This window comes from Hippopotamus amphibius, chromosome 4, assembly GCF_030028045.1.
Source record: "Hippopotamus amphibius kiboko isolate mHipAmp2 chromosome 4, mHipAmp2.hap2, whole genome shotgun sequence".
Classification (NCBI taxonomy): domain Eukaryota; kingdom Metazoa; phylum Chordata; class Mammalia; order Artiodactyla; family Hippopotamidae; genus Hippopotamus; species Hippopotamus amphibius.
The window spans coordinates 78248624-78386699 of record NC_080189.1 but is presented as its reverse complement, the minus strand read 5'-3'; the positions used below and the strand labels follow the sequence as shown (position 1 = coordinate 78386699).

At 50.4% G+C, this 138076-nt stretch overlaps 5 protein-coding genes across 14 annotated transcripts; 1 reads left to right on the top strand and 4 right to left on the bottom strand.

The window, feature by feature from the left end:
* Nucleotides 1–10572: 10572 nt before the first annotated feature.
* POLM (DNA polymerase mu) lies at nucleotides 10573–54985 on the bottom strand. Of its 6 annotated transcripts, XR_009053197.1 has the most exons (12): nucleotides 54739–54985; nucleotides 53231–53414; nucleotides 52379–52477; nucleotides 52084–52254; nucleotides 50815–50886; nucleotides 48834–48954; nucleotides 47412–47544; nucleotides 47166–47268; nucleotides 46816–47061; nucleotides 46657–46740; nucleotides 13567–13724; nucleotides 10573–11527 (listed from the first exon to the last, which is right to left on the bottom strand). XR_009053197.1 is itself a non-coding variant. In XM_057731757.1 (11 exons), exons 1-11 carry the CDS (start codon nucleotides 54912–54914, stop codon nucleotides 13701–13703), a joined length of 1413 nt encoding a protein of 470 aa, XP_057587740.1. In that variant the 5' UTR covers nucleotides 54915–54985; the 3' UTR covers nucleotides 10573–13700. The 6 variants fall into 6 exon arrangements, 5 of the variants coding, with proteins under 5 accessions (XP_057587740.1, XP_057587741.1, XP_057587739.1 ...); XM_057731757.1 differs by having other exon boundaries at nucleotides 10573–13724; XM_057731758.1 differs by lacking the exons at nucleotides 10573–11527; nucleotides 13567–13724 and adding an exon at nucleotides 30917–46474.
* A 20595-nt stretch (nucleotides 54986–75580) lies between these two features.
* On the top strand, nucleotides 75581–85352 carry AEBP1 (AE binding protein 1). Its single transcript, XM_057732007.1, has 21 exons — nucleotides 75581–75970; nucleotides 77629–78003; nucleotides 78540–78602; nucleotides 78729–78800; nucleotides 78923–79054; nucleotides 79133–79210; nucleotides 79929–80006; nucleotides 80130–80213; nucleotides 80331–80384; nucleotides 81042–81151; nucleotides 81229–81368; nucleotides 81691–81775; nucleotides 81861–82005; nucleotides 82108–82193; nucleotides 82370–82493; nucleotides 82729–82925; nucleotides 83009–83188; nucleotides 83379–83730; nucleotides 83810–83949; nucleotides 84101–84200; nucleotides 84419–85352. Exons 1-21 carry the CDS (start codon nucleotides 75718–75720, stop codon nucleotides 85057–85059), a joined length of 3489 nt encoding a protein of 1162 aa, XP_057587990.1. The 5' UTR covers nucleotides 75581–75717; the 3' UTR covers nucleotides 85060–85352.
* Nucleotides 85353–85460: 108 nt separating this feature from the next.
* Nucleotides 85461–93332, bottom strand: POLD2 (DNA polymerase delta 2, accessory subunit). Of its 5 annotated transcripts, none has more exons than XM_057732012.1 (13): nucleotides 93286–93326; nucleotides 91687–91960; nucleotides 89970–90097; nucleotides 89122–89218; nucleotides 88778–88899; nucleotides 88463–88586; nucleotides 88078–88192; nucleotides 87715–87913; nucleotides 87345–87425; nucleotides 87036–87193; nucleotides 86687–86814; nucleotides 86091–86192; nucleotides 85461–85726 (listed from the first exon to the last, which is right to left on the bottom strand). In XM_057732012.1, the coding sequence occupies exons 2-13, from the start codon at nucleotides 91904–91906 to the stop codon at nucleotides 85566–85568; spliced, it is 1635 nt and encodes a 544-aa protein (XP_057587995.1). In that variant the 5' UTR covers nucleotides 91907–91960; nucleotides 93286–93326; the 3' UTR covers nucleotides 85461–85565. The 5 variants fall into 5 exon arrangements, with proteins under 5 accessions (XP_057587995.1, XP_057587991.1, XP_057587993.1 ...); XM_057732008.1 differs by lacking the exon at nucleotides 93286–93326 and adding an exon at nucleotides 92968–93273; XM_057732010.1 differs by lacking the exons at nucleotides 89122–89218; nucleotides 89970–90097 and having other exon boundaries at nucleotides 93286–93332.
* A 12980-nt stretch (nucleotides 93333–106312) lies between these two features.
* Nucleotides 106313–108632, bottom strand: MYL7 (myosin light chain 7). The gene is made up of 6 exons (XM_057731517.1): nucleotides 108582–108632; nucleotides 108308–108383; nucleotides 107878–107982; nucleotides 107122–107200; nucleotides 106877–106925; nucleotides 106313–106414 (listed from the first exon to the last, which is right to left on the bottom strand). The coding sequence occupies exons 1-6, from the start codon at nucleotides 108615–108617 to the stop codon at nucleotides 106313–106315; spliced, it is 447 nt and encodes a 148-aa protein (XP_057587500.1). The 5' UTR covers nucleotides 108618–108632.
* Nucleotides 108633–111094: 2462 nt separating this feature from the next.
* On the bottom strand, nucleotides 111095–119659 carry GCK (glucokinase). The gene is given in 12 exon segments (XM_057731516.1): nucleotides 111095–112173; nucleotides 112428–112661; nucleotides 113258–113413; nucleotides 114424–114607; nucleotides 116376–116475; nucleotides 116664–116759; nucleotides 117882–118001; nucleotides 119081–119329; nucleotides 119331–119395; nucleotides 119398–119505; nucleotides 119508–119571; nucleotides 119573–119659. Coding segments are annotated over 12 exon segments (1608 nt in total). The 3' UTR covers nucleotides 111095–112028.
* Nucleotides 119660–138076: the final 18417 nt, after the last annotated feature.

Here is a 138076-nt window from a genome sequence, read left to right as displayed (position 1 = left end):
CCTGGGCAGGTGCAGCGTGAACAGAGGAAAGGGAGTGAGAAGCAGCCTGGCCAGCGTCCTGGGACACTGGGTCTGGAGGAAGGAGTCCCAGGGAGGCAGATCTGATGGTGGGGGCCCTGTAAGCCAGGGGAAGAGCTGGGGTGTTGTTGATCAGGCAGTGCAGAGGCACCAAAGCGTGTTATTTAACGGGGGTGGGGGGGGGTGGGTACATGGTCACGTTTCTGATTTAGGTGGAGCACGCAGAAGGCTGCCTGGAGAGAGGCCCGGGGGGAGACAGCCAGGGAAGCCACATGTGTTTGCACTTGGAGTCCTTGGCTTGTCTGGACCCGTGGTTCATGTCCAGTCTAATCTGCTGACCTCAAGGCAGAGCTGAGTGCCAGGAAGCTGCTCTTTCATTTCACTGATGGTCCTGTTGCATTTTCTTCAAAGTTTGTGTTACATATCTTGCTTCTGTAAATGTCTCCCCGTTGGTTTTTCCCGCTCCACACCTGTCGTTGTGAGCTTTAACTAGTTTGGAAGTTGTGAGGTGGAGGCAAAGCCCATTTTCTACCTCTGTTTCTATTATTCTGTCACCATGGTACCTCGAGGTAAAGCAGGAAAATATATTAAATCTGAAAAAAAATCCTTAAGATCATTCTTTTGCCATGCAAAATAATTTGTAATAAATATTAGTCCATTGGTTCTCTTGTTTTATTATCATATCAAATGTCCCTCAAGGCCAGGCAATATTGTATGCTCTGCAGCATCTAGCATGAGATATTACATACTCAGTGATTAAAATACAGTGCAATAGTCTCTCCTATTTGGGCTTGACAACTATTGTTTCAAAATATTGGCCCTATTTGATATTAGAAGTAGAATGGATATCAAAGAAAACCAGAATTGGACAGTCAAGTGGTATAAGCAGATTTTATTCAGGACAATTGCAAAAGGGGAAAAGAGACCTTGGTATAGAACTGGGCTCAGTTCTGCACACAGCATGGGCAGGTGGGGATTTATAGCCAAAGAGCAGGATTGGGGGTCAGTGGACGGAAAATTACTGAGAGGAAACATCGGGGTGAGGGGGATTCTGTCTACGCTGACTACATGAGATTCTTGCTGAAGGCAGGCTGGCATGATCAGATACCAAGGGTGAGGGATGAGGAATTTGACCAGCTATTGAGGGACTTAGGATTTTTGCTAAAACTGGGCAATGCAAAGACAGATGGGGAAGTCCAGTGGTCGCGGCCTAGTTGAGCAGAGGGTTCAGAGCAGCCTGACTAAATGTGGTCCAGGAGAGAGTCTTTGTCGTGGGCTATGTGATTAGTAATTGATATTGATAACTACTCACCTCAAGCCTGTTTTGCGTTTGGTCAAGAGATCCAAAATGAAAACATCCATTAATTATACTAATTGGTGGGAATTGCAGAGGGAAAAGGAAGAGGGGGCTGGAGAAAATAGAGCCGAGGGAGAAGATTCAACAGCAGTCTCTTACGCTTCTGTTTACAGCCGCCCTCACCTTCCTCTGGGGCAGCTGGAAGCATGCTGGCTGGCCCCCCACTGACGCATTTCCCAAATACTCCTTCCTCTGAAGGCCGTGCCCCATCCCCAATCACAACTTGTCATGGAAGTAAAGAAGCCGCAAGTAAAATAAAAAATACAACAAATTAGTGACTGTAACAAAAGAAGCAGACTCACAGAAATGGAGAACAAACCAGTGATAATCAGTGAGGAGCGAAGGGGGGAGGGGCTGTAAGGGTGGGGGAGGGGGAGGTACAAATGATTGGGTCTAAGACAGGCTCGAGGGTGGACTGTACAACACGGGGAATATAGCCAATGTTTTGTAATAACTAAATGGAAAGTAATTTTTTAAATTGTATAAAAATAAATCATTTTAAAAATAAAGAAAAAAAATAAAAATAAATTAAAGGGGTGGGAATTAATTGGGAGATTGGGGTGCCAAATTGTACACTCTAAATATATGCAGTTTACTGTCTGTTAAATAAATAAATAATTTAAAAAATTTTTTTAATTAATTAATTAAAGGGACTTCCCTGGTGGCGCAGTGGATAAGATTCTGCACTCCCAATGCAGGCGGCCTGGGTTCAATCCCTATCAGGGAACTAGATCCCACATGTGTGCCACAACTAAGAGTTCGCATGCCACCACTAAGCAGCACACCTGCCGCAACTAAGGAGCCCTGAAGCCACAACCAAGGAACTCCTGCTGCAACTAAGACCCAGCACAACCAAATAAAATTTTAAGGATAAAGTAATTAATTACATACATGATGATATACCCTTACAAAAGAAAAAAAGCCACAGGTATCCCTCAGCCATTTGGTCAAAGTATCCCAAAGATGGTGACCCTCCTTTGCTCCTTTGCTCCCTTGCCTTAAGGCTACCTTGACGTCCTTGAAAGGTCTAGTGAGAAGAGGATTTGCAGGCTAAGATTTCAGAACAAAGTCGTCTTTCTGTCCAACTTGAAGAGAAAAGCCCTTCCTCCCACTGTACTAATGCTTGCAAGTTCCTCTAGGAGAAAAGTAACTTACATAGTGCCCTTGGCCCCTCTCGGCCCCTCACCCACTTCTCTCGTGGCAGGACTCAGTTATATAACTGGTAAATCTCCAGGAGAGACTAAGCGCAAGAGTCCAGCAAAGGCCAGCCACCCCCCACCCCTGGATGTACTTGTTCTCCTCTTGTCCACACGGAAGGTGGCTGGGGTAGAAACTTCCTTTGCAGTGGAGTGACCTTCAGCTTTGAAGAACTAAGTTACTCCAAGAGGACAGATTAGCAAACCTATTTGGCTTTAGATCCTGACCACATTCCCCAATCAGCTTTATCGTAATAAAACTGATTCAAAAAAAAAAAAAAAGGCCGTCTCTCTCCTGCATCTATAGCTTAATTGGTCCCCAAAATTTGGAAGGAGGATGAATATAGATGCAAAAATCCTCAACAAAATACTAGCTAACAGAATCCAACAGCACATTATAAAAATCATACACCATAAACAAGTGGGGTTTATCCCTGGGGTGCAAGGATTCTTCAATATACGCAAATCAATCAATGTGATACATCATATCAACAAATTGAAGGATAAAAACCATATGATCATTTCAATAGATGCAGAAAAAGCTTTTGACAAAGTTAAACATCCATTTATGATAAAAGCTCTCCAGAAAATGGGCATAGAAGGAAATTACCTCAACATAATAAAAGCCTTATATGAGAAACCAAAAGCCAACATCGTTCTCAATGGGGAAAAACTGGGAGAATTCCCTCTAAGAACAGGAACAAGACAAGGGTGTCCATTCTCACCATTATTATTCAACATAGTTTTGGAAGTTTTAGCCACAGCAATCAGAGAAGAAGAAGAAATAAAAGGAATACAAATTGGAAAAGAAGAAGTAAAATTGTCACTCTTTGCAGATGACATGATATTATATATAGAAAACCCTAAAGACTCTACCAGAAAACTGCTAGCACTAATTGATGAGTTTAGTAAAGTAGCAGGATACAAAATTAATGCACAGAAATCTCTTGCATTCCTATACACTAAAAACGGAAGAGCAGAAAGAGAAATTAAGGAAACTCTCCCATTCACCATTGCAACCAAAAGAATAAAATACCTAGGAATAAACCTGCCTAAGGAGGCAAAAGATCTGTATACAGAAAACTTTAAGACATTGATGAAAGAAATCAAAGACGACACAAACAGATAGAGAGACATACCATGTTTCTGGATTGGAAGAATCAACATCGTGAAAATGACTGTACTACCCAAAGCAATTTACAGATTCAATGCAATCCCGATCAAATTACCAATGGCATTTTTCACAGAACTAGAACAAGAAATCTTACGATTTGTATGGAAACGCAAAAGACCCCGAATAGCAAAAGCAATCTTGAGAAGGAAAAATGGAGTTGGTGGAATCAGGCTTCCTGACTTCAAACTATACTACAAGGCCATAGTGATCAAGACAGTATGGTACTGGCACAAAAATAGAAAGGAAGATCAATGGAATAGAATAGAGAACTCAGAAGTGAGCCCACACACATATGGGCACCTTATCTTTGACAAAGGAGGCACGAGTATACAATGGGAAAAAGACAGCCTCTTCAATAAGTGGTGCTGGGAACATTGGACAGCAACATGTAAAAGAATGAAATTAGAACACTTCCTAACACCATACACAAAAATAAACTCCAAATGGATTAAAGACCTACATGTAAGGCCAGACACTATAAAACTCCTAGAGGAAAACATAGGCAGAACACTCTCTGACATCCATCAAAGCAACATCCTTTTTGACCCACCTCCTAGAATCATGGAAATAAAATCAAGAATAAACAAATGGGACCTCATGAAACTTAAAAGCTTTTGCACAGCAAAAGAAACCATAAACAAGACTAAAAGGCAACCCTCAGAATGGGAAAAAATAGTTGCCTATGAAACAACAGACAAAGAATTAACCTCCAAAATATACAAGCAGCTCATGCAGCTTAATACCAAAAAAGCAAATAACCCAATCCACAAATGGGCAGAAGACCTAAATAGACATTTCTCCAAAGAAGACATACAGATGGCCAACAAACACATCAAAAGATGCTCAACATCACTAATCATCAGAGAGATGCAAGTCAAAGCCACAATGAGGTATCACCTCACACCAATCAGAATGGCCATCATCACAAAATCTGGAAACCACAAATGTTGGAGAGGGTGTGGAGAAAAGGGAACTCTCCTGCACTGTTGGTGGAAATGTAAGTTGGTACAGCCACTATGGAAAACAATTTGGAGCTTCCTTAAAAAGCTACAAATAGAACTACCATATGATCCAGTCATCCCACTCCTGGGCATATACCCAAAGAAAACCATAATCCCAGAAGAAACATGCACCATAATGTTTATCGCAGCACTATTTACAATAGCCAGGACATGGAAGCAACCTAAATGTCCATCAACAAATGAATGGATACAGAAGATGTGGCATATATATACAATGGAATATTACTCAGCTATAAAAAAGGATGAGATGGAGCTATATGTCATGAGGTGGATAGAACTACAATCTGTCATACAGAGTGAAGTAAGTCAGAAAGAGAAGGACAAATATTGTATGCTAACACACATATACGGAATCTAAAAATGGTACTGATGAACTAAGTGACAAGAACAAGGACGCAGATGCAGAGAATAGACTGGAGAACTCGAGGTTTGGGAGGGGGCGGGGGGTGAAGGGGAAGCTGAGACAAAGCGAGAGAGTAGCACAGACATATATATACTACCAACTGTAAAATAGATAGCCAGTGGGAAGTTGTTGTATAACAAAGGGAGTCCAACTTGAGGATGGAAGATGCCTTAGAAGACTGGGACGGGGAGGGTGGGGGGAACTCGAGGTGGGGGGGGGAGTCGAGGGAGGGAGGGTATACGGGGGTATGTGTATAAAAACAGATGATTAAACTTGGTGTACCCCCCAAAAAATAATAAACAAATAAATAAAATTAAAAAAAAAAAAAAAAGGCTGTCTCTCTCCTGCATCTATAGCTTAATTGGTCCCCAAAATTTGGAAGGAGGGGAAAAAAAGGAATGTTTCTTGCTGAAATCCCAGCAATGTATTATTGCCTTATGGTCTTCTGGCTGAAGGAATCAAGTGAGAAAAAAAAAAAAAGAATATTTTAGTCATTGACACTAGATTTCTTCAAGAGTAAGTATTTGGGGGAAATTCCTTGATAAGCCAGTCTACTAGCAGTGGTGATGTTGGAGGTTGGGAGTAATAGGGGAGGGACCTCTAATGGAATGGACAGCCTTGCGGACCTAGGTTGATGGGTTGAAGGGAAAAAAAAATAGACACACCTCTCTAAAAAAGTCATTAATGGGAATTGAAGTGGGAAGAAAGGGAATAAGAGGTCTGAGAGAGCTAAACCCTTAATACTCAAGGTGTGGCGTGCTGACTGGCAGCCTTGGCATCGGCACAGCCTGGGAGCTTCTTAGAAATGCAGATTCTCAGGGCCGCCCTAGACTTACTGAACCAGAACCCGCATTTTAATAAGATGGCCTGGTGATTCCTGGGCACGCCCAGCTCTCTCGGAGCTTGTGGACTGGTAAGGAAGAAAACGCTATTCAAATAATAAATGCTAAAGCACACCTGTGAAGAATGCTACAAAGAGGACTTAAAAGCTTGTGTAGGGAGAAGATTTCCTAGGTGAGAAGTTAGGGAAGACTTCCCAAAAGAAGGTGCTGAAACCTGGAGGCTGGGAAGGACCTGCCACAGGTGCAGCAGGTGACGGAGGGAAGGGCATTCTGGGCAGAAGGAACAGCATGTGCAAAACCCGTGTCCAGCCGGGTTGAGGCCAGCACTCCCCTGGATGGAACACCTGAACCTCCTTTTTGTTAATTCCAATTGGCTTTAAGCCTAGCTATTTTAAGTTGTGGAATGAGCTGTGAACAAACATTGAGGAAATCTTTGGCGAAATAGGAGGACACGGAATTCGTCAGTCCTCACAGGTACACCAATAATTCACCTACAAATGGAACAATTCCCACAGAGCACCCAGTGAACACTAGCAGAAGACTTGGGACACCTAAAAGAATGAAAGAAAAAAAGAAAAGAGGAAGCAAGCAACATGTTCCAGACCTGGTACCCAGGGCTCTGCCTCCCCCAGTCCACTTGCTTTGTCCTTCCCATCCAACAATACATGCAGGAAGCACTTTTCATTCAACCCTTTTTTTTTTTTTTTAAGCAAATGATAAAACAGATTCAGCATTTAAGCCACGTGGCCAGGTTCCCTCACTTAAGTCAGGAGTCAGTGAAGTACAGCCTGCAGGCCAGATGCAGGGCCCACTGCCTGTTTGTGTAAAGGTTTATTGGAACACAGTCACGTTCATTAACGTACTGCGTATGGTTGCCTTCGTGCTGCAACAACAGAGTTGAGTCATTGTGACAGAGCAGTTGTATGGCCCATAAAGTCGAAAGTGTTTACCAACTGGCCCTTTACAGCAAAGGTTTGCCGACCCCCGTTCTGGGCTGGGGAGTCCAGCGTTAAGCTCAGGCCCCTCTGGCTGTAGTTTTCCTTTTAGTCCCCACGTGCCCACTCATGTCAAGATGAAAGGTATAGCCACTGTCATAAAGTCCAAGGTACAGAGCCTGGAAAGTGCAAGGGGCAAATAGAACACCCTTCCCAGCTTTCATTGTAACTGTTCCTGGTTCTGGTGTGTCAAAGATTCGTCCGTTTGCACTCGGCTAACCTTTGAGAGACCTACACTGTGTGTGCGCTGCTGGTGCTGGGCTCCAGGGAGATTGAAATGATGACGACTTGGCTCCTGTCCCTGGATGCTGACAGCTTACAGGGGAATGGCTCACACAAGCTGGGGAGTTTGATGTCCTAGGACAGGCATCACCTGAAGCCAAGGGACCCTGGGGAGGAGGGAGCATGTCTGCGTGGGGATTCTGGGAGCAAGTGCCATCTGGGTTGAGCCAAATAAGGAAGTAAGAAAACAAGGAACGTTAGGGAAAAGTTAGCCAGGCAATTTGACAGCACAGAGGAGTGTGGTAGGAGGTGAGGCTGAGAAGCAGGAAGGGGCTGAACCTGGATGATTCTCGAGCCAGAGAGGATGGAAGCTCAGGAGATTGCCAGGAGGCTGGCTGCAGCCCCAGGTACCCTGCTAAAGGGGGCTGTGACCTCAATTAGAAAAAAAAGATTCGATGTCTGGGGTTCTGTTACCTCATCTTAAAAGAAGGGGTGGGACCTGATCATCTTCAGAGTCCTTACAGGAGGGTTTTGAGCAAGAAGGTAACATGAGTCAAGCTGCATCTCAGGCCGAGGGGCCCTGAGGAGAGGGATTGGGACCCACGTTTCTCCCCAGGCAGATGACTGCCTCTTGGAGAGAAAGAAGCCTTCACGTAATGACAGCTGGGTTATTGTAAAGACACCGGACTAATACACTGTGTGTTTGTGTACACCAGTACACCAGAAAAAATGAAGTCTCTTCCATAAAAAGAAGGAAACCCCAAGAACTCTTCCCTGGTGAATCTTGATCAACAGAACTGACCTTTTGGAAATGTTACTTGGGAACTTTCTATGGAGAATATAAGGGCCTCTGAAAGAATGACAGTTTATGCAGCTTTAAGGAGAAACAGTGGTGATCAGATGTCAAGAGGCTGCAACTTGGGCCCAGGAAGTAAAGGACTTTTTTCTTTATCTTGGGACCTAGAAAGCTCAGGCTAGGTATGAGGTAGGAGAAAAATTAGGCAAGAATGCAGAGCTGCTTCAGATGAGGACGCAGCCACAGAAAAGCACGTCAGAAAGAGAGTTCACTGCCCAAGCCTTGTACTTGCCTTCCCAAACCCCTGCCGTATTTCTTCACATGGATGGAAGGCTCCCATGCAGTGCCCACTTGTACCCTGTATGGGAACCGAGGCCAGAGACAGAGCCAAAGACAAGAATCCCTTTAGGGTACTTTCCTTGCAAGGTAGTCATTCTATACCTCATTTCTCCACTTGGGGGCGCCAGAGACTTACCAAGACCAATGCTGACCCACCTCCCTCAGGTTTGCAGCCTGCCTTCCTAGCCTTGTCACTTTTCAAAATCACTGTGCTGCCACTGGGTGAAGGACTAGCTTTCAGCAAGCTCACAGAGTAAGGGATGATGTTATAGGCATCTAGGCTCTCCAGCGGCCCTGGACTCCTGTTCACAGTAGGGAACTTGACTCAGATTTCCAGGAGAAACTAAAACTTACAACGGAGATGCTCATCTGGATTAGAGAGTGAGTAAACTCATCCTTGAGTAAAGGGAGTAAAAAAAAAGTTCTAGGAAGGAGCTTTAGCCTTAAAGGAAGGACCAGACAGAGCCGAGTTGAATGGATAAACTTCTCAAAGCCCAAGAGGAGTGAAGGACCAGGAAGGGCCGCCTGCACCAGCTGTATACATGTGGTGCCCCCCCCCCCCCCCCCCCGTAAAAGTGCCTTCAGATGGAGGCTGGGGTCAGGGTTGGAGGGAGGGGCCAGGCTTGCGTAAGCACCTCAAGAGCAGACTTCTTAAGCTAGCAGCTACCTTGGATGTGGGAGAAGCTGGAATTCATTACAAGCAATGAATGAAACGCTTGGCAAGGAGGGGGATGGGCACGTGGCTCGGTGAGGGAAGACTGCCAGGAAGAGAGGTGGGGGAGGTCGGTCTCCCTTTGGTGTGACAGTTGAAAAAAAGAGAGAAAGCCCCGGGGCTCCAGTGATGAAATCTGCGCTTACAGAAAGATGATGCTGTCCCCACGCCCTGCTCTTCCGCATCCCAAGGGAGGGGCTGGGGGAGAAGTGTTGCAGGGTGGTTCCACTTGGCAGGTCTTCCTTTGCTTCCGCACAGGGCAATTTTGTGCTAATTTATGGACCTGCACAGGCAGCAGCACAGTTCCCTGTGGCTTCTTGCCTGTAGACGTTGCTGTTTCTCCAGGCTTCCAGAACATGAATTGATTTTCTGGGATAACAAAAAAAGTGGTGCTCATATTTAACTAGCCAATCAAAATATGGAAACCCATGTGACATCCATGCAGGCTGAGAAAAATGGGTTGGTTTAAGTTCCAGAAGTCCCAAGTATAAGAAGTTACATAGTCCATATATACATTACTAATAAGAAAAAAATATCAAATTGTACACTTTAAATATACGCATTTTACTGTATGTCAATTGTATCTCAATAAAAGTTCTTAAGAAAATATCCAATTGTACACTTTAAATATCTGCAGCTTATTGTATATCAAAAAAAAAGGTACATAGTGGAAAAACTTCCCTTCCATCCTTGTTCCCATCCACCTATTTTCTCGTGTCTGCTGTCATGAAGCTTACTGATGTTGAAATTAGCCTCTTTCTGCCACTTTAACCACTTGAAAGTGTGTGGTTCAGTGGCATTAAGTACATTTGCAACGTTGTACAACCATCACCTTTACCCAGTTCCAAACCATCCCCAAAAGAAACTCTGTACCCATTAAGCAGTCACTCTCTGTTCCTCCCTCCCCTGTTCCCTGGCGTTGGGCTGTACCCCACAGGCCCGCAAGCCTCTTAGCTGCCCAACCACAAGACCAAAGGAAGAGCCTGGAGACAGTGACAGAGACATCAATGCCTTATTGGACAGGGGATCTCACTCATTTGAGGCAAAGGGTCCTAAGGGAACTCCCCATGGTGCAAGCAGACATAGCAGCAACTTTTGCTACCCAGGGAAGAAGGAGGCTACCATTTATAGGGGGAATTGACGTCAGATTGGCTCATCAGTTACCAGGGAAACCAGCGGGTGGGGCACGGGGCAAGCGCGTAGGCAGTTACTGATTAAGCCCTATGATTAAGGGGATTGCATAGTCATGTGAGCGAAGCAGGAACTGGTCAGGTAGGGGACATACAGGGAGCAAGAGCACAGCCATCTTGGGTGGCCTGAGCATACACGTCACCTCCACACACCCTGCCCGACCCCTCTCCTCTGATATCCCTGGGGTCAGGCAGGGTCACTGCAACCAAATACCACAAATGCACTACAGACACCAGCAGCTAGAGAGTGTCAAGGGTGAGATACCTATGCTAAAAATAGTGATTCCACCCAGAGGTGGGCAGACGTCGGAACCAGCTGCTTTATCAGGTCAGTTTTTCACAAACAGTCCAGAGAGGGATGATGATGACATCTCGCTATAGACCCAGCAACGAGACTCATTTCACAGCAAGGCCACCCTTGTCTCCCCGTTTGAGAGCGGATTCCCTCTGCTCAAACCAGGGATGAACCGTAAGACGTTTAATGGGCACAGTACAGGGGCGATCACAGCCGTTAAAATACAAGCAGAGACAGCATCCTGACGTGACACCACCCTGCCTGTGGCTGTCGTCCTGGCCCGCAGTATCATACCACCCATCTACCCTCAATCCCCACAGCCGGTGCTGAGCACTGGAGAACCGATACAGCCACAGACCACAGGGTTCATACGAGGGTGCTTAGGTGGGGCCAGGGAGAAGACGGGTGAGATCTGTAAGTCCCTTTCCAAATCCTGTTCCCCACGGAAAAGCAAACCCAGATCACCGCGGACTTACCTGCCGGCCCCAGGCCGTTTTACGATGTGCTCCCCTGGGAGTAGAGCCTGTGGCCAAAGCAAAAGCAAGTCGCTGTCCCGATCGATAGTTGGCAACGGTCCTTCAGTGGTCAACAGTCGAACTTGGATGGTGTTGACTAGTTGCCTCGGGGTTTACATGGCTTAGCCACAGGGACGATTGCCCCTGGGATGCTCAGTTAGGGTTTGGAAGGCTTGAGTTTGCCTCCTGGTCCCCATGTTGAGAGCGGGTTTCGGTCTCTGTTCAGTAGTCCATCCATCCTTTCCTGAGCCCGGCAGCACTGGGGTCATAAGGCAGTGCACGTCATTGTTAATCAGCCCATCCCTGAATGTCATGGTCAGTAAAGTGGGCTCCTTGGTCACTACTGATGTCCATGGGGGTCCCGTCTGTCACACACAGCTGCTCTAGATCCTGAATCGTGGGCTTTTGCATTGCTTGACGACTCGAGCAGACCTTTTGTAACGTCTCCCGCCTGTTGTAAAGCATTATAGATGGCATGCAGCTGCTGCATCATATTACATAGTTGCTCTGCCCCCTCCCATAGCCGGGACCAGAAACCCAAGGGTACTGCTGCTACTTTGCCGTTGCCACAGGCCCCAACCAAACTCTTCCAGATAACTAGCCACGTCCAGCTCACGAGTCTGTCCCTGAGTTAATACCCCTAAAGCCGGTGTCTGTAATTGCTTACAGGTGGTGGGTCGAGGGTATGCTTGTCCTACCCGACCAGGTAACACCCAAGCGTTTGATAGATAATCCAGGTCGCTGCATTTTGTCTGTACTCACCATTCATCCCCATGCAGTCAGATGAGCCACGAGCACAGGGCTGTTACTCTGAAACTGGGAGGAGACTCAGACTTTCCGGTCCCATGTGCTCGTGGATGGCCACCTCGGGATTTCCCCACCACTTTCCATTCCCATCCCTATTTCCCCACATCTCGGCCCTCACGGGAGTTTCCTTGGCTTACCGGCTGGCTCACCAATCGTTGGGCTGCTCCCCGCAGGCCTGCAAACCTTATAATTGCTCAGTCTCAAGACCCAAGAAAGAGCCTGGGGATAGTGACAGAGACGCCAACAGCTTACTGGACAGGGGCTCTTACAAGTCTGAAGCAAAGGGTCCTGGAGCAACACCTTACCACGTTCGGCCTATGGCAGGCAGGACACGGCAACAACCTGGGCTACTGGTCGGTCGGGGGTGGGGGGGGGAGGGGAGGCTGCCGTTTATAGGGGGAATGACGTCAGGTTGGCTCATCAGTTACCAGGGAAACCAGCGGGGCAGGGGGCAAGCGTGTAGGCAGTTACTCATTAAGCCCTATAATTAAGGGGACTGCATAGTCACGTGAGTGAAGTGGGGACTGGTCAGGGAGGGGATGTACAGGGAGCGAGAGCACAGCCATCTTGAGTGGCCTGAACGTGCACCTGGCAGCCACTTATCTTCCTTTCTCTGTGGATTTGTCTGCTCTCAACATTGCCTACACATGGAACTATACAATATGTGGCCTATGGTGCCTGGCTTCTTTCACTCAGCATAATGTTTAATTTCTTATGTGTCCAACCATATTCGAACAAAAATGAATTCTGACATATTTTCTTCTTCTGTCCCTTAAAAAAAATACACAGACATGGTAGCATACTATTTACCCTGGGAAATTGCTCTCGGGTTCTTTCTGACAGGGGCTGGCTCTCCTGCTTCAGTATCCTGTGGTGCCTTCGTGTTCTCAGAATGGCAAGCGCTTCCAGCTGGAGAAGATTCTAAGCATCTTTGTTGAATCAGTCCTCTGCAGATTGCAGGGAGCACCCTGCCTGCTCTCTGATTGGGCCAGGCTGCTGGGATTGATTGTCCCACTGCCCAATGAGGCAGCAGACCTGCAGCCCAAGCCCCCCTCCACCCACCCCACCACGCTGTGTCACGGAGTCCTAAACACCTGGGCCTGACCTCCCAAGACTCAAAGAACAGAGGAAAAACACTTTGGGTTCTTCTGTGTTGAAAGAACATTTTGAATCGGTAGAAGATTCCAAGTGAATCTTGGAATCTGGGGGGATCTGACTCACATTTCCTTAGCAACAATTTCTTGATTTCAACACATTTATAGACCAATTTCACTAATCTTTAGAACACCCAGCAGGTGTGGGGAAGGAGAGACGATCACTCCTAGTTCTGGATAGAGGCCCAGGAGAGCAGTTTGAGACATCAGAAGCGAATTGCGGTGGTGTGTGTGTGGCGGAGCGGGGGGGTCGTGATGCTTTTTATAAGCTCAGGATGAGTTTTATCACTATTGTGATCAAATACCAGGCTTCTCCTAGGCAACTTGTAACCCTGGACTCTGGAAGTCTGGGCCTATCTAGGAACGATGAAGGCATGAAAGATGACGGACTCAAGGCACGTTTTTTCAGTACACAAATGACTACCATTTGGACCTGTGTGAACAAGTCCATAATGGGGTGTGCAGGTAGCTAGCGAGGTGGGAAAAAACCTATTTCATAAATAAAAATAAGATAGTATATTCTCAGTACCGATTGGTTGGCATTGCCGGGATGGTTTTGTAGGAGTGTCAGAGGACAGCTAAACCGAGGAAGCGTTGTATTTATAAATGGTGGTTGAAGCTGAAGCCCAAGGGTCAGATCCAGCATTTGGGGGGACCTCCAGCTTATCCATTTTGTGGAAGTTGGCCCTTTAAGGAAAGGAATATAAAGTTATGCATGAAAAACTGGTATAGAAGTGAACATTTACTAAAAATGATTTTTAAAAAAACCCACAGACTACGAATTTTTGGGCCCATGATTATTCACATGTTTTCCCTTTTGGCTGCGCCCCGCGGAACACGCAGCTTTCACCCCTCATTTTTATTCTTTATCTTTGTTCTGGGACAACTGTTTCAAAATTCCTTTCTGCTGTCACTTTTTCTATCTTCCATCTCTTACTCTACTGCATTCTTCATCTCATGTATTGAATTCTTCAGCTTCAGAACTCTGGCCCTTTCTAATATTTTCAATCTCTTTTTTTAATTAATTAATTTATGTATTTATTTATTAATTGGCTGAATTGGGTCTTCGTTGCTGTGTGCAGGCTTTCTCTAGTTGCTGCTAGGAGGGGCTACTCTTCACTGTGGTGTGCGGGCTGTAGGTGCACAGGCTTCTGTAGTTGTGGCACACAGGCTCAGTAGCTGTGGCACACAGGCTCAGTAGTTGTGGCACATGGGCTTAGTTGCTCCATGGCATGTGGGATCTTTCCAGACCAGGGCCCAAACCCCTGTCCCCTGCACTGGCAGGCAGATTCTTAACCACTGTGCCACCAGAGAAGTCCCAAGAACCCTTGTAATACAGATGTTTCCAAGTACACAACCATAGAGTTGTATCAGTCAATGGAAGTGGCACACATTTCTCATTAAGAGAAGTATTTGACAACATTTGTTTAAAAAAAGAAAGAAAGAAAGAAAGAAAGAAAGAAAGAAAGAAAGAAAGAAAGAAAGAAAGAAAAAATGGTACTTGCTTCTTTTATTGAGGACAGTGTACGTGGGGCATGGCAGTGACACCATCTGCAATGCATACTGAGACATGCTTAAGAGCACTTGTACCACTGTGGGGAACAGTATGGCAGTTGCTTAAAAAAATAAACAGAACTACCACATGACCCAGCAATTCCACTCCTGGGCCTATATATCTGGAAAAAACAATAATCCAAAAATATACACACGCCCCCAATGTTCATTGCAGCACTATTTACAATAGCCGAGACATGGAAGCAACCTAAATGTCCATTGACAGAAGACTGGAAAAAGAAGATGTGGTACATTTATACAATGGAATATTACTCAGCCATAAAAAGAATGAAATAATGCCATCTGCAGCAACATGGATGGACCTAGAGATTATCATACTAAGTGAAGTAAGTCAGATAGAGAAAGGCAAGTATCATATATCGTTTATATGTGGAATCTAAAAAGAAAATGATACAAATGAACTTATATACAAAACAGAAATAAACCCACAGACATAGAAAACAAACACGGTTACCAAAGGGGAAATGGGGGGAGGGATAAATTAGGGGTTTGGGATTAACGTATATATACTACTATATATAAAATAGATAAACAAGGACCTACTGTATAGCACAGGGAACTATACTTAATATTTTGTAATAACCTATAAGGGAAGGCAATCTGAAAAAAATAGATATATATGTATGTGTAAGTGAATCACTTTGCTGTACACCTGAAACTAACACAACATGGTAAATCAACTATACTTCAATTTTTAAAAAAGTGAAAGCATCTAAGGCAACAGTAGTTATACAAAAACAAAACAAAACAAACAAAAAAACAGTTGTAATAAAGATGTTTCTAACAAGACTACGTGCTTGCTGGGATGAGAACAGTGTTATAAAAGTGAATGGAAATAACACCTCTTCTACAACACGTTGAGGATTGTCTATGATCACTGTAATATGAAAGAAATTTTAAAGAATTTTTTTAAAAGTACTTGCATGCTGCCTTGAGAACAGTGTTATAAAAGTCAATAGTGGGACTTCCCTGGTGGCATATCAGTTAAGAATCTGCCTGCCAATGCAGGAGACATGGTTTAATCCCTGGTCCAGGAAGATCTCACATGCTGTGGAGGAACTAAGCCCATGCGCCACAACTGCTGAGCTTGTGCTCTAGAGCCCACAAGTCACAACTACTGAGCCCACGTGCTGCAACCACTGAAGCCCGTGCTCTGCAACAAGAGAAGCCACTGCAATGAGAATCCCATGCACCACAACGAAGAGTAGCCCCACTCCCCGCAGCTAGAGAAAGCCCGTGCGCAGCAATGAAGACCCAACACAGCCATAAATAAATAAATAAATAATTTTTTTTTAAAGTGAATGATAGTGGTACCCTTTTGGCAATACATGTAGAGAAATGTAAAACCATACTTGTAAAAAAGCTGTGCCTTGTCACACTGCTTATTTGCTATGTTGAGAACAGCATATCATTTAATAGAATTTATACCTATTCTGCAAATCATGTAAAAATGTTTAATAACTATAATAAAGTAAATAGATGTTGTTGTGAATGCTATTTGCTGGCTGCATAGAGAACTGTATTATATCAATGAATGGAAGAGGCCACCCATTCTGCAGCACAAGTTAAGTGAAAGAACACTAATTAGAAGATATTTCTAAGAGTACTACTTGATGCTGCATTGAGAACATTGTTCTATGAAAGAAAGCAACTGTCACCCATTTTGCAATTCATGTGGAAAAGTGTTTAAGACCAATTGTAACAAAAAGGATTTCTAGAAATGCTCATTTGCTGTGTTTAGAAGTGTTATGTCAGTCAAAGGAGGTTATATCCATTCTATAAAGCATGTATAGAAGTGTTTAAAACACTGCAATAAGATCGTTTCTGAAATGCCACTGATATTCTGCATTGAGAAAAGCGATACATCAGTGGAGGGAAAGGAGCACTCGATTTGCCATGCATGTAGAGAGAGATTTAAGAAGCCTTGTATAAAGGTGTTTCTAAGAACGCTACTTGCTTGCCAAGTTGAGAACATTGTTTCTTTGGTGAATGGAAGTGGCACCATTTCTGAAAGGCATATCAAGAAGTGTTTAAAAATACGTGTAATGAAGACGTCCGAAAAAAATGCTTGGTAGGTGACTTGAGAGCAGTGTTACATCAGTGATTTGAAGTTATGCCATTAAGGCATGGACAGAATTGTTTAAGAACAATTTTAGAAAGATTGTCCTAAGAACACCTCTTGCCTTCTGCACTGACAACAGTGTTATATTAGGAAATGAATGTTACAAAAAAAAAAAAACAGAAAGAAAGAATGTATAGGGACTTCCCTGGCAGTCCAGTGATTAAGACTTCGCCTTCCAGTGCAGAGTATACGGGTTCAATCCCTGGTTGGGGAGCTAAGATCCCACATTCCTTGCAGCCAAAAAACCAAAACATAAAACAGAAGCAATGTTGTAACAAAATTCAATACAGTCTTTAAAAATAGTCCACATCAAAAAAATCTTTAAAAAATAAAAAATAAAAATTTAAAAACCGAGTTTAAAATTTTAAAAATATGTATATATGTGTATAACTCTTTACTATACAGCAGAAATTAGTACATTGTAAATCAACATACTTCAATTTAAAAATTAATTAACTAATTACAACTAAAAAAAAGGAAAAGAATGTTATACACATTCCACAATGTATGAACGGAAGTTTTTAGGAACACTTGTTATAAAGATGTTTCTGAGAACACTACCACATACTGTATTGAGAACAGTGCACTGCCAATGAAAAGACATTCTCAAAAGTAATCCAGAAGTCTTTCTGAACACTATTCAAAAGATGTTTCTAAGAATCCTACTTGCATGCTGCCTTACAAGACTGTTTTATCAGTGCATCGACTTAAAGGAAAACGCACAGCATAAAAGTTCGGAGTTTAAGTTTTATTCAGGGAACTTACTGGGGACGATAGCCCGAGTGAGCCTCTCAGTAGCTTTGGGGGAACTGCTCTGAAGAGGTATGGAGGCAAGCCAGTTTATATACAATTTTGGACTAGGGAATACTTAGAGTCTAGCATACATCCTGGTAAAAGATTACTGCTAGTCACAAAAAACAGACATCTCAAGTGAATGATTTTAGTGCTTTTCTCTGTATGGGATGATGCAAGAATCTGGGTTCGTTAAAATTCTTCCTGAGATCTAACTAGCTAACAGGGCTGCTTGCCCAAAGCACAGAGAATCCTGTGGTTGTCTTAATTTTCTCTCAGAGTGCACTGTGGGTCAGCAACTGCAGTGAGTTATCATTAATCCTTGTAGAACTGGATGGTGAGCGAAAACACTGTGTGTTCTTTGTTTACAAGTGAATGGAACCTACATCCATCTGCAATGCATTTAGAGAAATGTTAAAAGACACTTGTTATAAAGATGTTTCAGAGAATGCTACTTATTTGCTGCATTTAGAATAGTATTATATCATTGACTGGAAGTTATAAGCATGTGTAATTCATGTAAAGAAGTGTTAAAGAAAACTTGTAATATAAAATTTGTAAGAATGCTGCTTACTGCTGCAATGAGAAAAGTGATAGTCACTTAATGGAAGTCATTCTGCAGTCATTCTGCAAAGAATGTATAGACTTGTTTAAGAACACTTGTAATAAACATGTTTCTAAGAATGCTGTATACTGTTGAGAATAGTATTATATCATTTAATGGACATTATACTAATTTGGAAAGCATGTAAAAATGTTTTAAAACACTTGTACAAAAGATGTGTCCAAGAACACTACTTGCTCACTGCATTGACAAGAGTTTTATCAGTGAATGAAAGACACATATTATGCAATGCATTGTAGATTAGTGTTTATGAACACTTGTATCAATAATAGAGGTGTTTCACAGAAACAACTCACAAAGAATAGACTTGTGGTTGCCAAAGGGGAGGGGTGGATTGGGAGTTTGGGATTAGCAGATGCAAACTATTATACACAGAATGGATAAACAACAAGGCACAGGGAACTGTATTTACTATCCTGTGATAAACCATAATGGAAAAGAATGTGAAAAAGAATATATATTTGAATCACTTTGCTGTAGAGCAGAAAGTAACACAAGATTACTATACCAACTATACTTCAATAAAATTTTAAAAAGATAAAAATAAAAAACAAAAAATAAATAAAGGTGTTTCAAAGCACACTACTTGCAGGCTGCATAGAAAACATTGTTGTATCAGTGAAAGGGTAGCATCCATTCTGTAATACACATACAGAATATTTAAGAACACTTGAAATAGATTTCTAATAAAGCTACCTGCTTGTTACATTGAGAACAGTGTTGCATCATTGATGGAAGTTGTAGCCACTCTGCCAAGCATGTACAGACTGTTGTTTAAGAACCCTTGTAATTAAAAAAAAAAAATGTTTTTTAAGAATGATACATATATCATTGAGAAGAGTGTTATCTCAGTGAATGAAAGTGGCACCCTTTCTTCACTGCATGTAAAGTGTGTAAGATCATGTAGTAAAAATGTTTGTAAGAACAGTACCTGCTTGCTGCTTTGGGAACAGTGTTTTATCAGTGCTTGTAAGCTTTGGCCACTATACAGTGCACACGTAGAAGTGTTAAAAAACATTGGTATGAAAGATATTTGTAAACACACTACTTGCTTGCTGCATTGATCTGTGTTATTGTAGTGTAAACCCTGACCTTTTTTCGCTTTTTTTTGTAATGTAAGAGCCTAACAAGCTTTAATTGATGAAGCATCCACTTCCAAGATAGCTATCTTGAATAAACACATTGCCAGCCACACACTCGATACAGAACCAGGCCACCTCCCTGCACTGAGGCTCTGTTTTTAGAGATCTTGGTTGATTTCAATAACTGACCATTAGGGCCACTTGCTTTTTTCTCTTCCTGTGCTTTAAATTTCCACTCTTACATTTTAAATTCACCAATAGTGAGCCCACAAAACCCTAGGTCTCCACCCTCAACCCCAATAAAAGCAGGCCTGTGTGCTGTCTCTCCACCCGTGACCTCGCTGTGTGCTTCCAGGCGTGCCATGTAATTTCCAGGTCATAATAAGTAATAAAACTTTACTTTTTTCTAAGTGTCCTGATGGTTATTGGTGTGTGGCATCTTGCAGTCATAAGAACCACAAGGTCTGATCCAACTTCAACATTGATTATTGGTAGGCTGAGACCAGCATGAAACAGTTATATTATTTACTGGAAGTTTTACCATTTCTGCAAAGGATGTGTAGAAGTGTTTAAGAACACTTGTTTAAAAAAAAAGAGTATTTCTAAGAACACGACTTGCTTACTGCATTGATAGTGTTATAATGCTGAGTTGAAGGGCCCTCCTTTCTGCGATGCATGTAGGGGAGAACACAAGTGGTAAAGTTGTTTCCATGAACGGTACTTACTTCTGCACTGAACACGGTGTTACATTAGTGAATGGAAGTGCAAACATCATGCAGTGCATGTAGACAAGTGTTTAAGAACAATTTCATAAAGATGTCCCTATGGCCATTGCTGACACTGTTAAGAACAGTATTCTGTCAGTGACTGGAAGTTATACCCACCTGTAATGTGTGTGTGAAAGTGTTTAAGAACATTTGTAATAAAGATGTTCCTTAGAATGTTACTTGCTCTCTGCATTGAGAACCACGTTATACCAGTAAATGGATGTCATACTCATTCTGTAGTGCATACAAGGAAGTGTTTTATTAAAAAAAAAAAAAAAAAAAAACTCTTGTAATAAAGATATTGCTAAGAATGCTAGTAGCTTGCTGTGTTTAGAGCATCATTATATCACTGAATGGATGATATGCTCATTATCAACTGAAAGAAAAATGTGTGACATAGAAATTGTGAATTATGTTTTATTCAGGAAACTTACAGCCCAGGAGACAGCGTCTCAGATAGCTTTGAGGAACTGCTCCAAAGAGGATACGAAACCATGGGTACGGAGTCAAATCCATTTCACCTGCCTTCACTAATCAAGGTTGTTTAAGACAAACATCCTCCATGCAACCTAAACAATAAAATGTTTGCCTGAATTGTTTTCCAGAAACTTGGGAGTCCGCTCTAATTCAAGCTGAGCTTGTTAAGACTGAATTAGGGCATCACGAGTGTCCACTCAGTGACCTTTTGACATCAGAGAGCTGAAAACTCCACCCTCAGATTGTGCTAAGAGCTTCCATTTTGAATATGCAGTGACGTGTAATTTAGTTACACCTGCACAGAATGACGATTACCACACCTTTTTCCAGTCACCTTTCCCCGCACTCCCGCTGCCTCAGACTACCCTGTTTTTTTTTAATTCTTTGTGCCGTAAATAACCCAAGTCCCTTGCCTTCAGGGACATGGATCTGAGACTTGTTCTCCCATCTCCTCATGGGGCTACTTTGCACATAAATCCTCTCTTTGCTGCAAATCTCTGCACCTCAGCATTTTGGTTTGCTGTCGTTGGGCAAAATGAATCTAGTTTGGTAACAGATATATATGAATTTTTTTGCTGAAAAAAAAAATGTAGTCGAAGACCAAAAGATTACTGCTAATCACAAAGGACAGACATCTCAAATTAATGATTTTGGTGCTTTTCTATGTGTGGGAAGATGCAAGAATCTGGGGTCATTGAAATTTTTTCCTTAGATATCCATCTTAATTATCTAGGGGCCAGTATATCCAAAGCACAGAATGTTTCCTACTTTTCCTCAACCTGAATTCCCCTCAAGGTGCACTGTCAGTGGTAGTGGCTTGATCCTTGTAGAACTGGACTGGAGGGCAAAATTCTTTTCTTTACATTATTCTGCATGGCATACACAGCAGTGTTTAAGAACACTTGTAATAAAGATGTTTCTAACTACTTACTTGTTGCATTGAGAACTGGGTTATATCAGTGAATAAAAAAGTGGCCCCAACTGTGCAATGCATGTAGAGAAGTGTTTAAGGACGCATAAAGATGTTTCTAAAAATTCTACTTGCTTGCTGTGCTAAGAACAGTGTTATCTCTGTGAATGGAAGTGGCACTGGTTCTGCAATGAATGGAGACAAATATTTAAGATCACTAGTTATAATGCTGGAGAGGGCATCAAGAAAAGGGAACTCTCCCACACTGTTGGTGGGGAATGTAAATTGGTGCAGCCGCTACGGAGAACAGTATGGAGGTTCCTTAAAAAACTACAAATAGAGCTACCATATGATCCAGCAATCCCACTCCTGGGCATATACCCAGAAAATATGAAAACTATAATTCAAAAAGATACATGTACCCCTGTGTTCACTGCAGCACTATTAACGATAGCCAAGACATGGAAGCAACCTAAATGTCCATCGACAGATGAACAGATAAAGAAAACGTAGTACACACATACAATGGAATATTAGTCAGCCATAAAAAAGAATGAAACAATGCCATTTGCAGCAACAGATATAGAAATTATCATACTAAGTGAAGTAAGTCAAATAGAAATACTATATGATATCACTTATATGTGGAATCTAAAAAATAATACAGATGAACTTATTTACAAAACAGAAACAGACTCACAGACATAGAAAACTATGGTTACCAAAGGGGAAAGGGGAGGAGGGATAAATTAGGAATATGGGATTAACAGATACACAGTACTATATATAAAATGGATAACCAACGAGGACCTACTGTACAGCACAGGGAAATATATTCAATATCTTGTAGTATCCTATAATGGAAAAGAATCTGAAAAGAATATATATATATAGTATACATATATATATAGTATACATATATAAGAATATGTATAACTGAATCACTTTGCCATACACTTGAAACTAACACAATATTGTAAATCAACTATAGTTCAACAAAATTAAATTAAAAAAATCCCTAGTTATTAAGATTTTTCTAGAACTCTTTGTACCTGCTGTGTCAAGAACAATTTCATATCAGTGAATGGAAGTTATACCTATTTTGTAATGCATGTACTTATATGTTTAGGAAAACTTGTAATAAAGATTTTCTAAGAATGCACCTTGCTTGCTGCATTGAGTACAGTGCATATCATTTACCCCCTCTAAACATACACAGCAGTGTTCAAGCACATGTGTAATACAGATGTGTCTTTAAAAGTACTTGCAGCTTGCATTGCAAACAGTGTTGTTATCAGTGAACCCAAGTTATACCCATTTTAAAATCATTTTTAATTGACAGATAACATTATATTAGTTTCAGTTGTACAACATAATTATTTGATATTTGTATGTATATTATGAAATGATCACAATGACTAGTTAACATCCATAGTTTCAATTTTTTTCCTAAGAGAACTTTTAAGATCTACTCGTAGCAACTTTCAAATATACAATACAGTATTATTAACTATAATCACCATGCTGTACATTACACCCCTAGAACTTATTTATTTTACAATTGCAATTTTGGACCTTTCAACCCCCATCACCCATTTCTCTCCCATCCCCTGCCTCAGGCAACCACCAATCTGTTCCTTGCATCTATGAACATGGGTTTGTTTTAGATTCCACATCTAAGTGAGATCATAAGCTATTTGTCTTTCTTTGTCTTACTTATTTCACTTAGCAGAAGGCCCTCAAGGCCCGTCAATATTGACAAGTGGCAAAGATTTCCTTCTTTTTTATACCCATTTTGTAATGCATGTAGAGAAGTGTTTAGTACACTAGTTATAAAGATGTTTCCAAGAACAGTACTTACTTCTTGCATTGACAATAGTGTTATATCTTTGCTTAGACATTATACCTATTCTGTAATAAATGTACAGAAGTGTTTAAGAACCCTAGTAATAACAATATTTCTAAGAACGCTACTTGCTTGCTGTGTTGAGAACAGTCTTACACCAGTGAATGGAAGTTATACCTATTCTGCAATACATGTAGATAAGTTTTTAAGAACACTCATAATAAATTTCCATTTTCATTTTAGACATTTTATTCAAAATTTGTATCCCCCAATCTTCTTTATCTTACATCATTTTAAAACTAACCAATTGCCTGGAGTAGTTATGTCTAAAGAAAAAGCAAAGTTACTATTGAGAAAACTTGAAGAAAATAATTGTACTCACTATGAATTTGAGGAATAATATACATTAATACTTTAATTCATTTTTTAAAATTATTTAATGAATTCTGTGATTTTTTTTTTACTTCTTTGATTAAGCTAAAAAATAGTGTGTTTTTTTTTCTACACAAGATAAATGTGCACTGAAAAAAAAAAAGAACTATTCTTGACTTGTCTTTCACCTTAGAGTTTTTGGAGAGTCAATGGTTAAGGACTTAAAATTTTGGTTTCCTACATCTGACATCTGTTTGTGATTATCCCTTTGGTGGGCTGTCAACACTCCAGGCAAGCCAGGGTTTACAAGCTATGCTCTAGGAGTAAGCTGGTTTTATAGAAAAACTATATTATACTAATTTATAATATAGGCAACCATTTAACAAAAGCATGATTTTGGGCCTACTTATTTTCGGGCTTCCCTGGTGGTGCAGTGGTTAAGAATCTGCCTGCCAATGCAGGGGACACGGGTTCAAATCCCTGGTCTGGGAAGATCCCACATGCTGTGGAGCAACTAAGCCTGTGTGCCACAACTACTGAGCCTGTGTTCCAGAGCCACAACTAATGAGCCCATGTGCCACAACTACTGAAGCCTGTGTACCTAGAGCCCGTGCTCTGCAACAAGAGAAGAAACCGCAACGAGAAGCCTGCTCACTGCAACAAAGAGTAGTCCCCACTCGCTAGGACTAAAGAAAGCCTGCGCACAGCAACAAAGACCCAATGCAGCCAAAAAATAAAAAATAATTAATTTAAAATAAAAAGACTTATTTTTCCACATAAATTGATGAGAGAAAGATCAGTCAAATTAAAGAAAACTGCAACCACTGTTATTTACTGCTCACCACCTTGGTGCATGTAGTGGAAGAGAGAAGACAATGAATCCATGTGAGAAAGGATTAAAGCAGGGAAGTGAAGCTGGAATAGAAATTACCTACTAATTAAGTCTTCTTCTAACCCTGAAATTCTATGGTTTCAAATATTTTCCCGCATTCAGTAAGTTGTCCCCACTTTGTTTATGGTTTCTTTTGCTGTACAGAAGCTTTTTGCTTGCTTATTTTTTTATTTTGTTGCTTATGCTTTAGATGTGATTTCCAAATTATCATTACCAAAACCCATGTCAAGGAGTTTTTCTCCTGTTTTCTTCTAGGAGTTTCATAGCTTCAGGATGCATATTTAAGTCTGTAATCGTTTCAAGTTAATTTTTGTGAATGGTGTAAGTTAGGGGCCATTTCACTCTTTTACATGTGAATATTCAATATTCCCAACACCATTTATTGAAAAGACTGTCCTTTCTCCATTGAGTATTCTTGGCTCCCTTGTCAATTATTAGTTCACTGTACATGCTTGGGTTTATTTCTGGGCTCTGTTATGTTCCATTGTTCTATTTGTCTGTTTTTTATGCCAGTACCATATTGTTTTGATGACTATAGCTTTAGAGTATAGCTTGAAATCAGGACGTGTGATGCCTCCTGCTTTGTTCTTTTTTTTTTTTTCTGCCATGCCACGCAGCTTGCAGGACCTTAGTTCCCCAACAAGGGACTGAACCCAGGCTATAGTAGTGAAAGCACCAAGTCCTAACCACTAGACTGCCAGGGAATTCACTAGCACAGTTTTCCTATTTCTATTTTAAAAAAAAGTCATCAGAATCTTGATACGGATTGCATTGACCCTATAGATGCCTTTTAGTAGTACTGACATTTTAATAATATTAATTATTTCAATCCATGAACACAAGATACCTTTTCATTTATTCATGTCTTCATTTGCTAACAAAGTGTCCGCTGGAGAGGCAGGGGCCTGTTGATAGACTCTCTTGGGATGGAGGCACTGGTGAGTGCCATTTTCCTGCTCTCCCTGTACCTTGCTAACACCTCCAGGTGGTGGGCACCAACTTTTTTCTCAGTGGGTGCCATCTTACCCTCCAATCTGAGGGTGCCATCTTTGTACAGCCCCTCTAATATTCCACAGTGCCAGTATCTCCCAGAGGAGAGATTTTACACATTCTGGTGTCCCAGGTTTTTTTTAATGACTTGAACCCCAGTTTTTGTAGCTGGAGCCCAGGGAACACCTCTTCTGTGTTTGACTCTGGAGGCCAGGGGGGCTTCTGTTCCTGGGTCCCAAAGAACTGTAATAATAGGAGATAAAATTCTTGGCAGACTACCACCCCTCAGACAGCAGACTAAAACACATCCCCAAAAGGCCTGTTTACTTCTGCTGGAGCTTCAGCCTGCAGGACAGGCTTCAGGTTTACCACACATTTAGAGGCCACAAAGGTGCTGTCAGGGAATATAAGCCAGGGGATGCTATCTTTGTACTCTCCCACTGCCTTGCTATAGCTTTCTGGTATCTCCCAGAAAAGAGATTATACATTTGTCTGGAGACCTGAATTTTGCAACTGTCACACAGGGGACACATTCAGATCACTTGGTCCAAGTCCAGAGTTTACTATTACAGTCTCACAAGACCATATTTATTTGCATACTTTTAGAAGCTGCTGCCTGAAGGTCTGGATTCCAATCAGCCTGAAAGTAGGTGCAGAATGAGATCTCTCCCTTTGAGACACTGACAGGTCTTGGCACACTCTCAACTACTGGAAGCTATTAAAAATAAAATAGCCTGCTTGGACAATCACAAAGATTTGAGAGACAATGAAGAGCTAGGGTAAGTTGGAACAATAAAATTTATCTCCTATACAAGAATGTACCTTCAAGATTAGGAGAGGAAGCTGTCTCATCTAATACATAGCAAAAAAGAGGGTCAAGCAAAACGAGGAAACAGAGGCATATATTCCAAATGAAAGAATAAAACAAAATCTAAGGGGAAAAAAAACCTTAATGAAATGAAGATAAGTAATTTACCTAATAAAGAGTTCAAAGTAATGGTCATAAAGATGCTCATTGAACTTGGTAGAAGAGTGGATGAAACAGGTGAGAGAGCAAAAATATAAGAAAGTACCAAACAGAAGTCACAGAGCTGAGAACATAATAATTGAACTAAAAAAAATATTCCAGAGGGGTTCAACAGCAAACTCATCTAGTTTGTTAGCCAAAGAAATGATTAGTGATCTCGAAGCTAGGACAGTAGAACTCATTTAAACAGAGGAGCAAAAAAGAATATAAAAAGGTGAAGATAGCCTAAGGGATGTACAAGACAACATCAAGTGGACTAACATTTATGGTTATAGGGATCCCAGAAGGAGAGAGAGAGAGCAAATGGGGCAGAAAACTTATTTTAAGTAATAATGGCCAAAAACTTCTGTAACCTGGGGAAGGAAACAGACCTCCAGATCCAACAAGCCCAGAGAGTTCCAAATAAGATAAACCCAAAAAGATCCACACCAAGACCTATTATAATTAAAATGTCAAAAGTTAAAGATAAAGAGAGAATCTTAAAAGCAGTGAGAGAAAAATAACTTGATATATACAAGAGAACCACCATAAGGCTATTAGCAGATTTTTCAGCAGAAAATTTGCGGCCAGAGGGAGTGGCATTATATATTCAAAGTGCTGAAAGATAAAAACTTCCAACCAAAAATATTCTACACAGCAAAGTTATCATTAAAAATTGAAGAAGAGATAAGAATCTTCCAAATAAGCAAAAGCAAAAAGAGTTCATCACCACTAAACGGGCCTTGCAAGCAATGTTAAGGGGACTTCTTTAAGCTGAAAAGAAGGGGAGATAATTAGTAACAAAGAAAACATATGAAAGTATAAATCTCACTGGTAAAGGTGGTGGTTCAATCATATATAAAGCTAGCATTAAGATTAAAACAAAAAAGCAGTAAAAATAACCATAACTACAACAATTAGTTAAGGGACTCAAAAGATAAAAAGATGTAAAATGTGACATCTAAAATATAAAATGTGGTGGGAGTAAAATGTCAAGTTTTAGAATCTGTTGGAACTTAAGTTGTTAACTTAAAATACATTGTTATAAATATGTTATTATATGTAAGCCTAATGGTAACCACAATGCAAGAACAAATAGTAGATACACAAAAGATAATGAGAAAGGAATCTAAGCATTCCACTATAGAAAATCATCAAACTATAAAGGAAAAGAGTAAGAGAAAGTGAAAGAAACAGAGAGAAACTATTATACAGCCTGAAAACAAGTAACAAAATAAGTACATATGTATCCATAATCACTTTAAATGCAAGTGGACTAAACTCTCCAATCAAAAGATAGAGAGTGGCTGAGTAGATTAAAAAAAAAAAAAAGATCTACCTATAGGCTGCCTACCTGAGACTCACTTCAGATGTAAAGACACACACAGACTGAAAGTAAAGGAATGGAAAAAGACATTTCATGTAAATGGAAACCAAAAGAAAGCTGGGTTATCTATTCTTATCTCAGACAAAATAGACTTAAAACAGAGACTATAATAAGAAACAAAGAAGGTCATTATTTAATAACAAAAGAGCCAATAACAACAAGAGGATATAACATTTGCAAATATTTATGCACTCAACATGGGAGCACTTTAACTTTCAAAGCAAATACTACCACACCTAAAGGGAGAAATAGATAGCAATATACCAATACTAGGGAACTTTAATATGCTACTTACATCCATGGATAGATCATCCACACAGAAAATCAATAAGAAAACACAAGCCTTAAAAGACACATAAGACCAGATGGACTTAATAAATATATAAAAATATATAGAAAAGAAACCCATTCAGAAGCAGTAGAATGCATGTTCTGCTTAGGTGTACATGTAATATTAGGCCATAAAACAAGTCGTAATAAATTTAGGAAGACTGAAATCACATCAAGATGTGTTTTTGACCACAATGGTATGAACCTATAAATTGATTACAAGAAGAAAACTAATTCACAAATATATGAGGGTAAACAACATGCTACCAAACAACCAATGGGTCAACAAAGAAATCAAAAAAGAATTCAAAAAATACCTTGAGACAAATAAAAATGGAAATACAACATACCAAAATTTACGGGATACAGCAAAAGCACTTCTATGAGGAAAGTTCATAGCAATACATGCCTACCTTGAGAAATAAGAAAAGTCTCAAACAATTTAACTTTATACCAAAAGGAACTAGAAAAAGAAGAATAAACAAAGCCTGAAGTTATTAGAATAAAGGAAATAAAGATCAGAATGGAGATAAATGAAATTAAGATTAATAAGATGATAGAAAAAAATCAATGAAATTAAGAGCTGATTCTTTGAAAAGATAGACAAAATTGACAAACCTTTAGTTAGATTCACCAAGAAGGTGGGTGGGTGGGGTTTCAAATAAATAAAATCAGAAATTAAAGAGGAGACATTACAATTGATACAACAGAAATACAAGGGATTAGAAGAGATTAATACAAACAATTATATGCCAACAAATTGGACAACCTAGATGAAATGGAGAAATTTTTTTTAGAAACATATAACCTTCCAAGACTGAATCATGAATAAATAGAAAACCTGAATATACCAATTAGTAGTAAGGAAATTGAATCAGAAATAAAAAAAATTCCCAACAACAAAAGTAGTAAGGAAATTTAATCAGAAATAAAAAAATTCCCAACAAACAAAATTCACTGGTGAATTCTGACAAACATTCAAAGAAGAAATGATACCAATCCTTCTCAAATGCTTTCAAAAAATTGAAGAGGAGGGAATGCTTCTAAACTCAGTACCCAGATACGAAAATCAGACAAGGACACCACAAGAAAAGAAAGTTACAAGGCGATATCCCTGATGAACATATATGCAGAATTCTGCAACAAAATATTAGCAAACAAATTCAACAATCAAAAGGATCACATACCATGATCAAGTGGATTTTTTCCAGGCATGCAAGCATATTTCAACATCTACAAATCAATGTACTAACCAAATTAACAAAATGAAGGATTAAAAAAAAAAAAACCATATCATCTCATTAGACACAGAAAAAGCATTTGACAAAATTCAACATCCATTTACTATATAAACTCTCGATGAAGTAGGTATACATGGAACATATCTCAACATAACAAAGGCCATATATGAAAATATCCAGAATAGCCAAAGCAACCTTGAGGAAGAAGAACAAAGCTGGATGTCTCATGCTCCCTGATTTCAAATTATATTACAAAGCTACAGTAATCAAAACAGTATGGTACTCACATAATGACAGAAACAGATCAATTGAACAGAATAGAGAGCCCAGAAATAAACCCATGCATATATGTTAATTAACTTATGACAAAGAAGCCAGGAATACACAATGGGGGAAAGGAAAGTGTCCTCAATAAATGGTGCTAGGAAAACTGGATAGCCACATGTAAAGAATGAAACCAGACCACTAATTCACACCATACACAAAAATCAACTCAAAATGGATTAAAGAGTTGAATATAAGATCTGAAACCATAAAAATCTTTGAAGAAAACTGGTAAGCTCCTTGACATCAGTCTTGGCAATGAAATTTTGGATCTGACTCTAAAAGCAAAGGCAACAAAAGCAAAAATACACAAATGGGACTACTTCAGACTAAAATATTCTACACAGCAAAGGAAAATATCAAAAAATGAAAAGGCAACCAATTGAATTGAAGAAAATATTTGCAAATCATATCTGATATGGGGTTAATGTCCAAAACATATAAAATATATTTAAAAATTGTAATTATGTATGATAATGGGTGGTAACTAGGCTTAACATGGTGGTCATTTTGCAATGTATTCAAATATCAAATAACTATGTTGTCCACTTGAAATTAATATAGTGCTATACATCAATTATACCCCAATAAAAATATTTTTAAATGGTGTTCAAAAAAGATGCTGTAAAAATGCTGATGATTATTCTTTATTGTCTAGATTCATTATACCGTGTCTAGATTTCTAAGACTTTTTTGTTACTTGTTGCAAATTTGAACCCTTAAACATATGTCCTATCCCACCCCATGCCCCTTGAAACCATTATTTTACTCTTTTTATGAGTTTGTTTTTTTAGAATTCACATATAAGTGATATGATACAGTATTTGTCTCTCTCTCTGACTTATTTCACTTGCAACAAAGGCTATCCATGTTGTTGCAAATGGCTCAATGTCCTTCTTTCTATTGGCTGAATAATATTCCATTTAATATTCCATATTCCATTGCCATAATGGAAAGTATATTCCACTCCAATATATATAATTCCAATATATATATTGATATATATATATAGCAATTTCTTTATCCAGTTAGCAATTTATAGGCACTTAGATTGTTTCCATAGGGATTGCATATATCTCTTTAATATCTTGTTTTCATTTTGAGGGAGTATGTACTCAGAAGTGGTACAGCCAGTTCATATGGTAGATCTATTTTAAATTTTTTCAGGAAATTCCATATTGTTTTTCATAGTGTCTGAACCAATGTACATTCCCACCACATGTACAAATGTATCCTTTTCTCCACATCCTCGCCAACACTTCTAATCTCTTGGTCTATAGTTTCCTTTTCTTCTGTTGTCCTAAATGGCTTTGCTATCAGGGTAATGATGGCCTCATAGAATGAGTTTGGAAGTCTTCCTTCCTCACAATCTTTTGGAAGAGTTTGAGAAGGATTGGCATTGATTCTTTAATGTTTAGTAGAACTTCTCAGGGAAGCTGTCAGCTCCTGGGGAGCTTGCTCCTCCAATGTTGAGAGGTTTTGATTCCTGATTCAATCCTTTTTGCCACTATTGGTCTGTTCTGATTTTCTGTTTCTTCCTGACTGTTTGGCAAGTCGTGTTATGGGAAATTTATTAATTTCTTCCAGGTTATCTAATTTGTTGGCAATTATCATTATTGGTAATCTATCCCTTTTTTTCCCTGTAGTATCAATTTTAATGTCTCCTCTTTCTCTTATAATTTTGTCTTCTTTTTGCATAGTTTAGCTAAAAATTTGTCAATTTTTATAATTTTTTTAAACCAGCTCTCAATTTTGTTAAGTCTTTCTATTGTTATTCTGGTCTCTATGTCATTTATTTCAGCACTGATCTTTATTTCTCATTCAATGAATTCTTCAGCTCCAGAATTTCTGTTTGGTCCTTTTTTATAATTTCAACCTCTATGGTAATTTCATTAATTTTATTCCTGACTTCACTAAACTGCCTTCTGAGTTTACTTGTAGCTTGTTGAATTTCTTCATAACAGCTATTCTGTATTTTTTCTTTTTTTTTTCTTTTTTTTTTTTTAGAACTTTTATTGAGATACAGTTAACAGACAATAAACAGCATATATTTAGAGTGTACAATTTGGTATCCCAATCTCCCAATTCTTCCCCCCCCCCCAACCCTCCCTGCTTTCCCCACTTGGTGTCCATGTGTTTGTTCTCTACATCTGTGTCTCTATTTCTGCCTTGCATTTCCTCTTTCATAGTTGTTAGCATTTGCCTTATGTATTGAGGTACTCCTGTATTGGGTGCATATATAATTGTTATCTCCTCTTCTTGAATGGATCCCTTGATCTTTATGTAGTGTCCTTTCTTGTCTCTTGTAACATTTTTTATTTTAAAGTCTCTTTTATCTGATATGAGTATCACTACTCTAGCTTTCTTTTGATTTGCATTTGCATGGAATATCTTTTTCCATCCCCTCACTTTCCATCTGTATGTGTCCCTAGATCTGAAGTGGGTCTCTTGGAGACAGCATATATGTGGGTCTTGGTTTTGTATCCACTCAGCCAGTCTGTGTCTTTTGGTTGGTGCATTTAGTCCATTTTCCTTCAAGGTAATTATCAATATGTATGTTCCTATTACCATTTTCTTAATTGTTTTGTTTTTGTTTTTGTAGGCCCTTTTCTTCTCTTCTGTTTCCCGCTTAGAGAAGTTCCTTTAGCATTTGTTGTAGGGCTGGTTTGGTGGTGCTGAATTCTCTTAGCTGTTGCTTGTCTGTAAAGCTTTTGATTTCTCCATCAAATCTGAATGAGATCCTTGCTGGGTAGAGTTTTCTTGGTTGTAGGTTCTTCCCTTTCATCACTTGAAATATATTGTGCCACTCCCTTCTGGCTTGAAGGGTTTCTGCTGATTAACCTTATGGGAGTTCCCTTGTATGTTATTTGTCGTTTTTCCCTTGTTGCTTTTAATAACTTTTCTCTGTCTTTTATTTTTGTCAGCTTGACTACTATATGTCTTGGCATGTTTCTCCTTGGGTTTATCCTGCCTGGGACTCTGTGCACTTCCTGCACTTGGGTAGCTATTTCCTTTCCCATGTTAGGGAAGTTTTCAACTATAATCTCTTCCAATATTTTCTTGGGTCCTTTCTCTCTCTCTTCTGCTTCTGGGACCCCTATAATGCGAATGTTGGTGTGTTTAACATTGTCCCAGAGGTCTCTTAGGCTGTCTTCAGTTCTTTTCATTCTTTTTTCCTTATTCTTTTCTGCATCAGTGATTTTCACCATTCTGTCTTCCAGGTCACTTATTCGCCCTTCTGCCTCAGTTAATCTGCTGTTGGTTCCTTCTAGTGTATTTTTCTCAGTTATTGTGTTGCATATCTCTGTTTGTTTGTTCTTTAATTCTTCTAGGTCTTTGGTAAACTTTTCAATCTTTGCATCCAGTCTTTTTTCAAAGTCCTGGATCATCTTCACCATCATTATTCTGAATTTTTTTTCTGTAAGGGTGCCTATCTTCTCTTCATTTAGTTGTTTTTCTGGGGTCTTATCCTGTCCCTTCATCTGGTACAAAGTCCTCTGCTTTTTCATTTTCTCTATCTTTCTGTGGCTGTGGTTTTCAGTTCCACAAGATGAATACTGCTGATACTGCTTGATACTGCTGTCTGCCCTCTTGTGGAGGAAGCTATCTAGGAGGCTCATGAATGCTTCCTGATGGGAGGGACTGATGGTGGGTAGGGCTGGGTGGGCAGAGCTCAGTAAAACGTTAATCCAATTTGGTGGGCAGAGCTCAGTAAAACTTAAATCTGCTTGTCTGCCAATGGGTGGGGCTGTGTTAACACCTTGTTTGTTGCTTGGCCTGAGGCTACTTAGCACTGGAGCTTACAGGCTCTTTTGTGGGGCTAATGGTGGACTCTGGGAGGGTTCACTCCAATAAGCACTTCCCAGAACCCCTGCTGCCAGTGCCCCTGTCTCCTTGGTGAGCCACAGCTGCCCCCCACCTCTGCAGGCAACCCTCCAACACCAGCAGGTAGGTCTGGTTCAGTCTCTTATGCGGTCACAGTTCCTTCCCCCTGGGTCCTGGTGGGCACACTTTTTTGTGTGCCCTCCAAGAGTGGCGTCTCTGTTTCCCCCAGTCCTGTGGAGGTCCTGCAATCAAATCCCACTGGCTTTCAAAGTCTGATTCTCTGGGGATTCCTCCTCCCATTGCTGGACTCCCAGGTAGGGAAGCCTGACGTGGGGCTCAGAACCCTCACTTTAGTGGGTGGACTTCTGCAGTATAACTGTTCTCCAGTTTGTGGGATTTGATTTTAACACGATTGCACCCCTCCTACCATCTCATTGTGGCTTCTCCTTTGTCTCTGGATGTGGAGTGTCTTTTTTGGTGAGTTCCAGTGTTTTCCTGTCAATGATTGTTCAGCATTTAGTTGTAACTCCAGTGCTCTTCATAACAGCTATTTTGAATTCTTTATCAGTCTGAGCCTTTAAGTTTGGTTATGGAGAATAATAATTTTCTTTTTGTGATACCATTTTTAAAAATTTTTCATAGTGTTTGATGATATGCACTTCTGATTTGAATCTGAGTAGCAGACACCTTCTTCAGTTCAGATTTACTTCAATTCCTAAACAGGCTGGCAATTACAAACCCATCTTTTGTATTCCAGAAGGTGGTGCTATAGCTCAAGCTTGCACTTTTTTTCCTACCCAAGCTGGCTCTCATGGATACACACACTCAGGAGCATCCACAAGGAGGTGGCAGCAGAATGAGGGCTTAACACCTGGGATTTTGAGGGTGCCTGTGGACCTTGTAGGAGAATCCTGGAGTGGCCACTCCCAGAGGTCCATGATTGAACCTGCTGAAGTCCCAAAGCAGACAGCAGGAAACACATTCCTTCAATGCCCTTTGATATTCTTGTGTGCCTTCTTCCCTTTCCTTTTCCTCTCCTAAACGCTGAGGTCCCTCCTCAGAAATTCAAGTGCTGTTGGAAAAAACAGGGCTCTCCAGCCACAACCGAACCCCTGGGGCAAACCAGGTAGTCAGTCATTCACTGCTTTCATTTTCTACCTTATCTGTCAGAGAGGTCACCTCTGGTGCCACCAAAAGCCCAGTGATTTGCAGTGTCACCCTGGGAAGTGTGGGGTGGGGGGGCTGCCTTGGCAAATTTCTCCCTGTACTCTGCCTCCAAAATCATCTAATTCATTCTGATAGCATGTTGGGTTCTTCCCTCAGGCAGGCTAGACCTTCACAAATTCTTTATCTCCTTTGGGTATCCCCCTCTGAGTACTGCACTTTCGAGGCTCCCTTTATCCACTGCAGTGAGTGGAGATGGCACAGGCTCATCAAATCCCTTAGATCCACAGCCCCAGTCAAGGGCCTATCTGCCCATTTTCAAATGCACAGGTGAACGGAAGTCTCCCAGTGTCCTGGTGTATTGTGCAAAGGCACTAAAGTTCAGTTAAGGATAAACAATTAATTGCAAATCAGTGGAGAGAGAAAAAAAAGACTAATGCTGCTATGATGCTGATGTCATTTCCTCTCCACCCCCTTCACTGACATAACACTGTTCTCACTGGTGCTTGCAAGTAACGTTCTTAGAAACGTGTTTATACTTGTGTTCTTAAACACTTCATACATGCATTACAGAATGGGTATTGTTTTCCTTTAATGATATAACACTGTTCTCAATACAGAGTGCAAGTAGTATTCACAGAAACACTTATTAGAAGTTTTCTTAAACATTTTACTATATGCATTACAGAATGGGTATCACTAACTACCATTTTCTGAAAAAACACTGTTCAAAATAACAATAGCAAAACCAGACAAATGCCGTACAAGAAAACTAGAGACCAATATCTTTCATTAGCATAGACACAAAAATCCTCAACAAAATACCAGCAAATCAAACCCAGGAGAATAACACGACAAGCCTAAGTGAGATTTACCCCAGGAATGCAAAGCTGGTTCAATATTCCAAAAATCAACCAATGTTAACCGCTAAAGAAGAAAATAACCATGATCATATCACTTGAGGCAGAAAAAGCAACTGACAAAACCCATTACCCACTCATTATAAAAACTCTCAGAAAACTAGTAATAAAACTGAATTTCCTTAATTTGATAAAGGGCACTTACAAAAACTCTACATTTAACATTATAGTTAATGGTGAAACATTGAAACCAAAGATTGGAAACAAAGCAAAGATGTCCATTCTCACTACACCTAAACAACATAGTACTGGAAGCTCTAGCCAGTGCAATAAGGCAAGAAAAAGAAAAAAAGGCAACCAGATTGTGAAAGGAGAAATGAAATCATTCTTATTCACAGACAACATGACTGTTTATGTAGACAATTCAATGGCGTCTACCAAAAATCTTTAAAAATTAAAAGTGAGTTTTGTAAGGTTTCAAGATCAACATATGAAAATCAATTGATTTCTATGTGTGAGCAATAAACAATTGGAAACTGAAACAAACAAAATGTTGTAATAGCTCCAAGATAATGAAACATGTATAATCTAACAAAACATGTACTAGGTTTGTATGTTGAAAAACTACAGAACACTCATGAAAAAAAATCAAAGAAAGCCAGAGATGTTTCCCCAAATAGTTCTATAAGTTTGGTGCAATTCCAATCAAAATCCTGCAAGATTATTTTATATATATAGACAAGTTGATTCTAAAATTTTTTTTGGAAAGGCAAAGGAAATAGAATAGCCAAAACAATTTTAAAAAGAACAAAGTTAGAGGACTCACACTACATGATATTAAGCATTACTCTAAAATTCAAGTTAATCAAGTTTAAATGATATTTTTGAAGGGATAGACACACAGATAAATGGAACAGAAAAGAATCCAGAAATAGCACCACACAAAGATAGCTAATTAATTTTTTACAAAGGTTTGAAGGCAATTAAGTAGAGAAAGGATGGTGTTTCCAACAAATGGTGCCAGAAAAGTTGGCCATCCATAGGCAAATAAATGAACTTCAGCCTAAACCTCACACTTTAAACAAAAATTAATTCAAAATAAATTATAAACTATAAAACTAAAGAAGAAAATAGAGAAAATGTTTGTAACCTGGGGTCACCTAGGGTCAGACATGACTCAAAAGCATGAGAAAAAAGCAGTAAACTGGTAAAGTAGACTTATCAAAAATTAAAACATCTGCTTTGAAAAATATACTGGTAAGAGAATGAAAAGGTAATCTATACACTGGGAGAAAATATTTACCAACCACATAACTAACAAGGACTTATATACAGAATACATAGAGAACTTTCATTCAGAATACATAAAGAACTTTCAAAATTCAACAGTAAGAAAGCTAACAATTCAATTTTTTTTTTAATGGGCAAAAAATTTGAACAGACACTGCACCAGAGAGAATATACAGACAGCAAATAAGCCAGTGAAAAGATGGTTGACATTGTAGACACTGGGGGAATGCAAATTAAAACCACACAGAGCTACTGCTACATACCTACTAGAGCAGTTAAATACTGAAAATACTAAGTGCTGGCAAGGATACAGAGCACCTGGCGACTGGTACCTGCTTAACTTACATGTGTGGCTTTCCTCACTAGTGGACTGCAAAATGATACAGCCACTATGGAAAACAACTTGACACTTTCTTACAAAGTTAAACACATACTTATCATATAACCCAGTAATCGTATGGCTTATTATTTACCCAAAAGAAATGAAAAGCTCTGTTCACACAAGAACCTGTATATGCATGTCTATAGGAGGTCTATCCATAATCACCAAAACCTGGAAACATCTCAAATGTTCAACAGGTGAATGGCTAACCTGTCGGCATGGAATATTATGCAACAAGAAAGAGGAATAGCAGCAACCTAGATGAATCTCAAAGGCATGTTGAGTGAGAGAGGCCAGCCTCAAAAGGTTATATATAGTCAGGTTTCACTTATATGACATTCTGGAGAAGGCAAAACTATAGGGACACAGGAAAACCAGATGAGTGGGCTTGGAGTGGGAGAGCATATGACCGCAATGGGACAGAATGAGGGGCTGTCCTGATTATGGTGGAGGTGAACAGGTCTAAACTGCATTAAGACTCATAAATCTTTACACCCAAAGAGTCAATTTTCCTGCATGTTAATTTTTTTAATTAATTAATTAATTAATTAATTTTATTGGCTGTGTTGGGTCTTCCTTGCTGCACACGGGCTTTATCTAGTTGCGGCAAGCAGGGGCTACTCTTCGTTGTGGTGCATGGGCTTCTCATTGCAGTGGCCTTTCTTGTTGTAGAGCACGGGCTCTAGGTATGTGGGCTTCAGTAGTTGCAGCACATGGGCTCAATAGTTGTGGCTCATGGGCTCTAGAGCACAGGCTCAATAGTTGTGGCGCATGGGCTTAGTTGCTCCGTGGCATGTGGTATCTTCCTGGGCCAGGGCTCAAACCTGTGTTCCTGCATTGGCAGGCAGATTCTTACCCACTGCGCCACCTAGAAAGTCCTCCTGCATGTTAATTTAAAAAATATAATTTTTATGTGGTGACTGGCCAGGGAAGTCCTCACCTGCTAAAGAGACTTCTGAGTTGGCAGATCAATTCCAGGTGGATAGTAGAGCAAGGACAAAGGCCCCATGGCAATGAACATGCCTGGGGATTTGAGGACCAGAGACCACCATGTGGCCAGCCACCCTCAGTGAGAGGGTGAAACACCCACTGGCCTCGTGGGTGTCTGGGACATTTCACATGGAAAAGCAGCGAGGCAGGAGTGCACCTGGCTTGTCACAGGGCAGTGGGGCTTGACAGAGGGGCAGTGCAGAAGATAAAGACAGTGGGGGTGGGGGTGGACACGGAAATACTAGGACCCTGGGGGCCATGTGAGGACTTTGGCTTTACTGAGAGGTGGGGAACTGCTGGAGGGCTTCGAACTAGGAGTAAAAGATACCATGTGACCTGTTTTTAAGACTTCTGTAGACAGACCTTAAAGGAGCAAAGGTAGAGACAGGAAGCCTGGTTGGGAGATGTGGCCCTAACCCAGGAAGGAGGCAGTGAGTCAGCATTGAAAGTTCTCTTCCTCCCACCTCCCTACCCCCGGGCCCTTTCTCCAGATGCCCCAGCATACCCTCTATGCACCCACTGTAGACTCTGAGCAGGCAAGAGACCTGCCTCCACCTCTCAGCTCAGAGGCCCTGAGGCGAGAAGCTGAATCAGGCATTGGGCAAAGCACTTGCCATCCACGACCTCAGGCCCTATAACAACCCCAGAAACAAAGCTGCGTTCAGGTCCATGCTCTACAGGGTAGGAGCTCTGGCCCAGGGTCACAGAGCTATGATACCCCTGAAAAAAATTAATAAAAAGAAACCTCAATTAAATGGAGCTGGGAGATCAGAAGGGAGAGCTCTCATGCCCTGCAACAATAGCAGGGCCCAATAGGAAGAAGAAAGATTCTTCTCAATCCTGGCAACAACTCAGCCAATTAAAAAACACAGACTGTTTACGACAGCCCTCCCAACTTCCTTTCCCCACTCCTTCCCTTGTCATGTGGGGACTCGCATGTGGCTCACCGTGTTTGCAGACCCTGAATTGCAATTCTCTGCTGATCCCAAATAGGCCTATTTTTGGCTGGAGAAATAACTGGCATGTATTTGTTTTAGGTCAACAGTTTGGTGACTTGTACAAGGATCCAGTGAAGACCCCTGCTGGGCTGGTAAGTAAACAGGTGTAGTGCCCACATGAGCCCACTGCTGCTCACTGACTTTCTCACTGACCCTGGAGTTTGAAGGTACTTCTTTCTCCTGGATCTAAGCCTCTGCCCTCTTTGCATTTTGAAGCTCTCCAGGCTTTACTTGGGATCTATTTTAATGTTTCGTCCTTCCTGGTTAAGGCCTTGTTCTGTACTCGAGTACTCGTTTGGAACTTCAGTCTGATTTTGAAATCAGACTGTTCCAACTGGAACTGGCTAGGCTTCAGCCCATTCCTTTGGGAACAGAGGCTATTTCATTGGAACTGTGCCAGTGCAGCCTTTAGGCCGTTCCTTTGGAAGAGGGGTTGTTCTGTGGGAACTCTGCTGAGAAGCCTTTGGCCTGGCTCCTCTAGGACCAAACCTATTCCTTTAGAACTGGCTGGCATTAGGCCTGCAGGCTGTTAGAGATATTTGAACTGCTTGGGCTGCAAGTTATTTAAGCTGTTAGCTGCTTGAGAGGTTTAGGCTTCTTAAAAATTATTTTTACTTTAGAGAAAAAACGCTGAAAAATGGGATCCTAATTATCTAAATATTTTGAGGGCACCCCCTACAGGGACTCTGGCTGATTTTTTTTTTTTTTTTTAATTTTTTGGCTGTGCAGTGCGGCATGCGGGATCCTAGCTCCCCAACCAGGGATTGAACCTGTGCCCCCTGCGGTGGAAGCACCATGTTTTGACCACTGGGCCACCAGGGAAGTCCCTCTGGCTGACTTCATGTTTAAAAACCATAGCCCTTCCTCATGAGAATTTCTAACTAAATGGACCCACCTAACCAACGGCAATCTAGAATATCAACGGCTATTATGGGGAACTTTTGAAATCTCCAAACTTACTTTTCTTAAAATCAAATTGGACTATCAGAGCCCTAACATTTCCAAAACCAAATGGAATGCTTATTTTGATTGTTATTTTGAGGCTTCCAAACGTTAACAGCAGCCTAAAATTGACTTTCTGCAAAATAAGACTTTACCTGAGGCAAACAAATGATTAAAAAGATGGAATGGCTCCCAAAGCCTCAGGCTCTTCCTTGTTCCCTTGTCTGGGGCTCCACTTTCGGCACCATCCTGTCTCCCTCTCTCAGCCCTCTGTGCTCAGGCCCCTGGTGCTATCTTCCTGCTTCTCTTCTAGGCCACATACACCTGCTCTAGACTCAGTTCCCAGATACTAATTCTCTCACTGAACTTTCCTTTTTCTCTAAAACTCTCCCACTTGCTTTTCCTCTGAACTTATCAGAACCTGTCCCTTTAAAATTAAGCCTCCTGGGAATCCAGAGACTAAACCCTTAATTTCGTATATTCCCTGGACTAAAGCTGAACTGTGAGCCACAAAGATTTTTCCAAAGTAACTGAAGATCCTCACAGATTTGCTGAGGAATTTAATATAGTCATTCAAACTCAGCAACCTGGTTTCTCTGACTTACGTCAGCTAGTTCGTATGCTTGTTGGTGAAGGCCAGGCCCAGCATTGGATGAAAACTGCTACTTGGGAAAATCCTAAAAGGCCTTTAGGCGAGACCACCCGGCTAACTTATATGATCTGCTCCGGCAATTGCTAGGTGACCTCATGGGGCAATTCTTACAGCTTTTCCAAGACCTGTTGATTGGAACAAAACGCAGGCTTGCACACAATAACAAATCTGTTCCTATTAACATTTGACTTCAGATTGCTTTTAAAGAAAATTCTGGGCTTCCTTCAGATGTTAATTCTACTCAGGCAGCTTTTAACTCTATGTTTACTAGTAGGCTGAAGCAGGACCTTTCCCTTCTAGCAAAAAGGAATAGGATGGAATGAAAAACTGTGTCCACTCCAGATTCAGTTAATCTTGCAAAGCAGCTCTCTCACACTTAGAGGAAGGAGTCACCTAAAAGGGAGACAGCTAAAATCCTTTCTCTTCAACTCCAACAAATGAAGGCTCCTAAATGAAACCAAAACCCTCCTAGTTTCTGCCATTATTGCAAAGAGCCAGGACTTTGGAAAAGAGACTGTTACAAATTTAAGTGCTTCAGGCACCTTCAGTCTTCTAACCAGCTTTTCCATCATCCTCCCAATTCTCAACGTGGGGTTCCAAGGAACCACTAGGGCTCTTCCCAATCCTCCCTCTTAATTGGCTTAGAGAATTCTCCAGATTGGAGGTGAATCTCTACCAGTCCTAACTGACACTGGAGCCACACTCTCAAGGCTCAGCCCCACTACTAGAAAGCAGCCCGTGCCTCAAACAGTTCAAATAGGGGGAATCTCCAATGAACCTCAACAGGCTCCTGTCTCTGAACCTACTCCACTTTGTTTAGGGCCTTTGAGAGATACACACTCTTCCTCCTTAGTTCCTCCACCTCTATCCATTTATTAGGCTGAGTCTTCTCAGAGAAGTATGGTAGCAGAATTTTTCTCCCAAAAGGGGGAAGTATTTCCAGAATTTGGCAGTAGTCATCAAAGTAATCAACAAGGTGAATTAAATGACTTTTTGATATCTTGTATTTGCTCCATCTCTGATGATACTAGAGCTGATTCTGTAAACACAGATCATTTGTCCCTATTGAATCAACTACCATCCTTCCTATGGGCAACATCTCCACTGATGTTGGCAAAATTCACAGTACATCTCCTACTGAGATTCAAATAGAGCTCTCAAAATCTCTTCCCAGAATTGACAGTGTCAAGGCATAAAGCCACAACAGAAGATTACAAGGTTTATTATTCCTTGTACTAGCCCCTGTAATACTCCCATTTTAGAGGTGAGGAAACCTAAAAGCCAAGGGTGTAGGTTTGTCCAGGACCTTCGAGTAATAAACAGCGTTGTTATCCCTCGGCACCCTGTTGCTCCTCACGTATGTTACTAATAGTCACTCCCACAGGAGGTAAACTCTTTACCCTAATGTGATATCTGTAGTGCATTCTGTAATATTCCAGTCAAAGCTAGCGAATACATTTTTGCCTTCACTTAAGAAGAAAAACTATTTACCTGGACAGTCATACCTCACAGTTACTAAGAGTTCTTATTTCTCATAAATCCTGAAGGCTGATTTGGATGATACAAAGTTCCCTAGAGGTTCTACTTTGCTGCAATATGTGGATGATTTGCTTCTTTGCTCTCTTTCTCAAATCTCCTCATAGGAAGTCATCGTCCACCTGCTGAAGCTTTTAGCCTTAAAGGGGCAAAAGGTAGTGAGGATGAGTAGCAATTTGCCCCAAACCCAGGTTCACTGTTTAGGGCATCTGATATCAGAACAAGGGCTACACTCAGATCCAGACAGACTTCCTGGTGTCCTAAGTTTCTCTAAACCCAAAACTAAGAACCAACTGGGAGGTTTTCTTGGGCTAGTTGGTTATTGCCAAAATTGAGTTCTAAATTCCTCTCTTACGGCCAAACCTCTGTACATTTTACTGAAGCATAACCCCCAACCCAATTTTATGGGAAGAACCAGATGACATAGCTTTTAAAGACTTAAAGGAGAGTTTGATGAACCCACCTGCCCTTAGGCATCCCAATGATCAGATTCCCTTTCTGTATATGAAAAGAAAGGGAATGCCCTTGGGGTACTCAACCCCGAAACATGGGGACCACCACTGACCCACGGGGTATCATGGCCACCAACTGGACCCTGTAACAGAAATACCCTTCTTGCCTAGGGCCATCGTGACCATTGCCCTTGTAGTTAAGGCCACTGAGAAAACCATTGTGGGATCTCCTTTAATCACTTCTGTACCTCACGCAATAGCCCGCCTGCCTTTTCATCACACTCAACATTTCTCCGTCAGTCACCTCATAGCCTGTGGAGTTCTTCTGTTAGCTGCTCTTCACATAACTCTTTTACGCTGTATTAACCTTAACCCTGCTACTTTCCTCTGTCACCGGTGAAACCCCTCACAACTGCTTAACCTTGATGGACCACCTCCTAACTCCTCATAGTGATCTACAGGAAATTTCAGTGGGTAACATGGGCTTCTCCTCTTCACTGATGGTTTTTATGTAAAATGGAAAAATGGCAAATACTGTCCTGGGTATGTTATTGCAACTTATTTTGATATTGAGGCAGCATCTTAACCTACGGCTACTTTGGCCCAATAGGCTGAATGATATGCTCTTACACAGGCTTGCACTTTCGCCAAGGGCAAGACTGCCAATATTTATATTGATAATAGATATGTTTTCAGAATAGCTCATGATTTTGGAACGTGGCTTCCCTACTTCCAGCAGAAATAAAATTTAAAGTGGCCCCAATGTTCAGGAATTATTGAATGCAACACTTTTATCTGCCCTTTAATTACTAGTAAGATTCCAGGGCATTCTAAACGTGACTCTCTGGAAGCTAAGGTAAATCACCTTGCTGAAATTTCTGCAGGAATTCCACCTTCAAAGGAAACAGCAGCTAAACTTCTGTCATGGTCCAAAGGGATAGTTCCCCGAATGATATGTTTAAAAACTGGCTCAAGAAGCCCAAAAATTGACATCAGGAAAAGAAAAACAAGATTGGAACTTCAACAACTGTTGGTCTGATAAAAAGAGAAAGCTCTGGTTCAGACCAAGTAGCCACCCAGTCCTGCCAGAGACTTTAAAATTCCCACTCCTCTGCACTGTACATGCATTAAACCACTGGTCTACTGACAAAATGATAGCCTTCATGGGTCAATACTGGTGGGGAAACATTAACAAGGCTGCAGAAAGTACCTACCCCCACTGTCCCCCTTGTCTGAAGAACAAACCAGGGAAGCCTCTTTGTACTGCCCCTGGACATTTTAAATGCCTGATAGATCATCTGAGGTCTGGCAAATGGATTTCATACAACTTCCTCCATTTCATGGATACAAGTATGTTTTAGTCGTGGTCTGCATGTTTTCACACTGGACTGAAGCTTTCCCTTACAGATAGGTTACTACCTCTTCTGTGACTGAAGTCCTTTTGGAAAAGATTATCCCTACCTGGGGAACTCCTCTTAAACTTCGTAATGACTGAGGAATCCATTTCACTGGCCAGGTGCTTCAACAAGTCTGTGCTATTCAGCCAGTTTTACAACACTTTCACCATACTTCCCAGCCTCAATCCTCTGGTTTGATCAAACACACCAACAGCATTATTAAGACTCAACTGGCAAAACTTGTAGAGGCCCTACAAATATCTTGGTCAAAAGCATTGCTGTTAGTTCTTCTAAACTGTAGATCCTCCTCATTTGGAACTTTGACACCCTTTGAGATAATGATAGGATGCCCAGCACACTTGGCTCCTACCTCTTTTGACCCACAACTAATAAAAGGACAAAGACTCCAATACTGCAAAGGTCTAATTGCTTCTATTAAAAATAACCATGTTTTGGACTTCCCTGGTGGCACAGTGGTTAAGAACCTGCCTACCAATACAGGCGACACGGATTTGATCCCTGGTCTGGGAAGATCCCACACACCTGGAACAACTAAGCCCGTATGCCACAATTACTGACCCTGTGCTCTAGAGCCTGCGAGCCACAACTACTGAGCCCACATGCTGCAACTACTAAAGCCTGTGCCTAGAGCCCGTGCTCCACAACAAGAAAAGCCACCACACTGAGAAGCCCGTGTACCACAACAAAGAGTAGCCCCCACTCACCACAACTAGAGAAAGCCCATGCACAGCAACGAAAACCCAATGCAGCCAAAAACAAAACAAAACAAAACAAAACAAAACAAAAAACAAACACGTTTTGGTAGAGCAATCTTCTCACAGTGCACTCTTGGGAGATGAAGACCTTGAGCTTCACACCTAGCAACCTGGAAATCTCATCTATTGGAAAAGACACCTCCAGAAGGACTCTCTTCAACTTTGCTGGAAAGGCCACTATCAGGCACTGCTAACCAACCCTTGTGCTGCAAAACTCCAAGGAATACAACTCTTGGATTCACATGACACACCTAAAGAAAACACCAAATCATCTGGTGACCTGAAGGTAAAGATTTCCCTGAAGTGAAGCAGACCACTTCTGATGAGACAGCGTTCCAAAGATATCCAGATTAGGCCTGTGGAAGTTTGTTACCAAACCTTTGATGACATAAGACTTCAGATAATCTCTAATGTCTAGGATCTTGGTAACATATACACTTTAGATAAAAAGTGCCTAAGAGTTCTCCCTCCTACCCTTCCTTGTTACTTAAATGTGACCTCAACAGATCTTAAATCTGTGCACTTTCCCTCTGATGTGGAATACTACATCCAGGGAAGGTCCTTCCTTGTATTGAGTGACAAAAAGACCCTGAAACTGGAAAACCCTGACTCAGACTAGTGATGCTTTCAGAGAAAGATCTTGATCAAAAGTGGGAAATGTAAAAAAATTAATTAACAGAAACCTCAAGAGTTGCGAGACCAGAAGGATTACTACCCTGCATGCCCTGTGATGACTGCAGAGCCCAACAGAAAGGAAGATCTCCTCTTCCTTCCCAACAAGGACTCAGCCAATGAGAAGCCATGGACTCTTGTTTACTACAGCCCTCCCAACTTCCTTTTCCCTCTATAAAAGAGTCTTCCTCTCCATTTTTGCTGGGGACTTGCACATGGCTTGCCATGGTTGCAGACCCATTCTCTGCTGATACAAAATAAACCCATTTTTGTTGGAGAAATAACTGGAAGTCTATTTGTTTTAGGTCAACATCCCCTACCCTCACCAACACCCCATAGCAGACCTCTGGACAGAACCAGGCACTATGCTCCCCAGGCACCCACATTCAGAAAATACAGCTTAGTTTGTTCCATGTGCTCATTTCATTACATCTTGAACTGGGTGTATGTGGGGAGTGGTGGTCCATATAGATAGGGCTCCCACGTGGGAGGGGTGAGGACTTGGGGCAGCAGTGCATCTTCTGCCTGGAAACATTCAGGGGCAAAACACCCATAGGGTCTGGCTCAAATGGCCCCCTCCATTTCCAAAGAGTGGAAGTGGGGGCCACCTAATAGGATCAGGCGTTTCTCTGCTCTGGGGGAAGGTACTCAAGGCCCAAGAGTCTGAAGATATCTTCCTCTGAAACCACGTGGGAAAACGCCTTCTGTAACAGAGTGCAAGTATTAGTGCCTGGGAGTCACCCCCACCACCGTGGCAGCTTCCCTGAGAAAGGTGTGGGCAGGAGGCTGGAAGGAAAGGCAGAGCCCAGCCCCACGTTGGGATGCCTCTTGAGGGCCCTGTGGGTTCCAGGCTGAAGGGGCCTGGGGCCGATTCAGACTATGGGCCAGGGAGAAAGCAGTTTTCTCCCCCCACCCCCGCCCCGGCCTCCCGTCCCAGCAACACACCTGCTCTGGATCAAACAGACCATGGCTGTTCAGCCAAAGCCCCCTCTCCTTCCGGCTGAAGCGGCGCAGCTCCCGCTCGAAATGCTGGGGGAAAAGTAACTGCATCAGCAGGGCCACCAACCCCAGACCCCAGGGTGGCCCCAGCAGCACACTCCCTACCTTGGAGCCAGTCCAGCCGAGGAGGGCAAAAGGGAACTGGCTGATGGGGGCAACCACCAGGTCCACCCGCACAGCCTTCCAGGAGGCGCAGGGCTTCTGGGAGCCCCCTACGGCATCCCCTGGGGGTTGTGGCAGGCGGAAAATGCAGAAACTCCTCTCAAAGGCGTCCATGGTGTGGCTCTGCCGCATCAGGTGGGTGGGGTCTCCCTGTTGGCTCTGGTGGTCCTGGTGGTAGAGGACCAGGCCCTGGGGGAGAGCAGACATGCCCAGGCACTGCCGTTTGGGGCCGAGAGACCAAGAGCCCGGATCCTAGCAGGACTCTCAGCCGGGGGGAGCGGGAGGCCCCTCACCTGCTCCTTCAGGCAGCACAGAACTCTGGGCAGCAGCCCTGCCTCCTGGCCCTCCTGAGGGTGGGTGATGAGGAAGTCCACGTCGTGGCCCTGCAACTTCCCCCTAAGGGGGCCAGTCTGACTGACAGCCTCCATGTTCTCCCGAACCCCTTCAGTGAGGGAAGGCCCACCTCAGCGGTCCCACCTCAGATGCCTTCCCTGGGAAGGGCGTGGAGCTGAGCGGGAGGGAACGTCAAGCCCTCTTACCTCCGGAAGCCGCCAGTCAGTGTGACGGTGGCCCCAGGAAGGGCCTGCCCCACGGCTGCCTCCACCACGTGCTGCAGGGCCTGCACATCTGACCGCAGGATCAGGGAGCTCAGGTCCTGGTGGTGCTGGAGTCCTGTGGGCAGCGCAGCTCTCGTGACCTGCCCAGCCCAGCCCTCTCTAGCTATCTCCCGCTACCCCCTCCTCTCTTTTAAATATTAAACTTTTATTTTGAAATAACTGTAGATTCACATACAATTGAAGGAAATAACAGAGGTCCCCTGTACCCACTGCCCAGTTCCCCCCAGTGGTAACATCTTGCAGAACTACTGCACATCACACCGGAATACTGGTGTTGACACAACCAAGATACAGACTATCCCTTTCAATGCCTCGGTTTTCCCGTCCAAGAAATGGGACCAGGAGGTGATAAAGAGATGTGAAGAAGATGGCTCTGCCACTTAAGAACACCTCACTTTAGCTCAAGTCCATCTCCACACCTGTCAGAGGAATCACTGTACCTTCCACGCAGTTAGGAGAGGTTTATGTGCGGGAATAACAGCACCTGGTAGAGTGGGCGCTCAGTAAGTGCTGTGGGCCATTCCTCTGGGAGAGGCGACGGAGTGGAACCAACGGATGTCACCACATAATGCTCCACTGGACTCACAGTTCTATGCATCTCACTTCCTGCTGACCGACCAGGCGACTCTCCCAGGACCCCCAGGTGTCCTCCCCTCCCCCAGCCCTGGGAAAGATGTTCAAAGAGACAATGAATGCTGGGCTGTGGGGCTCCTTCAGCAGGGTCCCCAACCCAGGCTACATGGAGAGAACAGAGAATCTGCTCAACACCTGCTACCTGCTGGCCTCACAACAAGGAGTTCACGGAATCCCACACTTCACAGAGAGGCTCAGAGAAGTCAAGACTCACGGCCATGATCTCCTACCTAGTAAGTGGCAGAGATGGAACTCTAACCAGGCCTAACAAACTCTCAAGTTCACGTTCCTTCCACTGCACAGCGCCACCTCCCACCAGCAGGCTCCTCACTGAGCCTCTCCCCACGGAGCACAGGTCCCCACACCATCAACCACTGGGCCAAGGCGCCAAGCACCACACAAGCAGGGGTGCCCGGGCCCTGGGCTGCTCCAGGGAATCAGGAGTAAGGGGTCCACACCTGGTCCAGGTCCAAGTCTAACCAGGAGGCCCTGAGTGTCACGGCAGCTACTGTGACCCTTATCATTCACTGAGAAGGGAAGCCCACCAAATAAAGATGTCTGTCTTCATACTCACCCTGTTCCCTGCCACACAGGCAGGCACGAGCACGTGCCGTGCGTCAGAGCTGAGGGCTCCGTGGTGTAGCAGGATTTCAGGCCCAGGGGAAGGCTGCTTTGGGGAAGCCCAGGGCCCAGTGCTCTCAGAGGGCTCACCTACTCTCTGCTGCTGGGTCAGTCTCTGGGGCTGCTCTCGGAGGTCATCCAGCGTCCGCAGCCCATCCCGATACCACCGGTCCGCAGTCCTTACCCCAACGCCAAAAATCTGAGTGAAGAGCTGTTGGGAAGATGAGCACAGTGTGGTCAGGAGCAGAGCTCTTATAGCGAGATGCAGACGGCAACACTGATTCGTGCAAGGCGTGTCCTAGGACAGCACCACTGCAGTGCTACACAAGTGGCCTCCTTAACTCATTGTGTGACCTGGCAGGTGGCATCCCCGCTCACATTTTTCAAGTTTAAGCAACCTGCTCAAGGCCACACAGCGAGTGCACACGCAGGACTCAGACCCTGAGCCTGGCTTACACCCCACCCTTACAAGGGATGGCAGGGAAAGAGCCCATGTGCTCCCTCCCCAGGCCTCGGTCCCCTCCTCGAGGAGGGTCTCTCCCTGGAACTTGTACAGTTCTAGCCTGTGATTCCAACATCACCAAAGTAGGCATCCCAAGAGTCTGTCCGGTCACTGGGAAAACCATACCGCTCCCACCCAACAGCAGCTGGGACTTATTAGCACGGCTCTGCCTTTTAACAAACAGCAAAAGATGGGCAGTTAACAGCTAGAGGGTTGTTTCAGCAGGATTTGGAAGGAACAGCTTGGGGCTGGCTGGGGCTCTGTTCCAGGCTCAAAAACAGCAAGTACCGCTGCCTGGCCACGGGTCAGCAGAGACGGCCAGGCCCGTGGAAACTACGCTGCTGGAGCCGACCTCTCGTGGGGTGGCCGCCTGCCCTCACACAGGTCTCCCACACATGGGGGGTGGGGGTGCCCTAGCAGGTCACCTGTTTCTTCCCTGACTATAGCTTGTTGGTCAGGGGTGGGCACCTGCCCTAGGCCAGCCACGCAGAGCCCCTCCCTGAGAACTTCTGAAACTGAAACAGAAGGGTAGGCCCAGGGAAGGGAGAACAGCTGGGTGTCCCTCGCGTCCCTGAGTCTCGCTTCCTGCAGACCGGCTGCAGTCTGCCCTTTTGGGGCTGTGCTGGCCATCCTTCCCTTGACCCCCTGAACCAAGAGCTTGCACTGGGTCCCTGCCACCAACAGACTCTAGATGGGAAAGATGCTGAAGATAACCCATGTTGTTTATAAAGGGAAACTTCTAATTGTTCACATACTTCTCTCCTGGCCTGGACGCCTTCTGGGACTCAGGGGTACCCAGGGGGAGGTGGCATGGAGGGGAGGAGGCAGATGGCTCTGCCCTCTCTCAGCACTTCTCTACCCACTAACTCCTGTGTCGCCTCCACACCCCTGAGCCCCTCTGTCCTTCACACAGGGCTCCTCTTCCTCTTTGAAGCCCCCCCCCCGCCACTGATCTTCACATTCTGGGTGACCTCCCATGGCACCGATGACACACTCTGCTAGGGAAGCCCCACTTCCCTGACCAGTCACTGATCTGACAAGCTCCATCCACAAAACTGGAGTATCTGAGGAGCATGACTGAGGCATCCATGAGAGATCTGGTGGCTCCATCATTAGACCAGAAGTAGGCGGGACCAGAGGGAAGGTGCGCTGTGGACACAGGCAGGACGACACCAAGAAATGAGTATGTGAGATCACGAAGGCGGAGACACTGCAAGGATGAGCAGCCCCAGACTTAACTGTCCCCAGAAGAAGGTTCTGTTTTGTTCAGTATGCTCTGTTTAAGAGGCCAGAGCGGTAATATACTTGAGAATATGCCATCAAGAGTCAAATAGGAACAGGTGGTGCTGAGTGATCTAGAAAATTCCTGTGCTCAAAACGAGCTTCTCACCCGCCTCTGTTTGGCTGCCTTGTGCATATCAGGTGTCGGCTGAGCTGCCAGTTCCTCAGTGAGACCTTCGCTGACCCTGGGGTGGGACCTGCCACGACCGCCTGACATGGCATGAACTGTGCTGTGGCTCTGGGGGGGGACCGTGGGGCTGTGTGCCCCTGCGGGGCTGCCCTGCATACCTTCATGGTCTGGTACCTCTCTGAGAGCCTGACTCTCTCCACCTCCTCACACACTCCGTGTTCCAGCAGCTCCTGTGGGAGGAGACAAAGCCTGACTGGTAAGAGGACAGCTGGGGGCCCAACACCCAGCAGGGGGCTTTGCCGGACCAGGATCCTGGGGGAACTTGGAAATGAAGGCTGTGCCCAGCCTCCAGCCCTCAGGCGGGGAACATGGGTCACCTCTCAGACGGGATACTTGAACAACTGCTTTTAAAACACAGGTGAGGGACTTCCTAGGTGGCACAGTGATTAAGAATCCGCCTGCTAATGCAGGGGACATGGGTTCAAGCCCTGCTCCAGGAAGATACCACATGCTGTGGAGCAGCTAAGCCCATGAACCACAACTACTGAAGCCCACGCACCTAGAGCCCGTGCTTCATAACAAAAGAAGCCACCACAATGAGGAGCCCATGCACCACAATGAAGAGTAGCCTCCACTTGCCACAACTAGAGAAAGCCTGTGCACAACAATGAAGACCCAACACAGCCAACAAAAAAATAAATCCAATAAACAAACAAATAAATTTATTAAAAAAAAAAAAACCAAAAAACAAACAAAAAAACCACAAGTGAGGGACTTCCCTGGTGGTTCAGTGGTTAAAACTTCGCCTTCCAATACAGGGGCTGTGGGTTTGATCCCTGGTTGGGGAGCTAAGATCCCACATGCCTTGGGGCCAAAAAAGCAAAACATAAAACAGAAGCAATATTGTAACAAGTTCAATAAAGACTTCAAAAGTGGTCCACATCAAAAAAAAAAATCTTAAAAAAAAAAATCATAGGTGAATTCAACAAGACTTCATTTAAAAGCATAAGTGAATTCAAAAGAATCTTTTCCATTGTGACATATTTGCCCAGTGATAAGTGTACAAGAGGGCGACTTCACATCTTGGGTCCTCAGACACTCTGCATTTTAAAAACAGGTGCTCGTGCTCAGGGGGCCTCTCCCAGCACCCTGGACAGTCTGGGCCAATGCCAATGACCAGCCCACCAGGCTCCTGGCAGCTCCCTTGGCTGAGTCCTCTCAGTCACCCTAGGGCAGGTGCTGTGGCCCCAATTTACACACGAGGAATCTGAATGAAGAGGGTGGCTGGCCGCAGCCTGGGTGCTGTCTGCCACCACAGCTGGGCACTGAGCCACTGAGTCACCTGCCCTGACCAGGCTCTGAGTCCGCCTCGCCACCCATCCACTTGCATTCATGACTCCGCCCTGCTAAGTGTGGTGAGCACCAACCTGGATGACCCTGCGGGAGTGTTCTCCGAAGTGGGGCAGGCCCTGCAGCTGGTTCAGCGTTGTGACTGGGCTGGGAAGAGCCTTGAGCACTGAGGCCGCTCTGCAGAAGGAGAGCTGGCGGCCCTCGCTGCCATCGAAGCCCGCGGCCTCTGCCAGCGTCTCCAGAGCCTCCTGCAGGGAAGGGCCCTTGATGAGGGGCAGGGATGGTGGGATGCCTCACCCCAACTCTCTCTCCAAGGCTGGGACAGGGGAGGGCCTGGCCCCATCCCAGGGAGGCAGGGGACCCACGGCTCACCGAGAGGCTGGCGTTGTGGTGCGTGAGGGGTGTGGGACGCTGGCAGGCATACGGCAGCATCCACGCTGGGCTTGGCAGCCCCTTCCTGGGCACAGCCACCTGGGGATGGGCAATGCACAGGCCATTTTGAGGCTGAAGGGTCGGCAGGGGACCAGGCAGTCCCCCGGAGCCCTGCCTCTCCTGGGTGGTCACCTAGGGCTCTTGGTACAGAAGGAGCCGACTCTCAGAGGGTGAAACTTCCAGAGGCAAGGGGCAGAGGCGGCACCTCCCTGTAGAGGTCAGAGCAGCAGGAGTGGCAGCACCTGCCACCACTCATGGAACACTTTTCCTGCCGCCACCCGTGCTCTATGTGCTCCACCTCCCAAAACCCTCTCAATCAAGTGGGCTGGGGTGCCTGTCATCCTCACCTCACACACACGGGACAGCAAGGCCTCGTGGCTCACAGGCAGAGTCGGGATTTGAATGCAGGCAGCCCCGCTTGGAGCCCACACCTGACCCTCCCAGCTGTGCTCACCCAGGAAGCACTGAGGTGGGCAGAGGCCATGAACCTCATAGCATCCTGAGGATGGCCTCCTGCTGGCCCTCGGGTCACCGCACTTGGGGTCACAGTCTCATCCACTTGGTGAGCAAGAAAGGCCTAAAAATAAGTGGATTTCAAAAGAGTCTGCACCAGGGGTGAGCGGAGAAGGGCAGATAGCCTGGCTTCCCAGGGCCCCCGGTGGTCTGTGCAGGGCCTCACTGCCTCACTGCAGTGACACTGAGGCACTGCTGCTGTGTCACCTGTCCCAGATGAGCTCCAGCCTGCACTGGGGCTTCCTCTGTGGCCCCACCCTCATCCCCCATCCTGCTCACCTCCAGGCGGTGCCGGCACTCCACGGGGACAGGCTGTCCGGCCGCCATGCTCTCCGTGAACCAGCTTATGTCTAAGAGTGCTGGGCGGGCGCAACCTGGGGGAAGGGCCACCGTCCAGCGCTCCTGCCAGCAGACGGCCTCCTCTGCTGACGTCCCCTCCATCACGACGTGTGTTACCTCTGGGCTGGGTGGAGGCAAGAGAAGGAGGTGAGGCCATGAGCCCTCTCCCAGGCCTGCCATTCTTTCTGCTTCACTCCAGGCTCCAGGCCTTTGCTGTTACTAACCCCTCTGTCTGGTGAGCACCTACTCATTCTTCAGAAAGACCTCCCTGCCCCTTCCCCTGGCAGAGGAACATCTCCCTGACTCCAGCATCCACAGAGCTGCGGTTCTCTGCTCTAGCCACGATCACAAGCCCAATCCTTTTTTGTGTTAACTTGTCTGTCTCCCTCTCCCCCTCCCCCAAGGGAGGATAGACCAGGGGCATAGGAGCCAGGACCAGGGAGGTCCTCTTCTAAGTGCCGGAGACTGACTGCTTGGGTTTGAACCTCAGCTCTGCCACGCACTTGCTGTATGCCCTTGGGCACAACAGTTATCTCTGTTTCCTCTCCTGCAAAGCAGAGATAATAACGTATCTATTTTGTAGGGTTGCTGTAAAGATTAAATGAGCTAATAAGCAAAAGGGCTTAGATAGTGCCCGGTACACTCTCGGCTGCGGTCATCAACCATTCCTGAGTGGGTCTGCCGCACAGGCTGGGAATGGTGAACTAAGCTTCAGGGGGACTGGCCCCTGATTCACTTGCTCTTACAGCTTCAAAACCTTGTGAATCCTACTCCCTTACTCTCAGCATTGCTTCTGTAGCCGTTTTGTTTGGTTTTCTTCTACTCTTGGAGCCTCACTCAAGTCACTTTCTCAGCCCTGAGGGGAGAAATCAGTTTAGCTAAACAGGGCAAGATGAATTCACCTAAGGAAGGGCTGTTAACCACCGCTACATTCACAGGCCCCTTTACAAACCCTCCAGCATACATTCTCTCCTTGTCCTACAGAAACACTCCTGGCCCTACCCGCTAACACCGTTTTACAAAAGAGCTTGAAAGAAAGGCCATATGACCATGAAGTGCCAGGGTTAACTTGTAAGCCAAAAACCTCAGGTGCCTTTCCGTCCCTGGGCCAGCTGCGTGGGAGTCGTTTCAGTTCTCAATATCCTCAGCAGTAAGGAAACACCATATGTGAAAGCGGCTGGTCAAGCTGCAAAGTTCCGAGAACCGGCATCTGTGCTCTGGCCATCACGCCACTCAGCAGCATCCCCGGGCCCACCAGGAGCGATGGCATGGTGATACCGATAAGGGCGTGCCACGATCCCCGGTGAGGCAAGGGCGTGCCACGATCCCCGGTGAGGCGAGGCCGTGCGCGCCGGATCCGCCCCGCACCCCTCGGAAAGGTCGGCCCTAGGAAGGCGGCCCCGGGCAGGGGGCCCCGGCCGGCAGCGAATTTCGCCACGACCGCGCACCTGTAGGCATCCAGGACGCGGAAACCCTTGGAGAGCGCCAGGCGTGTGAGGAAGGCCCGGCGGCTGCGGCCCATGCGTGGCTCGGCCAGGTAGATAGCGACCGCGGGGAAGCGCGCCGCGGAGGAGGGGTCGGTGTCGGGGGGCCCGACCCGCGCTTGCCGCCGTTTCGGTAGCATCCGGGCTCCGTCTGCGGGCGGCGCCCGGCGAAGGCAGAGGGAAACTGGGCAGAAGCCGCAAGGAAGGCGGGCGGAAGGCGGGCGGAAGCCGCACGGAAGCCGGAAGGCAGCTAGCGGAAGGCAGCGGGCGGAAGCCGACTGGAAGGGGAAGCGGCTCTCGGCTCCGCTCAAAGAAGCAGGCCCCGCCCCATGCAAATTAAGTCTCTGGGCGGCTCTCGCCCCTCAAGGTCATTTGGAGCGAGATGGAGGTCCCGAGCTCCCACCTGATTAGGTGTTCCAGCCTCTCGGCTCCAGAGGCCCCGCCTCTATGCAAATAGGATCAGAGCACACGCCTTTTATTTAAATTACCCTCGCGGAAAGTCCAGTCTCGTTCTTGGGAGCACCCGGGAGGAGAGACTTGGGTGGTGGGTAGAGGGGTGGGGTAAGAGGGGTGCGGGCGGGAGCTGGGAGGGAGGAGGCAGGAGGTTAGGGGAACCTCGGCGCGGGCGTGGGAGCTTCGTCCTCGGAGCCTAAGCGGGGAAGTCGCGGTGGGGGTGTCGGGGGAGCCGTCCTCGGTGCGTGGGGCGGGGGGAGGGGAGGTGGTGGTGGTGGGTCCTTAGCGGGTAGGGGAGGGACCCGTTGTCAGCAGGAGAGGAGTATCCGCCCCAGCCCCTGCTATTCGCCCCTCCGACCGGGTCGGGCCGGACGGGACCGATGGGCCGCGGAAACCTGGCGGCACAGGGTCCCTGGACCGCGGGCCCGGGCAGACGGGCGAGTTTGGAACGTGCTGGTGGAGCGGCCGCTTCAAACCCCTGGAAAGGTTTTTCAGTCTTTCCCAATCGATGGCGTTAGGATGACTGGCCGGCCATTTGGAAAAATAGAAGTTGGCTGTCTCCCTCACTGCTTAACACCAAAATAAAATCCAGATGGATCAAACAATCAAATCTAAAAAAGAAACAAAAAATGTCCTGGGGAGTCGATGAATGTTTTTATAGTCAAGTATCACAAAAAACCTGGAGACATTAAAGGAAAAGAATGATAAACTTAACGACGTACAAGTTCGAAGTGTACTTTAAAATTAAAAGGCAAACCGGGGGAAGAGTGTGACACATTTGATTTTAAATCTAATTCCTGTGTTTATGAAATTGTCCACAGATAAGGAAAAGATGAGCAAGAATATCCGTAGGCAATTTACAGAAGAAATGCTACTCAAAAACATGCCAGATTGCCTGACTTGTCGAATTGCCAGGGAAGGACAAATTTAAGGGAGAGCATCTTCACCTGTCACTTTATCCAACATTTACAAAACTGATCACACATGAGGGAATTGGCAGTTTGTAGGAGGGACTTCTTGGAAGCCAGGTTAGCAACCATGTTCAACAAAATGAAAACAAAAATCTCACCCAAATCCTTTTCCAAGATTGGTATTGTTTTGAATCCCTAGACTAGGCTGAGAAAGCTGACGCTTTGACCACACTGAGTGTTCCTGTGTGTCTCTCCTGTTTGCAGGCACTACGTTTGGAATCTGGTATATCACATGATCTCCTCAGTCTTACCCCCTGCAGCACAGGGCTGAGGGAGGCAGGTGCCTCAGCTCCAGCCTCCTCTTGGCATCTACCCCTGCTCCCAGCCTGCCCTCCTGGACCCAGGACACACACTGTGGCTGGGAGGGCTGGGATGCAGCCCTTCTCTCATTTCCAGCTCTGGTTTCTCCTCCGGCCACCGGGGAAGGGGGAGCTCCCAGGCTTTCTGTTAGGGGTGGGAGTTTAGTTCCCCATCTGCAGGTTCTGTCTTTCCTCAGAGAGCAGCAGCCTACCCCTGAAACCATTTCTGTTCTTCTTAATGGCCTATGTCTCTGTCTCCATCCTGGGCACCTGGGTTCTCTCCTGGGGAGGCAGAGGCAGCTTTTAATGACCCATCACACCTGAGTACTTAAAATACTGGGCAACTTGCAAAAATGAGGCTTTCCACAGGCCCAGGGAGGTTTTGCGAAGCGTGATCCTCAGTGCCCACCCTGCAGAGGCCTGGGCACCAGTGGGCAAGGCCACGGCATTGATGGTTGGCGTGCTCCTCTCCTCCCCTCCTTGGACCACCGGGTCACTTTCCAGCCCGCTGGGAAGCGGAGACCTCAGCCCTCTATTTCCAATAAACCTGTCTTGGGGTTCCCAGATGTCTAAGTCCCCAGCCTCCTGCTGCCCACACTAAGACTACCCCGCAAAAAAAGTCAGAGGCCGTACAGATGATCTCCTGACTGGGCCCTTTCAGCAGCCCTGAGGGTTGCAGTCCGCCCCCGTGTTCTGCACTGTGGTATCTCATGCTGTGTTTTGGATTAGTTTTCCCCAGATGTATGAGCTTGCATTTTTCCAAGATGAATCTCATCTAGCTATTTCCTGTTCCCACTTCCAGTTCAGAAAAGGCCCCTGGGGGTGATTTTTCAGTCCTCGTGACCTTCATAAGACCTCCCTGTGGAGCACCTTCTTTGAAGTTCACTTCCGTGCTGTTGGCGCCTGTCCTTCGCCTGTGGGGCTGGGACTCTGCTCTGGCTCTGAGGCCCAGCCCCCCACTGCCGATTCCCATCTCCTGCAGGCTACTTGCCAGTTGCATTCCAGAGGGTGTGCGGTCAGCCTGCTGATGCTGCCGGTCTGGAGCTCCTGAGGGCCACTGGCCCAAAGCTCTGACCTCTAGCACTGACCCTGGACCTTCCTGAGCTACCCACCGCATCATTGTGGGTTTGGGCTACCTGGTGCATCAGTCAGCTCAGGCTGACAAAATGCCACAGATGGGGCAGCTTGAACAATAGAAACTTGTTTCTTATTATTCTAGAGGCTGGAAATCCAGGATCAAGGTGGTGGCAGGCAGGTTTCATTCTGAAGCCTTCTTTCTTGGCATGTAGGCGGCTACCATCTCTCCGGGCACCCACACGATCTCTTTGTGTGCTCGTGGAGAGAGAGAGAGAGAGATCTCTTCCTCGTCTTATAAGGTCACCAGTCATATCAAATTAGGACCACACCCCTAGGACCTCATTTAAGCTTATTACTCTTAAAAGCCCTTTCTCCAAATGCAGTCACATTGGGAGTTAGGGATTCAACATCCGAATTTGAGGGAACACAATTCATCCATAGCACCTTGTGTGTTTCATGCAGTGGCTGCTGTTACAAATTGCTACAAACCAAGGGGCTTAAAACAACAGAAATTTATTCTCTCATAGTTCTGGAGGCCAGAATTCTAAGAGCAAGGTGTTAGCAGGGCCATGTTCCCTCTGAAACCTCTAGGGGAGGATCCTTCCCACCTCTTCTAGCTCCTAGTGGCTTCTGGCATTCCTGGGCTTGTGGCTGCACCCCTCCAAACTCTGCCCCATCTGCAGTGACTGCCTTCCCTCTGTCCCATCCCCTTTTCTTACATATATATATATATAATTTTTTTATTTTTTATTTATTTTTACTGTTTGGCCGCACTGTGTGGCATGCAGGATCTTGGTTTCCCAACCAGGATCAAACCCGTGTCCCAGGCAGTGGAAGCATGGAGTCTTAACCACTGGACCACAAGAAAGGCCCCACCCCCTTTTCTTATAAAGGCACCCATCATTGAATTTAAGGCCCACCGTTAATTCAGGATGACCTCATCGTGAAATTCTTATCGTAATTATACCTGCAAAGACCCTTATTCCAAATATGGTCCAAATCTGAGGTTCCAGATGAACATAAATTGGGGGATGGGGGAGGGAGACCATTCAACCTACTACCCTGAGTCCACTGCTCTGATCCAGGATCAGCTCTGGACTCTGCTGACAGCCTCCGTGGCCCATCATGGGTCTCTGCAAAGATGCATCTGAGCCACAGGATTTAGTTTCTGACAGGAGTAGATGTGCTTGTGCCAGGGACTGTGGCTTGCCAGGGGCCTGCCAGGTTATGTGACCAAAAGAGATGCTTTATTTTTAAGAAACTATATAGGAAACTTAAGGTAGAGGTAGGTCCTTTTGCTTGTTGGCTGGTGTCTAAGTCCAGTCAGGCAGCTATAACGAATACCACAGACTGGGTGACTTGAAAAAAACAGACATTTATTTCTCAGAGTTCTGGAGGCTGGCCATGTGGAACCAGGGTGCTGGCAGATGCAGTGCTGGTGAGGGCCCTCTACCGAGCTGCAGACGTCTCACTGTGTCCTCATATGTCAGAGGGGGTGAGACATGGTGCCTCTTTTATAAGGGCACTAATCCCACCTAGGAGGGCTCCCTCCTCATGACCTCATCACCTCCCAAAGGCCCCATCTCCTAACATCAGCACCTTGGGCACCAGGATTCCAATATGTGGATTCGGGGGGATGCAAACAGATGGGCTTTGTGTAAGAAGGAGGTCGGGGATTGGAGGCCTGGGACAGGATCTGGAGTGGGAAGACTGGGCCAAAGTGTGGAGAAGAATCCCTGACTCCTTCCTGCCATGGGGACTTGGCCAGAGAATGATGGCAAAGAGATAGATGTGTCCTTAAATGAAGGCTCTTTGCATTCATTTGTCCAGACAGCCCTAATTCAACATGGTTGGTTATGGTTGGGGGAAGGGCTAAGGGGTCTGGAAGAATTATGAGAAGAGCGATGTTTGTTGACCCAAACTCCAACACAAATTGACACAATTGTCTGCTCTCTCCACCACAGGTAATTCCATTGATATTAAGGCAAAATATGACATTATTACATTTTTGAGTGAACAGACCCAGTGTCATTTAGATATTTCCCAATTTACTACTGTTATCATTGAAATAAAACACAGATATGACCCTAGGGAGTTACAGCTTATTGGCTTCAGGGAGAGCTCTGGGCTGAAGTTTGGCTGAATGCTCAAGGTTGTCACGGACGGTGGCCCATAGAGGGGAGGGTATTGGGAGGCCAGATAGGGAGGCAGCAGCCCCAGGATGTAGGACAGGTCAAGGTAAGAGTCTGTCCTTCGCTGGAAGAAGTGGGGGGTGGCAGCTCAGGAGGGTGTCCATGGTCAGGACCGTGTGTAGATGGAAAGGGATGGAGTCTGGGTATAGTGGGGCCAAGGGATCCTAGTCAGTATGACCGCTGACATTTATGGAGGGCTTGGTATAGGCTAAGTATTGTGTTAATTATTTGTTCTATGACATTTTTATTCTCTTCCCAATTGTATGGAATTGGTACTGCTGTTGTTTTCCCCATTTTACAGACAGAAAAACTGAGGCTTAGAGCCAACGTACTCTTTCCATAGTGACACAACTATGACTTAAACACTGGCTGTTTGACTCTGAGCCAGCCTCTCAACCATTGATTCAACAAAATTGTGTTGTGCACCAAGCTCTGCCCAAAGTGCAGGGGGTACAGCATGCAAGACACACAGAAAGCCCTGCCTTCATTCCATCTTTGTAGAGGCAAGACAGGCGGACAAATAAGGAGAATGCACATGGTGCCGGGTGGTGCCATGGGGCACAGCAGACGGGGATGCACCAATCCCTCCTGCGGGCATGCCCTTCTCCAATCACTCCTCTGATGCTCTTCCCGGCAAGAGGTGGGGTCTATCGCCTCCTCTTCACAGGGGGCTGGCCCTGGGACCCACTTTGACCAACAAAATGCAGCAGAAGTGACATTGTGGGACAGGTGGGCTCAGACTGATGAGGGTTTGCAGCTTCCATTTCTGCCCTCTTGGAAGGCAGCTGCCATGGAAAGAAGCTCAGGCTGACTGTGGGTGCTGAGAACCCCGTGAACAGAGAACCAGAACTAAGGAGCCCTCAGGACACCAGCTTCCTGCTGAAATCTTAAAGCAGCAGTGGTAGATCATTCCTCATGATTCTGTGAGCCAACTCCTCCATGTGGCATCATCTAGAGTCCCCCATGCAATGGCTCACAGGAATGATGTAGCACTGCTGCTTTAAGAGAAGTCAGCATTGGGGCTGTTTGTTACACAGCCACAGATAACCAAGACACCAGGAGAAAGTACCACGGAGAGAACTAAAGTCGGGGAGGGGAGAAGGAATGCCCAAGGCAGAGGGAGACTGTGTGTGTTGTGGGGTGGGGAGGCTGTAATTCTAGGTGAAGTTGGCATTTGAGCGATGATCTCTCAGAGGTAAGGAGAGCCTGGTGGAGATCTGGGGGGGATGTCTTGCAGAGGGAGCAGTGAGGCTGTGCTGGGCACTTGCAAGTAAGAGCAAGGAGCTGCCTGGCCATGCAGAGTAAGCATGGGAGGGACAGGAAGGGAGGTCTGTTGGCCATTGAAAAACTTTGATTTTTACCTAGAACTTTGAGCAGAGGGGGGATGTGATCCCATTTGGCTTTCACAAGACCCACCTCTGCCCCCACTGCTGTCTGGAGAGCAGACCAAGGGGCAAGGGAGGAAGCCAGGAGACCCCTCTGATCCAAGCAGGGTTTGGGGGGCAGTGGGATGACTGGACCAGCGTGAAGCGTGTGAATATAACAGACTAGCCTGGTCAGGGGGTTGGATCTGACTGTCAGAGAGAAAGAGGAGGGCTTTGCTCCAGCCGCAGAGAGGCTGGGGTTGCTGTGCGGGATGGGGCAGCCTGTGGGAAGCTCAGGAGTGAGACTGCAAACAGGTCCCCTGAGATTCCATAGAAACCAAAGTGAGGATCCAGTCTGACAGCTGCAGCCAGCACCCTGGGAGGGGTGCAGTCTATGGCTACAAGTTAGGGGATCGCTGGGGGTGAGGAGGTCACCCCAATGCAGAAGATGTGTAAGCCCTGAGCCCCAGGGTCCCCCAAATTAGAGGCTGGAGACCATCCCCAGGTCAGGGGGGAAACTGGGCAAGGCAGTGTCCAAGTGGAAAGGCTTTCAAAGAGAAAAATGCAAGTAATTGTGTCAGATGCCTGGTGGGTCACCTAAGACAAGGACCGAGGGGTGACTGGGTCTCTGCGGTTGACCGAGTCCTGGTGGTGGTTGTGGGTCAGTCCTGCCCACATCCCCTCCAGATGCTCTTCAACATTCATCCTCTTCAACGTGTTGCATAGCTCCTTTTTTTTTCCATTTTTCATTTTTTTATTGCTGTTAATTCAAGAAAAAAAAGTTTGCATAAAATCCAATCTGTTCTAGAAATATGTGGCCTTTCCAGTATATAACATTTAAAATATCAAAGTATATGGTAAACATACAAATAAGGAGAAGGTAACATACCTCCTATGTACAATACAGTGTTTTAAGTCATAAAATAAGCTCCATAAAGTACAATTGGCAAGTGATTCACCATGCAGTCCATATGGGTCACCAGTTATTTAAAAGTTGCTTAACCGACCTAAGCCCCAGTCTCTTCATTTGTGAGTGGAGTGACAAGGCACCCTCCTGCACAGGGCTGATGTGTGCCCTGAACATGAACTGACAGATTTAAGAAACACAATGGCCAATCACAGCACACGGGCCTCATTTGGATCCTCATTCTGAAAATGTGTAAAAACTAAAATGTATGCAGCAATTGGGAAAGTGTGCATCCCAATTGATATTAATATTGATATTAAAAGAAACATAGTTGAGAATTAGAGCAAGGGAGAGAGAGAGAGAGAGAGGCAGGGGGAGTCCTTTCTTTTAGAAGTACACAGTAAAATATTTCCTGGTGAAATCATATGATGTCTGGGATTTGCTTCAAAATTATGTTGAGGTGGAGGAAAGGGTAGGACACAGATGAAACAAGCTGGGCCTTGAATTGAGAACTTTGATGCCGGAGGTGGGCAGGAAATTCAGCTTATTACCTCTCCGTTTCTGCATGTGTTTGAAATTTCAATAATAAAATGTTTTGTAAGCATGCAAGCTTACACGTATTAAGATCGGAGCTCTCTGCCAGGAGCAGTTCTAAGCACTTTACACGTGTCAGCGCTTTCAGACCCAGGACATTCCTGTCAGCGGATGACATCCGTGTTCCCATCTTGCTGGGGAGGAGAGAGAGGCACAGAGAGGTCAAGTGACTTGCAGGACTCTGCACAGCTGGTGAACAGCAGTGTTGAGATGCTGTCTTGGAAAAACACCCCTGTGTTTTCCTTTACTCTCACATGACACTTCTGACACTAGATATTTGGGTTTTCCACACCCAGCTATTCTCCAGCACCAGCCGGGTGTCCTAAGTTCAACTCAATTCTGACACCCCTACCCCTGCCCCACTTCAGATGCCAACCTTGAGTCCAGCTTGTCACCTGTTCTTCTGACCGACTGGCCATAAGTTGGGGTTCCCATGAACCCTTTCTCTAATGTGGTAATTTGTTAGAGTAGCTCACAGGACTCAGGAAAGCAGTTTACCTACAAGATTACCAGCTTATTACAAAGGATATTGAAGGATATGAGTGAACAGATAGATGAAGGTATAGGGCCAGGTCTAGAGGGTCCTGAGCACAGGAGATTCTGTCCCCGTGGATTTGGGGTGAGCCCCCTCATGGATGTATTCACCAACCAGAAGCTCTCTGAACTCTGTCTTTAGGGATTTTTATAAGGCAGCTTCATCACCCAGGCATGATTGATCATTATTCAATTTCCAGCCCCCTCCCCTTCCCAGAGGATGGGGGGGCAGGGCTAAAAGTTTCAAGCTTCTCATCATGGCTTGATCTTTCTGGTGACCAGTCCTGATCCTGAAGCCATCCAGGAACACACCCAGAGTCACCGAATTAGAAAAAAAGACCTCCTTTCACCCAGTAAATTCCAAGGGATTTAAGAGCTCTGTGTCAGGAACTGGGTTCAAAGACCAAATATTAGAACAAAAGGTGCTCCTAGTGTTCTTATCACTTAGGAAATTCCAAGGGATTTAGGAGCTCTGTGCCAGGAACCGAGGGCAGAAACTAATATATATTTTTTCTATCATTTCACAGATGTGACCCAGGGAGCCTAGCTCCATCACAGAACTCCTGATGTCCATGTTTCCAAAACTCCGAGACAATTATGTCACAAACTGTTACGTGTTCTCTCTGGGGGAATCGGATGGTTTGAAATTCAATAAAACATCATAATCAGTTTGTTATTTTGCCAACTTGTTTTCTAATTTTTCTACAGTGAGCACACATCACTTGCATAATAAAGAGATTTGTAATAAGAAGAGTTTTCTTTTGACTGTGCCACGTGGCTTAAGGGATCTTAGTTCCTCAATCAGAGATTGAATCCATGCCCACTGTGGTGGAAGCTTGGAGTCCTAACCACTGGACTGCCAGGGAAGTCGCAAGAAGAGTTTTCGATAGACCTAAAACCAGCAGCAGTGAGGCCAGGTGGGGGTGCTGAGCCAGGCCTCCCACCCACTGGGGTGCAGGGGTGGGGTGGGAGTCACCCTGAGACTTCCCAGTCCCCACCCCTCTTTCTGATGGCCCACAGCTGGCAGGATTTCAGATCTGGCAGTGAAGTTGGCAGGACTGCTGGTGTCCAGCCCAGCACAGGCTCTCAGGGCCAAGCTGCAGCCCTGTACCATGAGGAGCACAGACTCATTTTAGAATGTGACATCTCAAGGGGTGGAGGTAGGGCAAAGTGGCCACCTCCGCATCACATCTGATCCTTTCACCAAACCTGGAAGGGGTGGGGTCACTGTCCCACCACCCATGCTCTCCCTGGGTGCATCTGCCCTTTCCCTCGCTCTTCAGTCACTCCCACATCCACACAGCCAGGTTCATGGTCTTGGTTCCAGGACTGTGTGAGCAGCCGTCCGAAGGGCAGGCCCCCACGCTGGTCTACCCTCCTCTCCCTGTAACTTTTTTTTTTTTAATTTTTAAAAATTTATGTCTTTGGCCCAGTCAGGTCTTAGCTGTAGCATGCAGGATCTTCATTGTGGCACGCAGGCTTCTCTAGTTGTGGCACACAGGCTTCTCTCTAATCGTGGCCCGCAGGCTCCAGAGCGTGGGCCCAGTAGTTGCAGGTGCGGGCTTAGTAGCCCACAGCATGTGGGATCTTCGTTCCCCAACCAGGGATTGAACCCACGTCCCCTGCACTGGAAGGCGGATTCTTAACCACTGGACCACCAGGGAAGCCCCTCCCTGTAACCTCTTCCCCGTGGGCCTTCTGGGATCCCCACCCACCAGTTCCCAATCAGCAGCCTCGCTGGCTCCTCCCTCGTCATCCACTGGGCCCAGGTCTTGCGGGTCCTGCCCCAGCATCATCCCCTGCTTGGCAACTCTGCCCCTCATGGCCCCTCTGCCCTCCCCATCTCCACTTGGTGCACAAAGCCCCACTACCTACAGCACAGAACCCAAGTGCAAGTTGGTTTCTGGGGGACTGCTGCCGTACCCGGGCCCCACGCTGCCCTCAGCCCCCTGCCCACACTGCGCCCATCCTGAGATCCCCTCGGCTGCTCCTCTACAGCAGGGTCTTCCGGGTCTTGATATGTGCAGTCCCCTCTCCCACCTTACTGTCCCCTCCCTGCAGGGACTTACCCGGCTAACCCCATGCACTCTTTCCTCCAGAAGCTTCCGCTGGTCCCCAAGTCTGGGTTGGGTATGCTGCATGTCCCCCCTGGTGGGGGGGGGGGGCTGTAGCATCTGGGCTGTAGCATCTGTGTCCTCTGCTGGAGTGAAAGCTCCCAGGGCATGGGTCCTCCCTGTGTGGACCTGGCACGGCCATGCCTGCACGTGGAGCCAGTCTACGAATGCTTTCTGACTGGGTGAGTCGTCCTGGCACTAAGTGCCTGCATCTGATTCTTACTGCCCTCAGCAAGGGCTTCCTACCAGGAGAGGACCCTGTGCCCATGGTGAGGCTGTACGGCCCCAGGGCTGGCCCGACTGAGCTCATACATTCCCATGGGAGATCCTGAGGGCCCGCCTCGGATGCATGTGGAATGATGATCTCCCAGAATCCAGGTCTTTGGGGTTCTAGACATTGAGTCTGACCCCTTCTCTCTTTGGGACAGTGTTTATACGAAGGACTATCAGTGGATGATTTAAAAGAGGAGCAGGGGTCTGGACCTGTGGTGGGTGGGGGCTGCTTGGTGTGCACTGGGAGGGAGCATGCATTGCAAAGGTCCCCATCACAGAAGCAGAGGAGGAGAACAAAGAGCCAGCCCGGAAGGAGGGCACGACAGGGGCTGCGGTCGCCCTGGGAGATCCCTGCGGCGTGCTGAGAGTGCCAGGTGTAGGAACAGTTCCCTGGGACTGAGGAAGTGGAAAAATGAGTGTGAACAACTTCGAGAAGCTTGGCTATGAGGAGGAAGATCAGGACAGAGAGGGCAGCTATGGGTTTCAGCCCTGAGAACTCTGGGCACTGCAGGGGCCTTGGGAGCATTCGGGCACTCCACGCTAATGGCAGGAGCTGTGGAGCTGGGGACGCACACCTGCTGGGGGTCCCTTTCCTCCCACAGAGCTAGTCGCCGCTTCTTGTTTTTGTTGGCTGGGCTTTTGGCTCAGGTCTGCAGACAAACATGCAAGAATGTGAATTCCTTGCGCACACACATTATAAAATGGCTAATACCACGATGTGTTTCTTATTCGTATACTTCCCTGGGAAGGGGCTTTTACACCTTCCTCTACCAGATGCTAGTTTTCCGTTTGTTTGTTTGTTTGTTTTTATTTTGTTTTACACCTTTCTAAAATCTTAGTAATCTTAGCAGACACAAAAGTGAAAAAATCAGCTGTAGCAGACTGTTCCTTAAACCTCAGTATGTATTATCCCATTCTTCTTTAGTAACAGAACTGACATTTAGCTGGCACAAGGCTGTCAGAAAGACCACATTTCTCAGTTTCCCTTACAGCTGGGTGTGGCCATGACTGAGTTCTGGCCAAGGCCAATGGAATGAACTTGGAGCTTTGTGTGGGCTTCTAGAAAGAATTCTTAAAGGAAGAGATTGTGCTCTACTATTCCTTTCTACTGGCTGGGATGATGCAATGATGACTGCATCTCAAGCAGCTATTTTGCATCATGAGATGGAAGCCAGAAGTTGAGAATGGAGGCACAACAAAATGAAAGGAAGGGGATTCTGGGTCAGTCATCATCTTGAAGCTCACAGACAGGACCTGCATCAATTATCCAGACCCCTTTGGTGCTCACCCACTGCCATGCTCCTCACCAATGCCCATACCACCCTATTTCTTCCACTCAGTTCCCACTAGTTCCAGAACTGTTGTCTGTCTCACAAGATCCTGTTAAGGTATTTATCCTGTATTTAGCCATTTAACAGATATTTACCCAGGGCCTCTGTGTGCCAGAGGGCTGTAGTAATAAATATCACAGCCCCCGATCCCTTGGTCTTGTGACGTTGGCATTGCTGGTGGGGAGACAGATAATAAACATCTGATAAGTGTTAGCTATTGCTGAGTAACCAATCAAACAACTCAGCAGATTAAAACAGTCACATTTGTTAGCTCACCCACCTACCAGCTGTTCGGGCATCTCTGCCCATCTAAGCCCAGCTTGGCTGGTCTCACTGGTCTCTCTCGTGTGTCCCACTGGCTGTGGCAGCCTGTCTTGCGTGGTCTCAGCTTTGCCCTCTATGGTCTTGTCCTCCAGCAGGACAGCCCAGGTGTGCTCTCACAGTTCTGGAAGGTTGGGGGGAAGGGGAGAGGGGATGCTTCAAGTGTTTTTTCAAACCTCTCCTTGGACCAAGTTTGTTCCTGTACGACTGGCCAAAGCAGACACATGGCCAAGCCTGTCGTCGAAGTGGGAGGTGCCTGCAAGGTTACAGCGCACAGGGCAAAGGGCCTGAGCAAAGGAAGGCCACTGGACTGGAACCATTAGCACCATCAGTATATGTCAATATGTCAAAAATAAAGCTGGGGCGTGGGATGGGCTGTTTCGGCAGATACAGAGGAGGGCCGAAGTTTTACGAAGGGCAGTGGGGGAAGCTTCAGTGAGGAGCCGGAAAGGGCGCTGCAGGCTGAAGGAACAGCGAGTACATCCCCCGAGGCAGGACCTGCCCACCACGTAGGTGGGATTTCCTCCCACTAAATCAGGAACGTGTTGTGTTAGTCTGGGGTGGGATGGGCTGGGGAGGCTTTCTCAGGGGCTAAAGCAGCACCTCACTCCCCAAAGTCCCCACAGAGAGGCTGGACATCCCAGGCTCATCACTTCCAAAGCCACATGCTTCTCCTGTCTGAAGGTCACAGTGCACCTCAGGGCAGGAAAGTCTGTCCCTGGTGGGGGGAGAGGGGTGCTGATGTAGGGCACATGCTTGTTTATAAGGCTGGCGTCCAGTTTCCTGAGAAAATGAGCCCAGGGCCTACCCAGCCCTCGAGTCCTCTTGCGGCTCCCGGGGAGACGGCTGGTACAGCCACGTCTGGGCACAAGGCCAACCCCTCCAGCAGCCGATTGGAATAAGACACTGGGTAGAGTCCAGTCCCCTGCTCCGAGCCCTCTCTGGGAAATGCATCGAGCTGAGGTCCAGGCTGAAGTCTGGGGTGTGGAGAGGTCTGGCGGACAGTGGAAGCTTGGCTGCAGAGGAGTGTGGAGGCTCTCTGTCCTACCAGGCACACGCAGGGCTCAGCTGCTTTAGAGGGTATTTTGGTCAGGGTTCCCCAGAGAAACAGAACACAAGGGATACATATACCTACAGAGAGAGACTTATTATGAAAGATCGGTTCACATGATTATGGTCTGCTGTCTGCTGTCCACAAGCTGAAAGCCCAGGGGAGCTGGGGATGCAGTTCAGCGCAAACCTGAAGGCCTGAGAACCAGAACAGCTGATGTCCAAGGGCAGGAGATGGACGTCCCAGCTCAAGCAGAGACTGGGCCACCGCACTGGGGAGGGCCATCCGCTTTTCTCAGTCCACTGACTCAGATCAGCGACTCTCTTTCGGAAACATCCTCACAGACACGCCCAGAAATAATGTTTCAGCAGCAATCTGGGCATCCCTTATAGCTCAGTCAGGGGACACACAAAATTAGCCATTGCAGTGGGTTTCTCATCTCTGCGGCCAAATGATCCTGAATGACGTCACTGAGACAGTGATTTCCTGGTACCGCCTCCAACAGGAGGGTTTTAATCTTTGGGAATTTGATATTGGAAAAGTACTACCAGTGTATTTTAATTATATTTGCATAGTTTTTCATGAGGTCAACATTTTCGCGTATGTTTATTGGCAGCACGCGGGACCTTAGTTCCGGAACAGGGATCAAACCCGTGACCCCTGTAGTGGAAGCACAGAGTCTTAACCACCAGACAACCAGAGAAGTCCCCACTTATGTTTCTTCTTTTGTGAATTTTCCATGTCTGGGGGCTCACTTTTAAAAATGTAAACAAGGTCAAATTAGCATTAAAAATGTAAAGAACAGCTTCCCTTTATCGAAGAATTACTATTTTTCAGGCACAGCTTTCTAGATTTATCTCGATGAATCCTTGTGCCCTTTTCACAAGGGAGCAATGGTGTCAGTATTCTCCCATTGTACAGAAGAGAGAAACTGAGGCTCAGAGAGAGGCTCTGAGGGCACGGCCAGCTCCTAAAGTGTTCATCTTCTGACCTAGGGGTTGCAGATCTATTTCCAGCGTTTTGTTTGCCCTTTAACTTCATTTTCAGGATATTTTGAACAGAAAGCTAGTGCTTTTAGGCAGCCAAAATTCTTTATCCTTCTACAGTTTCTGCTTAGAAAGATTTCCCCCAAGAAGATTATAAACACAGCTTGCTGTGTTTTCTTTTTACTACTTTGATGTTTTCTCTTTCAACAGCTACATCTTGAATCCATCGGGAGTCAATCTAGATGAAGCTGGGAGGAATGATCAACATACTTTTTTGCACTAGAGCCCGTACGGAACCTGACAAGCCTCCCAGCACCGGCTGATTGTCACATGACGCGGCCACACGCCCTCGCCCTCGTCCCAGGCTTCTGCGGGCTGCAGAATTACTCAGGCGCTGGAAGTCCGCCTCCCGCCCCCTCAGCCCATCAGCCCCCCTGCGGCTGCGGTGACCCCCTAGTCTCCCGGGGGCTGGGTCCTGCGGTGAGTGGAAGGAATTCGGGGGAACTCTGCTCACTCAGCAGTCTGGGCCTGGGGAGCTGGGCGGGTGCACCGGACTGTGGAAAATCACATGTGGTTTTCAAGTTGTCGGAAACCAAGAAAATCATTCTGCCAGTTGTGCGAACGGCTAGACGCTGTCTGGGAGACCCCAGGTCCCATGGCTCTGGGAACCACCGTCCTGGTGAGTCCAAGCAGACTTATCCCCTGGTGATGTCCAGACTGCAGACAAGAGAGCGTTTCCAGGGGCCTCCCCTGAGAGGGAGGAGCGGAGGGACCAGATGGGCCTGGGTCCTTCTCCCTTGGTCCCAGGAGGCCAACTCAGGGCTCCAGGAGACTAGGAGGGGCTGGTGCTTGATCCCGGGGCCTGCTGTCCAGAGCCCCGGCTTCCAGAGCCTTCCGGTTACACCCTCGCCCCCCACCACACCCCACACACTCATTTTGGCCAGCTGGGCCATGTCTGAGCTGCTGCCTCGGAGGCCCCAGGAGATTTGGAGGGTGTTTTCAGGCCTCCCAGGCTCTGCTGTTCCTGCCCCCAGTCCCAGCATTCTGTGGCTGCCCCTGTTAGAACTGGGACACACTGGTCCTTTTGGCAGGTGAGTTTCCCTCCTCTGCCCAGGCTGAGGCACGAGGGCAGCTTCTGGTGATGTTTGGGCCTCAGCAGGAGGGGCTGGTGGCCCCGTGGCCCCGTGGCCCCGTGGCCTGGTGCCAGAGGCTGTGTAAACTAGATGGAAAAAAGCATTCAATCTGGCCTCATAGACATGCCATCACTGACATGCCGTGACCTGGACACATCATTTCTCCCTGGGCCCAAGTTTCCTCACTTGAAAATGGGGAAAGATGGTACTTTAGAGCCTGGGGGGCAGAGCCTTCCCCACCGGGATCCCCCTTCCCTTTCTCCCACCAGGCAGGACTCCTCTCCCTGGGGGGGTCAACTCCCTTCCCTATTCCTCTTTTCCCTGGAATCCAGCAGCTCTCTTCCTGTTCCCTCTGGCCTAAACGCCTTCAGAGGAAGGATACCTCCCCATTGCTGGGTGTCTGGGCCACGCTCCGGCCTGGATCTTGTTGAAAGCTCCGTGGAGACCTGCCCAGTGAACAAATGAGCCACAGTCAGGGACACACACCCACAGACACGTGCTCAGATTGCTGGGGAACCAGCGTCAGGGGGCTGGTGCTGTGGCAGTGTGGGGGTGGGGTAGGGACTGGGCGGTGGAGGGCGATGAGATCACGGACTTTCTGGCCACAGTGACATGAGATGAGGCGGTCTCCTGCTGACATGGCTGGCAGTCCTGGAAGGATGGCCTGGGGACATCTTTTCAGGCACTCAGGAAGCTGAGATATGGTGCTCCTGGGTGCAGAGACTCTGCTGAAACCTTTAGAATAGAGTTCCCTGAGCGGCCCAGAGCATGGCTCTTCCCGTTAGGGGCTGTGTTTAGGGAGAGGCTACCCAGGGCTCAGGCCATCCTCCTCCAAGGGCCCCCTCGTTCCTTGGACATGAAGACTGAGTAGAGTCACTCCATCACCTCTCCATCTCGCGGGGAGGTGTGGTCACTAGGTTTGTAGGGTGGGAACCCTGAGATCTGGTGGGGGAAGGGAATGGGGTCAAGGTCACCCGGGGCCCACCCAGGGATGGGACTGACCCTCACGCCTCCCAAACCTCCGGCCAGAATTGCCTCAAGATCCCAACTGTCTGATCTGCAAAGACAAGGCTAACGTTGCTTGGCCAGGACTGTCTGATGGGAGGCTCTTGCTGTCAGGGGCAGGGGGTGCTGCTGGTGGTCATGGAGCCAGCCCCACCCCTTACAGCCCGAGAAAACTGAGGTATGCAAGGTCACAGTTTTAAGGGTGGCTTCTAGGATGAGCAGAAGGAGGCAGGAAAGCCCCTGTCCCTCCTGCCCCAGGTCCATCCTGGGTTCTTCTCACCTGGAAACTGTCGCATCTGAAAGCATTAACAAGGCAAGTCCAACCCACACCAAAGCTTCAATTTCTCATCCCTGTGGGACTGACCTCACCATAGTGGGAAGAGGGTAGGTTCCATTCCTTCCCATTTCTGCTCCACCCCCGCCCAATATGGGAGCTTCTGGGTCCCCCCACTGAACCCCACTGAGGGCATTACTGAAAGGGGCAAAGTGGCCTTGGTGCCCCCATGTGACAGCTTTGCCTACATGTTCACACCCTCCCCCCCACCCCCAGCCCTTCACTGAAACCCTCAGGGCCTTTGCACTGCACATTCCTCCCAGATGGGCCTCGTTGCAAGCCTCCGCAATGCCTCTGCTCCTGACCCCAAGCGGGGGCACCCCCACCCCCAGGTCTCTTTCCTGGGGACCTCCCACCCTGGCAGGCAGCCCTCCTGGCATGGTTCTTTCTCAGTGGCTCTCAGAGGTGAGCTCTTGGCCCATGAGCTAAACAGGACCCATCCCAGCCTGGTCAGGGGTGAGGGTGCAGGCCACGCCGCCTCCTCTCCCTGACCCCTTCTCTCCCGGCCTTTGTATCCGTTGGCTCCACCAGCCTGACCCTAACAAGGCTGCAGGAAAATTCCATACACACACACACCCAGCCCATGTCAGGCTCCCCCAAGCACTCTGCTTCCCCACTCTGGAAGCAGCAAGGGTAGGCACCCCAGGGTGAGATATCACCGTGCCTGTCAAGCCCAGTCCTGCTGGGCAGGAGGGAAAGGCCCAGCCTTCTCTTAGGAAGCTGGAGGTGAGGGGTTGGGTGAGGGGCCCCAGGATGTCCAGCAGACTCCCAGACTAGCTCAGGAGAGCCCTTGGACATGGATAGAGACACCCCACCCGTTGGCAGGGGGCCTGGACCCCAGACGGGTGAGAGGCAGCCACAGGAGGCCACCAGCCTCCCACCTCTTGGCCTGCCTCTTCCTGGCCTGGGCCGCTGCCCCTGGGGAGTTTGGTTTAGATGACAGGGCTCCTCAGCAGACGGGCGTCTCCTGACTGGCCTAGGTCTGCGGGACTTCCTGAGTGCAGGTTTTAAAGCTAAGTGAAGCCCCAGCCCTGCCCACTGAGGGGAGATACCCGCCTGACACAGAGAGCAATCCCTGCGCCCCCCATCTGCCCAGACCCTCAGGGGAGGCAGGGAGGGCCCCCAACTCCCTGCCCTCCCCACCCCAGAGCGCAGATCCCCACAAGGCCTTTGCTCATGTTCCTGTTGGTGACTCACTGTGGCTGAGGATAAGGTTCTTTCTATTTCTTTTAAGTTTTCTTATGGCTTCTATTTTCCCTGGCAGAGGATGTAGAACCCAAATCTGATCCATGTGTGAGCCAGCTGAACTCGGGAGCTGTTCCCAGGGAAGTGACGTTCTATAGCCGCTCCCCACCCCCACCCACCCCCCGCCCCCAGCCTTGGGCCTCCCTATTTGACACAGTCAACTGGGGGCAACAGAACAAGTTCCAAGACAAAAGTTTCGAGAATGATGATTCAGAGGCTTGCAGAGGACATTTATGGGTAAGAGCTTGCTTCATGCTACTGCTGCCAGGACCAGCCTGGGGACACACGGCAGGGTGAGGACAGCACAGGGACAGGGAGGCCTGACTGGGGGGGAAGGGCGTGCTCCGAGAGCCCAGGTGGGTTGACTTGGTCTTCTGAGGAAAGTGACAAGAGCTGGGAGCTGCTGGGTTGCGAGTGCTGAGGTTGTGCTTGGCACAGCACGTGCAAAGTCCCTGTTCAGTCTGCACAGTGAGGCCATGGGGAGCAGTGAGGTTACTTGCTGTGATCAGATGGCCAGGAGGGTGGAGCTGGGATTTGACTCTAGGGACCAGCTCTTGAAAACAGTCCCACTGCCTTTCTAAGTACAAACAAGTGAGCCGGTGAGCAGCGAAGGAAGGGCCTTGAAAGAAAGAGGTGAGAGAAGGCAGAGCCCCCTGGGTCCTGTCCCCAGTCCCGGGCTGAGCCGGCAGCCCCAACAGTGCTGCCTGGCTGCTGCCTCTTCATCATCTCTGGGTCTCCTGGGTTTTCCCAACTGGACCAAACCCTCAGGCAACATTGGCTCAGGGCTGACTGCTGCTAAACTTGGCCTATGGGCTCCAGATGTGCTTTTTCCTGTTTCCCCACCCCATCAAGGAGGAACGTTCTAGGAACTCTGTCCTTAGGTGTCATGCCCATCTTGGGCCAGTCAGCATCTGCTCTTGGGGAAGCATTATGGAAACACCAGGCACACAAGGCATAGCTCTCTGTGCCAGCACCCATGGCAGACATTACTAATCAATCCTGGGATTCTCTGACTACCGGATCTATGTGCATGCTCCCCCCACCCCCCCAATTCCACCCCCAGCCGCTCCATGTGGTGGTAGCTGGAGCTACAGTAAACACAGTTTTAAAACCTGGGATCTGGTAAGAGGAAGGAGAGGAATGGCTGTTTGTCCTGTTGGGATCTCATCTGTTGGGAAAGCAGCCTATCCCTAGAGCTGAAGCTATGTTCATTGAGGGAAATAGTAAAAGAAACTGTCAGGGAGGGGACCGGACCCCAAACATCTGTGGCTCCTACTTGGGTGGTGAATGAACTGTTCACATGGCAGGTCCCAGCACCCAGCTTCATTGGGTTGAAGGCACCCATCCTCTCTCCCCAGCTGGCCCATGTCCTCAGGGGTAGTGTCTGATCTCCTGTGCCCTTGTGGCCCCTACATCTTCCACACAGAGCTGGGCTCACACGCACTGCCCCCAAAATGTTCCCTTGATCGACCTGGCTTCACCTGAGGCTGTGCTATCTGCTAGAAAGAGGCCAGATAAACAGGCTGCTGCCTCCCACCTCCTTGCCGGGGTTCTTAACCTGGGATCACTCCCTCTGTTGCTGGGAGTGCAGGTGAGGGCAAGAACTCCTTGAACTTGTATGGAAATCGCTTTGTGAGTGCTGAGTCCCTCCACACCCCTGACAGCCCACTCCTATGAATGACACATACAACTTAATAAAATTTGAAAGGCATCTCCTCTCTCCCTGTTCCATCTCCGAAGCCCCTCCAAACTTGACCTTGCATGTCAGTACCTGGGGAGGGGAGGGGCAACCTTACATGGGGTCTCCTACCCCCAGCAGAGCAGTTAGCCTGCTCTGAGGGCCGTTTTGCACCTGCCCCCTCAGTAGAGAGTGAATTCCCATAGCGTGCTCGTGGTCCCTCCTCGCGGACCAGCACAGGGCAGGGCTCTCATGGTCCTGGGAGGTTAGCTGGATGTCTGAATGAAAGCTAGTGACAGGTCGCAGAGCTGCCAGGCCAAGGCTCCGGAGAGAGGAAAGGATGGGTTGGGACACTTCTGCGGGTGCCAAGATGGGGAGGGTCCCCGAGTCCGTGGCTGGGCTCTGGTATCAGGGGTGTCTCTCACCTCCAGAGGGCTCTGGGGCATCTCGCCTCAGTTCCCGACCGGCTTGGAGGCGGTGTCGCACACGGCGCGGGGCAGGGACGTTGGAGCGCTCCGACCCGCACCCTCAGGACCTCACATCCCCTCCGACCCTCCCTCCCCGAGGCCTTCCTTCCTAGGCGCGGGCGGCGGCCCGGGACACCCCCCGCAGTTCTCACTTCGGGAAGTTCCAAGCGCGCGCGGCGCCGGGACTTCTCAGCCCCCCCGCAGCCCCTCCGTCCACGCCCGGCTCCTCCTCCTCCTCCTCCTTCCCCGGGGGTGGGGGGAGCCGGCTCCGGAAGCCCCGGCGCCCCCGCCCCGGCCGCCACTGGAGCTTTGGAGAAGGCGGTCCGCGCGGGAGCGCGCCACGCGGGACCTGAGCTCCCAGCCGCCGCCACCGCTTCGGAACCCCCGACCATCCCTGAGCCCCCACCGACCCCTGAGCCACTGCCCGGCCCGGAGACCCCAGCGCCCTACCCCGGAGTCCCCTGCCCACCCCGGATCCCCCCACCCGCCCCTCCCCGGATCGCGCCGCGTCCCTCCCCGGAGCCCCTCGCACCCCCCCTCCCCGGAGTGCCCCGCACCCCGCTCCCTGGAGACCCCTCCTCCCGGCGCTCCCGCGCCCAGTGCGCGCTGCGACCATGGCGGCCCTGAGCGGGGCACCCCTGCTTGGCTGCCTCCTGGCGCTGCTGGCGCTGTGCCCCGGGGGGCGCTCGCAGACGGTGCTGACCGACGACGAGATCGAGGAGTTCCTCGAGGGCTTCCTGTCGGAGCTGGAGTCCGAGCCCCGGGAGGACGACGTGGAGGCCCCACCGCCCCCTGAACCCACCCGTCCCGCCCGCAAAGCCCAGAGAGGGGGCAAGCCGGGGGCGCGTCCCGGGGTGGCCGAAGAGGGTAAGAGCACTGGGTAGGGTTGGCCCCCGGCGTGATGGGGGGCCTCGGGGAGCCCTGAACCTCAGGTGAGAGTGGCGGGCCTCAGTAGGGTGTGGCTGATGGCCAGTCTGCCCAGCATGAGGAATGGCTCTGTAAGGCACAAGAGAGCCCAGATGTCTGGCGGGACCCTGTGCCAGGCAGAGGTCAGTGCTGGCTAGTAGCCCTTTGGGTTCGGAGGCACATCCAGCAGGTCCACTGCCCAGTGGACTGGGTCCTCCCAGTCCCTAGTGCACAGCCCCAACCCCTTAGAGGCACTAGACTTGAACTAACAGGGGACTTTGCTGCCCCCTCCCCTGTCAGTGTGAATGTGAACAGTCCTGCTGTCCTAATGGGACACACGGGCCTGACTGTGGCACACACTGACCATGCCCATACCACTGCCAGGGTCCCAGCCTCCAGGCTTCCCTGGGAAGGATCCCCAGCACCCTGCCGCCTGGCCTTCTCCTCCAGGAGCACAGAAGCAGGGGAGGGGGTCGCAGGAGACCCCCGTTTCCACAAGGCTTCCAGAAGCAATAGGCAGTAGTCCTGGGTTATGTGAGAATTCAATGAGGTGATGCATCACCAAAGCATGTAGCCCAGTGCCTCTTATATAATCAGTTGTCAATAAATCTTAGCTGTTTATTGTGACCTTCTGGAGAGTGGGCAAGGGTCTTGCTGATCTCGCTCCCAGGAGACTCCAAGGCACCATCCATCATTCCTGAGGTCAGCAGCCCCTCCCCTTGGTCCTGCTCTAGATCTTTCCTCGCTCCTCCCTCACCCCTGGGGGATGGGTCCTGGGACCCATCTCAGCCTCCCCCCCCCGCCCCCCCCCCCCAGCCATTCCAGCCAGGATTGCTATCCTGGCCTCTTCTCGTGTGGCAGCTCTGTTTCTCCTGGCTGTCTGCATTTGGTAGATTTTCCTGTGTTTCGGTCATGTGGTCCCCCACTCCTCCATTACATTTTTGACAGCATTTGCTCAGGGGCCCTGCCTCTGCTTCCTCCCTCCCCCAGACTCTGAGACGGGCAAGCAGCTGCAGTGCCTGCCCGTCCTGTGTCCTCTGTGTGGCCCCAGGACCCCTATGGTTATGGCTTCCAACCCACCCCAGACTCCTTATTCCCGGATAGGGGATCACCCATGAGCGTCCCTTTTCTTTGAAGCTTTTCTGGCTTCAGGGAGGCCCCAGGCCCAGGCACTTTGCTTTGTGTGGTAGGGATGAGACTGCCTCCCCCTTTAGACTGGGCGGTCCCCTAGCCCGTGGTGGTTTAGTCACCTCTCTGCGCCCTCCATGCCCAGCACAGAATAACGGGCCCTGACTGGCCAAGGGGCCGTATGGGGAAGGAGTGGATTGTGAGATGCTCATCTGGAGGTTCTGGCAGTTGGGAGAATGAGGGGCTGCTCCCGGGGAGCTGAGCCCTGGCCAGGGTGTGGTGCTGATGGCAGAGTCTTGTAGACAGGATGCCTGGCTTCCAATCCCAGCTTTGCCATGACCACAAGTGGCTTGACTTCTCAGTTTCCCTTATCTGGGAAACACGGGACTAACAGCAGCCCTTTTGCCCAGGTTGTGGGCACCTTGTGGGAGGGCACATGGAGCATAGAGGGGGCTCTTCGTTGATTTGACCTGACTCTGCATCTTGAACAGCGCCTCCGGGAAAAGCCAAAGACAAAGGCAAGAAAGGGAAGAAGGACAAAGGCCTCAAAGCGACCAAGCAGCCCCCGGAGGGGCCCTCCAGGCCGCCCAAGAAGCCCAAGGAGAAGCCACCCAAGCCCACCAAGAAGCCCAAGGAGAAGCCACCCAAAGCCACTAAGAAGCCCAAGGAGAAGCCACCCAAGGCCACTAAGAAGCCCAAGGAGAAGCCACCCAAGGCCACTAAGAAGCCCAAGGAGAAGCCACCCAAGGCCACTAAGAAGCCTCTGGCCGGGAAGAAGCCCCCCATCCCAGCCCCCTCTGAAAGCCCGAAGTGGCCACTGCCCCCACTCCCCAGCCCCGTCCTTGAGGAGCTGCCCCAGGAGGGAGGTGCGTGCTGGGCTCTTCTGGGGTTCTGGGGCTCTGACCTGCTGGGCTGCAGAGAGAGGGGGCTGACAGCGGGTCCCTGAGCCCCCAGACTGAGTGGGCTCTGGGCCTCGTTGTTGTCATGAACAGGGCCGTTCAGCTTGAGGCTCCCTTAGTACCACTCCTCCCCCAGGGAGCGAGTGCTTGGCAGCCTCGTGGGTGGGGCTTGCTCTCCACCATCCTGGGCTCCGTCCCCTGGGCCCCATCCAGAGCCACCTGCCCACACGTTGCTGGGCTCTTAGCCTGCAGGGTGCACTCCTGCTGGGGCAGCTTTGCAGCAGGTCCTCCCAGACATCAGGGCCTGGGCTCCCCAGAAAGCCATCTAGCTCTCTAGCCCCCCGGAAATGCCAGCAGGGTGCTGAGGGCCGGAGCAGCCCAGGCCTCCCGGGAGGGAAGTGCTCAGGGGGTGTCCGCAGGGCCCAGGTCTGGTGGAGGCTCACTGTGCAGCCAGTGGTCAGGGCAAGCCTCATGCCCATCTGCTCCTGGGATTTGTGTTGCAGGTGGGCCCCTCCAAAATCCTTGGCGGGGTCCAGGAGGAGAGACCGACATGGAGCACCAGCCTGGTGAGTGGGCTCCAGCCACCGGCCTCAGGGGACCAACCTCCCTGGCTTGCTGGGTTTCCAGGGTGGGCCTGGGTGAGGGCGTCTGGGAGTATCTTCAATGAGGCGGCCACAAGCGCTTTCCCCCAGGGCCGGAGGAGGAGACGGAGCAGCCCACGCTGGACTACAACGACCAGATAGAGCGGGAGGACTACGAGGACTGTGAGTAGGACCCCCGCCTCCCGGTCTGGATCCCGACCCCTGGCCTGGGGTTCACGATGGTCCACTTGGAGGCCCTACCCTCCCTGGCCTTGGCCCGGCTCAGAGCGCCCCCTCTCCCCCAGTTGAGTACATCCGGCGCCAGAAGCAGCCCAGGCCGCCCCCCAGCAGGAGAAGGCCAGAGAGGCCCTGGCCTGAGCATCCTGAGAAGGCTGAGCCGCCCGGGCGGGGGTTCGAGGCCCCGGAAGAGAGGATCGGTAGGATGTGGGCAGACTTGGGGGGGTGGGGTGCCAGGCGAGAGGGCTCTGGCCCAGCCCTGCTTTCCACCGCCACAGAGCCGCCTCTGAAGCCGCTGCCACCCCCACTGCCCCCCGACTATGGGGACGGCTACGTGATCCCCGACTACGATGACAGTGAGTACCCAGGGCCCCTGCCCACCGCATCCCAGGGTCAGGCCGCCTGTATCTCCAGCTTGGTGGCAGTTACCTCGCCACCTCTTCCGGCCTGGTTGCCCTCACCTGATCTCCGCCCTCAGGCTGGGTCTTCCTGGCTCCTGACAAAGTTCTCCCCCACCATCGCCCCCTCTTCTGGCCTGTTCTTCCTGAGCCCCAGTAGGCTGCACTCTGACGCTCCTGCCCCCAGTCCCTATGGACCCCATTCCCCTCCTCCTGGCCTCCGCAGGTGCTCGCTCTTGCCCTGGCCCCAGGTCCCCATCAACCCCTCCGACCCTTGGCCCCAGCTCAGCCCTCCAGACCCCCCCTTTCCTGCCACAGGTGCCAGCTATCCCTCGAGGCATGTGCGATGCCCGTGCCCCACTCCCTGCCCAGCCTTTTCCCAGGCCGCACCCTCCTGGGGGGCCAGGCTGGTGACTTCCCTGGGGTCTTGCTCACCCTGCCTGTGCCCAGGCAGCCTCCCCTTCCAGGAGGACCCTCCCTTCTCGTCTCAGACTGTCTGGACTCTTCCAGGCCCACCCTGATCTCACCTCCTCATCTTGGGCCCCGCCTCCTCCCCTCCCCGCTCCCAGCCCAGTCCTGCTCACTGGACTTCTGTGAACCAGGAGCGTCAGCTCATGGTATGGGGCCCTGGGACCAGCCCTGGGGACCATCTCATCAGGGCTCTCCCTCCCCACAGTGGACTATTACTTCCGGCCTCCCAGGCCCCAGAAGCCCGACACGGGCCTGGAAACAGATGAAGAGAAGGAGGAGCTGAGTGAGTGTAACCAGACTGTTCCCATCCCTGGCCCAGCCTCCAGTGCGGGCCTGATCCCCTCCGCCCACCTGCCCCCTGAAGCCCAGAGCTAAGCCGACAGGCCCCTCCCACCTTCACCTTCAGAGAAACCCAAAAAGGAGGGCAGCAGCCGCAAGGAGGAGGAGACAGATGACAAATGGACCGTGGAGAAGGGCAAGGACCAGAAAGGTGCGTCTCTGGGGGCTGGGGGCTGGGCCCCCACAGCCTGGGTCCCTGTGAGAGGTCAGCCAGACGTCCAGATGCTCTGGGACCCTCAGCACCGCCTCCTCCCTTTATTGCCCCCAGGGCCCCGGAAGGGCGAGGAGCTGGAGGAGGAGTGGGCTCCAGCAGAGAAAATCAGTGAGTGAGGGGCCGGGGTGTGTGTGAGGACTGGGGAGTTTGGGGGGGTTGCAGGATGGGTGTGGGGGCTGCAGCATGGGTGTGAGAGTTGGGGGGTGTGGTGGGGGTCCTGTGGGTATGTGTGGGGGCTGTAGGATGGGTATGAGGGCTGTGGGGCTGGGCGATGGCAGTACGGTAAGGCTGATGGCGCAGTTGACCCACCCAAAGCCACACGTGGGTCCCAAACCCAGATTTCCTGATGGGGCTCCAGGCCTCCGGTGCTCTTTCCTGCTCTTAAAGTCCTGGGATGCAAAAGGGAGAGGCCCTGGAGTGTCTCTGCCCTGGACCTGACCCCAGGGGACAGAGCTCAGGGCACAAGGCAGGTGTGCAGTTGGCCTGAATGCAGACAACGCCTGTGACTGGCCAGGCCCTGGGCTGGCTATCCCTATGATTTCATGTGAGCCCCGTGGCCCCTTGGAGCCTGACATCATCAGCCCATTCCCCAGAGGGGGAAGCTGAGGCCCAGGGAGGGGAAGAACATGCTAGGGCAGAGCTGCCCTGACACGCCCCCCGACTTAAGAGTAGGCTCTGGGCTCCTCCCTTCTGCGTTTGGTGGAGGGAGGGACCGAGGGAGGGACGGAGCCAGTGGGCCACCAGCCTGGGGTGCCGTGTCCCCAGAGTGTCCCCCCATCGGGATGGAGTCGCACCGCATCGAGGACAACCAGATCCGGTCCTCCTCCATGCTGCGCCACGGCCTGGGGGCACAGCGCGGCCGGCTCAACATGCAGGTGGGTGTCGGGATGGGCCCCTCTCCCAGCTGGGGAGGGGCTCCCTGCGTGCTCAGGCTCCCTGCTGTCCCCGACAGGGTGGGGACACGGAGGATGACTACTATGACGGGGCATGGTGTGCTGAGGACGACTCTCAGACCCAGTGGATCGAGGTGGACACCAGAAGGACCACCAAGTTCACGGGTGTTATCACCCAGGGCCGCGACTCCAGCATCCAGTACGTCCACCAGGCTCACAGGCACTTGGTGGCGGCAGGTGGCTCAAGGCATGGCTCTGAGTCCTGTTCACAACCTTCCCGTGGGCCCTCTAGGGCTCCCACCCCCTCTCCTCGGTTATGGCCTGTCGGCTGTGTCCAGATAATCAAACCAGCCACCCAGGGCCACACAGCAGGCATGACAGCCTCTCCTGACACCCGGACCAGCACCATACACCTTGTAGCTCTTATGGTCTTGGGCCCAGAAGAGGGGGCTCAGGCCTCCTGCGGGCCTGAACCTGGGGCACAGAGAGCAGCCTTGCCCTGACCACCATCTGCTCCCCAGTGACGACTTTGTGACCTCCTTCTTCGTGGGCTTCAGCAACGACAGCCAGACGTGGGTGATGTACACCAATGGCTACGAGGAAATGGTGGGTGCCCGAGCCCTTGGCTCTACCCCCCTCACCTGGGCTCTCAGCCAGGGTTGGAGCTGCTCTGAGGCCTGCCTCTTCCCAGACCTTCCATGGGAATGTGGACAAGGACACGCCCGTGCTGAGCGAACTCCCAGAGCCGGTGGTGGCCCGTTTCATCCGCATCTACCCACTCACCTGGAACGGCAGCCTGTGCATGCGCCTGGAGGTGCTGGGGTGCCCCGTGTCCCGTGAGTGCAGGAGGCTGGCAGGGGCGCGGACGGGCGGCTGGGGCAATCGGGGATGGGTTGGTAGGTGGCCGGCTCAAGGCCCTGCCTGCCCACCCTCTGCAGCTGTTCACAGCTACTATGCACAGAATGAGGTGGTAACCACTGACGATCTGGACTTCCGGCACCACAGCTACAAGGACATGCGCCAGGTCGGGGTGCTGGTCCTGAGGCCAGGGGTCCTGTTCAGGGGCTGGGCTCAGGGCTAAGAGGGGAGCCTCCCCATAGAGCAGACCGGGGCCGTGGGAGAGCCGTGGTCACTGGGCGGGGGACGGGGGGTGGTGGGGGCGGGTGGGCCGTGTAACTCTGTGTCTTCTCTGGCGCCCAGCTGATGAAGGTGGTGAATGAGCAGTGCCCCACTATCACCCGCACATACAGCCTGGGGAAGAGCTCCCGAGGGCTCAAGATCTATGCCATGGAGATCTCGGACAACCCTGGGGATCATGAGCTGGGTGAGGGCCCCCACAGCCCCCTGGAGGCCTGGTCCTGGCCCTGCAGCTGGGTTTGCGCCATTGATGTTTCCAGCTCACCACCTCCCACCGGTCTTTAGAGCCCCTTGCTGGGCCCTACAAGCCTCAGCCACCCTCACCCCCTGCTGGGAATGAGGCTGGTTTGGGTCCTGCCTCAGATCTCCTGAGCCTCAGTCCTCAGGAGGCTGGTTGGTTGCTGAGGCTCCTGCCCTTCCAGGGGAGCCAGAGTTCCGCTACACAGCTGGTATCCATGGCAACGAGGTGCTGGGCAGAGAACTGCTGCTGCTACTCATGCAGTACCTGTGCCGCGAGTACCGCGATGGGAACCCGCGCGTGCGCAGCCTGGTGCACGACACACGCATCCACCTGGTGCCCTCGTTGAACCCTGATGGATACGAGGTGGCAGCGCAGATGGTGGGTGGAGGGAAGGGGGTCAGGACTGGGCTGGGGGGGGTGCGGGGCTGGGCCGCTGATGCTGACTCTGCCGGTTTCCCCAGGGCTCAGAGTTTGGGAACTGGGCGCTGGGACTGTGGACCGAGGAGGGCTTTGACATCTATGAGGACTTCCCAGATCTCAACTCTGTGCTCTGGGGAGCTGAGGAGAGGAAATGGGTCCCCTATCGGGTCCCCAACAATAATCTGCCCATCCCAGAGCGCTACCTCTCTCCAGATGCCACGGTGAGACCACAGCCTGGCCAGCAGGGCCTGGGGGACCAGCCCAGACCCTGGGGTCCTGGAGCTCTGGACTTGGGGGTGGCACTGAGACTGCAGGGGCTGGGAGGGACCGAGGTGGTGTGAGTACCGGTATGGGGTCTACATGGAGGGTGATGGAGGCTGTGGCCCAGACCTCACACACTGGCTGCCCCAGGTGTCCACAGAGGTCCGGGCCATCATTGCCTGGATGGAGAAGAACCCCTTCGTGCTGGGGGCAAACCTGAATGGCGGTGAGCGGCTCGTGTCCTACCCCTACGATATGGCCCGCACGCCCAGCCAGGAGCAGCTGCTGGCCGCAGCCATGGCAGCCGCCCGGGGAGAGGACGAGGAAGAGGCATCTGAGGCCCAGGAGACCCCAGACCACGCCATCTTCCGCTGGCTGGCCATCTCCTTCGCCTCTACCCACCTCACCATGACCGAACCCTACCGGGGAGGGTGCCAAGCGCAGGACTACACTGGCGGCATGGGCATCGTCAACGGGGCCAAGTGGAAACCCCGCTCCGGGAGTGAGTCGGCCTGGGAGGGTCTGTGGTGGGGTGTCTGGTGTGGGTGGGGGTGACTGCGGCTCTGTGTCTGCCCTGCCAGCTATCAATGACTTCAGTTACCTGCACACCAACTGCCTGGAGCTCTCCATCTACCTGGGCTGTGACAAGTTCCCTCATGAGAGTGAGCTGCCCCGAGAGTGGGAGAACAACAAGGAAGCTCTGCTCACCTTCATGGAGCAGGTGTGGGGACCGCAGGGGGAGACGGTTGGAGGGGTGGGGCAGCATTTGGGGAGAGGGTGGTGGAGGGCTGGGGAACCCCGTGGACAGGCCGGGGAGCAGCAGGCCCCGTGGGGTCTCCATGGTGGACAGCAGCCCTGCCTCCTTCCTGCAGGTTCACCGCGGCATCAAGGGAGTTGTGACAGATGAGCAGGGCATCCCAATTGCCAATGCCACTATCTCTGTGAGTGGCGTTAACCATGGAGTGAAGACAGGTACACAAGTGCACACCTCCACCTCGCTTCCCGAGGTGGGGGACCAAATCTGTGGGTGCAGTTGCCAAGGCTAGCCTGGCCTCCCCTTCAAGTCCCGGCTCCTTTGGACCCCCCCCCCCCCCCGCCGCCAGAGGGAAGGCTGGGGGGGATCTCGGAAAGGAGGACTGGGTCCTAGGAGGGGGGACTCCTAAGCAGCCGAACCCGTCCTCCCTTCGCAGCAAGTGGTGGCGATTACTGGCGCATCCTGAACCCGGGTGAGTACCGCGTGACGGCCCACGCAGAGGGCTACACCCCGAGCTCCAAGACCTGCAACGTGGATTACGACATCGGGGCCACCCAGTGCAACTTCATCTTGGCTCGCTCCAACTGGAAGCGCATCCGGGAGATCATGGCCATGAACGGGAACCGGCCTATCCCACGCATCGACCCATCGCGCCCCATGACCCCCGAGCAGCGGCGCATGCAGCAGCGCCGCCTGCGGTACCGGCTGCGCATGCGCGAACAGATGCGGCTCCGGCGCCTCAACGCCACAGCGAGCCCGGCCCCCGCCCCCACGTCGCCCCCCACCGCCCCCACGTCGCCCCCCACCACCCCCACGCTGCTCCCCACCCCTTCCCTTGCCCCCTCAGCCGCCCCAAGTTCTACCCTGGGGCCCTGGTACATTCTGCCGGAGACCACAGCCGACTGGGAGGAGTCGGAGACCGAGACCTACACGGAGGTGGTGACGGAGTTTGGGACAGAGCTGGGGCCCGAGGAGGAGGAGGAGGAGGAGGGGGAGGAGGAAGGAGAGATGGTCACGGGCCGAGAGTTTCCCTTCACCACAGTTGAGACCTACACAGTGAACTTCGGGGACTTCTGAGAACAGGTCGGCCAATGCACGAGCTTGCACCAGTAGTCACATCGCCTTGGCCAGCTCAGCGGCCATCGGCGCACGGAAGGCCCCCCCCCCCCCCCCACCCCGGTGTGGGCCCTGCCAGGAAGGGGTGTGACTGTGATGGAGACCTAAGAGCGAGGGTCTGTGTCAGCTGCCTGCTCCACCTGCGGTTCTGCTGCAGGGCTGGGGTGGGGCAGGTTGAGGCAGGTTGAGCGAGCCTGGGGGGCAGACTTCTCAACCATCTGCTCAGGCCACACCAATAAACCAAGCTCAAGGCAGATGTGTCACTGACCCCTTGCCATCCTGACCAGCCGGCAGAGGGGAGGAGGAGGGAGGCTCCCTCCACAGGAGTGCCCTGGCCCAGCACAGGGTCTGCCCAGCTCAACACCAGTAAACAGTCGGGCTTTATTTACAAAGCAAAAGCTGCCATGGTGCTGACGCCACAGGGAAGGAATGGCCGGGGCCTCTCTGGACAAGGCTGCCTTTGTGAGTCAGGGACCCAGACCCAGGCCTCCCAGGTCCTCGTCCTCTGCCCCGAAGCCTGAGAAGCTGATGGGCTGGCAGGCCAGGCTGCGCAGGTTCACGAGGCAGGCGGTCTGAGTGGCACTGAAGTCCGGGACAGCCACCAACAACACTGTCTGGTCCTCGGGGCCTGCAAAGAAGCCATGTGGGAGCCCACCTTAGGTTCTGGGTGAGGCCTATGTCAAAGGGAAGTCACCAGAAGTAAACAGGGCCTCCCCCCCACCCCCCATCAGCACCACGGGAGCACTGACCACAGAAGCTCCTTGAGACCAGAAATGAAAAGGGCCAAGGACACCATAAAGGTCCAAGGCTAAAGCCATGCTGACCAGAATGAGCTCTGGTGTGGACCGTTTCAGCCCCTGCAGAGCCTGGGCTGTCCATCCCACCGGGGCCTGGACACTCCAACGTAGGCTTTCTCTGCGAGCTTTGGCCCAAGCTGAGAGCATGTCATTCATGCCAGCCCAGGCCTGGGACCCCCAGGAGACAAAACTTACCTCGGATGATTTTGGAGCCAAAGCTGGGGGTGTTGCCACAAAAGTAGACGTGAGGGCACTCCGGAAAGATGAATGGGTCGGTTTTATAGAAAGGGTAACAACCTGGAGAAGGAGGACCTACAGCTGAGAGCGGGGCTCCTCAGCCTCAGCACGGGGACACCTGCGTATCTGGGGCAGGGCTGTCCCGTGTAGGACGGTGGGGCGCCATCTCACACACGTGACCCCGAGGCAGCCCTGCAGCTGTCACAACCAAAATGCCTCCAGGCATTGCCACGTGACCCCAGAGGCAGGGCAGTGTGCTCTGCTGCTGCCACCTTCGCCCTTCTGGGTGGGCATTGGGGCAGGGTTCAGGGCTCTGACAGGCCCAAGCTCCCAGTATGCTCATGGCCTCCAGCCCTAAGTGGGGCCTTGCCCGTGAACAGAGATAAGACTCCAGACTAGCTCCCAAAACAAATGTCAAGCTTTGGGGCTTTTCCTTAGGTCGTGACTAGGCTGGTGGGTGCAACTCCATCCTGGGAAGCCTCCAAGCACCAAGGGAGCCCCATTAGGCCTTCCCTGGCCCTTTGCTCCCACCCCACATGTCTGAGTCCCAATACCTAGGGTGTCAGGGGCTGTGGGGCTGATGTGACGGACTTGCAGGGTCCACTCCAGGATCTCCAAGTGATCCTCCATGCTGCTGTACCGGAATATGTCGCTCACATTCTGTCCCGATGTCCCCAGGAATCTGCAAGGCAAGGCTCCGCTGACCCCACCCCAGGGAGCTGCCATCTGTGCTCCTCCCACAGCTGCCGGCCCAGAGCTCACCTGGCGCCCTCATAGGGGGTCCCCGAGCCAACGCTGAGAAAGAGCCCGATTCCAGGTGGGCCCTCTGCAGCCCTGGGCCCAACCCTCCCCTCCTGGTGCCACCAAGGCAAAAAGCCAGGGGTCAGGCTGGAGTGTGGCTACCTGACTCCATCGATGGTGGCCTGGTAGGGGTTGGTGACCAGCTGGAGTGTGGAGTAGGCAGCGGCCAGTGGGAACATGCAGGGGTGCAGGGGCTGCTGGGGGAGCGTGTAGTTTGTTGGGTCAAATTCTCCTGGCATCACATCCACGGGCATGGAGGCCTGGAGGGTACAGGGGCAGGGCAGCTCACAGGGCCCAGAGCCTTCCACAGGCACCCAGCTTAAGTCCACCTTCCCCAGCCCGCCTTCCAGTGCCCAACTGCAGTGCCGGAGACGCCCGAGCCCGAGCACCGCCCACCCCCAGCTCCCTCACGCTCAGCTGCAGGAGGATCTCATCCAGCATCTTGACGGCCTCCACACTGGCTGCCTGGGTTTTCTTGGTTAAGTACTTGGCCTGGGGGTAGAAGCCCATAGTTAGGCCATCAGGCCCCAAGAGAGGCTGAGATCAAAGGGATGCCCACAGCCCCGGCCAGGAGGGCTGAGAGCAGAGCAAAGCCCCACCCACAGGGGGACAGTAAGAGTTCTGGGCCTCAGCACCCCCCACCCTCCTCAGAAAGCAAGGCCTGAGGACGAGGCTAGGCCCCCAAGCACAGGAGGTTCCTGGGTCACTAGACCTGCAAGACCCCATGCCCGCCCCTCTGTGGGTAAGAAGGGGCTTGCATGCAGGCAGGTGGGCGCCATACCTTGTTGATGGAATCTCTGCTCTGGGTGTTGTGGCTGAGGAGGTTCCCGGCGAGGATGACCCGCGAGACGTGGGCGGCACTGCACTGCTCCCCTTCGTCCCCAAGCTGCCCCGTCACCACGTCCACAAGCAGCTGGGTGCCCAGCAGGCTCTCGCCCCCGCCTCCACCCAGGCCCAGACCGGACACCAACAGCACAAACCTGCCAGAGAAATCGGGGTCCCTCTGGGTGCTGGGAAAGCAGGGGGTCCCCCAGGAGGGCCGTGTGGAGCTACTGGTGGGGCTTGGTCACCATCACGGGGGACCAGGCGCCAGCGATGGTGATTCCCCCGAAGCACTGACCAGACCCGGGTCCCTGCTCCTCACCTGTCTGTGTCGAGGGGACATGTGGGCTTCTGAGGGGCAAGCCCTGCAAAGCAGTGGTCCTCCACCAGGAACTTCCCATCGTCTCCTGCAGAGCCCAGCACAGCCAGGACTGTCCCTGGGGAGCAGCAGGGTCGGGGTCAGGAGGGGGCCCAAGGAGCTACCACCCAAATGACAAAACGAACCAGCGCTCTTCTGCTGGTGAATTCTCACTGCAGACTCAGGACTGAACACCTGCTTCCTGGGGTCAACTGCCTTCGGGCGGAGGTGAGAAGAACTGAGCCCCTACCTGGGTCTCACCCACTGCCTGAACCCAAACCCATGGCTGAAGGAATGCGGGTGTTCCCAGCACCCAGAGGCACAGCCCCCACCCCCTCCCACTCCCCACCTGTGACCAGCTTTGACACATCAATGGTTCCCTCCAGTTTGATACGCTGCAGTTCATCTTCCAAGATCAGTTCATCGTCTTGGTGGATGTATTTGCTCCGAGGAGGCTGGGGGAGCAGGTTGTGCTGAAATTCAAAGATGGGAATTGTGTTGGGGCCAGAGCCCATCGAGGCTCTGGTGCCACAGCAGTGAAATGGCCCTTCAACTCCCAACCCCATGGGCAGAGGCCCAGCCCCGATTCCTTGGATCCAAGGCAGGTGGCCCCATCAGTGCCCCCAGTGTTCTGGGGCAACCCATGTGAGCCGGCCAGCCTCACCTCTTCACTGATCTCCCGCAGGATGGAGGGCTGGAGCTGCATGGCCTTGAAGAGGGTCCCCACCACACAACACTTCTCCCCAGGCTGCAGCTCACATAGCTTCTTTATTAGGACTCCACTGCCTGGGGCACAAGGGGTATGAGCTCAGAGACCAGGTGGCCCTCCCTTCCCCCTCCCTCCCCACTCCCCCCAGCCCTCACTGAGCACTGCAGCCCTGGGGCCCTGGCCTCCGCAAGAGGGAGAGAATATCAAATGCAAGGACCCTTTGGACCTAAAGGATCACTTGGCCCCAGGAGGACAGAAGGGCTCTGGATGTGGCTAGGCTGGATGCCAAATGCCCTTACAAGAGAGGTAGACATGCAGACAAGGTGACGTGAAGATGAGGCGGAGACCAGAGGGATGCAGCTGTGGACCCAGCAGTGCCGGGGCAGCCACCAGAAGCTGGAAGAGACAAGGAAGGACTGGAGGGAACACTGTCCTTCCGACTCCTGATTTTGGACCCCTGGCCCCAGAACTGGGAGAGAATAACTTTCTGTTGTTTGAAGGCACCCAGTTTGTGGCTCTGTTGTTTATTACAGCACCATGGGAAATTAACGGAGAGTAGCACCTCACTTTTACCTAAATTATAACACTGCTTCTTAGAAAGAGGTATGCCGAGTCTCAATACAGCCTTACCCTAACTATATTAGTTTCCTTTGAGAGTTTGGATTCTTCCATCCACCCCACAAATGCCTCGTCTTCTGAAAACAGAGATATACCCCAAATTCAAACTTCACATCCCCATCCACACCGTTCTGCTCTTGTGGAGTCAGGCAGCCCTGTTCACCCAGAGTGCCTGCGATTCCGGAGAACAACACACTGGAAGCGTTAGGGACAGGCGGGAAGACAGGCATGGGAGAGGCGTGGTACGCAGGGGTCACTGGGTGGGCAGGACGGAGGAGCCAAGTCCCAGAAGGCCTGAGGGTTTGTTAAGATAGACCCCAAACCTGGAGAAAACACTAACAGGAGGTGATGGGATAATGTGGACTCGGGACCAGCCCTTTCCTTAGCCCAGCTGACCCCAGCACCAGCCCCCGTCTGCCCTGGAATAACCAAGAACATTCCACAGATCTATGCCCTGGGGAGCAAAGGGGGGTAATTCAAAATAAAATAAGGAGGGTGCCAGCACTGGATAGAAATGCCAGACACCAACAGAAACAACAGATCCCAGAGCCGCGATGTCCACCGAGCCCTCATTCAGCCCCAGGTGACTGTGCCAAGCCCTGTGCCTGGAACTCTTCTCCTCCTGACAACACACCATTGGAGGTATCACTCCGCCATCTGGTTGAGGAAACAGAGGCAGAGTTAAGTAACACGCCCAAGGCCACACATCTGAGATCCTATGTGTGTGTCTGAGCACAAGGCAGAAGGGCACATCCCTGTGCTGAGGGTGGGACATCTGTCCATCCGGGCGAAGTGTGGGTACCAGGCTAGGCACCAGCACCAAGAGTGAACCCATCCTTGCCCTCACTGAGCTGCTGGTACAGAGGGAGAGGCAAGAGCAGGAAACGCAGGATTCCCTGCTGGGACAAGTGCCATGAACAGACAGGAGCGAAGGCAGTAGATGTGGAAAGGGCCCTGCTGGCCTCTTGAAGCACCGATGTTTAAGCTGAGGTCGTTTAGGCTGAGGTCAAGAAAGAAGCCTGGGGACAGAGTGTGCTAGGTGCAGGGAGAGCCAAAGGCGAGAAAGGGCTTGAGATGTTCAGGAAACTCATGAGTGGACAGAGAGGAATTCTGTGATGGGCTGAGCTCTGGGGAGGAAGCCTGGTCACAGGAAAAAGTCACATGGTGAGTGAACGATACTGCCTGCTGTCAATCACCCAGCCAAGGCCCCATTCATCGTGGGCCCCTGTCTGAATTTCTGACCCCACTCTGTGAACAGAATAAAATGGCTGTATTCTGTCACTGGGCAGCTTTGTTAGAAAAGAAACCTGGTGGGAATATATGTATACGTATAGCTGATTCACTCTGCTGTACAGCAGAAATTAACACAACATTGTAAAGCAACTATACTCCAATAAAAATTAATTTAAAAAAAAAAAGGAAGAAGAAGAGAAACCTGGTACCACAGCAGATGTTGCTGTAAAGAATCTAAAAGATGGCATTGGCCTTGGGCTTGAGAAGGATGTCCTCGAGGACTTCAAGGAAAGTGAGTGAAAGGCACTGGGAGCCAAAGGAAGGAGACCCTTGTTATGTGGCAGGTGAATAACACTTTTGCCTGCAGTAAGGAAAACAGAAAACATCTCTAATGTGACAATGTAGCTAGGAAATCGGGTCAAGTGTTCTGGCTGCCTATAATAAAACCAGAGTCAGCCCAGCTGACTCAGTGGGACAGGATGGGCCCGGAGATTCCTAAAGTTTTCCAAGTGGTTCCAATGTGCAACCTGGACTGAAACCCAGCAAGCCTGGTGCTGGGGGTGGGAGGGTAAAAATGAATAAGACACTGTCTCACCTACAAAATTTCAGTTTAACATAACAGATGAATTGAAAACTACATGGAAAGCCACTCTTTTTCTTTTGGCTGCGCAGTGAGGCATGTGGGATCCCAGTTCCCCGACCAGGCATCGAACCCGTGCCCCCTGTACTGGACGCGAGGAGTCTGAAACACTGGACCACGAGGGAAGTCCCAGAAAGCCACTCATAAATAGTAAGAATGGGGTGATGCAGCATTACCCAAAAGTTGAAGGTGATGGGAGTCCTGCTTCACCAAGAATAACTAGAAGCAGGAGAGATCACCAAGGAAGAAATGGGAAAAAAAGAAAAACGTCTGCACTGCACAGGCCACTTGATTAGGAAAGACAGACAACCCCCAGGGACAGGGAAGTCATGCCCAACAAACCTGGAAGCACCTCCTCAAACTCATCACTTACCCCAGCGCTGCTGGGCCCGGCTCACCAGGAAGGGCCTCATCTGGATGAGGCGGGTGGCATAAATGTGGGCATACTGCCGGCTAAAGCTGCGCTCTCCCAGCCGGAAGGGCTGCGAGGAGTTGGCATAAGTCACCACAGGCACCCGGGCAAAGGTGGCATTGCTGGCTGACGGTGGAGACAGCAGAGTGTGGGCCCTCTGGGCAGCCTGCTCAGAAAACATGGCCGTGTTCGACGTGTCCAGACCTCTGTGGCCAGGCCAGGGAGAAAGTGGGCCCTGTGAGAACACAAATGCAGTCCTGCAACCCAGTCCTGCAACCCACCTCCACGGCAGCCACATCCCTAGTGTGGCTTCACTGCACCCATAGGCACTGAGGGGACAGTAGGACTTGTAGTGCACACCAGACTTTGGCCAGAACAGCACCTGGAACTGGACTATGTTGGATACCAATGTCTCACCCTGTAACTTATATCCAAAAAGGGAGATGAGGAAAGCTAGGAAATGCATCTCCCACCTGGAGCTCTCCAAACCCATCTCAAGCGTCCATTGCCTGCTCCACACCTCCACCTGGACAACTATCAGGGTCTCCAATTCCAGGCCCCAAATATAATTCCTCATCTGTCCCCATCCAGCTCCCCGGCACCTGCCCCATATCAGGGCATGAGGCCAACCTTATTATTACACAAGCCTACCATAAAATAATTAGCCTATGATTAAATAATATAAATAAAACAAAACAAATCAGTCACTTCACTGCTCAAAACCCTCCAAAGTTTCCCCATTTCACGGAATAAAATCCCAAGTCCCCACAGTGGCCTATGAGATCTGCCCCACTGGTCCTGCCCTCCTGTCCCCCCACCAGGCCTGCTCTTCTCCCTCCCAGACACCTGTGGTTCACTGCCTGCTCTCCCTCAGGTCTGCTCAAACCTCACCTTCTCCACCTGCAACCCTTCCCTGGCACTTCTGCTCCTCCAATGTTTATTGTTTTCCATGGCATTTACCTTCCAACAAACAATACATTTTAAGTTTATTGTCTCTCTCCTCTAGAATAAAATCCAGGAGAGCAGAGGTATCAGCACCTGAGCCCACTTCCCAGAAGCAGCTCAGAGCCCCACTGAGATGCGCTGTAGGCGTCAAATCCACAGCAGGTTCCAAGATCAGCGCGCGGAGCAGCTCAGTCATTTCTTTACAGGCATACAGGGATGATAATAATTTGCATGTAATGGGTTAAATAAGATTTGGCACTAAAACCTACTTCTCCCTCCCGCCTTTTTTTGTTTTACCTTTTTAGCACAGCTATTAGGTGGCTTGAATTCTGTCCCTATCGCACAGTTCTGGACTGAGACGGTATCTGAATTAACTTTTTGCCGCAACGTGCAGAGCTGGAGAGGCGCTCCGGCCGCAGTCTCCAAGGAGCCCCGCGGCCCGAATCCCCAGACCACCGGCCCCGGCCCGCACCCTGGGGCTGTCCTGGGGCATACAGCAGAGACCCTGCTCAGACCTCCCTCACGAGATGTCGCTTAACCCGCCGCCACGCGTGGACACCCAAAGAGCCAGCCGCCTAGCCTCCACGCGGCCGGAGGAAGCGATACCCCACTCACCTTGCAGCCCGCCGCGGCCCCGCCCACTGCCCCACGCCATCTCCCGCCAATCCTCGCGCCTTGCCACGCCCATAGAGGCATCCCGCCAGTCATCGCGTGCTCCACCTTGCTCATCACCGCGGGGACCGCCCACCGCCGCGCACCACCTCCCGCCACTATGCTCGCCTCTCCCCGCCCATGCTGCATCCCGCCAATCACCGCGCGCTCCACCATGCTAATCACGTCAGGGCTCGCCCACCGCCGCGCCCCGCCCCCTCCACCAATCCGCGCGCGCCCCGCCCCATCCATTGACGCGCTCCCCGCCCTTGAATCCTGCGCGTGCGCGGGGTCGCGCCCACGGTTCCCCGGGAAACGCGGGATGGGGTTGTCGCCTGGGGACCGGTGCGCACGCGTGTTCACCGCGTCGCCCCGACCCGGCCCTTCCCAGAGGCCAGTCCCTGAGGTCGCCACGCCTTCCCAGAGTTGGCACCCCTTGCGCCACCCCAGGACCCCGCTGGGTGCCCGCCTCTGCGGTGGACGGTGGGAGGGCTGAGGACGATGGTTGCACCGCTCAAGGGAAACGATTACTCCGCCGCAGGTCCGAGGACACACCGGGCACTGGGATCCAGGATGGCGTGGGAGGGCTTAGAGTTAGGGTCAGGGTTAGGGAAGCAGGCTGGCTGTCTGAGGCCCTCTGTACAGGGCCAACAGCCCTGCCAGCCTCCACCCAACACTCCCCAGTCTCTGTTGTCCTCACTGCCCCTCATCATCCACACTCCTCCCTCCCCACCAAGCCTTTCCCGTGCCATCCCCCACTTAGTGGGGGCTCTTTTCCACATCTCCACCAATTCACATCGCTTAGGATTCTTAATGGAGCCTGAGTGGTCCTTCCCCATGACGCTTCCTCTCCACTCGCACCAGCCCCGGGATTCAGTCTTTAGCACACGAAGTTCTGCTGGTTCACTGTGTATCTGTTTCCCAAGTCCCTTTGCAACAAAGTAGATAATAGTAATGGATAACACATTCAAGCCCTTGCTACAGACCGGACGCTGTTCTAAATTCTTGACACATGCTAATTCAGCTAATCCTCCAATAACCCTTTGAAGATGAGGAAACTGAGGCACAGGCAGGTCACACGGCTAGTGAGTAACAACTAGGATTCACACCGAGGCAGCCTGACTCTTAGCCCTAACATTGTATGTGTGCTGGCCCTTTGCATATGCAGGTCAGCTAAACTGCCCATCTGATTACCCATTAATTCACTTTTGCCCCTGCCATTTAATTAGGCATTTGTCAAACATCCAATTAGACTGGATTGGAAAAGTCTGCCTTCAGAGGATGTGTGGGAACCTAGTCTAGTTCACTTACCACAGTACGTGGCACGTGGAGACTCCCAGTTCAGCCTATATTTGTTGAATGAATAAATGAGCACTTTGGGAGGGGGGGCAGCAGGGGCATGTAATGTGCTAAGTGTCTTAAGACCATTATCTCGTTGAGTCTTACCCTAGCCCTGTGAGGGGCTACAGAAAGATTCATAGTTGCTCAGGGTCACACAGCCAGGAAGCCAGGAGCTACAGTTGGAACCCACCTGCCTGATTCTCTGAGCGAGTGCTCAGATATGGAGCTGGGCAGCCTCTCTTCTGAGCTCTGCTACGGGCCAGCCTGTGTCAGGCACACGCTCGGGGCAGCTGAGAGGGTCTGGGACAGACCTAGTAGGAATGATGGGGGCTGGGAAAGGGAAGGACAGACAAGTGGGTGTACTTCCATAGGTGGAATACCCTTCCTTAACTCTCTTCCCCTGGCTGTCTGCAAGGATGGAAAGGCTAAAGTGTTGACTTTCCTGGCCTCCCTGGCAGCCAAAGGTGGTGATGAGGTCAGATCTGGCAGAGACATAAGGGAAGTCTGGCAGGGATGGTGAGGAGTTGGGGGTGGGGATGGGGAGGGGAGTTTGGACTTCTGAGAAATCTGGTTTTGTGATAAAAGGAGAGGCACAGCCTACTGCCTTTCCCCCTTTCTGTAGTGAATATGGTGCTTGGTAGTGTCCTGCAAAGATGCCAACCCACATACCACTTAGCTACTGAACCAGGACCAGCAATTGCTAACTCCTTATTTCATTTTAAAAAAGGAACCCCTGGACTTCCTAGGTGGCGCAGTGGTAAAGAATCCTCCTGCCAATGCAGGGGACATGGGTTTGAGCCCTGCCCTGGGAAGATTCCACTTGCCACAGAGCAACTAAGCCCATGCGCCACAACTATTGAAGCCCACATGCCTAGGGCCTGTGCTCCACAACAAGAGAAGCCACTACAATGAGGAGCCTGCACACCACAATGAAGAGTAGCCCCTGCTCACAGCAACTAGAGAAAGCCCGTGTGCAGCAACGAAGACCCAATGCAGCCAATAAATAAAAATAAATTAATTAATTAATTTAAAAAAAAAGGAACCCCTATTTGTTTTCTCCACTTTGGGTTTTCTGAACATGAAACCAAACTTTTTTAATTTTTTTGGCCATGCTGCGAGGCATGTGGGATCCTAGTTCCCCAACCAGGAATTGAACCCACACCCCCTGCATTGGAATCACAGAGTCCTCACCACTGGACCACCAGGGAAGTCCCCCAAACATGTTCTTTTTTTTCCCCTTAATTATAGTAATTATTATGCTTTTAATTTTTAAAAAGCTGTGTGATTGTTTTATTTTATTTTTATTTCTTTTTTTATTTTTTTTGGCCGCACCACAGGGCATGTGGGATCTTAGGTCCCCAACCAGGGATCAAACCCGTGTTCCCTGCGTTGGCAGGAGGATTCTTAACCACTGCACCAACAGAGAAGTCCCAAATTTACCATTTTAACCATTATGAAGTGTACAGTTCATTGGCATTAAGTACATGGTTGAGTCAAAAATTATCTGCACTCCAGTTATATTAAAACTTCTGTTGGCTGCACAACCAGAGTGTGGATAAGTTTCAACTCACCCTCATATATTCACATTGCTACGCAGCCATCACCATTGGCAATCTCCAGATGTTTTTCATGATCCCAAACTGAATCTCTGTATCCATTAAACAATAACTCTCCATTCCCCCAACCTAGCCCTGTTAACCTCTAATCTACTTTCTGTCTCTGAATTTGCCTATTCTAGGTACCTCATATAAGTGGAATTTCACAATATCTGTTTTTTTTGTATCTGGCTTATTTCAATTAAAATATCTTCAAAATACATCCATGTTGTAGCATGTGTCAGAATTTCATCCCTTTTATGGACAGATAATAATTCATTGTATGTATAGAACATATTGTGTTTCTTCATCCATTGATGGACATTGATGTGGGTTGTTTTCACCTTTTGTGAACAATGCTGCTAAGAACGTAGGTGCACAAATATCTGTTTGAGGCTATGCTTTCTGTTCTTTTTGCTATATACCCGGAAGTAGAATTGCTGGATTAAATGGTAATTCTATGTTTAATTTTTTGAGGAACCATCATACTGTTTTCCACAGCAGCTGTACCATTTTACACTCTCACTAAGAAAGCACGAGTTCCAATTTCTTCACATCCTCACCAACACTTGTTTTCTGGTTTTGTTCTGTTTTTGTTTTGGTTTGATAGTAGCCATCCTGATGGATATGACATGATATCTCCTTGTGGTTTTGATTTGCATTTCCCTAATGATTAGTGATGTTGAACATCTTTTCATGTGCTCACTGGCCATTTGTATATCTTTTTTTAAATTAATTTATTTATTGGCTGTGTTGGGTCTTCGTTACTGCACGTGGGCTTTCTCTAGTTGCAGAGAGCAGGGCTACTCTTCATTGCAGTCTGCAGGCTTCTCAATGTGGTGGCTTCTCTTGTGGAGCATGGCCTCTAAGCGTGTAGGCTTCAGTAGTTGTGGCTCTCGGGCTCTAGAGCACAGACTCAGTAGTTGTGGTGCACGGGCTTAGTTGCTCTGTGGTATGTGGGATCTTAGGGATTGAACCCGTGTCCCCTGCATTGGCGGTGGGTTCTTAACCACTGCACCACCAGGGATGTCCCATTTGTATATCTTTGAAGACATTTTCTTTCAAGTGTTTTGCCCATTTTTAAAAATTGGATTGTTTTTGTTGTTGAGTTTTAGTGGTTCTTTACATATTACAGATATGAATTCCTTATTAGATATGTGATTTGCAAATATTTTCTCCCATTCCCTGGGTTGCCTTTTACTCTGTTGATAGTGTCCTTGGATACGCAACAGGACTCAGCAGTGTAAGTAGACATTGCAGAACTCAAACAAGTAAAAACAGTAACTCTTTGAATACTATATGGACATTTCCTGTTTCCTGTATTGTCTAAGGGAAAGATTGAATTTCTTGACAAATACTTGAGTTTCTAAAAGTTGTTTCTTCCATAGTCCTCATGATAAATTTATAAATTAACATGAAATGAAAAGTTATCACCATCATATTGAAACATTTTTGTATGTGAGTGGGATAAAGTGGGAACAGAACTGGATACACACCTGGCAGACTAGGTAGCCCTTGGCTTCCCCAGAGAGACAGGAGTGTCACTTAAAGGACACAATAGGCCACAGTAGGAGATAGGCTGATTTGATGTCTAAGCCACATGGCAGGGTGTGTAGGATGGGGCCACAGCACTGGCCAGGGCAGCGCAGCAGCCACAGTGGAACAGCACAAGCAGGAGGAAGAACCAAAGCAAAGGTGAAGGCACAAGGACTAGTGTGCCTGGAGGTAGAGGGCCCGGACAGGGAAATCTGGAGGTGAGGTAGGGGACTCTGAAAACAAGGAGGCTTTCAGCCATTCTTTGGTCAAGAGAAAACTGGCTCAAGACACAGTGGAGGGCTTCCCTGGTAGCACAGTGGTTAAGAATCCACCTACCAAAGCAGAGGACACAGGTTCGATCCCTGGTCTGGGAAGATCCTGCATGCCGTGGAGCAACTAAGCCCGTGTGCCACAACTAATGAGCCTGTGCTCTAGAGCCCACAAGCCACAACTAATGAGCCCATGCTCTGCAACTGCTGGAGCCCGCGTGTCTAGAGCCCGTGCTCCGCAACAAGAGAAGCCACTGCAATGAGAAGCCTGTGCACCGCAACAAAGAGTAGCCCTAGCTCACCACAACTACAGAAAGCCCAAGCAGAGCAATGAAGACCCAATGCAACCAATAAATTCAAATGAAGAAATAAAAATACATTTATATATATATAAAAAGACACAGTGGGCATAAGACCAAGATGGTGGCCATCCTCATGGCTCTGGGATAGTACCTGCAGGGGACTGAGACTTGAAATGACACCTGGGCCCTGAAGTCGAGCAGACCCAGCTGCAGTTCAGTGAAGGGCAGGTGTATCACATGGTTGTGGCCAACTTAAACCAAAGGTAGTTGATTAGTTGGATATCAGGGATGCACAGCATTGGTGGGAGGCCGGAGGACTGGGTTTGGGAGCAGATGGGAACCACAGAAGGGCTAGAAAGCTGGGACCACTGCAATCATCTCCTGTCTGGAGTTCTCTGATCTGATGCCAGCCCCCAGGGTTCCCTCTGTCCGTGGATTACTCTCTATGAAACAGTCTGGGAGAGGTGGTCCAGCTGGCTGGCTCAAGCGCCCACTCCCTGCTGTGTAGATGAGGTCTGAGCCCCTAGCCTCTGTAGGGTTGGTTACTGGGAACTACCCCCACCAGAGCCACACATGTTCTGAGAGAAGTAATTCCCCATGGGAATCAGTGCTGTTGGAAAGCAGATGAGTGCTGAGCTGGTAAAATGACCCCGTCCACTGCAAGGCACCTGCTTGCAGTATGGAAGCAGAAAGCTGTGGGCATTTGTGGGGAGGGTCTTGGGGGCCAGGTCAGGCCAGCAGCTGGAGTTGGAGCTATGGAAATCCTTGTAGGGGTGACACGGATGACAGCAAGGTGAGGGTAGCTTAGAGTGGGAGATTCTGGGCAGGTACAAGGTGAATCTACTTCCCAGAGTCAGGTCTGAAGTGGGGACCTGGGCCCTGATCACAACTCACAGAAACCAACCGGAGGCAACTTAAGCAAAAACTGAGGTTCATTTCATGGGTATAGCCCCACGGGACTACAGGCAGGAAGGGTGGCCCCCTCCTGTCTGTCACTTGGCCTCAGGGCCTGTGCCTCTGCCCCCCTCCCATCCCCTACCTCTCACTCCCCCACAGACATGCCACCTCTGCTCTATGTCCCTCTGGGAGCAATGGCCACCCCAGCCCAGTTGCCTGGGCCCAAGGCCAAGTCCCCATCTCCCAAGGGGGCCACAGGAGGAGGAGGAAGTGGAGAATTAGGGACTGGGTTCCAGGAGAAGGATGGTGGAGGTGCCGCTGATGGCAGAGCAGGGCGGGCAGGGGTGATAAGGCTCTATTTTGGAGCTGGGTGGCTCTGCGAGTCAGCAGAGCATCCAGTGGGGAGAGGCAGGGATGAGGCAAATTGGCAGGTGGGAGGTCAGAGGCTGTTCCAGAGCCCTGGGGTGGGGCAGATGGGCACAGAAGGGCAGCGGGTGGCAGTGCTGGAGGGGGAAGTGGGAGAAGAGCTCCCCTCTCCCTGTAGCCACAGCTCCTGCCCCTTTCCTCCGTGCTGTCTCCTGCAGCCAAAGGGCCACCCGGAGGGAAACCGCAGACCCCGTGAATCCACACAGTCTACGAAGCCTCCCGGTCTCAGGCTCCAGAAGTCTGCAGATTCATAACATCACTTTAATCATTCATGAGACATTCCCTGAGCACCTTGTATGCGCCAGGCATGGTGCTAGGGATGGGATGACACACATCTCTGTCCTTGTGTTGCTGAAGCCAGGAAGCTGGGCTGATCTAAGGGTGGGCCGGACAAGCCCTAGGCGGAGCACGACCCAGACCTGCATCAGGAAACGGTGGGGTGACACCTGTGCTGGGACCTGAAGCCCAAGGCCAGATATGGGATATGTGAGGGGGTGGGCACAGCCCTGATGACTGCCAGAGCCGTTCCAGCACCTTCTGTTTCAGGCCCCTCCAGCCTGGACTCTGAGCACCTCCATGCCCTGTGTCCTTCAGCAGAGGAGCCAGTCCCAGTAAATCTGTAACCAAAAACCACGGATGCCTGGGGTACCAGTCAGCGGTGAGCCAGTTGGAATGGGCCTTGTTTCTGGTAAACGAAGGTCAAAATGAAGGAAAGAATCTCAATTTTCAGTTAATCTTTCTTAAAGTTTTGGCAATGCTACTGTTGGGGCTCAAGGTGGGCCACCCCAAAATATGCCACAATGGCATATATATTTTTTTAATTTAATTTATTTTTTATTTTTGGCTGTGCTGGGTTTTTGTTGTGTGTGGGCTTTTTCTCTAGTTGTGGCAAGTGGGAGCTACTTTTCATCGTGGTGCTTGGGCTTCTCATTGCGATGGCTTCTCTTGTTGTGGATCACGGGCTCTAGGCATGGGCTTCAGTAGTTGCAGCATAGCGGCTCAGTAGTTGTGACACATGGGCTTATTTGCTCTGCAGCATGTGGGATCTTCCCAGACCAGGGATCGAACTCGTGTCCCTTGCATTGGCAGGCTGATTTCTTAACCACTGCACCACCAGGGAAGTCTCCACAATGGCATATTGATTATTTTGAATTAAAGCTACTTAAGAAATGGCCAATGCAGGAGGGACACCCTGAGCCTCCTTTCTGTCTCCCTGAAAGCAGGAAATTTACCTCTCATGTGAAAGGTGCTCTTCCTGCATCTGGAAGGAGAAGGACACCCTTATTGCTAGAGATGGGAAATTTGGGCAAGAAGCCTATATGAACACAATTTGTGACTTTTTAAATTTACAACCCCAAGCCCAAACTCTGTTTAGATTATTCACCAACGAAGCACTCAAAACCTCAGTTTCTTTGCGCTGTCAATTCCTCACAAATCTGCTTCTGTGTCTAAAAAGTATAAAAGCTGCCTGCTTTGGCTGCTTCTTAGGTCCTATTCCCATGGGACTTCTGTGTGCAGGAATTAAAATGTGCTTCTTTTTCTCCATGTGAGGACTCAGCACGCCTGTGGGTTCTCTGGTGCCACTTGCAGTCTTGTGTCAATTTTATTATTGGTCCATCCACAAGAACTCAAGAGGGGGAGGGGGGATATTTCCTCCTCCCTGACATTACTTCAGGAAATAGGATAAGATGATGTACCATTTATCTATGGCTGCAAAACAAACCATCCCAAGCCTTACTGACCTAAAGTGACAACAGTTTCCTATGTCTCATGGTACAGTGGGTGCCCGGACAGCTCATCATCTCTTCCTGCCTGAGCTTGGACGTGGCCATTTGACAGGGGCTCGGGGGGTCCAACAGTTTCAGTTCCAAGTCCAGCCTTGAGTGGGATGGCCAAGGGCCAGGTCTCTCTCTAATGCGACCTTTATCCTGGACTTTGTCTCAGCACAATGTCCTCTGGTTCCAAGAAACTGAGAACCACAGAACCACAGGCTGCTTGAGGCCAACAAGCCATGGGCCAGCCCAGATTCCAGGATGGAGAAACAGACTTGGCCTCCTGATGGGAGCAATACTGCATACACTTGACACACAGAAAGCCTTGGCTATGGTGTGATCACCCCACCACAGTGTGCAGACGAGCTGTGGCTCCCAGGGGCTCTGTCACTTCAAGACAGACGGCAATTCCTCCAGCCTGCCACCCTTTCAAGGATCTCACTGCCCCTCCTCCCACCTTGCTGCTAGGAAATTATCAGGTCACCTGTGCAGACAGCACCTGTGAACTGTCTGGAGTACCAGCCTACACCCAAGCCATCTGCATGCCCCTCCAGCTGCACACGCAATCTGAAAAACGAAATCAAGGGCTGCAGTGGCCCCAACCTGTGCATGGGCCTGCTGGTCCTGAACTAAAACTAGTGTCTGTATAAGGGGGCTTACTCAAAGCTCATCTCAGAAGAGGAGGCCGTCAGGGTGTGGGTGAGTGCTGACCAGAGGTGTATAATTCACACGTTTTCATTTTCAGCCCCGGGGTATGTGCGTGGGGCCTGGGGACCTCCACATGTGAGGACTCGGCGTGTCCGTGGGCTCTCTGGGGCCACCTGCGGCCAGTTTATCGTCCTGGAGAGGAGGACCCAGACTTATAGTCTCAGTGCCACATGCGCTGCTCTGCGATCAGTCCGCACAGAGATCGACAACAGATTCAAACCCGGCGGTGCCACCTCGGGGCTGCGAGTGGCTCTGAAAAGTTTGCTTCACCACAGGCTGCCTCAGTTTCCCTGTCTGTGAGATGGGAATAAAGGCCATACTGTGTTGGTTAGAACTAGGTTCTGCTGTAAGTATAAAAAACTGCAAATAATGATCACATAGAAACTTATTTCTCTTTGTGTGGACAGGAGGTCTAGGTGTTGTGTGGTGCCCATGAGTGTCAGGGACCCAGCTGGCCCCCCACAGCCCTGGGGGTCATATGCCAGGGATGGAGGCAGAGGAGGGCACACAGCTGTTTCTTAAGAGCACAACTGACACCCACTAGGTCACGCTTATTGGCAAGGAGACTAAGAAGTATAGACTTCACTCTGGGGCCAGAGGCTGGGGGTGCGGAACCTGCCTTGTGGCCCTGGAAGGCACTTCCACGGTGCCGGGCATAGGAGTGCCCAACGAGCATCTGCTCACATCCAGACCCACCTCTCCTTCACGGATGGGGAAACCGAGTCACAGAGAGGGAGCAGGGGTCGTTCAAGTTCACTCACATACACAGCAAGGGGGGCTGGAAGTGTGGCCCCCTGACTCCCAGGCCTGCTCCTTTGTCTCGGAGAAGGCCTCCCCCATCACGGTGCCTCCCTCTGCATCTCCTCACCTCTGGCCTTTCGGACCAGAAGAGTCCAGAAGGCTCACTGCAAAGAAGAGGCAAGTGTATTTAGACTTATTATTTACTAGTCTCTCCAACGTAACTGCATTCTTGCTGCAGTGAAATCAGAGCCAAGCACCAGCACTGCGATCTCTCAGGCCCTCTCACCCAAACTGGCGGACTGGACCTCTCAGCCTGCTGGGAGAGGGCCTGGACCAGAGAGTGGGCGAGGTGGGCTATGGGGACAGCGACAGCCATCAGACCCTGTCGGCTAATCCTCCGGACAGGCCACATCTTCTGGAGAAGCAGACGGATCGCAGATTTCTCAAGCCGTGGCAGAACTGATAAAAGAGTCTGTCTTTAGCTTTATCAGTGGTGTTAAAATAGCTCAAGAAAGAATGTGCGCCCTGCCTCCGAGATGGGGTGGGGGCAGGGCAGGGCCAGGGACCAGGGCTGGGGGCTGAATGGTCTCAGGATAAAATTAGAAAATACAAGAAACAGGGGCCTGGATCCATGCTGACCTCGAGCTGGAGACCTGGCCAGCCCAGTGAGGCCATCCTGTCCCCCAGCCCCGTTCCCACCCACCCCCACCTCCACACCCTCCAGCGAGGCTGAGGCTTTGCTGGGATGGAGCTTCAGGTGAAGCTGGGGAGAAAATTCAGACAAAATCTCCTGCCGACCCAAAAAACCTCTCCACCAAAGTCACAAGAAAGAAGACAGATGTTACTAAATAAGCACTAAGCCAGGACTCGGTGCTCACCACAGAGATGGCAGAGCAGGAAGTGGTCTCGCCCCTGTCATGCCAGTTCAACCCATCTGTCGGTGTATCCTCAAGAGAAACAGAAACCAGTCCCAAGTGAGAGGCCTGACAGCACCGGCCGTCACACAGCTCACCCGCCGCCCCCCCAACCCCAGCCCCACTGGGACTGGGGGCGCAGGCACCTGCATTTGCTAATCGCCTTTATCTGGAGGAAAAGCAAATTTTTCATCTCTTTACAACTGGAAGTAGGCTTGCAAGCTGGGCTGTGGCCGTCAGGCTCCTACCTCCCAGAGCAACTGGGCAAGGCGGGGTGCAACCTCTCTTCAGAGGGATGCCCCCAGGTCCTTGGGAGACGTTTCAGGGTTGTCAAACTGGCAAGAGGCTGATTTAGCTTTTAAACAGATTTACACACACACACACACAAAAGAAGGGCAAGAATTTACAAGCTTTCTAAAGGAAATGCTTTAAAAAGAGGGAGGAGGAAAGTGTTTACTTTCTTTGCATCAGGGAAATTAAAATTTTCTCATTTTTCATTTGCATTTCCATTTTCATCTCTGCCTGCACGACCCCAAGCCCAAGGGACTCAGCAGCACAGCGGGCTGGCCCTGGTTCAAGGCCCTCCTGTGGGTCTTACTGAGGATTCTAGCCTGAAAGACAGCTGCTCAGTGAGCTCCGAGGAGCTGCTCTAAAGAGGAAGGGAAGAGGCCAGGTTATATATGATTTTTTTGGCTAGGAAATACACGCAGTCAACCATATATCTGGGTAAAAGATTACTCCTAGTCACAAAGAACAGACAACTCAAGTTAATGATTCTAGTGCTTTTCTATGTATGGGAAGATACAAGAATCTGGGGTCATTGGAATTCTTCCTGAGATATGCATCTGACTGTCTAGGGACGCTGTTATCCACAACACAGAGAGCGCCCCCTCCTGTTTTCCATCCAGATGGTGAGCGACTGCAGGGGGTTATGACCTAACCCTTGTAGAACTGGGTGGTGAGTGACACTTTTTATTCTTTGTTCACACACCCATGATCTTTTTGGTCCTTTTCAGAGTCTTTCACAACTTTTCCTTGAAGAGGCTTGATTGATAAAATCATCCCTTACTTCCTGAAATCAGTTCGTTGAACAAGCAGAACTCATGAGCTAGAATCATAACACCTGCTTGATCTTTGGGATGTTTTTGTTTTCGGTTTTTCGTTGTTGTTGTTGTTGTTGCGCCACGCATCTTAGTTTCCTGACCAGGGATTGAACCGGGGCCACAGCAGCGAGTCCTAACCACTGGACCACCAGGGAATCCCCTGCACCTGCTTGATCTTGTTCACCCGTCTTCTCGGCAAGCACTAATGCAGGGGGTGGGGGGTGGGGTGGGGTTGGGGGGGTGGGGAGGTTGCCTGCTCTCTGAACGAAGACTCCAGCAGTGCCAGGATGTTTGTGATCACGAATACGCAATAGAAAACGCCGTGATAACTTCACATCTCAAGTCTCAGTGTAGGAATTAAACTTGCCAAGTCCCAGGTAAACATCAAAACTGAACACCTCTCCGGTGAAATGTGGTCAGCTCCTCCTTTCCTCCCACCTCCCGCCTCCCAGCTGGGGGACTGCAGCAGGGCCTGGAGGCATGGGGCGGGGGGCGGGCAGAGGGCTCTTAGTGTTCCTGGCTCCTGTCCAGAGAAGGACTTCCTGTGTTCTGGGTCCTGCCCAGGTGCGCGCTCTCACCGCCCACTGCCTCTTGCCCTCTCGCTCCCTGCTCTGGGTGCTCTGGAGGTTGCCCTGCTGCCCCTCCCGTTCCCACGATGAGGCCAGGTGCCCCCCAGCTCCTGGTTTCTGCAGGTGAGATGGGGGCTGAGACATTAGCAGTCCCCTCCAGAGAAACCCTCTCGCTCTCTCCCACAGCCTGACCCTCTCACCCCTGAGGCATGAGGCCAGTTCCGGAGTATTTTGTATTTCCTTTGGAAGTCTGTGTGTACTCCCACCCCTCCTATGGTGACAAGGTGCCCCACCTGCTGTGTTTTCAAATGGGTCCCTCAGTGTCTCTCACACAGGGCCCAGCACGCCACACGCCTGTGCAGAGAGGCCCACCTGAGCCTGTGTGCAGAGGTGGGGGCTGTGTGATTGGGGTCTCAGCAGGGCAGAGTCCCTGGGCCATTGGCAGATGTTTGCTGAGCAGAAGCCCCTCATGTGGCTGGTTCCGGGCCTGGTGGAGACGGGCACAAAGCCCTGGGTTTCCTCTCCTAGAGGACTGGCCTTGGGCGCCATGCCCACCCTCGCAGGCCTCAGCATCCTCATCTGTAACCCTGCCGCATCAGGGTTCATAGGTCACGGGGCAGTGTGGGGTGAATGGAGGGGGGCTGGCGAGGGCCGGGCTGGTTCTCACAGAGATCTCTGCATCGGCCCCTCAGATCCCCTTGGCGCCCCCACCCCATCGGTCATAAACAGGCCCCCACTGCGGGTCTAATTCAGAAATAGTGTTTATTGAACTGTCCCCGCAAGCCTGGCCCTGAGTCCCGGCCACTGGTGCCTCGGGCTCACTCCTCCTTCTCGTCCCCGTGGGTGATGATGTAGCACAGGGACTTGTAGTCGATGTTTCCGGCCAGGTCCATGGGCGTCAAGGCAAACATCTGCTCCACCTGGGGAGGCGCTGGTCAGAGGCGGCCCAGCCAGGGAGGCCTGGGCGCTGGTGCCTGTGACCTGAGGGAGACCTGTGACCTTCACCCTGCCCCTGAGGCTGTGCACTGCCCCTTAGCTTTCAGCTGGAGGTTGGGGCAGGAGCAGAGGGCACTGTGGGTCACAGGGCCCACGCTGGCCACAGGGCCACCCTCCCCCGCGTGTAGCAAACGTCTTCCAGATGCTGAGGTGCCCCGAACTGTCACCTCTGGGCCTCTGCACACACTGCTCACCCAGCCTGCACCCTCCTCTCTTTCTGACTCCACGTCCTTCACCCTCCAGATGCCAAGAGAGGTGGCACCTCGGGAAAGCTGGGCTCTAAGCCCACGGGGGCAGTGGGTCTCCAAGACCCCCCTGCCAGGGCCCTGCGGGGGGGGTCCCTGCGAAGGGGCCCGGAGGGGTGTTAAAGGAGCTGGAATCCTCACCTCAGCTGGAGAGAACTTGTCTGCCTGGGTCAGGAGAAGCTGTTTGAACCTGGAGGGGAGTGGGGAGCAGTGGGGAGGGCCTGGCGGGGGTAGCCAGACGGGGAGGGGAGGCTCCCTTGGCCCAGGTCGCCACCCTCCTCCCACAAGAGCACAGGTGGCCGCTCTCACAAGGGGACGCACAGCCATCCCTGCTTCCAGCGTGGGCCCCCCGCCCCGGGCCGTCCTCGCCTGCTGCTCCCACTTACTCATCCTTGTTCACCACGCCCTTGCCACTGGGGTCGAACAGGCGGAAGGCACTCAGGATGGCTTCCTCAGGGTCTGTCCCTGGGGGGCCAAGGGAGCCTGGTGAGCACCCACACCGCCACCATCCCCGCCCCACCCAGGAGGACCCCAGGGTGCAGGGGGAGCCCTGCACGTCCCAGAGAGGTAGGAGGGTGTTCCAATACAAAGTGCCCCTTGGAGACTTCCCTGGTGGTCCAGGGGTTAAGATTCCGTGCTCCCAATGCAGGGGGCCCGGGTTGGATCCCTGGTCAGGGAACTAGATGCCACAACTAAAGATCCTGATGTGCCACAACTAAGAGTTCGCATGCAGCAACTAAAAGACCCCCACATGCCGCAACAACAATCCCATGTGCTGCAACTAAGACCTGGTGCAGCCAAATAAATATTTAAAAAAACAAAAAAAACAAAACCAAAGTGTTCCTCGGGGCTTAGAGATGCCAGGATCAGCTGTCCTTCTGAGATGGGAGGGCCTGGCCAGGAGCTTGGGATTGGAGATTTGAGAGCGGAAGCTGAAGGCATATTTCCCAACCCCGAGACTTGGGGTGATCAGTGCCCACGGGCCTGGAATACACAGGCGGGCCCCACATCCTCTGGATGGGCAAGGGCCGGGTGGGGTCTGGACGAGGTCTGGGTGGGATTCAGGCTGGGTCCAGGCAGGGTCCAGGTGGGGTTCAAGCTTGCTGCCCAGCCAAGGAGATGCAGACCTGACCCAGGCTCACCATTGAGCTTCTCCCCAAACAGTGTGAGGAAGACTGTGAAGTTGATGGGCCCCTTCCCTTCCTGCAGCATGGCATCCAGCTCCTCTTCTGGAACATTCACCTTCCCTGGTGGGGCAGGGAGTGAGATGGACACAGGGACCGTGAGCGTCCCTGAGTAGGGCCTGGGCTGCCCCTCCTTCCTTCCCAGCCACAGAGGGCGGAGAGTGAGAAGCAGCTCTGGGTGGGGGAAGTGAAGTGGAAGGAAGGTGTGATGAGGGAGGGGTGTGATGGGGGAGGGGTGTGAACTGGGAGGAGTACAGGCAGGGGCACTGGCCTAACTGGAGCCCACCAGTTCCCTCTTGGCGGGCTCCCACCAGCCCAGCAGCTCTCAGCCAGGTCCCTGGCATGAGAAGGGCAGGGCCGGGGGAAGGGGGGAGGGAGGCGCCCTCACCAAGCTGGGAGTAGGTCTCTCGAAGGTCTGACTTGCAAATGATGCCGTCCCGGTTCTGGTCGATGCAGCTGAAGGCCTGTGAGGGGCGGGGCCACCGTCTCCAGGTGGGAGCAGCCCCCCACCCCAGGGGAGGCGGGAGGCGGGAGGTGGGGGCGTCCCGGGTGGTAGGAGGAGCAAGGACGGGGGCCAGGACCACTGACCTACAGAGACGAGGCGGGGGATTGGGGGCAGGGTGCCTGGATGGGTCCTAGGCTGTTGGGGGTGGGGCACTCACTTCCTTGAACTCCTGGATCTGGGCTTGCTCGAACATGGAAAAGACGTTGGAAGAGCCTCTCTGGGCCTGCTTGGTGGCAGCCTTGCCCCGGGTCCCCGCCTTCCTGCTGGCCTGCAACACCGTGGGTGGGGAGGGGTCCTCTCCCCAGCTCCCCAAAGACTCCCCGCCAAGGACATCCCCGCAGCATTCCCAGGAGAGCAGGGGTCAGGGCCCTCTTCCTGTCCCTGGAGACCACCTCTCCGGGCCCAACACAGGCACAGAGGTCACTGGCTCTTCTCCCCCAGCCCAAGGGACAGCACCTGGGAGGCACTGGCCTTGAGCCCCCCCCCCCCACCCCGCACTCACCATCGTCTCTCTCTGCAGCAGCCTGCTTGCTGCGAGGGGCCCACAGCCCCCTTTATGTCTCAGCCTCACCACCTGGAGTGCCAAATAAGGACAGGAGGAGAGGACAGGCCCAAACTTGGCAGCTCTGCCTGGGCTGGGGGAGGACAGGGCCCCCGAGCAGATTCCAGCCACGTTCCTGGCGACCTTCAGGCCCCTGATGTGTGACATCCGGGTGTCTATCCACCCTGGCAGCCCCGGTGAAATGCCTCCTGAGAGCAGAACAGGCTCACAACTCTCAGCACGCTAGTGCTGAAGGAGGGGCCCCTGTGACCCCACCTGACTGTCCTTCCTGCAGTTCCAGCCTAGAACCCTCTCAGGCCAAGAGGACAGCGGCCGGGGTGGGGGGTGGGGGGGTTGGCCCGGGGCCCCCACTGGGCTTGGGAGGGAGGCCGTGGTTCTGGGGATGGTCTCTGGCCTGAGACGCCCAGGGATTCCCAGAGGTTTTGGTGAGGATGCTTGGCCCTGGCCTCTGGCCCCTCTAACCAAGGCACAAAAAGGCAGCCCTGAGCCGGCTGTGACCCCAAGTGGAACCTCCGTGTGATGCTTTCGGAGCACGGAGCACTGCCTGGATGCCACGCAACCCCTGGGACCCCCGTGAAAGTGGGTCGTGAGCCCTTCTTGGGGGGTTCAGCTGCAAAGTACGGGGCCTGGGCTCCCTCCGCTGTGCAAGAGCAGCCGTCTCGTGGCTCCTTGTGGGCCCGGGGCAGACAGGCACTGGGGGTGGGGACCTCCCAGAGCAGAAGGAGTGGGCTGCTGGCTGCCCCCCTGAACCCAGAACGGGAGATGGCCCACGGCTGCCCCTCTGCCCACTGGGGTGAGGAATGCAGGGAGGCCAGCTGGGAGAGCAGGGTTCTCATCTGTCAGACCCAATGTTCCTTTCGTATAACAAGTATTTTATAACACCTCTTTCACTCTCCTGAAATGAAGTTCATAAGCTATACAACCTGCCTCCATAGAAAATTCAAAAAAATCAGTACAATGCCCTGAACCATAACATAAAGGACAACTAGGAAATAATTTATGGTAGAATGAGATCCAATACTGTAGGTGCACTATCAGTACTAATGCTACATTAGTACTGATAACGAAGTCATCAGATGCTCGCACAGACTTCTGATGTATCATTTAGACTCGAGAGAACTAAAAACGATCAGAAGTAATTCCACATGAGGCATACCAGAAAATGAGAGAGCATCTCAAGGACGATGTGACAACTTTGGGTTAAATTCTGAATGAAACAACACAGTCATTCCAGAGTTGCTGGATAATTCCTCTCCTTGAAAAGTGAGTGGAATACGCACTACTATATATAAAATAGATAATCAACAAGGACCTACTGTATAGCACAGGGAACTCTACTCAATACTCTGTAATAACCTATATGGGAAAAAAGAAAAAAGAATGGATATATGTATATGTATAACAGAACCACTTTGCTGTGCACCTGAAACTAACACAACATTGTAAATCAACTATATTCCAATACAAAATAAAAATTAAATTTAAAAAAGGCAATAACATCCAAAAACCTGAAAAAAAAAGTGAGTGTGTGTTAAAATCTTACAAATATGTGTTCATAAGTAACTGGGTTTGTGTGTAAGATGGTCTTAGGCCCTAAGCTTGGCTAACTTGAAATAGGCATTTCATTCAGGACCAAATAGGAAGGACCGCAGAAATCCTGTGACTTCTTGTAATCCTGCGGCCCCCCTCTCGCCTGCCCCAGTCACTGTCATAACCCAAGTGGCTCCAAGGTATCCCCCGTTGAGACCGATCTGCAGCAGGACCAGTCCCGAGAAATCAGCCCTGTCTCCCAAGAGCAGCCCCACTCCTTCGCAGACACACCCTTGGAGCTCTTGGAGACCTCAGAACTGCACCCCACATCCCACAGGCTGGTGGGCAGAGGCCTGGGCAAGTCCAGGACCTCTGACCACACCCACCACGCCACCCCATTCCTGTTCCTACGACCTAGTCTGTCACTCTTCACACTCCCTGGCATAGCTCAGCAGAGAGGATAGCAAATCCCAAGACACGCCTTGGCCTACAGAGTATCTGTGTGTGTGACCACATCTGTATATGTGTTGTCCCACAGTCTGATACACAGAGGGCAAAGAACAGTCGACAAGGTCATGTTTTAAACTTTTAATTAAAAAACCCACACAGTTCCAGGTTGGGCATGGAGAGGTTGGTGTGGTACATGGAGGTCTGGTGAGAAGAAAGAGGCCTAGGTTGTCCCTTGGGGGTGTGTGGAGTGCTGCCGGGGTGTCTGAGTGCCAAGTACCGTGAGAGCCAAGAACTCGATCCTGGAGATGCTCCCAGGCCTGTCTGTGGGTAGGGGGACTCCTCCTTTTCCTGAGCCCCTCTGGGCAGGGGCTTTGGGGGCTCTGTCCCTTGTACCTCTTGTGAGGGTCCATCCCAGAACCACAAACCATTCAGGGATGGCAGGATAGAAGGGAAAAGGCTGCCATCTCCAGGCCTCAGGGTACCCGCAGCCTACACTGTGGAGCTGGTCCCTTCCATTTCCCGGGCCTGGGTGATCAGCAGCTCCCAGGGTCCCCTGTGGAAGCCAGGTCTAGGTCTGGCCACGTCATGAGGGCTGCCTCCTCATGTGGGCTGAGTTCTCAGGGAAGCCAGGCCATAGTAGGGTCCAGAGGGCACTCCCTTCCCAGAGCCAGGGCCGAGCCAGGCTGAAAGCTCCAAGAGGCAAGCAGTGCAGAAATGCAACAAAATCCTGAGTGAATAACTCCCTTCTGGGCCCTTGATTCCAGCAAGAAAGGCGAGGTACTTTGAAGGTTCTCCATTCCTGCTCGCCTCAGCCCCTTACCCAGTCAGGGCCCTGGGGCTGTCCCATCAAGGGACCCCAGAGAAGAGGCCTGCCCCGGGGTGCCCTCCGCATCCTCCGGAGAGGCTTTCCCCATCTTCTGGTGTGACAACAGGGATGGGAGGCATCCAGGGTCCTTACAAGGAAGAAGCCTCTGGATTAGGCCTGGTTGGGAGGACCGTGTCCCCTGCAGCCCAGGTCCAGCGGCTGGCCACAGTCTCCTCCTTGCCTTGCAGCCTTTATTCTTACTGGCCCAACATGCAGGCCTTCTTACAGGCCACCGCGGAGATCAAGGCGGCGCCCCGGCCGCTGCCCTCTTCCGACTCGATGAAGGTGATTTCACAGCTGGGCGTCAGCCTGCGCACGCTGGAGTGGAACCGCTCCTTGAAGCTGAGCAGAGGGCAAGCAGGGCTGCCGTTAATGCGCTGAAGGCAAGGCAGGGGGTGAGCCAAGGGGAACCTTCCCCCTGAGTCTGGGGGCCTAGAGGGGACGAGGAGATTAAGAATCCTTGGGACCTCGGAGAGCGTCCGTTTGCGCCTGCGTATCATAGAAGGAGGCCGTTGCCGGGCTCAGCCCTCAGGACGCGAACTCACAAGGGGTAGGCTGGACCCGGCGGGGAGGGGCAGACGGCCCGGCGGGCTCACCTGGGGTGCAGCTTGTACACCGAGCCGTCCACACCCACGGTGATGCGCATCGCGTCCTCGCTGCGGCTCTCGCGCATGCGGTTGATGACGCCCGCCAGCCCCGCGGCGCACATGCGCGCGGCGCGCGTGGACACGCTCTCGCAAGCTCGGCGCACGATGTCACAGTCGGTGGCCGACGGCCTCAGCCCCAGCGTGCTCAGGATGTTGTAGATCTGCTTGCGGTCTCCCGAGTCACTGCGGGGCGGGGACGGGAGAGCGTCGCGGGAGGTTCGCTTGGTCCCGGACGAGCTTGACCCGCACAGCGGCGGCCTCTTCCCCTCCCCTCTGCCCACCCTCCCCCGGCAAAGCGCTTTTGGAGCTCTGGCTCCCGATCGGAGCGGGTCTGACTCTGCCAGGGACCAGCAGTAACCTGGTCATTACTCCTCTCTCTAAGTCCAGGGTTTCCGCCCCAATGTGGGTGACTGCCCCGCCTTGGGGCTGTTGTGTGGATGAAGTGAGACGAGGTCCCACAGAGGGGACGCACGGTCTCCGTCAGCTGCCCGGCGGCGGCTTCCCCTGGGGGCTGGAAGCTACCGCCGTCGCCGGTGCCCCACCCCGGAACCTCACCCGGTCCTGGGCTCCTGCACCCCTAAGTCCCGCCCCCGGCACTGAGCCCCAGACCTCATTCCTACTCTAGGACCTCACCCGGGTCCTGGCCCCGCCCTCTGACCCCCTGAGCCCCGCCCACACTTGGAACCCCGCCCCCACTCCCCTTGGGTCAAGGTCCAGGACCCCTCCCGGTGCACACCACCACCTGTGCCCCACCCCTCGCCCCAGCGCGCCCCGCGCACCTCTCCACCTGCGACACGAAGCGCGTCTCGAAGGCGCCGCGCGTGCGCAGCTGCTCCGAGGCCTCCCCGTGGAAGAGCAGGTTCTCGTCCACAAGCTTCAGCAGCACGAGCCGCACCAGCTCGCCCATGTACTTGCCGCCGATGAGCTTCTCGTACCTGCACAGAGAGCAGCCGGGTCATCCCCAGCAGGGAGGTCCCCACGAGCAGACAGAGGCCAGCCACCACCCCCAATCACGGCCACGAGGAGGCCATGCGGGACGCTGTGACACCCCTCCTTGGCAAAACCGGGTTCATGCCTGTTACCGCACTTATCAGCAGGGGCTTTGGGACCTTGGGAGAACGCTCTACTGCCGGGCTTCAGTTCAGTCCCTCTCAGACCTTCCTCGGGAAGGACCCTGCACTGAGCCACTTGGGTTTTCCCACAGCTGTGTGATGGGTGCTGTTCTCATCACCCAGAGACAGCTGAGGAAGCTCAGGCTTAGAGGGGCTAGTGACCAGCCTGGGGCAGACCTCTGCCCACTTGCTAGAACTCTTAGGTCCCTGCGCTCCTCGAGTCCACGGAGTTGGCATGTTGGCGCTAGAACCTGTTAGCCTCCGTGTTTTCATCTTGTAGTACATTGAATACTACCGACCTAGTAGAGGTTTATGAGAGCCAGAGAGGAAGCTCGTGAAGAAATTAGCACATGCCTGGCGTGCAGTAGGCATGTGAAAAAGGAAAAGCCCTGACTCAGGACAAGCTCTGTGAGGGCTGGCTCTCCAGCCGTCTGCAAACCCCCAGCACCCCCTAAAATACTACGATTCATTCTGTGAACGTGCTCAGAGCTGTACTTTGGGAAACTCTGGGTTAAACCCAGTTAATGTTGCTGGGGGCATCTCAGAGCCTTCCTATACCAGCGGTCGCCTGTCAGAAAGGGTAGGTCCCCGCTCATTCTATCCACAGACCCTCTTTTTGAAGACTAATCCTTCGCATCTCTCACTGTTTCCAGTTCACAGAGGGGCATACGCGTGTGAGCTGAAGGAAGAGACGAGCCAACTTACGAAAGGATTGTCAGTTTGCTTTTCCCCAGAGCTGTTTAAAAACAAGCCCATTATCTGCGGGCTGGCTCCATCTGCCGGAGCTGGGGGCGGGGGTGGGGGGGTGGGGAGGGAGGAGGGGCGGTCCTTACAGCTGCTGGCCCGGGTTCAGGGAGTTCTCGTCCACCACGCGGTCATACTCCAGCAGGAACTCGTCCAGCTCGCCTGAGTCCCCAAAGGCGCCCCACTCGGTGTTGACACACATGCGGCCCTCGTCCCCTTCCACCAGCTCCACATTCTGCATCTCCTCCATGTAGCAGGCGTTGCAGCCCGTGCCTGCCAGAGGTGGCAGCGTCAGGCCCCACTTGGGGCTGCACTTCCTGGGATTCTCCCTCTGCTGGGTGTATCTCCCCTGCAGGAAGCCCCATGTGGCCCTGTCTTCCCAGCTTCCTTCAGCCCTCCAACCCCACCACTCCCTACACCCCCTGGAGCAAAGGAAAACGAGCTCTCCCGGGAGCTAGAAGACCTGGGTTTGCTGTGTGACCTCAGGTAGATAAGCCCACCTCTTCCTCAAGTGGAGTTGGTAACACCTACCCCTCCTATTACCTGGGTAGTTGAGAGGAGTGAGGGAAAGAACATGTGTCAAAGTGCTTTGACAATTAGGGATGGTTATGGGTGTTATGATTTTGCCTTGTCTATATGTACCACCCTTGTTTTCTGGAAGTTTCCAAGCTTGTGTTTGAGCTTCTCTGTCCCAGGCTCTGTTTTTGGGGGGAAGGGGGCACCCAGAGGTGACTAAGGCAGAGTGTGGGCCCTTGGGAGAAGCACACGGGCCACTGCAGGTGGGCCTAGCTACGGAATTTGCAGTTTGCAGGGTCCCGTGCAAAGTGAAAACATGGGGTCCTTTGTTGATAAATTGAGAGTTTCAAAATGATGACACCAGAGCATCAATCTGAACGTGACTGCACATCCCTCAAGCCATCAGGGACAGCAACTCAATCATGCCAACCTCACATTCACAGTGAAGCTGCCTGGAATTGGGGCCCGGTGATGCCGGGCCTTCCAAGTTTTTGTGGAAAAGAAACACAGAAATCCAGACTTTGATGTGGTTTCTCCCAATTTTTAGCTCTTGGTAATTATCATAAACATGTTTTTAAGCACAGAATAGAGAAACCAAGAGTATTTCAGGGCCGATGTGATCTCACGCCGCTCTGCTCCAGGGGCGAGCCTGAGGCTAGAGGCCACAGAATCCAGGTGGAGGTGTCTTGGGGAGCCACCCCAGGTGGCTCGGGAGCAGGGAACCAGGGGAGTGCGGCCAGGGCCCCTGGAGCTCCTGTTTAGGTGTGGACTTAAAGAACTTTCCAACTGAAAGGTGAGAATGGAAGCAGGAGATGTGAGAAACCAGAGAGGCAGAGGAGACCAGGCTGCCCCTTAGGACATGTTCTTAACAATTGGAGGTGGGTCCTAAGAACAGGAACACAGAATCCCTCGGGGCTGGCTCTGAAGGGCCGTGGAAACAAACAGATTTAACGCTGACTTTCTGGGTAACCAGGGCCCAGAGAGTCTGGGGAAATACCCGCTCGCCTGTGTGTACAGTAAACACTCCTCAGTAAACAGTGTAGGGCCTTGGTAACTTCTGGGAAAGGCCCATGGCTGGTGGGAAAGGGCCGCTGGGGCCAGCTCTACCTCCTTTCCTGGTACCTGCCTTCCCTTCGGGCAGGGCAGACGGCTGCCCGGGCTGTGGTAAGACTGTCCAGAAAGGGATGACGCCACTCTGGTTTATCCTCTTCCACTTGGACGAATCTGTCCAGGTCGGTCAATTTACCAGATAAGGTGATTTAATTAAATCCTGATGGGCCAGGTGGACGTGCAGCTGGTGTGCTGTCTGAGGCAGTGACCTGTGAGTGTCAAAATGCTTCCTACCAATAAACAGCACCTGCGTTTGGGACACCCCTGCTGCTCCTCAAGACCACGCTGGGCTCCAGCACCTCTGGGGGCCGTGACTGTTGCAGAGGCCCTGTGCAGCCTGCTGTAGATGGGAAGCCCCTTTCCCGTCTTTGGTGGTGGCCGAGGCTCCTGTGTCGGGCAGGGTGCACGTCCTTACCCACAATCATGCCAACCTCACACCGGCGGTCTTCATAGTAGCAGGAGATCATCGTGGCCACAGTGTCATTCACCATTGCTACCACATCCATCTCAAAGTCCTGCCAAAAGGCAGAGAAGCAGTGGTGATGGGGCTGGGGGGGTCTCAGCTCAGCCAGCTCCAGGCCGGTCCAGCCAGGTGTAGGAGGAAGAGACCCCTTCCTGGGGGGACGCCCAGAAGGCCCTCCCTGGCTTCCTGGCCTGAGTTGGGTGGAGGGGGAGCCCAGGGGCAGGGGCACATGCCACTCACCCCTCTCCGTTTGATGGCATCTCGCAGGAGCCCCACGATGTTGTTCCCTTCTGCTCCCGAGGCCTTGAAGCCCTTGGTCCAGTTGAGAAGGATGCCCTGGGGGGAGAGGAGGGTCTCGGTGGCTGCTGGATGCTGGGGGCAGGCGTGAAAGGACAGATGCTAACTTGGACCATGGGGATGTGCATCCACTTTAAAGCGGAGGAAACTGAGGCTCAAAGCAGCCATATAAGTTCGAGAAGTGTTGGAGATAATTCTCTACCAATATCTCATATTTCTGCAGGGCTGTAAGTGTAATCAGTGTGTGTAGATATGTATGTATCATTGACCTGTGAATGTGTATATATATGTGTGACTGACATGCATATATGCATGTATATATAATTGACATGTGTAAATATGCATGTATAATTTACATGTGTGTATACTTGATATGTATAATTTACATGTATATGTGTGTATAATTGACGTGTATATATATGCAAATATATAACTGACCACTGTGTGTATTTACATATGCCTAAAAATGTGCACGTACACTTTGTGTGTTTATATGTATTTATAATTGACATGAGTGCATACATGTGTATAATTTAAATATGTGCACTGCATGCATGTATAATTTATGTGTACATGTGTGTATAATTCACATGTATAATTTATGTGCACATATACATGTGATTTACATGTGTCTATGTGTGTGCATGTGTAACTGGTGTGTGTGTATATATATGTGTGAGCTACATTACGTGAGTGTGTGTGTATGTGTGTGTGTAACGGTGGCAGGCTAACTTGCCAGCTGGAAGGCAAGGTAAAGCCTCAGCCCTGGCACAGTGCCACCTCTGCCACAGGTGGTACAGCGTAGTGATGACACGCAGGTGTGTTGGAGCCTGGCTGCCTGAGCTTGAGCCCTAGCACTGCCACTTCCCACTGTGAGTGAGTTGCTACACCTCAGTTTCCTAATCCTTAATGGGGGTGATATGCACGCCTCATAGGGTTGCGGGGAGGCTTAAGGCAAATAGTAAGGATCAGCTAATATGATTATTTCCCACAGTCTCGCGGGAGGTAAGTGATGGAGTTAGTTTGAATTCGAGGCTCTTTCCCAGCTATGAGGGGCTGCATCTGAAGGCAGCACAGAGCAGCGTTCTTGGGCACCTTTCTCTGGGGTGTCTGTCTATCCATCTGTCCACCCTCTCCCAACCACCCCACACCTGGCCCCACCTTGTCGATGTCTTCGTGCCTCACAGGAAAGGAGAAGGTGAAGCCCAAGGGCAGCTTCTTGTGCTTCATCTGATGCTTGTCCAGGAAGTCGGAGATGCACTCAGAGATGTAGTCGAAGAGCTGGAAGATGCACACCGAGGTGGCCGTCAGCTGCAGAGGGCGAGCCTCATGCTGAGGTGCTCCTCAGCCTTACCGAGCCATAGGGCCCCGGGAAAGTGTGGCCTCCGGGCCTGCCCTCAGCCCGCCACTCCTGATCACCACTGCTTGTCTGGACTCAAGCCCTGAACTGCCCCCTCCCCCCACCCTGCCAGAGTCCTGCCGACAGCAGCCCTTGTAACAGAGCTGGTCCCCAGCCCAGCTGGGTTCTGTCAGCCTGGGCCTCCCAGCTGGACCCAGTGGCGTCCAGCCTCAGGCTTTGGACAGAGGCACGTCCCTGGCTACAATTATGATTTCCAACTCCATTACCCAGAGTGTTCTGTGCTACCTCCAAGTAACCTGGCTGCCCCACCCCTGGCCCTGTGAGGACCAGCCAACACCTGACTCATGTAGGCCTGTCCACAGAACTGGGCGTTACTGAGTACCCTGCTGGTTGACTAAGCTCCCTCTGATGGATGCCAGGGCCCAGAGAGGCACCTGCAGCATCCCTGCTGCCTTGCTCCATGCCCAGTCCTGCAGCATGTGGGGGGTGGCGAGGACCAGGCTGCCACAGGACTCCTACCTTGGAACCCTTCCTGCCCTACCTCGGCTCTGGCTCCGCCCACCTTCCTCCAGGGCTCGTTCTACTTCTGTGCTCCTTCCTGAGTCCTCTCCCTGGTCAGGGTGACCTTGCTGCCTGGGCAGGTATTATAACTGTAGTCATGCTACTTGGCATCCCTGTGGGCAGAGGGTGACCAGGTGACACGCAGGGAGGAGGTAGAACCCATGGGCTGGGTGCCTGTTGGACCAGCGTGTTCTCTTGTCTGCCCTGCCACGTTTCTGATCCTTCTGGGAAACTGGGCAGGGATGTGACCTGCTGGGGCCATGCCTGGTGGCCGTCCACCTCGACCTCTCAGCTGCCTCCTCCTCCTGCAGCAGGGATTGGACCCACAGCTACCCCAGCCTCTGACAGACAGGTGGGCCCTCCCGCCAGGAATAGCCAAGCTTCGAGATCCTGGGTGGTCTTGACGGGTGTCCCCAGCCCCCCAGCCTGAGCTGCTCACCATCTCAGCAGTGCCCGTCATGGCATCCTCAGGAATGGAGTACATCTCGTGCTTGGTTTTCACACTCCACTGTCCCTCCTCCCCTTCCCCCACCTTCACGAGCATCACCCTGAAGTTGGTGCCGCCCAGGTCCAGGGAGAGGAAGTCCCCGACTTCTGCAGCCACAGAGAGAAGCACATCAGTCTCATGGGCACCACCTGACAGGAACCCCCAAGACTGGGAGAGCAGGAAGGGAAGGCGTGGTGGGGGGGACCAGAAGAGCTGGACGAGGGGCCTCTGGTGCCAGACTTCTGGGGGACCCCAGAGAAAACTGGAAAGAGTCAAAGGTGAACTAGGGAAGTCAGGGGGAATCCCTTGTCTGGGACTGAAGTCACCCCCAGCCCAGGGCCTACCTGAAGACCTAGGGAAATGGCCCAGACTCAGGTTGGGCTGGGAGTCCCCCAGTTGACCACGGGAAACCAGTTGCTCATTGTGAAATGAGAAAAGCCAGTTTTCCTCAGGCCAGAGTGAGCCTGAAGGCCCCAGGGCTGGGCCAGTGGAGCAGAGGGTGAGCGCTGGCCGGTGTCTGGGGCACAGCATGCTGGGGAGCTGACTCGGGGCTGCTGGGGACAGTCAGGGCTGTTAGGAAGGGCCTGGGGCACTTCTCCCTGCTGGGGCCAGGGGACAGCTGCCTCTGGATGAGGGTCCCATCCCTGCCCTGCCCTGGACCACGGTACCTGAGCCTTCTGGGGTGGAGCGCACGTAGGTGGGCAGCATCTTCACACTGGCCTCCTCATGCGTCTCCAGCCTCAGGCCTCGGTCCATCTCTTTCTGCATCCGCCTCATCACCTTCTTCAAGTCCTCCTCCTGCAGCTGGAACTCCTCCAGGATCTGTTCCGCCTGTGCAGGGAGGGGGTGGGGAGCAGTTGTGTTAGGGAGGGACTGGGCAGTACGGGAGAGGCGGGACCCTGAAGTGGGTGTTTCCCCACACACTGAGGGTCTCCTTTCGCCCCCTGACCCTGGGTCCAGGATGACCCATCATTTCAAACTACCACAGTTACAGCCAGTTGAAAAATTAAGACAGCAGAGTTCCAACACCAGCTTCTAAACAAATGCAGCCTGGGGTGTATTGGAGGGTGAGGGGCAGAGGGCAGACTTGGGACCTCCCTTTGTACCCCTGATCCCAGCCAGGGGAGGAGGGAGGCGCTAACCAGGAGAGTGGGTGAGACACGGGCTGGAAGAGCCCATCTGGAGGGCGATGGACAGCTGGCATTACTGTCTAAAAGATCTAGTCATTCTACCTCAAGGAGTCTATGCTAAGGGATTGAGTGGGCCAGTGTGTACAAATGTTCATAAGTGATAGTCAAGGCACACTAGTTAGAGGTGAAACCAGTTAGAGGTGTCTGGTTGACTAAAGCATGGCAGTCCATAGCCTGGAAGGCACTGAGGCCATCAGAGGGAGGAGAGGTCCCTGTACATTGGCAGGACGGAGGCTGGCCACACGAAGCTCCGATTCAATACCATCACTCCCGTGAATGTGGATGGCCCAAGTGGTGGTGGGGGGTCTCTTCCTATACCCTCTAGGGGAGTGGCTACTCACTCACACCTTCATGGTGGCATGACGGTGGGCTTAAACACAGTGCCCATGCCCACAAGTCCCCAGGACGCGAGGACCCTGCCCTGACCTTCCATGTGGACAGTGGTACGGCTGCCCTTTCCCCCTTGCACAATAGCGCTTGTTCATGGAGGGACGGTCACTTTGACTCCCTGGATATTTGGACCAAAAAGGAAAGGGAAGATACTCGAATAAAAGCCATGGGTCCAGGCTTCAAAACACTCCTACTCTCTCGCCGGAATTTTCCATGTAAGCTTGGGGTGGAGATACTCTGATTTCCAATCAGGAGGCAATAGAGCTGTTTGCACCCCCCTCAGTTTCTAGAGCCCAGGTTTTGTTGGAGGACTGGGGGCCATCACATCACGTGATGATTAAAGTAAGACAGCCCCTCCCCAGGCCCAGGGGATGTCCCGTGACTGGGCTAAGGCAAGCCCAGCTATCCTATCCCCTTTTGCTGACGATTTGGTTTAGCGCTGGGCATGTGGCCCAGTTCTGGCCAATGACAGGTGAAGGGAAGCCAGATTTTAGCAGGCGGGGGGCCTTCCGGGAAGAACACTCTTACTTTGTGAACACAACCGTATAAGGGTGTGATGACCGACACTGTAGCAGCTATCCTGAACCACGAGGAGACAAGGCTAAAGAGAAAAGGCTGTTAGCGGATTATAGATAGCAGAGAAGAGAGACAGAGTGAGCTCAGCCCTGATGACATCATGGATATGCTGAGCCAACCCTACCCCAACCCCCCCCCCACATCCATGTGCTGGTTGTGGGAGTAAATACTAATCACTGAAGGCCATCATCCGTCAGGTTTTTAGTTTCCTGCAGCCCAAAGCATTCCTAACGGATACAGATTCTTACTTAGGAACCAGTTCTCTTATGGAAGCCCCACACTTAAAATTTAAATCCAGGGACAGGCTGACAAAGTCTACGACAAAACACACAATCAAACACCAGTGTTTGCGAAGCCGTTGTGCAGCTCTGGGCATGGGGTGGGGGTGCAGCCCGCCCAGGGCTCTCCTTGCGGGGCATAGCCCTAGAGAGGCCCTCATGCTCTGTGAAACAACCCAGGCTGTCCTCAGGGGCCCAACCCCACAGCCTGGCCTCTTTTCTTTGTCTTTCACACACTTTCAAATGAAAAACATGCCAGGAAGGAACAGTAATATTAACATTTGCTGAAACCTTCCAATGAGTCAGGCTCTGAGCTGAGTGCACTACACAAGCTGCCTCGCATCCTCGGCACAGCTAGCAAAAGGGGCCAGCATCTGCTCATCTCCGAGATGCAGCCACATGCAGCCAGCACACAGCCTGGGGCCAGGACCCAAAGCCATGCACTCAAGGACTGCTGTCAGAAATTCTTGAGAGGCCGTCCGGCATCTTTCCCAAAACAGGATTGTAAGACATCATGGGCTCTTAACAAAAGTGATGCTGATTCTGCGAAGGTCCAGCCCTCAGGCCCTGCTGGATTGCATCCCCTCTCCCTCCGTCATGGCAGCCCGTCCAGTGGCCGTGAACCTGGACTCATGAGGGGGCCCATGACCCAATGGCTTCACCCTCTGTGTCCAGGCCCACGTGGGCACAGGTTGGGAAGGGTGCTGGAAGGTTCCGTGGCTGCAGTCTAACTCTCCAGGTGGCCACGTCCTGACATTGGCCTCTAGCAGACCTCCCCTCTGGCGGTGGGGTGTGTCCTCCATGGTGGGTGCAAACCCTTCCTTGGGAGCACTGGGCCTGCAGATTCCACACTTAGTCAGCCTGTAACCCCAAGAGGAGGCACTCCGATCTATGCGGTCCCCTCAACCCTCAAGGCTGCATGTCTAGGCGGACGTGGGTGGGGTTCAAGTCACAGGGGCAGAGGTCTGCTTCCCAGCCCCCCTGGAAACATCCCTAGGAGCTGGCACCATGTGCCAGGCCCCATCTGGGCATCCTTGGTTCTCCCTTATGCCTGGGACCCAAGCATTTTCTTATCTGCATTTGCTTTCCGAGGCCACAGATCTAGATGGCTTAGAGCTGGCTTTGAACTCAGGCACTGGCTCTGAGCCCACCTCCCCTCCCCAGCCCACTTGGCTGCCCAGCTCTTCCCAGAGCCCAGGCTGGATGTCCGTGCAAGCTGCCTTAAAGGCCCTGCTGAGCAGCCTAGGGATGGTGGGGTGCTGCCTGAGGAACCTCAAGAAGCCTCCTGTCCCCCCAGGTCTCAGAAGAACAAACAAAACACAGGCAGAATCTGCCCCTCACCCCTGCCCCCACAGCTGCACCCCAGCCTGCTCACCAGGAGGTCCCAGGACACAGCATCAAGGCTCATGGCTACACCCAAACACGGGGGGTGTGTCTCCTGCCTGAGTGACCCTTCCACGCTCCAGGCAGGGCCACTGCCACCATCTGACAGTGCCATGTCCCCCCAGGACCCCCGCTTCTGGTGCCCTGAGCCAGGGCTTTGCAGGAGGAGAGCCAGACTGCCCAGCGCTCTCTGGCTCTCCAGGGCACTCCTATCTTGGCTCTCCTGGGATTCTCAAGGCAGGTCTGGGGTTGGCAGGTTGGGGATCCACTTCCCCAGGAGTATGTGGCAACTGGCCCGGGGTCACCCACTGTGTGTACACAGCTGTCCAATGGCTGCAGCTGGCCACACGTAGGGCTCACACTGCCCTCCAGGGCACTGGGATGGGCCCTGGAGTCCACAGAGCATGCAGTGTTTACCCAGGGGCCCCATGCCCTGGCCCTCTGAGGCCCTCCTAGTGCTGTGCAGGGATGAGAAGCCCTCTCAGACCTTCCCGTCTCCTCCTCTGCCAAATGGAGGCACCACAGGATGTCCTGTCTTCTTTCCTGAGCCCTGGGGGCGGGGTCCCAAAGAACTGAGTGTGGCATAAAGGGGGTAGGTGTCCCCAGCCGAGCCCCACCAGCCCCCATCATCCCTGCCCAATCAGCTTGGCCCCTTCCACTTTGCTTCCAATCTGTACAGCCCATGGCCTTGTCCAGACCTGTGGCCTTAAGGACTGTCTGCATCCTGATGGCTGAGAACTAGGAGAGGTTTCGCAGACCGGGAAGGGGTGCGTTGGCCTGGGGAAATCTGCCTGGTCTCCGCGTGTAGGTGTGTCTGGTAGCCAAGGCGGGATGGGTACCAAGTAGCAGTTGGGTGGGTGGGGCCGGAGCTCAGGGAACAGCCTGGCACTGTTATCCCAGGAGCAAGTCCCCTAGAAGATGCTGTCCCTGGAGACCCCTCCTGGAGAGGCTGGACAGTAAGTGTCAGGAGGGGACAGCTGCCTCTTAGCTTCCGTACCTCCTTCCAAAGGGTCCAGCACCGCCCTGACCTCTGCTCTACCAAACCACTTGCCCTGCCTGCACAGGAAGAACCTGCCCCAGCCATGGCCCTGGGGACCACTGGCCCTAGCTTTGCGGTGACCCTTACCAGATTCAAAGCTCTCTGGGCCCGGCTGCTTATGCATCCCCTCAGTATCCCTCTGAAGGGCCAACAGGTAGATTTTGGGGGAGGTGGAGACAGATCTTTCTGCTGAGACACAGGGCTGGGGCTGCCCGGGAGTCCGAGGCCCACCTGTGCAGGTGCAGGCCACCTAGCCAGGGAGTTGCCCACGTAGGCTTCTGCAGAGATCATTCAGCAGGTGGCTGTTGAAATACTCTACCCGCTGCCACGGGGTCAGGCAGGGCCAAAAGGGCAGAGGAGGCCTACGTGGGGTCAGGGGTGACAAGGGCCACGGGGGCAAGGCTGTGAGGTGGTGCCCCATGTCTTCAGCCCCCTGGAGTGGGGATTGTTGCCCAGAGTTTCTGGGGAGGGGGCAGAACCAGTCTATATACCCTCCAGTCCTTGGACATGTCAGAGTGGGCCGTCATCACGCTGCCCAGGTCAGGAAAGCACATAGAAGAGCCGGGCAGACTGGGCGGGGGCTGCTGACAGCCTGGCCCCGTGCAGGATGAAGAATCTGGGCATGGTCTTGCACCATGGGTGTCCCTGGCCAGTTTTCACCTGGGGCCTGTACTGAGCTTGGAGAAGAAAGAGGCAGGCTCGTGGCAGGGAGGCCAGGCCCGAGGCCCTGAGAAAGGCAAACTCCTTGTGAAGCAGGGGTGTGGAGGGCAAGGGATCTCCTGGGCCTCGCTCCTCTCCTGAGCCCTTAAAGCCCTGATGTTTGGCCAATCAGGCTGCAGGATTGGTTGGGAGGTTGACCTCATTTGGGTCATTGAAAGCCAGACTCGGGCCCAGGGCAGAGGTGGGGCTTGGGGGTGGCGGTGAGGGTTGGTGGTAAGTGGGGAATGAGGATGGGGGCAGGAGGTGGGAGGGAGAGGGGCACGGGGAAGTGCCGGGGGCGGGGAAGTAGATGGAGGCGGGCACCACCCCAATGACCGGCCCCACCCCTACCCCAGGGCCATCCCTCCTCCTCCCCACCAGGTGGAAAATATTTGTTCTCGTCAGGGGTCTTCAACTGTAAACCACCAAAACCTGCCTCATAAGGTGGGGAAGATCATTCTTGGGGTTTGGGTCTGCAAAGTCCAGGCCATAGCTCACTATGAGAACCATCTCCCTTCCCCGCTCCCAGCTCCCTGCCTGGGAGTGAACTTGTCCTGCCTGGACCTTCCAGCAGCTGCCCAGCCCTGCTAAAATTAGGGAGAGCTCACAAGTGGGCTGGGCGGGGGCGTGCTGGCTTGACAGAATGCCAGGCTCTCCCACCAATGGCCAGTGTGGTCATCCCTAAGGAAGCCCTTGACATGATTGATCCCTTTCCCAAAATAGAGCAAAAAGAGCTTCACCAGATCCACAGGTGACAGGTCTGTGTACCACCAGACCCTGGCTCTGAGCCTCTGTTTGCACAGGTGGGGCAGGGCTCACCCCCGGGTTTGGAGTAGGGGGCTTTCTGGACCAGCCAGGCCAGGAAGCAGCTCTTGGTTCAGGCACATAGCACCTGAGAAGAGGATCAGAATCCTCTGGCTCTGTCCTCCTGGAGGTGGGAGAGGACAAGGGCTGGGCAGAGATCAATGGACCGCTTTCTGGTTTGCTTCCAGTGTCCTCTCTAGCTTGCACTTTGATCAGCAAGCATCCTTCCCCAGAGCCCTTTCCCGGGGCCGCCCCCTTGCATTCCCCAGCACTGTGAGGGCAAGAAGGAAGGAGTTCATCACCCCCACTTCCCCACATTGTTAACTCTCTAGAACCAGAACCATGCCTCATGCCAGCTCTCCTGTGCTCCCACCACAGGAGGTGTGCCCTGTCTCGCCACTTCCCTTTTAGGTGAGGGAGGGACACTAGAGGGTCAGCACTGGGCTGGAGCCAAGGATCCCTGTAGTAAAGGACAGACCTGTCCAGAGAAGAGGGGCCAGGAGAGGGAGGGCCCCCATCCTGAGGGATGCCCAGGCCATACATAGAGTCTTCAATATCTCAAGGGTTGTCCTGAGGAGGATGGATGAATGTGGTTTCTGTTTACACTTTCTAAACAAAACAAACCAAACCAAACCAGAGCTGCCCAACAATGGGCTAGGATGTCTCAGCAGAGAGTGAGCTCCTGACTTAATGGGGAGAGAGAGCTGTGGGGCACTGGAGAGAGCAGGACCAGAGGGACTTTTCTGTATGTCCCAGTCGGTACCCTCCTCCCTTGGTTGCTCAAGGAGTGGACTGACAAGAATGATTTAATTTTCTTTTTAATTTATCTCTAATCAATAATCTGACAAGCTCAGTGATGGATATTCCAGGTTATGCTTTCTAGGATCCAAAAATGAGACATAATTCACACACTCAACCTTGGGAAATCAGTTAAATAAATTATGCTACATTTATATGCAGTCATATAAAATAATAAGATTGATCTGCCTCTGCTGGCACAGAAAGACGTTCATGACATCCTGTTTAAAGAGCGTGTGGCGGCCATCCTCCAAGAGGGGCTCCAATGAGCCCCAGGTCTCGCATTCAAGCCCCTGTGCAGGCGGCACCCGCGCTGAATAGGTCTAGCCTGTGTAACTAATAAGCTAAAGCAGAAATGATGGCGTGGGACCTGTGAGGCTAGACCACCAAAGAAACTGAGGTTTCTGCTTTTCTCTCTGCTGGATTCTTCACTCTGGGGGAAGCCAGCACCAGGTGCTGGGGACACTCAGTTTCCATTAGGAGGTCCACTGAGAAAAACTGAGGCTGCCTGCCTGTGGGCATCTCCGACTTGCCTGGCAGGGGAGTGAGCCACCTGGGGAGAAGATCCAGTAGCCCCAGTCAGGCTTTTGGGTGATGCAGCCCCAGCCAATATCTTGAATACGACCTCAGGAGAGACACCAAAACAGAACACCCCCCCTCCCCCGCCCCAGATGAGCCACTCCTGGATTCCTGACCTACAGAAACAGTATAAGATAATAAAGGTTTGTTTCTTCAAGCCACTAAATTTGGAGGCAATTCTTTACATAGCAATAGATGATTAATACAGAGGAAAAACAGTTATAAAATATAGCACAATCTACCTCTGTCATATATATGTATATTATATGTAACATACTCATGGGAGGAAATACAGAAAATGGTAATAGTAGTTATCTTGATGATGAAAATATGAGTGACTTGATTTTCCTCTTTGCTCATCTGTATGTCCTACATTTTTCTGCAACGAATATGTATTGATGGAGTCGTATTTTAAAATCAAGTTAGAAAACAAAGAGTTTGGGCCTTATCTACTATTTTTGCACAGAGGCTCTGAGGCCCCAATTCTGAAGGATGGAGGCTCAGAGTTAACTGGGTCAAATTGCCAGACCCCTTATTCCAGTGGGAATGGAAGCGGGGCTGCCCCTACCCCACTGGCCTGACAGCCCTCAGTGCCAACTGGGCAGCAAAGGGGGCACTCCCTGACCTGCTGTAAAGGGGCCTGGAGGTCAGCATGGTGTTGCAAGTGTTTGCTTACAGCAGGGTTGACTGGAGACTGGCTGTGCCCTTGTATAAGGGCAGGCCGGGGGCCTGGTGGTAAGAGGGTGTCAGGCAATGTGGTCATGTCAGGGGCAGAGGCAAGGGGGAGAGGAGCCAAGAGACAGCAGAGTGGACTGGGGTCATGATAAGCACAGCTAGTGAGTAGCCAGTGGCTTCCACAAGCCGGATACTGGGCTAGATGCTCATGTGGATCACAGCTGGCCTGAAAGCTCAGGGCAGTCATTTTTCTAAAACTTATTTATTTATTTTATTTTTTACTTATTGGCTGTGTTGGGTCTTCAGTGCTGCGCTCGGGCTTCTTATTGAGGTGGCTTCTCTTGTTGCAGAGCACAGGCTCTAGGGGCACAGGCTTCAGTAGTTGTGGCGCACGGGCTTAGTTGCTCCACAGCATGTGGAATCTTCCTGGACCAGGGGTTTCATCCGTGTCCGCTGCATTGGCAGGTGGATTCTTAACCACCGCACCACCAGGGAAGGCCAACAGGGCAGTCATTTTAAATGTGGGGAAACTGAGGCCCAAGGGAGTTAAGGAACTTCCAAGATACCACAGCCATCAGTGACTTAGCCAGGATACACCCTCAGCTCAGCCTGACTCCAGATGTGCTGGCAGATTCGTCTTCCTGACTAGAAGGGGAGGCCTCCTTCAGGGACAAGCACATGCTGGGGGTCAGATAATAGCCTCTGGGGCTGCTTCCATGCTGGAGAAGTTCAGAGACCTCAGCTTCAGCTGGTGGGGGTGGGAGCAACAGCAGCCGCTGAGGTCTGCACTGCACGGTGCTCGCCTCTGACAGCAGGTGGGCCTGGAGGCCTGGGGCCAGGTGTCAGGGGTGAAGCCTAAAGGCTGGGGCCACAGGAGGCATGGGGCAGAGTGTGGGTGAGGAACAGGGAGTGTCCTGCACATTGGCTGGGGAAGGGAGGCAGGCTGCGGGATCATCTGGGACCCATGCAAGGGAGGCAGGATAACACAGGGGTGACAGGAGCGTGAGGTCTCCAGCCTGAGTCTGAAGACTGCAATTCACTGGCTGTAGAACTTGGACAAGTCCCTTCATTTCTGGGCTTCAGCTTCCTCATCCATAAAGCGGAGGTAACGATTTACCTACCTCAGAGGGCCATTGAGGAGATTCAATGGGATAATGCAGATAAGACTCTTGGCAATACAAGTTGTTCAGTAATTTGCAGCTGTTTTTTTTTTTTTTACTACCAAAGAATGTTTTAGCCCCTGGGTCAGAGTTTAAAACACAGGCCATCCAAAGCTCTAGATCTACAGCAGGTCTAAAGCCAAACTCCCATCCCGATGCCTGTTGATTATTTTAGAATGTTCTAAGGAAACAGACAGGTGGCGCTGCCTCTTTGATACCACTCCCGCAGTAAAGCAATAAAGCTTATTGTCTGAAAAGAGGATGACCTCACAGAAAATGGTGGAGTAGGGAGCTCTAGGGGTAAGTCCCTCCACCAATACAACAACTTTACTAGGAAAAAATGATCAAAATAAACCTGATTGGACACGTACAGCAACCAGGGGAGTGCTTGAGGAAAGGAGAGGTTGCTGATGGCTTTTGAGTGAGCAGTGGACACAAACCTGCTACCATCTCCATTCCCCACCATGGCCATGGGACTGATGCCCATGTGCCTTGGGCAGTCAGGACCTCGGACTGCGTATTTTGGTTGATCTGGTGGTTCCCTGAGGGCTCAGTACAGAGCTTGCCTTTGTTTCATCCTCCTCAGGCTGCAGCAGCCTCCCTGGTGGCATTTAGCAGGAGACTTAAAGAAACGTACATAATGGTTTAAATTTTGTTCTTTGATTTCTGTTTTTTGGATCCAGACATTTAAGGAATTCTCTGTCAGGTCACAGGCTGACTGCAGAGACAACAGAACAGAAACTTCAGTGAACATACACAACAAGAAATACAGATTTTGCAAAAAATAGTTTGGATAAGTCACTATACAAATGAATAACCGCAGTCCTCAACAAGCAACAAAACCAATCTTTACAGAAGGGGAGAATCCAACTTCCAGAGTTTCCACAATATAGTACTCACGAAAAAATTACAAAGCGTACAGAGAAACAGGAAAATATGACTCATTCACAGGAAAAAAAAATTCAGTAGAAACTATCCCTGAGGAAACCTGATGATTGGAATTACTAGTCAAACACATTAAATCAACATTGGAATTGCCAGTCCAAAAAGTTAAATTAAATATGCCCAATAAGCTAAGAAAACTATGGATAAGGGACTAAAAGAAATTAGAAGAACAACGTATGAAAAAATAGGGAATGACAATTTCCTAGAACTTATATTATAGAAACGAACCAAATAGAAGCTTTGGAGCTGAGAAGTACAATAGCTAAAATGAAAAAAAAAAAATTGCTAGAGGGCTTCAGCAGTAGAGGCAGAAAAAGTATTTGAAGAAATAATGGCTTAACAATTTCCCAAAGTATTTAAAGTATATTCCCAAAAGAATTGAAAACAGGGACTAAAAAAGATACTTGCAGGCTAATCTTCATAGTAGCATTATTCACTATAGCCAAAAGGTAGAAACAATCTAACTTTCTATCAACAGGTGAATGGATTTTTCAAAAGTAGTTTTACATACAATGGAATATTTTTCAGCCATGAAAAGGAATGAAGTTCTGACACACAACAACACAGGTGGACGTTGAAAGCATTATGCTAAGTGCAGTAAGCCAGACACACAAAAACAAATATTGTATGATTCTGCTTCCATAAAATATCAAAATAAGCGAATTCATAGAGACAGAAAGTAGAATAGCGGCTACCATGAGAATGGTGGGGAGGAATGGGGGTTACTGAGTTTTCTGACTAGGATGTTGGAAGGGTTTTGGGAAAAGTGATGATAGTTGCACAATATTGTGAACGTAATTAACATCACTGAATTGTACACTTAAAAAGTGGTTAAAACGGCTAATTTAATGTTTTATATATGTTACCACAATAAAAAGAGAGAGAGAATGACTAACAAGCTGGTTTATTTTTATAGTAAAAGCAAGTTTTTTTACTTCCCCAAATGGAGTCGCCCGTCAGTCACATTCGCACATTCATTCATTCTTTCAACCATGTTTACAGCAGGTGCCTTGCACGCTATATAGATGTGATATGGCTTATGAATAGGGTGAGGGAAGTCAACTGCTTCTGGATTCCTCCCAAACTGAGCATAAGCCTGAAGCAGGTTTTGAGAAGTCCCGTTCCGTCATTTCAGTAAACAAAGGGACTCGCCCCCGTGGCAAAGATTAATTCTCACTCTGATCTGCTGTTTCAGATGCCACTAAGAGGGGAATAGGGACTAAGAAGAAAGAAAGAAAGTCAATATAAAAACCATGTCTAGGAGAGAGATTTGGTTGTAGTTACCGTCACCGTTTGTCTGTGAGCAAACAGTTGCCGTGCCCTAAGTTTCTGAGAAATTGTATTGCTAATCTCCCCATGAACTTGGCCTGTTCAAGTCACAAGATAACCCTTGGGACCCCAAACTTCATCAGAAGCCAGTAGGCTGTGAAATGGTGTTACATCATGGAAGATGGTGGTTAAAGACGAATTCCCCAAAGGGTGGGCCCTGGGGCCACACAGTCTCCTTCAGAGGGCAGAACTAGAGTCCTGTCTGGAGGAACATGTCCCTACCAGGGCAAGGTCTTTCCAGTCCCTGCCTGGTGAGATTTCATCATCACTATGGATGTGACTTCTTTGTTTTCCATTCTTCCCCTTTCCCAGTAGGAAATTCAATCTGCTCACTCCCTTGGTCCTGGAGGGAGGAAGGATGGATGGTGACTCATCTTTCATTCCCAGCCCATGCGAGGACCGTGCTCAGCATTACTTGCACCTGGTGGAGATGCCTGTGCCTCCCGCTGGATACAGGGACTGCATGGGATCTTGGCTCATTGCTTTTGGGGAGGGATGAACGTGCATTCTATGTGCAAGAAGAAAGGAGCCCATGGACTGTGGCAGAGATTGCCAGCTGTGGGCCAAAATCCATGTCCCCTTTGTCCACTGTGATAACCATGCCAGGGGCATGACTGGCCAGCTGTTCTGTATTCTCAGCCTCTCTTGCTGTGAGATGTACCACCTTGTGTGAGCCTACCATTTCCGGGTCCAGGCTTTCAAGCAGAGAGTGGATTTTCTATGTTTTTTCTTACTTGACTGTGGGCTTCATCATGCAGATGATGAGGAAACTTTAGGAGGCGGTGGAGTCATGAAATGTAAGATGCTTGGATTCCTAGATTATTATGTAAAGAATACAACCTCTCAGCCAGCTCACACCCATATTATCATATGAGCAAGAAATACAGTTCTGCTCTGCAGACCCATTTCCTGTTTTGGTGTTGGTTACAGCAATTAAGACTGCCCTAATTAATACTCAGAATGATAGCAGCAATGACTAAAAGTAGACCTTGAGAGGGGATTGAATCACCCGTTTATTTAACATTATTGAGCACCTAATTTGTGCTCAGTCTGAGGTTATGAAAATGACTAGCTTTTAGTTCTCAAGGAGCTTATAACCTAGCAGAAGAGGTCAGCGAGTAACAAAGGCAAACTGATACTGGCAGAGCTGCAGAGTCTGGGGAACATGGAAGAGTCTGATGGGGTTTTCTGGAGAACAGGGTTTCTCAAGACTCCTTCCTGGACTCTCCTGGTGGCATAGTGGTTAAGAATCCACCTGCCAATGCAGGGGACATGGGTTCAATCCCTGGTCCGGGAAGATCCCACATGCCGTGGAGCAACTAAGCCTGTGCGCCACAACTACCGAGCCTGTGCTCTAGAGCCCAGGAGCCACAGCTACTGAAGCCTAGAGCTCATGCTCTGCAACAAAGAGTAGCTCCTGCTCACCGCAACTAGAGAAAGCCCACATACAGCAATCAAGACCCAATGTAGCCAAAAAAAAAAAAAAGACTCCTTCCTGCAGCCCTTGATGCAAGGGTGGAAAGTGGCCAGCAGAGAAGAACATTCCAGATAGAGGGATCAGCTGGACAAAGTCAGAGGCGTTTGGAGAAACCCAGATATTGATAGTGGCTTGAACTAACACACACAGAGGGCACACCCAGGCAATTAGGCTGTTGTAAATGGCATTTGGGCCAAAATCTGAGTCGGGTTACAGATCCATTTCTAAATGCATAACCATGAGTACACCGCATATAAAAAGTATGGGTAATAGCCAAAGCAATACTCAAAGGAACATTTACACCCTTAAATGTACTTGCAAAAATATAAATGAAAAATCAATGAGCAAAGCATTCCTCTCAAGGTCTTAAAAAACCTCAACACAGAGAAGATAAAGTAAACCTAAGAATGAAGGAATCAGTAATGATAAAATCAGAAAAACTGTACAGAAAACACACAATTTAAAACAATAGCAAATTTGATTAAGAAATCCCAAACCCAGATCTTTAAAAAGACCAATAAAATAGCAAATACTTGGTCATCTAATCAAGGATAAAAGAAGACACCAAGAAATAACTTCAGGGATAAGAGAAGGACAAAATCACAGAAAGAGAGGAGCTTGAAATGTCTTATGAAAGTTATATGTAAGACTTGCTATAATAAATTTTTAAAATCTAGAGAAAAGGAATGATTTTCCAAATAATATGAATTATCAAAATTGGCTCAGGAAGACAAGAAAAACCTGACCAGATGGATAAAAAGAGAAAAAATGTTAACAGATGTCAAAAACATTCCCTTAACAAGAATACCAGGTTTTGCTAGTATTTTTGTTTTTTGTTTTTGTTTGTTTGTTTATTTGTTTTAATACAGCTGTGGAAATATCCAGTGCAAGGCCTGGCCCATAAAAAATCTTAATAAATGCTTATTTAATGAGATGATAGGTAGATAAGACTTGTTTGGCAGGCAGGGACCATATGTGAGGGGCCCAAAGCTGGGGCTGTGTGTTCAACTGAGTCCTGCAGACAATGGAAGGCCAAATGGTTTATGACAGCAGAGGGACAGGAAGGAAGGAGATGAGGTGGCAGAAGTGGGATGGATGGGGCTGGGAGAATAATAATAATGATGATGATGATGATGATGATGATGTTTGTATGCACTGTGCCAGGCACAGTCATCAAGACACAGAAAGGCAAGTTACTTACCCTTATCACCCTGCAAATACAAGGTTCAAACTCAGGCATTCTGTCTCCAGTGGCTCTTAGTCACTGAGCTATCCCACCCGTGGAGGAGCTGGAGGGAGGGGCTGGGATGTCATCACAGGAAGGCTGCGGTGATGGGTGAGGGCTGTTGCCCAGGGATCGGCAGTGGGAGAGGGGGGCTGTGAACCCAGTTCATAGAAACATGTTTTCAGGTTCCTGATAGGATCCCTGTAGCTTTACTCTTACCTCTTTGCAAACCATGTCTGATAAAATGCCTTGTGTCCAGAACACATAAAGAAGTCTTACAACGCTGTATGAAGACAATAACCCAATTTTTAAACCTCACACAGAATGCCCAATAAGCATATGAAAATATGTACATCATTAGTCACCCAGTGAGATGCCAATCAAAACCACAATGTTCTACCATTGTATGCCCACTGGAATGACTAAAAGTTAAAAGATGGACAAAAGCAAGTGCTGGGAAGGACATGTAGTAACTGGAGTCCTCAAACATTAGGAATGAAAGTGGTACAGCCCACTCTGGAAAGCAGTTTCATGGTTTCTCCTAAGGTTAAACATACCCTCCCAGATATTTATCCCCCCAAATAAAGACAAAAGTCTACACGAAGGCCCGTAATTGAATATTCTCAGCAGCTTCATTCATTGTAGCCAAACCTGGAAACCCCCCAGGTGTCTACTAGCTGGTGAATGAATAAATGGACAAATAGCACATCCCTGTGGTGGATCACAGCTCAGCGGCAGAGAGGTAAGGACCGGCGGACGGCTGATATGTGCACAGCATGATGTGAAGTCAAAGAAGATGGACACAAAAGACAGACTGCATTCTTAGTGATTCCATTTACATAAAAAAGGCAAAACCAAAGGGACAGAAAACAGACCAATGGTTTCCAGGGTCTGGGAGTGGAGGAGGTGATTGACACCAAGAGGCGAGACAGAGGGAATCTGTTGGGTGATGGGAAGATTCTCTATCTTGATGGTGATGGCAGTTACGTAACTGTGCACATTTCACAAGACTCATCAAACTTAAAAAGGTGAACTTTATTACATGCATTTTATATCATCATTAAAAAAAAGAAAGGTAGTAGATGAAGTTGAAGAGAGTCAGGGACCCAAATTAGAGGTGGAAAGACACCTGGGCCCCTGCAGAGAGCTGCTGCCTTCCTCAAGCTTCCCTCTGCAGCATCTTCTCCCCTGGAGGAGCCAGGATCCTGGAAGTCATTGTTCCAGCTACCTCGTGGCACTTGGAGCAGGAGGTGGGAGCGCGTGGACACGTGCTACCTACCTGCCTTCAGACATGTGATTCATGCCTGTACAACTTCAGTTTCTGTGCTTATAAACAAGGCCTGAGACTTGGCCTTGGCCAGGTGGGTGGCCTGCTCCTGGGCTCTGCCCTGGGCATGCATGCTTCTGGGGTGGGGACAGATATTGTTTCTTGCCACCCACAACCGGTTCCCCTCCTTTCTTACTCACGGAGACTCTATTTTGTTTGGGGATTAGGTGGCAACACACCCAGCACTGGGGGATGGAGCTGCCTGGCCTAACCCCTACCATCTTCTAGAGAAGCCAGCAGGGAGGCACCTGGGGAAGATGTGGCAGGGGAAGCCGCACCCCCTCAGGCATTTGGAACATCACTGGGTGTGTTGGTACCCCCTGTGCTGTGGCTGCACCTTGCAGCCGTGAAGGGGAAGCCGAGACACCCAGCAGAGCCGACTCAGCGCCTGATGTCAGGCTGTCACTGTACTGAGCTGAGAACCACTTCTGGGCTATTTACTGTGTGGGATTCTGAGCTCTGTCAGTGAACTCAGTGTTAGTTGTGCATCTGGTACAGCCTAAAGGACCCTAACTGCCACAGTGGGGACTAACAAGTCATTAGGCTCTGCTGGATGTGAGAGCCCACAGAGGGGGAAGCGAGGGCCGGCAGGGCACACATCAGTAATTACCCTCAACAGCGTGGCTCAGGAAAGCCCCAGGAGGTGAGGCAGGAGCTGGACTTACTCCCTTCAAGGTGATGGAAACCCAGCGCTGGGCTGGAAAATGGTTAACAACTGGCTGTCCAGGGGAAAAGACCCGAATGGAGGAGCTGAGCAGAGGTCACCTCCAGCCCCCACCCCCCTACCTCCCTGGGATGTGATCCTTTGACCCACCTGGGCCACCTCCTGGAGGCTGTGGTTCTGGCAGGGGCCATGTGACAACAGCACGGCATTGGGGGGCCCTGCCACACGTTCCCCCATCGCCCTGGCCCCACCACCTACAGACAGAGTGAGGGCCACGTCTAAAAGGATGGAGGAGGGGACTCTACTTAATGCACTGTGGTGACCTAGATGGGAGGGAAGTCCAAAAGGGAGGGGGTACCTGTATATGTACGGCTGATTCATTTTCCTGTGCAGTACAAGCTAACACAACGTTGTAAAGCAGCTATACTCCACTAAAAATTAATTTAAATAATTAAAAAAAAAAAAAAGGAGAGAAACACCCTGCTCTACCCTCTGACCTGCTCCAGGGTTAACAGTGCCACTGGTCAAGCCAGGTCTGCTGCTGCTCCCCACGTGGATTCCCTGGGTGGTTGAACAACACTCATGACATTTACAGCCAATTTGAAAACACATTGGAGAATTAATCTACACCAGTGAGAGCCTACATTCCTCAATTTAAATGAAAAACAAATTACGCCCAACCGAAAACTCCACCTAATTCTCCAAATATCACTAAAACTCTCCTATATAGCAATCCACCAATGATTTTTGCATAATATGAAGCATTCAGAACATCAACTACCTAATGATTTAACTCTTAGAGAATTCAACAATGGCCCTCTTTGTATGAAGTATGCAGCGGTCCTGTTCACGGCACAAGCTATCACGTTATAGATGCTGTTGGTACCTGCCGTGATCCCTTTCTCTGGGCACTGCACTTGCTCCCCAGCTGCTCCAGCTGGCTGCCAGCAATTCACAGCTGGACTCTTCTCCTAAGACTTGTCTTCAATCTACAAAGTCACCCCTCCCAGAAATACTGGAAGGTTATGTGCCTTTAGGATTGGCAGAGAAAATATTGTATGTCGTGCAATATTTGGGACATATATTAAAAATTTATTTGTTATTTATCTGAAATTCAAATGTAACTGGGCATTCTGAATTTTTATTTGCTGCAACTGGCAACCTGAGCCCTCCCACCAGGGGCCCCAGCCAATAACTGCCCAGTACAGGGGTGCAGAGGCTGCTCGGCCTCAGGAGGGACGACTCACAATGCCGTTCATGCTATAGAGCTCCCCGTGGGATCAGACTGGGGCTTGACTTCTGCTGAATCTGGATCTGCCTCCTGACCTTATCTGCCTCTTGAATCTTACCCCGACCCCCACGCACCTGGCCTCACCGGAACACACACTCTCACAAATGACAGGCACCAGAAGCCTTGTCGCAGACCTTCTGGGACCTTCCTCCTAGGACCCAAGACAGTTAGTGACAGGCTGGTCTTAGAAATCAGGTGGGGCTCTGGAGGTGGATCGTTTGCAGTGGGATTGACAAGAAGAGCTTCACTGGTGGTAGAAGCAGTACTGGTGGCTGCAGTGGCAGCTTGTCACTGATTCCCTGTGGGGGGCAGGGTGCTGATGGAAGGGCACTGCCCATGGGATGTCTGGCACCAAGTCTTCTGGAGGAGATATCAGCCCTAAGGACTGTGCAGCTGAGTGGCTGTTGATAAGTGTCGTGATGCACTGAAAAGAGAAAATGCCAGGCTTGGATCACTTAATTTAAAATAAAGTGTGAGAGGAAGAGGGTCTCCCAGGCAATATTTGTCTCCTGCACCCAGAGGCCAACAGAGCTGGAGACCAGAGGTAGGACTTAATTGTAATAGGCCCGCAGAACTTCAGAGAGGACAAGCCTGCCCAGTGAGGGAGGAGTGTGGACGGTAGTGTGCTGGCCAGTGATTAACAACTGGCTCTCAGGAATGACGGAGTCCCTGGTTGGTAGCATATTTTGACTTTGATGGTGTAAGTCCTCCCTCCATGGCCAATTTCAAGCTGCCAACATGGCATCACTGAAGGAGGAGTTGGAAAGAGAGGCATGTGATTGGCTTTCCGAGTGTGCGCAGATAAGCCTGAGAATTTTGAATTCCCAGACTCTCATGCAGTCTCTGGGCTTACGGGGTAGCCTTGTTGTGAGAAGGAGGCCTTGTCTCCCTTGATGACGATGCAGAAGTCTCAAACAGATAATGCATGTCCTCCTCAGGACCTGTCTCTGCCTCTCCCCCTGACCAAAACAACTATGGTCAAATCTCAGCATCGCCCAATTGGGGAAGGGTTGGACCTGCTGAGGGAGGAAGAGAATGATATTCTGAGGTTGCTGCCCTGGCTACCGTGTCCTGGCAGGAAGTGAGAGACCTGATCTGTACGTGCTGAACCAAGGCAGG

Excerpts from the sequence above, each read along its gene's own strand:
- POLM (XM_057731758.1), bottom strand. The coding sequence starts at position 54,914 with ATGCTACCGAAACGGCGGCAAGCGCGGGTCGGGCCCCCCGACACCGAC. Across the intron at positions 48,955-50,814 it reads AGAGGTACCAGACCATGAAG|CTCTTCACTCAGATTTTTGG; the intron begins GTATGCAGGGCA and ends TCTTCCCAACAG. Across the intron at positions 46,475-46,656 it reads GTCTGTTTGATCCAGAGCAG|GGAAGCTGCCACGGTGGTGG; the intron begins GTGTGTTGCTGG and ends CACCTTTCTCAG.
- AEBP1 (XM_057732007.1), top strand. The coding sequence starts at position 75,718 with ATGGCGGCCCTGAGCGGGGCACCCCTGCTTGGCTGCCTCCTGGCGCTG. Across the intron at positions 80,007-80,129 it reads TGAAGAGAAGGAGGAGCTGA|AGAAACCCAAAAAGGAGGGC; the intron begins GTGAGTGTAACC and ends CTTCACCTTCAG. Across the intron at positions 82,006-82,107 it reads GCTGGGGTGCCCCGTGTCCC|CTGTTCACAGCTACTATGCA; the intron begins GTGAGTGCAGGA and ends CACCCTCTGCAG.
- POLD2 (XM_057732012.1), bottom strand. The coding sequence starts at position 91,906 with ATGTTTTCTGAGCAGGCTGCCCAGAGGGCCCACACTCTGCTGTCTCCA. Across the intron at positions 89,219-89,969 it reads CTCTGGGATCTGTTGTTTCT|CTTCTGGTGGCTGCCCCGGC; the intron begins GTTGGTGTCTGG and ends TGTCTCTTCCAG. Across the intron at positions 87,426-87,714 it reads GCAGAGATTCCATCAACAAG|GCCAAGTACTTAACCAAGAA; the intron begins GTATGGCGCCCA and ends TTCTACCCCCAG.
- MYL7 (XM_057731517.1), bottom strand. The coding sequence starts at position 108,617 with ATGTTCGAGCAAGCCCAGATCCAGGAGTTCAAGGAA. Across the intron at positions 106,926-107,121 it reads GGCGTGGTGAACAAGGATGA|GTTCAAACAGCTTCTCCTGA; the intron begins GTAAGTGGGAGC and ends ACTCCCCTCCAG. Across the intron at positions 106,415-106,876 it reads ACAAGTTCTCTCCAGCTGAG|GTGGAGCAGATGTTTGCCTT; the intron begins GTGAGGATTCCA and ends GCGCCTCCCCAG.